The 144,179-nt window shown below is 40.4% G+C and overlaps 1 protein-coding gene across 1 annotated transcript; it reads right to left on the bottom strand.

Annotated features, from left to right (window-relative positions):
* Window positions 1–41,616: 41,616 nt before the first annotated feature.
* C3H1orf87 (chromosome 3 C1orf87 homolog) lies at window positions 41,617–129,752 on the bottom strand. The gene is made up of 12 exons (XM_061411783.1): window positions 129,637–129,752; window positions 128,307–128,436; window positions 106,663–106,897; window positions 102,875–103,015; window positions 102,050–102,313; window positions 98,428–98,543; window positions 94,869–95,034; window positions 87,013–87,110; window positions 65,996–66,060; window positions 55,815–55,894; window positions 51,271–51,478; window positions 41,617–44,005 (listed from the first exon to the last, which is right to left on the bottom strand). Exons 2-12 carry the CDS (start codon window positions 128,411–128,413, stop codon window positions 43,845–43,847), a joined length of 1,641 nt encoding a protein of 546 aa, XP_061267767.1. The 5' UTR covers window positions 128,414–128,436; window positions 129,637–129,752; the 3' UTR covers window positions 41,617–43,844.
* Between the last annotated feature and the right edge of the window lie 14,427 nt (window positions 129,753–144,179).

Raw genomic sequence — 144,179 nt, 5'->3', positions numbered from 1 at the left:
TAAGGCAGTTACAGAGCATTTTTAGAGACGAGTTTAATCTGAGGAGTGTGCGAGGGGAAAGCTGAGGCACAGAAGAGGAGGCACTTGCCTGAGGTTTCTCATCCACTAAATGAAGAAGACGGGACTCAGACTCCGGCTGTCTGTGCCCCGAGCCACTCCTCTTGCTTTTTACTTGTCTACACACTTTGATTTCCCAACTGTACAATTTCTCTGGCCACGGCCCTTCTTGCGACTTATTCTTCAAGGAGGGTGCATGTGAAATGGAATAGATGAGGTTAGGCTGCACGGTGTGCTGAACGTTGTACTGCCCTGTCCTGTGGAATGTCACTTCTCTGCAGTTTGAAAACTCAAAGAACAGATGAGAATTTGACCTGGGAAATCCCAGGAACTGTTTAGCAAAACCTCTTAAAACACCGTTAATTTCTGGAAAGCTCATTCTCCCAAGGAGGGGCAACACAGAACAGGACTGGAGAATGGGATAATTTGGAAAGCTCAGGTGCCATCTGAAGCTTCGCGCCGCTCCTCAGATTCGATGGGTTGAGACCGCCCCCATGTGGTCACAAAGTGAAATTGTAGAAGCAAGCCCACTCAGTTTCTGGGAGAACTCTGCTGTATCCTTGTTTCCTTCCGACCTTCTTGTCACTTGATGTAAGGTCATTGATGATATTCTAGCCATGCCGGCATTTTTCAGAGAACATTCATAGTTTGAACTTATCACAGGATAAAATTCCTTTGGGAGCACGGCACTCCTGTGCTTAATCGCTCAGTCCTGTCCGACTCTTTGTGACGCCATGGACTGTAGCCCTCCAGGCTCCTCCTCTGTCCATGGGGATGCTCCAGGCAAGAATACTGGAGTGAGTTGTCATACCGTCCTCCAGGGGATCTTCCCAACCCAAGTCTCCCACATTGCAGGGGGATTCTTTACTGTCTGAGCCATCAGTGAAGCCCAAGAATACTGGAGTGGGTAGCCTATACCTTCTCCAGGGGATCTTCCTGATCTAGGAATTGAACCTGGGTCTCCTGCATTGCAGGCAGATTCTTTACCAGCTGAGCTACCAGGGGTTCCTAGCCCCCATGTTAATCTGGGGCCAGATAACCTATCAATCCTTGGTTTCATCTAAGGTTTTCTATTTTTTGCACATGACAGGCTTCTGTCTTCCCAATACACAATCCCCTGGCCTGGAATGCCCTTTGCCTCCATTTCTACCGCAAGAAACTCCCATAAAACCCAGTTGAAAAGCTCTGTGTGACCCTTGTATTCCTGCCCCCCAAAGCCTTAGTTATTTTGGGAGTAATGTAGGGCTTCTTTCGACTTAACACTCCCTAGACCCTAGGACTGTGCAACCCACTAGCAAGCTGGTACCACTTGCTTTCAAGTATTCTTAATTGCATTTTATCTCATGAGTTTTAAACAATAGAACACAATTAGTTCAGGCATTCTTATTTCCCACCTTGACTATTTAAACATCCTCTTACATGGTTTCCCTGCCTGCCTCTATTCTTTTTCTCCTTCACTTATCCTCCAAACATTTGCCAGAGCAAAATGTCCAAAAATCTACATTAATAGAACCCTATTTTACAAAAAATCCTCTAACTTTCCATTGCTTGCCAGAGTGGCCTTCAAATATTTTGATTATGCACATTTATTAGCAAAATACGTCTCAGCATGCACCCACAACATAGATTTATTTAGGTATTTATAAATCATATATATGTTTACTATGGTCATGAATCATGTATGTTATAAAATGTATAAAAATAAAAATTAAAATAATAAAAATAAGAACAATTCTTACAATATTTTTGTCAACAGTATAAAAATCTCATTGCACTTATAATCTTTATGGTGTGAGCCATATCATTGGATGTACTTGATCATTTTTGAAAGTCTTTGTTCAACACTATGTTACTCTCAGTTTACTTGAGTGCTGCATATTAATGGGTGTTATAGCAATAGTAATAGAAGTTCAGAATTTTTTTAAGCATCTCAACGGACAGTCCTATGCAACCTCCAGTGTAGATGTAAATCTCTTTGGAAAACACTGATTTGAAGCACAGGATTCTAACTCCAAAATGACATTCAGTTCAGTGATACAGTTGTGTCTGACTCTTTGTGATCCCATGGACTGCAGCACGCCAAGCCTCCCTGTCTATCACCAACTCCTGGGGTTTACTCAAACTCATGTTCATTGACTCAGTGATGCCATCCAACCATCTCATCCTCTGTCGTCCCCTTCTCCTCCTGCCTTCAGTCCTTCCCAGCATCAGAGTCTTTTCCAATGAGTCAGTTCTTTGCATCAGGTGGCCAAAATATTGGAGTTTCAGCTTCAACAGTCCTGCCAATGAACACTCAGGACTGATCTCCTTTAGGATGGACTGGTTGGATCTCCTTGCAGTCCAAGGGACTCTCAAGAGTCTTCTCCAGCACCTCAGTTCAATAGCATCAATTCTTTGGTGCTCAGCTTTCTTTATAGTTCAACCCTCACATCCATACATGACTACTGGAAAAACCATAGCCTTGACTAGACAGACCTTTGTTGACAAAGTAATGTCTCTGCTTTTTAATATGCTGTCTAAGTTGGTCATAACTTTTCTTCCATGGAGTACTACTACTAAGTCACTTCAGTCGTGTTCGACTCTGTGTGACCCCATAGACGGCAGCCCACCAGGCTCCCTGTCCCTGGGATTCTCCAGGCAAGAACACTGGAGTGGGTTGCCATTTCCTCCTCCAATGCATGAAAGTGAAAAGTGAAAGTGAAGTCGCTCAGTTGTGTCCGACTCTTTGCGACCCCATGGACTGCAGCCCACCAGGCTCCTCCATCCATAGGATTTTCCAGGCAAGAGTACTGGAGTGGGGTGCCATAGGCGTCTTTTAATTTCATGGCTACAGTTACCATCTGCAGTGATTCTGGAGCCCCCCAAAATAAAGTTTGTCATTATTTCCTCTGTTTCCCCATCTATCTTCCATGAAGTGATGGGACCAGATGCCATGATCTTAGTTTTCTGAATGTTGAGCTTTAAGCCAACTTTTTCACTGTCCTCTTTCACTTTCATCAGAGGCTCTTTATTTCCTCTTCACTTTCTGCCATAGGGTGGTGTCCTCCGCATGTCTGAGGTTATCGACATTTCTCTGGCAATCTTGATTCCAGCTTGTGCTTCATCCAGTCCAGCATTTCTCCTAATGTACTCTGCATATAAATTAAATAAACAGGCATTCAGGAGTCTTTAAAACCTGGCCTAACCTACGCTTCCACCCTGGCTCTGAGTGTTGTCTCCTGTACCATGATGTACTTGATCTCAGATAAACTGGATGACTTTTGAGTCCAAGGCTGCACGGTACACTTTCATGTTTCTGTGCTTTCGCACGTGCATGGAATGTACTTGACCTCCTTTGTCTGCTGTGAATTTCTGATCATCTCTCACAAGTATGCATGTAAAAGCCATTTGTTTTTGAGATTTTCCAGATTCTACCCATAACCCCTAGACTCAGTATCTTCCTCATTTGGTGTTTGGATAACATCTTTACATTCTCCCCAACGATAAATTTTTAGTGTATTATAGATTTTGATTGTCCCAATTTTTTGGAAGACTTGGGAGAAGCTGTTTATCTCCGACAACCTTTCCAGTTCATGCGAGAAGTTCAAAAAGTGTTTGTGGAGTGATGTATATAGACTCAAGGAAATATCCAAAACCTTAATTTTGAAAGTTAGGTGTTATTCAGTGGGAATTTTTAGGAGTTAAACCCAGGAGACAGCATCCAAAATAACTCTGTGAGAACTGTTCCCAGGAGGCAAGGGGCGGAGCCAGGTTATGTAGAATTTTTGCAACAAAGGACAGGTGGTCTGAACATCAAAAAGATTATTGTTAAAGAAAGTTAGATCCTAAGTTAAGGAATTTATCACTTTTCTGTATATATGAAAATGCAAGAGTCCTGGCTCCCTGAAATCATTCCTTTGATATGCACCTTAGCTATTTGGTGGCTCAGATGGTAAAGAATCTGCCTGCAATGCAGGAAACCTGAGTTCAGTCCCTGGGTTGGGAAGATTCCCTGGAGAAGGGAATGGCTATCCACTCCAGTATTTTTGCCTGGAGAATCCCAAAGACAGAGGAGCCAGGCAGATTATAGTCCATGGGTGGCAAAGAGTCAGACATGAATGTGGGACTAACAGTTTCACTTCTGTTATCTGAGGCAGTATCCTCTGTTTCCTCAGGGTTTACCATAGGGAGTGGCTGCAGTCTAATGTCTACTTGATGGCAGGTATTCTTTCCTTCCTGAGTTCCTCCAGGACTCACCACCAGCTCACCATCTGTGATGGCTGCAATTGCTGATGACTGTCACATCCTTTACTTACTGATATGGCAGGAAATATTTCATTGCTCAAGTGAATGCCAATAACTACCAATAAGTCTGTATATGTCTCCCAGTTGAGTCAGTCATGAATAAACTCCAATCACCTCCAGTTACTAGACAGCAGGTCCTAATCTCTGCAGTGAGACACCTTGATCTTCTGTGGCTAGAAGCCTTTGTTACTTTTCCTTAGCAGGAGACTTCTGCTCCTCATGGCCTTGGTCATTCTCCAGATTATCTGAGGTTATTCTCCACGTTACCTTGGATTGCTTCTGGTATGTGTGCTACCACTCAGCAGAGAAAGAGGGGAATATTCCATGGATGTTCTTGGATATCTCGGTTTTTTTAAATGTTGTTCTCTATCATCTGACCTGACTAAATTTTGGGGGGGGTGCGGCACAGAGGAGGAGACATGATCTGATTCAAGAAACCGAATGGGAGAATCAAGATTTTCTAAAAATGAATGAAATGCTCCTTGGGCTGCATTGTCAACTTGACAATGCAGTTCTGTTGTCAACTTGGCTTCACTAGCACTCCATCTAAGGACTGTAAGAATCCATGGGTTTCATTTGCTAGAATTCCCTTCCTGTGGGGTTTCAACTGGCTGCTGAGCATCATCCGTAGGAGACTTGGAAGGTGAGAGGGAGGGAAAAGCAGGAGTCAGCTGAAGTCATGAGTGAAGGCAGGTAAAGGATTCTCAGGTTTTCCAAAAGCTCTTGAGACCCTTTGATTTTCTGCTGTAGACTGACAAAACTGGTGGGGACTTTTCAGAGATCTTCATCAACTTTCTGACAAGCTCTATTGAACTACCTGTTTCAGTTCTTTGGGCTGAGTCTGACATTTGCTCCCTCAGCTATTCCAATGATGTGTAGGTCCTCAACTCCTATATCCAGCTCCTAGCCCTTGGAATTCGTGGAGTTGTTTCTCATTTGCTCTGTGAGGTATACACAGAATGAGTTAGATAGTTGGGCTGTTGACCAGTTGTGTGTGTGTGTGTGTGTGTGTGTGTGTGTGTGTGCGCGCTCAGTCACTCTGTTGTGTCTGATTCTTTGTGAACCCATGGAGTGTTGCCCACCAGGCTTTTCTGTCCAGCTGTAGCAGGTATCTAAATCATCCTGCAACATAGGGGTTTAGAACAATAGCCCATTCATTGTTCTCAATTCTATGGGTCAGGACTTTGGACTTTCAGAGCTCAGTAAGAATGTTTGTCCTGGTTCCATGTGGTGCTGCCTGCAGGGGGCTTGATTGAGACTGGGAGATCCAAGGTCGTTTCTCACAACCTCTGAAGCCTTATGCTGGCTGTCTACTGAGGCAGCTTGATCCTCCACACATGGCCTCTCTCTCCACGTGTTCTGCAGCCTCTCAGTAGTCTGGCTTGAGTTTCTTTCCATGGTGGCTGGCTTCCAAGAGGGTGAAAGCAAGCACTGCAAGGCTTCTTAATGTTCAAGGCTTGATTGGGAGAGCTTTGCCTTTGCAACATTCTGTTGGCTAAAACAGGTAACCAGCCCAAATTGAAGGGAGGCATCAGAGTCCTCCTTTTAAGGGAAGAATGGCAAAGTCACTTTATAAAGAGTATGGGAGGGAATGTTACAGCTACTTCTGCAAATAATTTCCACTCCAGCTGAGGAAACAGAAGCATGGGGAGGTTAAATAACTTGCCCAACGTATACTCTTAGAAAACCTTAATTAAAAAAGACACATGTAGCTCAGTGTTCATTACAGCACTATTTACAATAGCCAGGACATGGAAGCAACCTAGATGTCCATTGACAGATGAATGGATGAAGATGTGGTACATATATACAATGGAATATTACTCAGCCATAAAAAGGAATGAAATTGGGTCATTTGTATGATGTGAATGAACTTTGAGTCTGTCATACAGAGTGAAGTAAGTCAGAAAGAAAAACAAATATCATATATCAGAATATATATATATATATAATCAGTGCAGAAATAGAGATACAGACCTAGAATATGGACTTGTGGACACAGAAGGGTAGGAAAGGGTGGGACGAACCGAGAGAGTATAGACATGTATACACTATCATGTGTGAAATAGAGAGCTAGTGGGAAGTTGCTTATAGCACAGGGAGCTCAGCTCGGTGCTCTGTGATGACCTAGAGGGGTGGGCAGGATGGAGGCTCATGAGGGAGACACATGTACTTATAGCTAATTCACATTTTTGTACAGCAGAAACTAACACAACATTGTAAAGCAACTTTATTCCAATTAAAAAAAAAATGACTTGCGCCAGGTCACTCAGCAGCTAAGTGTCAGGGTCAAGATTAGACTGCCGTGTTCATGTTCTTTCCCACCACACTACACTGCTTTATGATTTCCTGTTAATTTATCTCTAAAGATTTTCCTGACTACATGTGTGGTATGTCCAATTTCCACATGGCTTTAAGGCCCAGAAAACAATGCTACCTTTTTTATTTTCCCAAGCTTGAAATAAACAGTCCTCCAACTTATCCTATAGCATTTTTCTGAAGGTCTTTCACATTAAAAGTAAAGCAAAACATTGTCTCTATTTCAGATAACTCAAGCAGAAGTTTCCCTTAGTGTCTTACTATTTCAGTTAGGGTATAGGGCTTTTATCTTTCACATAACCCTGCTGGAATCCTGTACCAGGGCTTGGGTCTTATGTATCTCCCTTACCTCTTAGATCATATAACATATAGTATAGTGCATTGTAGTTAATGAACAAATACTGAATAAATGAACATGTGAATAAGCTCCAACCTGTTTCTTGAGAACCATTCTGACCTCTCTGTGTACCAAGAAATGCATAGCCATTAAAAGTAAACTCGAAGAGCCTCAGCCCTACTTTTCATCATTTGGGAGCCTCCTGGAGAAGGAAATGGCAACCCACTCCAGTATTCTTGCCTGGAAAATCCCATGGACAGAGTCTGGTGGGCTACAGTCTATGGGGTCGCAGAGTTGGACACAACTGAGCAACTTGACTTTCACTTTCACTGGCCTCTCTCCTGACTTTGCTCTTTCCATGCCATGTCCAGCTAACATGTCTGGCCCTTGGCTTAGCATCATGGCTTTGGCTCAGCTTTTAAGTGTTGGTTTTGACATTCTTGGTTTCAATCCTTATTAACTTCTGAGAACAACATTGGACTGGATCTTATACCTTGTGTCCCATCTTTGTCACACAGACCATGCCTTTAAATTTCCATTATAAACTTCACGACTGAGTGACTAACACACACACACACACAATCTTCATGAGAACAGGTGCAATATTTTGCTCATTGACTGACTCTTTCAATACAAAATTCAAAAAGTACTCTATAGATTGAACAAACTGGTGCCCTTAACGAGGCCCACCCTAGTCCCTAATGAGACTGTGGTTCAGACAGAATGAATGACAGATGTGTTATAATGAAGTGCTATGGGGCTGCTTTTGTATTAGGCAGGAGGATGAGGGCAGGCTGCATCAGAAGAGCTTCCCGTGAACCAATAAGCTGAGCCATCTCGAGTGAAGCATGCTTAACATGGCCATAACGAACCTGGTGTCAGAGGGGCCAACTGGCTGCCAATTCTCTATGCATATGTTGATCTATTTTTGTTGAACTTCCCCGGAGCTCCTTTGCTTATTTAACTTTCCTTAATAACCAGCAGATGGCTTCTGTCTGGGCAATCATCAGCTGGTGCTTAGCAGTGGCAGATTCAAGAGGAGGCATGGGACTTGTTAGGGGTGGGGGAATCCAGATGCCAACATGTAGGATGCCAGGTGAAGTTATCAGGCGTTGTTTAATTGGTGTTGGAGACAGTGAGGCCAGCTGAGAGGGGTATTAGGAAGAACCCTTTCTGGGAGCGGGGAGACTGCTGCTCAGAGAGCCAGGCACAGCCAGAGAGGACAATGGCAATGGAAACCAGGAGCAACTCCAGAAGACGGACTAGTTCTTTTCTGAGTACTCATTATGTAGCAGCATGTGTTATGCATAGAGGTATGCAAGCAATATATAGGGATATACACTGGGACCCACCATTTACTCACATATTCATTCATCCAACAAATAGGTGTTGAGGTCCTAAGGGTCCATTAGGCCCCAGCCAGTGCCCCCAGGCCCTAGAGTTAAAGCAGTGAACCAGATATAGTCCCTCTTGTATCTGTCCTTGGTTTTCGTGAAAATGATTATGTACATTCAGGTGATACAGTAAGCAAACAAATGGTTCACTTTGCTTTAGAGGAAGAGGTTCAGGCAGACAGAACCATGACAGGGAAAGTGGATTCAGCAACTGGAAGAGACTCAACTTTTGCGTAGTCAGAGAAGTGAGAGGAATAAGCAAGGTCATCACATTGGAGAAAAATCCTAGGGAACTCCAGGAAAAGCTCTCCACTGGTTGGTCCTAGATACTCTTCCTGGATGTGAGAGTACAAATGATGAATAGGTCATACGTGAACAAACCAAATTATTTACAACAGTGGGTGGCTGGCTGTCCTCTGTGTCAGAGTCCAGGAGCCTTTGCTACCTGATGCTCACTAAGCACGTCCATCTCTACGCGTGTACTGTCTTTATTCTTATGACTCTTCTTTAGGCTTGAAATTATTTCCAAATAAAAAGCATGCTGCTGCTGCTGCTAAGTCGCTTCAGTCGTGTCCGACTCTGTGCGACCCCATAGACGGCAGCCTACCAGGCTCCCCCGTCCCTGGGATTCTCCAGGCAAGAACACTGGAGCGGGTTGCCATTTCCTTCTCCAATGCATGAAAGTGAAAAGTGAAAGTGAAGTCGCTCAGTCGTGTCCGACTCTTAGCGACCCCATGGACTGCGGCCTACCAGGCTCCTCCGTCCATGGGATTTTCCAGGCAAGAGTACTGGAGTGGGGTGCCATTGGCTTCTCCGAATAAAAAGCATAAAAGGAAATAAAAATAGGAGAAAAACTCCCAAATTCCTGCAGAGTCATTGTATGGGTCAGCACTGGACATGGTCATATGCAATTTTATATTGAACGTCCCACATGAATCTGAAATTATTGTGTGTTCCTGAACTCAATAATGCAGGCATGTTTTTCACCTATGCTACATTTGAATTTACACAGATGAGTTTAGTATTTAAAAAAAAGAGTAGGAAACTTTTTTTTCAATTTTTTGCTTCAAAATTTTGGCTACGCTTTTGTCTTTTTATTTAAACTAATTTTAATAGGTGATAAAATTTTCAAGGAACAACATGCATTTCCTTTGCATTGGTGTGACACTCTGCACAGGTTTTCTAAATGCTAATTAATTCCAATTTCACATTACCTGCTGTTTCAAAGGCTGGCAGCTTGTCGTCACTGTCTGAATGACAGCTGTTTCTGATCTCCTCTTTTTGAAAAAAGAAAATAAAAACATGTTTCAAAGGAACGTAGCAGTTCTGTGAATTCTCTAATCTTTCTCCATTAAGGGGTTTAGTTCAGTTCAGTCACTCAGTCGTGTCCAACTCTTTGTGACCCCATGGACTGCAGCATGCCAGGTTTCCCTGTCCATCACCAACACACTACTTTCCCTTATTTTATTTTCTCCCAGCGTTTTTAAGGGCCAAGCATGCTGAAAGCACCCAGGTTAGGGTCTCTCTATTTCCCTTCTTGAATCTGGTAACTGGTGGAACCATAGCGGGAACTAAAGTAGCCCTTGGTGACTTCTGAAGCCGGGTTGTAAGAGGCAATGCAGCTTCTGCTTGGCTCTCAGGACATTTGTCCTTCAGCCCTGAGCCACCAGGTAGGAAGTCCTATCACGTTCAGGCCACCAAAGTGACCCATGTAGGGAGACCAGAGGGAGAAGCCCTAAGACTATTTGTGGAGAGATGCCTGGACTACCTACAGCTGCTCCAGGCCCCCATCATTCTTATTCAAACACGTTTGACTCATTGCATGAGTGAACCCAAGCCAGAAGGCCCTAACTCAGGTGCTTTCAGCATGCTTGGCCCTTAAAAATGCTGGGAGAAAATAAAATAAGGGAAAATAGTGGGTTAAAACCAAAACAATGATTTAAAATTGTTTCTTAGGGCCAAGCATGCTGAAAGCACCCAGGTTAGGGGTTCTGGCTTTCCAGGTGGTTCAGTGGGTAAAGAATCCTGCCTGCAATGGAGGAGGTGCAGAAGACACCTGGTGTTCATTCCCTGGGTTGGGAAGACCCCCTGGTGGAGGGCATGGCAACCCACTCTAGTATTCTTGCCTGGAGAATCCCACGGACAGAGGAGCCTAGCAGGCTGTAGTCCATAGGGTCACAAAGAGTCGGACATGACTGAAACGACTGAGCGCACACACAAGCCACTAAGGGAAAGACGGTGGAGGTATTAGCAGAGAGAAGAGAGCAGAACACCAGGGAAATGACAGCAAAAAGCAAATTCAACTCACATTGCAGAAACTTGGAAAGCTCTAAAAATGGAATGACCAGGAACCAAGAAAGGTGAGGGTGGTGCATGAAGTTAGAAAGAATTTTGTATTCTTTCTATTTGTATATTGTAATAAAATCCTATTATCCTTTGCATGTAGGCCTTTATTTACCCCTTCTTTATCCTGGAAGGTTTCAGGATGTTTGCTCTGTGGAGAAACTGAACCAGAACACTTCCAAACTTGATAATATCAGGCATTAACAGACCATGAAGGAGAGGCTTGATACTGAAACTGGAGGATTTGATAGAAGTCTACAGAGAAATCTAGAGTTCCCTTCCCCTCTTGCACACAGATCCTGTAATCAGTTTTCAAAAGCATCCTTCTTAACCATGATGAATAAATAAGGAAAATTCCATTGTGAGAGGGATTACACACACACACACACACTCGCATGTGTACACACACGAGCGTACACATGCACGTTTTCCCAGATTATAGGACATTAGTCTCCAGACCAAAGACTTACTGAGTATCCAACACAACACATGGAAAAGAGCCATATGATTGTATGTGATCTTAAAATTTCAGAGCACCAAGTAAGGAATGACCCTACAATATCTCACAGGATGAGAATTGAGTACTACTCAGAGAATCCAACAGAATAATGGCAACTGGACTTCAACCAAATTAAAAACTTTGTGTTTCAAATGACGCTATCAAGAAAGTGATATGACAGTCTACAGAATAGGAGAAAATATTTATCCCTATACTTGATAAAGGATTCCGATTCATAAAGGATTCATTGTTCAATAATAAAAAGGCAAATAATCCAATTAGAAATACATACCTAGGAGTGGAATTGCTGGGTTATGTGACCACTTTGTGTTTAAGACTTTGAGGAACTTCCAGATTGTTTACCAAAATTGCTGCAGCATTATTCATTCCCACCAGCGATGTATGAGGATTTCACTTTGTCCACATTTTCAGCAATACTTCAATGGTATGTCTTTTTAAAATTACAGCTATTCTTGTAGATGTATAGTAATCTCACTGTGATTTTGATCTGTATTTCCCTAATGACGTTGAAGAGACCCTGATGGTGGGAAAGAATGAGGGAAGGAGAAGAAGGGGACGACAGAGGATGAGATGGTTGGATGGCATCACCGGCTCAATGGACATGAGTGGGCTCCGGGAGTTGGTGTTGGACAGGGAGGCCTAGCGTGCTGCAGCTCATGGGGTTGCAAAGAGTCGGACACGGCTGAGCAACTGAACTGAACTGAATGACGTTGAATGGGCTTTCATGTGCTTATCAGCCATTCATGTATCTTCTTTGGAGAAATAACTAAACCATTACATATGGGCTTCCCTGGTGGTCAGATGGTAAAGAATCTGCCTGCAATGCAGGAGACCTGGGTTTGATCCCTGGGCTGGGAAGATCCTCTGGAGAAGGGAATGGCTACCCACTCCAGTATTCTTGCCTGGAGAATCTCATGAACAGAGGAGCCTGGTGGGCTACAGTCCATGGGGTCACACAGAGTTGGACATGACTGGAGTGAATAACACGTTTTACACTTTGATATATATATATATATATATATATATATATATCCCTGAGAAATGAAAACATAGGTCTGCACAAAAACCAGTACATGAATGTTTCTAGAGGCATTATTCATAATGATCAAAAAGTAGAAATGAAGTACTGATACAGGCTATAAAATGGATAAATCTCAAAAATGTTACGCTTTCTGAAGGAAGCTAGAGAAAAGATTACATAGTGTATGACCATTGTACATGAAATGTCCAGAATACTAAAATTCTTAGAAATTGGGCAGGATGAGGTGGAGAATAGGAAGTGATGCTAACGGGTATGAGGTTTCTTTTTGCAGCACCGTATTCACAAGTTAAAAAGTGAATTTGGTTTCACTTTGGGGTGTTTAAACAGACCAATTATCCCATCAATCTCTGAGAAAAGCCCGTTTCAGCGCTTTACAACTATTCAGTTTTTGAAGACTTTGTTTTTCCCAATGAACTCAAAAGTGGCTCTAATAAGGGAGATCTGATGAGACACTATCTTTTTATTAAAATGTTTCAATGATTTAAAGATTGTTCTATTTTATCCAGGACATTTTAAAACAGCTTTGTTGAGATATAATTAACTTACCTATGTATGTATGGGCTTCCCTGGTGGCTTAGATTGTAAACAATTTGCCTGCAATGCAGGAGACCCAAGTTCAATCCCTGGGTCAGGAAGATCCCCTGGAGAAGGGAATGGCTACCCAACTCTAGTATTCTTGCCTGAGAAATTCTATGGATAGATGAAGCTGGTGGGCTGCAGTCCACGGGATTGCCACCGAGCACCACACACACATATATATAATCTCGCATTGAGATATACATCCCCTATTTAAAGCATACAATTCAATGGTTTTTGTTATTACGTTATCACACTTTTAAAGTTGTAGATTATATATATATATATATATATATATATATATATAACATATGTATATATAACATAAAACTTGCCATTTAACTATTAAGTATACAATTCAGTGGCATTAGCAAACAGAAACTCTGTTGACATGATTTGGCCTACATTTTAAAAGAATAACTCTTTATGCTATATGAAAAGAAGATTTATACCTGGAGAGGGCACAATTGAAATATGGGACCTGTTAAGAGTCTATTGCAACAATCTAGGTGAGAGATGGTGGGAGTTTTGGCCAGAATAATATCTGAAAGCTCACAGGAATATGTCAGACTGAGGATATATTTTGAAATCAGAGATTGTAGGATTTGCTGGTAGTATGAGTATGGAGTAATTAAAAATCGAGGCATTAAGAATGATTCTAAGGTTTTGGCTTGATCAATTGAGTTGTCATTTTCTGAAAGAGGACAGAGCAGATTTGGAGTTGTGATGGTGGTGAGGAGGAAGGAATTCATTTTTGGAACTGTTAAATTTGAGATAACTTAGATATCCAAATAAAGATATGTGTAGTAAGTTAGATATCTGTAGTCCAGAGGAGCAGAGAAGGCAATGGCAACCCACTCCAGTACTCTTGCCTGGAAAATCTCATGGACAGAGGAGCCTGGTAGGCTGCAGTCCATGGGGTTACGAAGAGTTGGACATGACTGAGTGACTTCACTTTCACTTCTCACTTTCATGCATTGGAGAAGGAAATGGCAACCCACTCCAGTGTTCTTGCCTGGAGAATCCCAGGGATGGGGGAGCCTGGTGGGCTGCCATCTATGGGGTAGCACAGAGTCGGACAAAACTGAAGCGACTTAGCAGCAGCAGCAGTCCAGAGGAGAGGGTCAAGCTGGAAATATACATTAGAAATATTGAATGTAGATGGTATATTAAACTGTGGGTTGGCTGAAATCAACTAGAGTGTGTTGATAGAGAAGAGCGGAGTTCAGAGGACTGAGGGGGGCTACTCCAATTCTGTGCCTCCAACACAAGAAGTGACTTATTACATTTTCAAGAAAAGACAGAATGCAAGAGAAACTATGAGTGGTGACCCGCTGTCAGAGTGGTCCAGTTCCTTTGTGCACTGTGGTTGTCATGGGATCAGCATCTCAGTGGGATGATGGCAGTGAGCTGTGGTGATCGCGTATTACGGCATTACTCTGGTATTACAGTATTACTCTGATGGTCACAAGGTATTAAGATTTTGTGTTGGTTGGGATAAGCTGTAAAATCATGGGTAATCACCCATGCCTTGGGGGTGTGGTAGGGTTATTTTGGAAGAGCTCTAATGTTCTGATGCTACTTTCTGACATGTATTGTGGATCCTTAGCTGTCTTGTCATTAGTGGCCCAGAAGCAAGATGGTAGCAGATAGAAATAATATTGATTAAGCTTGACTCTCCACCATGTAGTAAGGTAAGCTCAGTCCAGCCTTCTTATGGTGCCTCAACCTTCACGACAGTACTCTTCTTCTTCCTCATCTTTACCTGCGTCTAGAGCCTTCCAGGGCAGTCTTTACTTACAGTCCTTCATGCATACATTTATGGAAGGCATGCTACATCCAGAACACCTTAAAGATATTTATTGTTTCATTTAATTGAATCACAACAGCAGCCCTATGATATGGATTTTTTTTTTATCCCTTCTATCCCATTACAGATGAGGAAACTGAGGCTCAGGTAGGTCACGTAGATGGTGAGTCGCAAGACAGAGAACCAGACACAGGCCTGCTGGACTCCCAAGGCCATGTTCTTCTTGCTTTACACACTAATGACATATCTAATGCATGAAGCACAAACACAGAACTCCTCATGGTTGCTGGTGAGGACTAAACAGACTTTCCTGGGAAAACATGCAGGTGAGGCTGATAAAAAATAACATAAAAACAACAGCTGAATTTCTTCAGTAGAAACATCTTTGCCACAGGGTGAGTGGCAACGAAAGCAGACCAAGGCTTCAGTTGTGACTGTCTTCACATACCATTAAGTTGGCTGAATTTATTTTGGAGTAAATTTGGAAGGAAGTAGATATTAGTGTACATGTTCATCCATATCACCAAAGCTAACACCTCTGATTGAATGTTTTACTTTCTGGATGGTTGTTTACTTGTTGTAAGTCATGGTATTTATGTCTCAGACAGTGTTGGTGGTGGGTGGTGGAAAGGGACAAGGTATTTAGATCAGGGAAATCTAAGTGCTTCAGGCAACACTACTCAACAAACCATCATTTTGCATTTACAATGTATATCTGAGCTTCCCTTTTTTTTTCCTCCCATCGAAATGTGACCTTGGCCTCTGTCTCTGAACCAGCCAGCCTTTGAGCGGATGTAGTTTTATGGTTTAGGTTGAAAACTCCAGATACAAAAGCTTACATGAATGAGCTGAGATAACTGAGAGAGAAAGCTTTTGCTGGAGGAGCTAACAGAGCCAGGAACAAATCTCCAGGCCATGTAATCACAAGGGGTTTATGCAAACCTCTTAAAGGAGGTTTATACAAATATACATCCAATTTCCTCTTTAGAAAGGGCCGTTCCTTTCCAATGAGTCAGTGTTTAACAGAGCTTGGCAAAGCATGAGCCTGTCGGCTGGAAGAAGACGTGGTTTTAAAACTCGACCTATTCTTTAAAGAAGAAAATAACCCTTAAGCTGCATTAACATGGCCTCCCATGAGCAGCAGGCATGGGGATTCTGTTATCACGGCATCCTCTGGGCTGGCGTTTCCTTTCCAGGCTTCAGCAGCTCCTGCTTGCCTGCACCTGCCTTGTTATCTGCCTCCTGCAGATGAGACTTGCCTTTGTGTGTGCCATCTCTGAGCATGTATCTGTGAGCAAGCCTCAGCTTTCTGAGCCTTTAATTTTGAATGAGATGGAAAACACACTCAGCATAGCCTCTGCTTCCTATGTCTAAGTCTTGGGGCAAAGTTCATTTCATCTTCCTATTGCATGGGAAGAACCGGACTGCGTTGGGTGCAGACATGGTGGGATTATGCTGTAACGTGCTGTTTCTAAGGACTGACCTACTGGCCCCATTTTGGGTAGTATAATACTGTTTTCCTAGTATTTTTATGAATCTGAAATCAGAATCATTGTGTCTGGATCTCAAGGTCAAAGACCCAACTTTTTAATGCATGGCGAAAGACAAACTGCTGGATAGTCCTCTAGCCTGGCCAGGGCTATGGGTCTCACGTTCTCAGTAAGTCCCCATTTCATGTCTATGCTTAGTTGCTCAGTGTGTCTGACTCTTTGTGACCCCATGGACTATATCACACCAGGCTCCTCTGTCCATGGGAGTCTCCAGGCAAGAATACTGGAGTGGGTTGCCATTCCCTTCTCCAGAGGATCTTCCCAACCCAGGGATCGAACCTGGGTCTCCTGCATTGCAGGCAGATTCTTTACCATCTGAACCACCAAGGAAACCCAAGTCCCCAGTTCACAGAGCTTCTATTACTAGAATAATTCTTCTCTGCTCTCTTTAAGGTGGAGAAGGAAATGGCAACCCACTCTGGTACTCTTTCCTGGAGAATCCCATGGACAGAGGAGCCTTGGTAGGCTGTAGTCCATGGGGTCACGAAGAGTTGGACACGACTGAGTGACTTCACTTTCACGCATTGGAGAAGGAAATGGCAACCCACTCCAGTGTTCTTGCCTGGAGAATCCCAGGGACAGAGGAGACTGTGGGCTGACGTCTATGGGGTCGCACAGAGTGGGACACGACTGAAGCGACTTAGCAGCAGCAGCAGCAGTTGCTCTCTTTAAGGAGTGGAATGTGACCTGAAAGCGATGCAGATAACTCCTTCATTGCTGGGATCTCTATCTGTTGAAGATAATGTTTCAGCTTTGCTAAAGACACAAGAAGAAGGACATGAAGCCACACCTGGGCACAGGCATCTGCAGTGGAGAGACCCTCCCACCCCTCGCCCCCTGCAAATGTATATTTGGAAAAGATCTCCCTTACTAAGCAAGACATGGGATTATTTAAGGGGGGGGGTCAGATGAAAATATTTGGAATTTGTTTTATAACACAGTTTGATTATTCTTCCTCCTTTTCCTTGTTGCTTCTCTCTCTCTCCCTTGTCTTATTTTTTTGGTCTTGCCACCCATACTTTACTCCTTTCCCTCCTTGGTTCCAATTGCTTGCCTCCCCGCCCCCCACCCACAAATAAGTGATAGGACCCTCCTAGGAGAAGGCAATGGCACCCACTCCAGTACTCTTGCCTGGAAAATCCCATGGGTGGAGAAGCCTGGTAGGCTGCAGTCCATGAGATCGCTACGAGTTGGACACAACTGAGCGACTTCACTTTCACTTTTCACTTTCATGCATTGGAGAAGGAAATGGCAACCCACTCCAGTGTTCTTGCCTGGAGGATCCCAGGGACGAGGGAGCCTGGTGGGCTGCCATCTATGGGGTTGCAGAGAGTCGGACACGACTGAAGCAACTTGGCAGCAGTAGCAGCAGCAGAGGATAGCTGCTGGGGTTTTAGGAAAGACCAGAATCCCAGGGAGGAGAGATGCCAGGAGGGGACCCAGCTAGAACAGGGCAGCTGGTGGCTGGCTCTTACTCCAGAGGTCTTCTCAGGCAGAGGTCATGACCTCCAGCAGAGCCAGAGGGTGCCCTGGTTCTGTTCATTGCCTCTGGCTTCATGGCCAAGGACAGTGTGTGTGATTCCAGGGACAGTGATAACACCAGAGAATGAAGCTGTGGGGCCAGTGGGCACCGGGGGGGACCAGAGCATGCAGATGACTAAAACAGCAGTTCTGAGTCATCTTTCTGATGGGCTTGTGCCTCTCCCAGCTGCTCCGTCCAAAATTGTCACTCAGTGGTTCACACTACGTTCATAAAGGTTTGAAATCACTGAAGAGTTTTAATCAGAAAAAGCTGATGTTCTTTAACATTGTATGAGAGATAAGACAACTGTAATTGCTGTTTGATTTTTGCACATAAGCAATTAAAAAAACCCTAATTTTTTTTTTTTTTTAATTCTCGGCTTGTTGGAGACTGACCTGTTACTGTGAAGGAAGAAAAAATCATGGCATCAACACTGTGTCTATTGAGTAGTTTAGATGCTGTACAAAGATTTGATGATAGTTCTTGTTCTTTGGAAATGTGTTCTGTAGAAGCCCAGCAATCTTGGGGCCCAATTCCTCTGGAGTCTGCTAGTTGGCTGAAATGGATTGGATCTGGGGATGACCCTATGTTCGAGCTCATTGATTATGATGGTGGAAATGTTAGGTAGTTAGAATAGGGAAAAGGAGTCCAAAATGGCGGTGGCTAAAACACAAGGAAGGGAAAGCCTGCGAAAATAGAACAAAGGAAGGTCAAAGGAAGGTCCGAGGACCGCAGTGAGGACTTCAGGTAGAACAGCACTCCTGGCTGAGCCCAATTTTCATAGGGCAGGCCAAGGGGGAAGAAAAAATATATAAAAGGAGGAGCCAAGCACTCTCTCTTGCTCTCTCTCCCGCTGCATACGCTCTTTCTCTCTCCCTCTCTCTACCTGCCTCCCCCACACAACCTCCCACTCACGCTGGTGCACTCCTCCACTCTCTTCTCTTCTTCGAGGATGGATTCTCCTGCTATCTTCTAAATAAAATAGAGCTGTAACGCTGATTTGTCTAAGAGCTATGACACGGTTTGTTCAAGACCCGAGAGCTGTGACGCACAGAGGGCTTTAATGTCCATCGCTCCAAATCATTGTTGTGATGAGACAAAGAACCAAGAAGCATACACTCACCTGACAGAAGGAAGCTCTGACACCACCCTGCCCAGAGGATGAGAGGCGACTTGCCCAACAACCCCCAAGTGAATTTTTGGTAGAGAAAAGAATGGTTGCTTGCTTTACTGGACAAACCCTCCCAGATAATATTTTCCCAGCTGGAAAGTGGGACCAGCAGTGAATATTTCAGCAGCCCTGAGAGCCAACTCAAGGAGCCCTCTGACCTCAGGTTGATCTCGGCGCGGCAGCAGCGAGAGAGGTGGCGTGAAGTGAGATCTTAATTCCCTGCCCAGGAATTGAACCTGGGTAGCCTGGATGAAAACCAGGAATCCGAGTCACTAGATCAGCAAGGGTTAGGGGCTAGCAGCTACTTTTCCCTGGATCTTTGCCCCCAGAGAAATATGCATTTATCACAGAGGCAGAAACTGCAAATGCAGGTACAAAGTTTATTATTAGAGATGTAGCACAACGAATGGGAGAACACACAGAGAAACAGTTTGTTTAGACGAGATGGAAGCAAGGCAGAGGTGCACACCTGGAGAGAGAGGGAGAGAGGGTTGTGGGCAGCTTCCTGGTGAGGAGGAGTGCAGTAAAGAAGTGGTTAAGTCTTTTATATAGCTCAGCTCTTCTGGGTCTTTGTCTACCTTTAGCCAATGATCTGGTTTCTTTTTCCACACCTGACCTATCCTGGGACACTCCCCTGGGTATGTACACACCCTTTAGCCAATATGGATATCAAAATGAAGGCTTCTGGGAGGAACAAACTCATTATGGCCTGGCATTATCCCTTGACTTTTGACCCACAGGAGTCTTTCTGCACATCTATAGTGTCTCCCTTGTCCCCAAAGAGGAGGGAGTGGAGATCTCTTAATCCTTTACTCAAATATGGTTTTGCCCCTCTTCGTCCTTGCCCTGACTCTTATCTTGACTATTGTCACGACTATTACCTTGATGAGTTTCAAGAGATAGACACTAGATATTTACCCTGTTTCTATTGTTACTTCCATTTCAGAGGGCAAACAGGAGGCTGATTGTAAATGCCTGAACTAGAGCCCATCTATCTCTTGCCTCAAGAAATGCTAACAGTTTTAAGTATCCAGCCAGAAGCCCACTTCTTCGTGTTGCATGAAATGTAATCAAGAGGCTAGTTGTAAATGTCTAACCTGGAGCTCACCTATATCCTACATCAAGATATGTCCTAATTATCCTCCAGTTACTGCCTTGGATCTATCCTTTTTTTCCCAGATCCCTTACTCTGTCACCTTCCTGGCCCTCTAGGGCAAAGGTGGGAGGGTCTCTCCACTGCAGATGCTTGTGCCCAGCTGTGGCTTCATGTCCTTCTCCTTGTCTTTAGCAAAGCTGAAAGAACGCTGGGGGTGGGCGCTCGAATGAGATATTACTAAAGGTGAAGGTGTGGGGACACCCTTGCCTCTTTCCTGATAGACTGAAATCATCAGAGGAGTCAGGCTTGCCTGCAGGGTCACCCCCCAACCAAGCCAGTGTGCATGCTCAGTCATGTCTGGCTGTGACCCTATGAACTGTGGCATGCCAGGCTCCTCTATCCATGGGGTTTTTCCATGGGATGTTTTCCTCTATCCATGGAAAGAGTTGCTGTTTCCTCCTCCAGGGGATCTTCCCCAGGCCGGGATTGATCTCCTGCATCTGCTGTGTAGTATGCAGATTCTTTACCTCCTGAACCATCAGGGAATACACAGGGTTATCCCCCATCTCACAACACGTCGTGGGATACTCAAGCCAGAGATGCAGACTTACAGCAGCTTCAGGTGAGGGCTGGATGGGCTTCATTTCCTTTCTCCTCAGGTGGATCTTCCACTCCGCTCCTGTGTTCGTGTCCTGAAAATTTCTCTTCCTTAACACAAGAGGGCGCTGGAGCCCACGGTTCCGTACTCTAGGTTGGAGAAGATCCAGGGAAAGGCAGAAAAGCCGTCTGAGAGTGTTCCAGGCGATAACACTAAGCACTGCCAGCTGGAGGTTCAGGTACTGTGCATGTACCCCGAGATGCAGTGACTCGCAGCACTGGGAGGGAGGGTGGAAACCTCACCCAGGCATCCAAGAGCAAGGGTTCTGGGCACTCCTCTGAGAGAGGCTTTGGCTGTCTTGGAAGGTATCCTGCAGAAAGTGACTGTATGTAAATCAGGCTTAGGACCTTTTAGTTCAGAGAAAGGAAGATTGGGGGTGGGGGTGGGGAGTGGGAGCTGGCTCTGCATTCCTAAAAAGCTTATGTTTGGAAGCGAGACCAGGCTTATTTTCTGTGGCTCTAGCCACAGAACTGGGACCTATGTATAATCTTTATCAAGAAACAGATTTCAGCTCAACATCTGAAGAGTTTTGTTCATGTGGAAGGCAGCATGGTTTAAGCAGGGAGAGAGTGGCTGTAGAGGAAGTCTGAGTTCACCTTCTGACCTGCCATGACCAGTTCTGACTTGTCACCTAACCTCCCTTAGCCTCAGTCCTCTTGTCTGTAAATTGGGTATCATGTTGTCTACCTTACAGGCTGGTTGTGGTGATTCAATAATTTGAATTAATTGCACAGCATAGTGCCTAGCATTTTTTTTTTTTTTTTTAAAGCGAGGTTTCCCTGGTGAAGAGAGGCTTTTTTGGGGGGTGGGGGCGGGGGTAGAGGCTCAGTGGTAAAGACTGCCTGCAATGCAGGAGATGCCGGAGACACTGGTTCCACCCCTGGGTTGGGAACCCCTGGAGGAGGGCATGCAACTCACTCCAGTGTTCTTACTGGAGAATCCCATGGACAGAGGAGCTTGGCAGGCTACAGTCCCTGGGGTTGCAAAGAGTAGGACATGACTGAAGCTTCTGAGCACACAGCACAATTGAAAAAAAGATCATAGTAGCTAAGATTGAATTCTTATTCTGTGAAAGTCTCTGTACCATCTCCCAAGCATTGTCTTATAGCCCTCCAACAACCCTATGCTGTAAGCGGTCCTACTTGGATTTTACAAAAGAGGCAGGTGGGTTCAGAGAGGGTAAGAGATTTGCCCAAGGTCTCAAGCCTGTGAACTTGCGTGTTGAAATCCTAAGCTGGGTCTGTCTGCAGCACTGCGCTCCTGCCAGGACACCGCTGCCGGCCTGTGTCAATGTGGGGTCTTCACCCGGAGGGCCCCTGGGTCTGGGAGCTCTTGGCGGGTTTATCTATCACACACAATGATGCAGGGGCACATATGTTGTTCTGGCAAAGGCAAAGCACATTTTCCAGTGTCGGTTGAAGCAGTGGATGAATAATACAGGGAGAGGGATCAACAGAAGGGGCGAGAGCAGGCCAGAGCCGCATCAATTCCCCTGCCTCCAACAGGGGCAGCAGAAGGTGCAGCTGGCGGGGCCTCAGAGCAGAGCCGCCAGCCCAACCATCCCACCGCTGGGTTTTGCACAGCTTTCCTTCTCCATTCTTTCTCGTTTTTGACACTTGTGATTATTACCAATCCTGGTGGCGCTGACGCGCGGGAGTGCAATGGTTACCATGGCATGCTTAATAGCGAGAGCAGATGTTTGGCAGGCTAGCTCCTTGCATTCTAAATACACGAGGCGAAAGTCGGTGGAGGGCGTAATTGATTTGCTGACTGCGATGGGAATCCAGCCCGTGCTCGCGCTGGGCCCGGGTGACTTCCCACCTCCTCTCTTACACAGCACGCGGCCTCATCCTGAGCTGACCTCTCGTGGGCCCCTCTGGCCTCACGTGTTATCAATTCCCACCTGCTCTCCTCGCTTCTGCTCAACACCTGTAGCCTCCCAAACAGGCTCGGGTCTGTCTCCTGCCCGGGTCTCAGCAGCTGTTGCCTCCATATAGACTCTCAAGTCATCGTGTGGGCAACGCCCACCCCTGCCTCAGCGCTCGGCTTGGCCATCACTCTCCAGCACGCCCTTCTGAAGGCTGAGTTGGCAGGGTCACCCTGTGCCTACCCTTTCCTAGGACTTACTGCTGTGCTGTAATTACTTGTTTAATTGTTTATCCTCAGTAGAAGGCAAGGTTTTTGACTGCAGGCACCGTGATGTTGACCGGAATAATTTTGACTATATATAAAAATCTCATGAGATAAAATTTCTTTTACCATTAGTATCCCATTTCTTGTAAGACCAGCTCACAATTGGTCATGACAGCAAGTGCCCATGTCCTTTTCCTAATCAGGATTATTTGTATTATCTGCATATGAGATATACTTTCCTGCCTCTAAACCTGTTTGCAGCATTGTTTCCATCTAGGAATCTGATTTTTTACTTAGTCATCTTGCCCCTCAATCAAGACAGCTTTCAACTGCCATGTAATCTTCTCTGATTTACCACTTTCCTAAGAAAATATGATCACTTCTCAACCATAGACCGCCTTCCGCATCACCCTACTTCCACTGCATTCTTAACCTCAACGCGTTCTGTTTGTGTTTCTTTTGGTACCCTTGACTTTCCAAAATAGACTCAACTGCAGTGGAGAGTCCAGACTTCGGTCTCAGGCCCAAGTTCATGTCCTGAGTCTGTCATTTTCTTGTTATGTATAACTTTGGACATATTAAGTGACCTCCCAGTGGCATGCCACCCCCTTTATTGGAATGGGTATAATCATACCCACTCCACTGGGGAGCCATGAGGATTGAATGGAATACTGAAGAGGAAATGTGTAGCTCAGGGCATGAAAACAGTAAGAGGTCATTGAATGGTTGCTTTTATTAAGCTACTGTTTACATATATGGCTGATGCCCCCAAGGAGACTGGCTTTTATTATGGTCAGGTGCCATGACACCTGCCATCTAAAATGGTTTAATGTAGACTGTTGGCAAAAGTGAACATTAGTGAAGGGTGGGTGAGTGGAGGTACACTTGCCCACCCTGCTGAGCTCCACTTTCTGGGTCTGTAAATTGTGGTTACAAGACAATCAAGAGCATTACATATCTGAGTTGCTTTTAAACTGTATGCTCCAAAACATCCTAGGTCAACTTAAAAGGGCCAGGATGTGAGAAAATGCAGGGAGCAAAGGCACATCTAATTTCTGCTTCACTTGAAGACACTGAGGCTGGGGCTGGTTTGCAGTCAGTTATGGCTCTGGTGACACACATGGTTTCTCTTCACCTCGCCCACAAGTTCTGAACCAGGCAAAGGAAGAGGCAGAGAAGAGAGTGCTTGTGTGTGTGTGCAGGGAAGAGAGTGGTGTATGTATGTGTGCACGCATATGTGTGTGTATGTGTGTGTTGGGGAGGGAAATGGAGGACAGAGGATTTTCCTGTGTGTTTGTGTACATGTGTGTGTTGGTAAGGCAGAGAGTGATGTGTGTGTGTGTGTGTGTGTGTTGGGGAGGGACATGAAGGATGGAGAGAGGGTTTTCCAGAGACAGAACCTCAGAGAAATTGCCTGGGGAAGAAAGTGATACTTTGGTTTCATTTTATTTTCCAATCATCACAACTAAGAGTAAAGAAACATGAGGTGATTGTGACCAAGATCTTAAATTTATAAAGAAGAAAAAGAAAGCTTTTACCAAAATGGTTTGATGTAGACTGTTGGCGAAAGTGAACATTAGGGAAGGTCACTGAGCTGAGCTCCAGCTGCGTGGTAGCATTGAGGCGTCTCTGTCATTTCAGTTACACCAATGAGTTCATAGCCTATTCCCCCCATCCTCATGAACATTCTGTGATTTTTTTTAAAACCTTATTTCAAAAGAGCTATAGCTGTGGCTCATCTCTCTCAAATTGTGAAGTGGATTTTTTTATGTATATATCATGTTTTCAACAGTTGCAAATTCCACTTCACTGGGAAAGTTACAGGAAGTGCATAATCTTTCCCCACCAATCCAGTGCTCCCTTGATTCTAATGCTTATGAACTAGAACTCAGGTATTTTCTAGCATGGAGTGGGCTGGAGTTAGCGTGTTCTCACTCTCTTGCTTCAGCTGCGTGTGAGAGCTGAGTCTCTGGCTTATTGCCTCTCTATGCTTCAAAGACTTCTTTGGCCCCCAGCATCGGATGACAAATCCACACAGTTCTCAGGTCTGGAGAGCTAGATTCTAAATCTGGATTTGTCAGTAATTTGTGACACTGAGAATGCATTTCCTCCATTCTGGGACTCAAGCTTCTCACCTGGAAAACACCAGGATTAGATGCCATCATTTTCTGTGTCTATTCAGGTGATCATATGGTTTTTCTTCTTTGATCTGTTGATAAGGTGAACTGCATTGATTGGTTTTTGATTATTCAACCTTGCATTTTTAAGGAGCATCCTGGTGGCTCAGATGGTAAAGAATCTGCCTGCAGTGCAGGAGACCTGGATTTGATCCCTGGGTCAGGAAGATCCCCGGGAGAACAAAATGGCTACCCACTCCAGTATTCTCGCCTGGAGAATTTCACAGAAAAAGGAACCTGGTGAGCTACAGTCCATGGGGTTGCAAAGAGTCAGGCACAACTGAGTGATTACCACTTAACACACTTTCACTGGGTACTTAACTTTTCATGTATTGTTGGATTTGACTGGCCAGTATTTTGTTAAGTATTTTTGAGTCCATGCTCAAGAGAGAGATGGATCCACAGATTTCTTTGCTTGCGTCGTCTTTGGTTTTGGTATCCGAGTATCCCAAATGAACTGGATGATGTTCCCTCCTCTTCTGTATTTTGGAAGAGTTTGTGTAGAATTGATATTATTTCTTTCTTAAGTGTTTGGTAGAATTTTCCAGTAGAATCCATCATTTGAAAGTATTTTCATATTCTAGGCAGCTCCGGGATAACTAAGGGTCCTCCCTGAAGAAGGTTTAGAAGGGTATCTCAACTCAGGCCCGTGAGAGGAGTAGGGGAATCCCTTTCTCCAAATTGCACATGGACGGTTCCTTTCCCTGGTCACTTCTGGTGTTATCTTACCAACTTGCAGGCCAGTTTTCCCAAAATTACTTGGAGCCTTTGGGAGACAGTATGAATAGCAGTAGATAAAGCTCAGATCTTTGGCTCTAGTACTGACTGGTCATGCAGTCTTGCAACCACATTCCCGAACCTCTCAGAGCTGTGGGCCTGCATCTATAATTAGGCAAGGTAAAATTTAGCTCCCAAGACTGTTATGAAGATTGAAGGAGATAATACTAAACCTGTCTGGCATAGTAGGCTTTTGTGGGCACTAGCCTTCTTCCTGGGAAATAGGAATACTCTGTCCTATTTCACTCAGGCCGTGGCACCCATCTGGGTATAAAGCCTGTTTGCTCACCTCTGAATCTGGGATACAGTCTTTCTGAAGGGAGTCAGAAATGCAAAGACAGAGCACTTTTTTTTTTTTTTGCCATCTGTTCAACAAGACAAATGAGTTTATGTTGAAAACAGTCACATTACAAAGTGATTGCTGGATGGGAACAATTTGTTATAATGCTCCAATTCTGCTGCTTCTTTCCCAGTGGGGAGAGTGCCCTCTTCAGTTACCAAGGCTCCTGAGCATCGCTTCCTAATGGAAACTGGAGAACAGGCAGCTATTCACATTCTAACTAGAGCCTAGAAAGATGGTTCTTTTCGATGGAAAAAAAAATCATGAGTCAGCTGTTTAGGAAAACGCCTCACTGATGATATTAGTATATAGAAGCAATTTCATCAGTCTGGGAAGCGCGTTTTCAAGATTGGCAGGGCAGAGAGGACAGAATATTAATGAAGCTGTCAGAGAGGATAGTGCCGTTTCAGTTCTGGGCAGCAGAGGGAGCTCTTGTCTCCTAGTCCTGAAAGATTTGGCAGGACTTGAACCCCCTTGATGGGCTTCTCTGGTAGCTCAGACGATCAATGATCTGCCTGCAACACAGGAACCTCAGTTCCATCCCTGGGTTGGGAGTTTGGGGAAAGTTTGGCCTCTTCTCGGTGGCCATTGTAGAGTTCCCTGAGTTACTTAGGACTATTGCATGTGGATAGCTCTTAGACTTCACTAGGAGCAACCAGATGGGCAAAGGATGGTCATTTACAATATTAGCTAACACTCTGCATGAAACTTGTTATAAGCCAAACACTGTTCTAAGTACTTGATATGTATTAACTCAGTAAGTCCTCGCAACAGCAGTATGGGGTAGGTAACAATATTAATATGTGCATTTTGGAGATGAGGAAGCTGAGGCAGTGTGAGGTTAAGTGACTTTTCTAAAGTCACACAGTTGATCTGTCCTCTTAACCATTAATAACATCTTGCATTTGCACTGTTCATGCCACTGAATCTTACAACAGCTCTATGTGGTAAGTACATTTTATTATAATACATCATCTTACTAGTGGAGAATGGGGGAGAGAGAAAGAAAGAGGGAGAAGAGAGAGAGAATGAATGAGGGAAGATGAATTTTGAAAACTTGGACCTAAAGTGTTCAAAAGATACTTTAAGTGCTAATAGTCTAGGCTTTATATGGTTGACCAATAACAGAGAAAATGTTGGAGCAGAACTCAGTCTCAAGTCCAAGTCCAGTGCCTTGTACTACTATTCTATTTCCTGCCCATCTCTACCTTCTGGACCAGGGTCTCTTGGGGAGACAGGAATCTAGTCTCTGATCTGGAGAAGGAAATGGCAACCTACTCCAGTGTTCTTGCCTGGAGAATCCCAGGGACGGGGGAGCCTGGTGCGCTGCTGTCTATGGGGTCGCACAGAGTCGGATACTACTGAAGCGACTTAGCAGCAGCAGCAGCAGTCTCTGAGCTACAGGTGCCCTGGGCTGCACTAACCTCTCCCTTACTTGAGCTTCTCAATCACTGGATCTGGAAACATGGGGTGCAATTTTAGCTCTCTTGCTTGGTAGCCTGACAACACTGACCTTGGGTCTCTCTCATCAGTCTGAGGAAGTACGCTTTTAGGAGGCAAGACTGAAGGACAGGATAAACAAAAGTATCATTTTCACCACTAGATGAGAGAGGAAGATGGCAAGTCCTTGCCCCTCTGAGGTTTGCTTTCAATAAAACAGGTAGTTGGACCACACAGTGGTGCATTTTAGGGTCAAAGATCTCTTTTAAGGCTGACATTCCATGAAAGCACATGCTTAGATAAAGCTTCAGCTCTGTTATTAGATCTTTATTGGATAACAGGAGAGCTCAACCCCGAGGAATGTCTCTACTGCAAGAATCTCAGCTTCAGCACTACTGACTTTGTGTGTTGAATGAGTTCTTGTTGTGGGGGGCTGCCCTGTGCACTGTAGGATATTTAGCAGAATCCCTGGCCTCTGCTCACTGGATGCTGGTGGCATCACAAACTGCCTGAGTTGTAACAACCAAGCTACAACCCATCTAATGTTGGGAACAGTCACATTGTGGTAGACCAGGAGGACAGATGCTTTGGGTTGATGATGACGATGATGATAAATAACATTTTTTTTTTTTTTTTTTTTTACTATGTCCGAGGTCCTGTTCTACCCAGTCATGTGTATTCTCATCCCATCTTCACAGCTATGCTGAGTTTGGTAGTAACCCCACTTTACAGAAGAGTAAACTGAAGTACAGAAAGATTAAATAAACTGGCCAAGGTAAGCTTGTAAGCAGGGAGCTGAGACTGTATACTTCAATGTTTATACCATCTGCTTCCCTCAGGGTAGTCTAGATAGCAAGACTCAATGTGCAGGCCATGGTCTGATGTCTGTCCATAGTCTGTGATGAAGGAAATCAACTGTGTCACTAAGCACACCATTTTGTTCACCTAATATTTTTTTTTGTAGACAGAGTTTTTCAATGAAGAAAGCATTGCATAGATTTGTACACTGGCACAAACTCCTCATCTTGTTGCAGGCAAGCATTTTGTTGCAAGCAGACATAGAAATGGAAATGGCATCTAATATTTGCTCAGAACTTTTCAGGATTCTTGCCTGGAGAATTCCAAGGACAGAGGAGCCTGGTGAGCTACAGTCCATGGGGTTGCGAAGAGTCAGACACGATTGAGTGACTAACACTTTCACTTTTCTTTCACTTTCCCATTGACAAATTGTGCTCCCATCTACATTCTTACATGCTCCTTATAGATATGCCTTCCAGATGCTGCGAGGTTACTGAAGAGGCAGCATAAGATAGATTGTCACTTTCCAGTTGAAGAGATCAGGCTCAGGCAATTAAGTGATTTGTTCTTAAGAAAATAGGTTGGGGATCCAAAATAAGTCCAAGGTTTCTAACTTACAGCCTACTGTTCTTTCTAAGACAGTACTAGATTCTGATCATATCAAAAAGTGGCTCTCTCCTTCTGTACAGTTGCATGCCGTTTTAAGGACTTGAAAATGAATTACCTTTACTTCATAGGATGCTCTTCTATTAGAACATGACCTGCTTATTGAAAGAAACAGCAGCACAATTCTTTGATCAACATATACATTCTTGGGTCCGTTCAAAAAGCACAGTGCTCTTTTGAACCTCTGGTATTTTAGAGAAAGCCTGAGTTTTGGAATCAGTTCTAGCTCCCTTAATTACAAATTATGTGATTTTAGGCAAGCTTTTAAGGCCCTTTGATCCTCCATTCCCTCTTCTATCAGACGGACATAATCACATCTACCCACTGGGTTGTTATAATGGTCAAATTACCTATAGATGGTGTGTGTAGTACCTAGAAGAATGTCAAGTATATGGGAGCTAAGTCAATGTGACTTTTCTCTCCTTCCTCCTGTCTAGCATATACTTTTTGATCCACTTCCAGATCTCTAAAGCTGTCTTTTAACATAGTAACTAATAACAGTGGAAACTAATCTTTAGCACTAATGCACAATCCATCTGGGAGAAAGACATTTCTTCTTAAATCAGGACTAATCAACGGGGCCTGAAGACCCAGATCCATCCTACTACGAGCTTGTAGAACAGATGGAAAATGGGCTGTGCAGATGGGAAAACTCCATTTTCCAACAGGAATTATTTATTTGTGAAGTTGGAACCACTTGGAATGAATATTTTGAATCAGGATGATGAAATATTGTAAGATTCAAAACAGGGCCATGAAATTAACTAATGCACTGCGACTCACAGCATCACTGTGAGGCAGGGAGTAGGAATAATAATGGGCCTTTTAAAAAATGGTCCACACACATAAATTATTTACTTGTGTGTGCATCAGTGTCAATGACTCCCTGAAGCTGTTCCGCTGATAGCATTATCCCTCATGCCCTTCCCAAGAAAGGCTGTTCTCAGTGCGAGGTCCTTTGTTTTTGCAATCAGGTCATTACAGAACATGAAAGTTATAAATACATAGCTGCCATTTGATGAGACCTGTGTAGTGTTAGGCACTGTATGTCACGTGCTTTTCATACCAGATATCTAGCCCTTTTGATGGTCCTGCAAGGTAGGTACTTAAAAACCTACTTTACAGATGAAAAAACTGAAATTTAATGATGTTAAGTGACATGGCATGACCCAAGTCACTCAATAATATGGAAGAGGTTTTGCCTGCTTCTATTCTAATGTGTCAGAGCTTTCCTCCAAATGACCCCCTGAGGAAGCAAAACACTCACCTGGTCTCATCATACCCCGTACCCTCTGTCTGGAGTCTTAGCTGGGCACCAAGGGTCTTCAGGATCTGATCCTACCTTCTCCAGCTTTGCCTCCTTCACTTTCACTGGGGCATGATGCTTCAAGTGTATGTAACCACAGTTTCCAGTTCCAAGAACAGAGGGTTCATATCTCAAGTGTGTATATGTGTGTGTGTGTGTGTGTGTGCATGCGTGTGTGCTTGCACATGTGCTCAGTCACTCAGTCATGTCTGACTCTTTTGCAACATTATGGACTATAGCTTGCTAAGCTCCTCTGTCCATAGGACCATCTCGGCAATAATACTGGAGTGGGTGGCTATTTCAGGGGCTTTGCTCATTTTGTTTGGCCTACCTGGGAAAACTCATCCTTGCCACCCAAGGGCCTCACTTCTGTCCATATTTTGGCAGTTGCTTCTCCTCTGCCAGGACTTGGCTCACTTACAAATGTTCTCAGAGGCCTTTCCTGATGACAGTGACACTCCTATCACTGGGCTGAGCTGAACGACCCTCTTTTGTGGGGAGGGACTCCTGGCTTTCCTTTCACCCAGCACTTAACTCCACTGTACTTACAGTTCTAATGTCTGCACTGACAGATGATGAATCCTGCCTTACTCATCACTGTATGTCTGGTACCCAACACAGCTCAAGTATAGTGGGGTATTTGTTGAACTGATGAGTAAATAAATGAATGGAGGGATGGATAAGAATGAGAAAACTGAAAGTGAAAGTTGCTCAGTGTGTCCTACTCTTTGTAACCCCATGGACTATACAATTCATAGAATTCTGGCCTGGAGTGGGTAGCCTTTCCCTTCTCCAGGGGATCTTTCCAAACCAGGGATCAAACCCAGTTCTCCCGCATTGCAGGCAGATTCTTTACCAGCTGAGCCACAGGGAGGCCCAAGAATAGTGGAATGGGTAACCTATCCCTTCTCCAGTGGATCTTCCCAACCCAGGAATTGAACCGGGGTCTCCTGCATTGCAGGCGGATTCTTTACCAACTGAGATATGAGGGAGAAAGAAATATCCCTGCTAATTCATCCATATAGTATGTCTGTGGTATTCATAATGGCCTTGGATCAACAAATAACTAAGTTATCCGTAAAGGAGTAAGTCACCAGTGCCTCATTTTCCTTCAGAGGGGGCTGAAGAAAATCATAGTATCACCTAAGTGCTATTCTCTGAATGGGAAGGATTGAGCTCCGGGACAGGTAGATGAGGGAGGACATGCATTTCCTGACCTGCTAAGCGCCAGGAAGAGAAGCTCCCAACAGACCAATTTCAGACTAGAGTGAGTATTGGAAGGAAGGAAACCCAAGTTAGTCAGTGGTATCTGGGCATCTCTCAGACGCTTCATCACCCAACTGTTCTGTCATTCTAGAATAGGGAGGACCCATTCATCTTTCCCTTTACTGACAGGTTTCTATCCTTCTTGAAAGCTTCTGGAGGACAGAAAAATACCTGCCTTATAGAGCAGTCTGCTTCGCTTCCCACCAGTTCTGATTGTTAGTGTGTCTCTTCTCTCAAGTTGAACCAAAATCTCCTTAATAACTTTCTTAATTTCTCATCCCACTCTTAGAACTGAAAGGAAACAATACTTCTACCTGTCTTTCTGTTTCTTTGCTCTCTCTGCCACAAGCTGACTGTGCGGGTAGGTGGTGCCATGGTTGAGCAGGGAGTAGGAAGTATCCTTAACCAAGGTCAGCCCTGGTAGAAGTATTCTCAGCTTGAGACGGCTTATTTGGGATGGGCTGTATACTCAGAGGTGTACACATATGGAAGTTAAAAGTGGAGGATGTAAGTCAGGATTTGAGTTTTGGAAAGTTTTACACAGTGAGGGACATACGATTTTGATCTTACAGGATAAAAAGGCATTCAGCAATTTAAAGTAGGGACTTCCCTGGTGGTCTAGTAGTTAAGACTGCCTTCCAATGCAGGTGGTGAGGGTTCAATCCCTGGACAGGGAACTAAGATCCCGCATGTCTGGCAGCCAAAGAAAACCAAAACATAAAATAGAGACAATTTTGTAACAAATTCAATGAAGACCTAAAAAAGAATTAAAAGAAAGTTTGAAAAGGATATTGCAGGAGTAGAAAATTGTATATGCAGAGGCAAGAAATCACTAACATGCTTGCTAGTTTTAGGAACGAATTTAGGAATGGTTTTAGGAATGAATGGTTTAGCAGTGAATGGTTCATGTTGCTGAAATAAAAATGGGGAATGAGTGGTAAATGAGACAGGAGAGATAGGCAGTGGTGAGACAGGAATGCAGTGAAATGTTTATTTCTAGCAATATTTTAGCCAAGCTATAGTTGGTCTTATTTGGTAGGTAATCAACAACTGTATGGTTAATATGTGGTTTTGTGACCATTTTTTGTTTATTAATATTTATTTGATAGCCTTTATGGCCAGACCCTATTCAGGGCCCTGAAACATTGGCAGTGCAACGTCTTGGATATAATATGTGGTTTATATGTATTTTCTGAATAAATGTAGCAGCTAGAACTTTACTTTGAACAGAATTTCTTGGTATCTTGCATAGAACACTAGTTCTAAGGAATCTTAAAATATTAATTAAAAATAAAAAGTTCTTTGGTCAAATGAGTTTAGATTAAATAAGGGTGAGATAGTTTGTCTTGTTTTGTTTTGTTTCAATTGCCTGTGCAGTAGGCATTTAGATTCACCAAGGGGGAAGAGAGATAGTCTAGGGTACTTCCTGAACTTGAACACAGAATTCCTGTTTGGAGGGGTACTGCTTGGTCTTAGTGTTCCAGGAAACATAGTCTGAGAAACTAAACACAGACCGATAGGTATCAGAAAGCAAGTACAGAAGAAGAATGTTAATTTTTTTTTTTTTATTATCGAAGTGTAGTAGATTACATTATCTTATTAGTTTCAGGTGTACAGCAAAGTGATTCACATACACACACACACATACACACACACACACATATATTTCAGATTATTTTCCATCATAGGTTTTTATGAAATATTGAATATAGTTCCCTGTGCAACATAGTAAATCCTTGTTGCTTATCTATTATATGGATAGTAGTTTGTATCTGTTTAATCCCGGACCCCTAATTTATCCCTCCCCCCAGTCCTTTCCCTTTTGGTAACCATAAGTTTATTTTCTATGTAAGTCCATTTCTGTTTTGGACATAGATTCATTTGTATTATTTTTTAGGTTTCATATATAAATGATGTCGTATAACATTGTCTTTTTTCTGTCTGCCTTACTTCATTTAGTATGATATCTTTAGGCCCACTCTTGTTGCTGCAAATGGAAATATTTCATTCTTTTTTATGACTGAGTAGTATTCCATCTTTTTTTCCCCACGAAAAAGCCCTCTTATTTATTTGATTAAGCAAAAAAGAAAATAAGCTGCATAGGAACTATTTTAAAGTCATAAAGAGACCAACTTTATTTTAGGCTGCAGGAGCTGATATAGTGTCCCCTTACTGCCTTGCCTAGCCTCCTCTGTGAACCACAGTGATATGTTCAGAAGCCTGTTAGCTACTACAGGGGTTCTTAGATACTTTTCCATTGGTTCTTTACCTGTTCGTTGGTTCTTTACCTGTCACACCTGAGGCCTGGAATATCATTTAAAATTTGCAAGTAAAAATCCAGAGGTGGGGAGGTCATCTTAAATCAATAGCCTGTTGATGGACGCTTGGGTGGTTTCCATATCTTGACTATTGTAGATAGTGCTGCTATGAACATTGGAGGGCATGTATCTTTTTGAATTAGAATTTTCACCTTTTGGGGGATATGAGCCCAGGAGTGGGGTTGCTGGATCATGTAGTAACTCTATTTTTATTTCTTTAAGGACAGACACCCCCCCGCCATATTATTTTTCTGTAGTGGCTGAATCAATTTACATCCCTACCAACAGTGTAGGAGGGAACCCTTTTCTCCATACTCTTTCCAGCATTTATTATTTGTAGATATTTTGATGATGACCATTCTGACCAGTGTGAAGTGATACCTCATTGTGATTTTGATTAAGAAGTAGAATGGTTTTAATCATTAAGAGCATATGGGTGGAAGGAGAAACTGGAGAAGGCCAGCTGTTTCTTAAAATACTTGGCTGAGAAGGATCACATATGACATCAGTTCACGTTCCATGAGGTCATGCCTCAATGCCAGGCATGCTGGGAAATGTAATCTCTGCTGGACAGCTACTTTATATATATATATATATATATATATATATATATATATATATATGCCTTCAAATGCCCATTACAGAAGAGGGAGTAAAATTTTGGGTGGACAGTTAGCTATCTCTGCCACAGAGTCTGAGAAATACTCCATGACTGATTTAAAGAAACCTGAGTCTGAATGTGCAGCTTTACATGCAGAGTTCCAAGAACTACTGATGGGATCATGTCCCCTTTTCTTTGACTGTCAAAGGCATTGTTGTTGTTGTTCAGTCGCTCAGTTGTGTCCGACTCTTTGCAAGCCCATGGACTGCAGCATGCCAGGTTTCTCTGTCCTTCACCATCTCCCAGAGTTTGCTCAAATAAAGGCGTATCAGCAAGCTTACCCAAGTTTTGCCTTAATAACAGACAATCCCAAATTTGTAGTGGGTTAATTCCTTTTCCTCTTCCTCTCTTCTTCCCCTCTTCTCCTCCCTGCTTTCCTTTACCTTCCTGCTCCACTCCCTCTTTTTCCTCTTCTTCTTTTCCTTCCTCTTTCCCCTCCTCTTCCTCCTCCTCTTCCTTTGGCCCCAGGGGAGGGTAGAAAGGGGATTGCAAGGGTAACCAACTTTAGAAGAACAAATTGGAGTTGTCTGGAGAGAAAAAGATGACAAGTAGTGAGATCCACATCTCTGAAGGTATTCAAACACAGGGAGGCTGAAGGAAATTCGTTTGGCTTTATGAGCATGCTGAGAAATAGCTCTGCTGCTTGGAGTCTCTCAGGGACTCATCTATTGATCAATATTTTGGAATTCTTGTGAGACAGAACCTCACGGAACTGTCAAAGATTGTATGGGAGAGCGGGATTGGTATAAGGCGCCAATTGCTCTCCACCAGATAAGTCTTTGTCAGAGCTCAATCTGCTTGTGAATTTGTCTGGAATCCATTCCCAGCAGCACCATCTGTTCATGATTGTCCTACCATCTGACCATTTACCCTCTGTCAAGCCCCCTTCCCTGGGCACTCCCACCACCAGTTAGAGCCCACCCATTGTTCGACCTGGATAGACTGAGTCTGAGGAGAGACCTGTCAGCACAGAGTGGGAGGAGGAGGGAGACCTTCCAACACACTGGTGCTCAGGGCCAGAATGTGTCTGGGGAGCGCCCACCACGTCTGCACACAGAACTTGGGGGAGAGCGTGTGGCTGAGCCAGAGCCATATTGTGCCCCAGGCAGGCTGATGGCTCCACAAATAATATTGATGCCTTTTGTTTGGAAACTCTTTGTAGAGGCTTCTCATGTCCCAATGAGCCATGCTAAATGCTGGGCCTCCCCCAAGCCGCTCTGCCTTTTACACAGACCCCTGGCCAACTGTGCAGGCAGATGAGGGGCCCCGAATGCTAATGAGGGGAACGGCTGGCATTCCAGAGGCACTGGCTCCGGAACCCTCCCCACCAGCCTTTGTCACTAAGGAGCCTTGGAAATGGAGTTGAAAGGCACTTAGGAGAGGGGGGTGGGGAGGAAATGGGGAGCAGAAAGGCAAGGGTTTTTTTTTTGAGTCACACAGTTCTCCAGTCAGCTCCAAAGCTGTCCAGTTTCTGGTCTCAATTAGAATATCAAACCCTGTTATTGTTTCTCTTAATGATCTTGGGAAATTCCTCTGAAGAGTCAGTGGGCACTTAGCAAACTCTTTGGATGGCATGATCTGCCCAGTTGTGCTTCTGCTTATGTGAACCTGTCATGCCCAGAGTCCTGAAAACACCCTTTATTCTGTCCCCAGAAGGTGGTGATGAGCTGGGGGAACTAGAAGAGGGCAAAAGGCTGCTGGGTTTTCCAAACGCTCATGTGGACATGCCATTCCATCCCGAGTGGCTCAGTGGTAAAGAACCTGCCTGCCAATGCAGGAGATGTGGGTTTGATCCCTGGGTCAGGAAGATCACCTGGAGAGTATATGGCAACTCACTCACTCCAGTATTCTTGCCTGGAGAATCTCATGGAGAGAGGAGCCTGGTGGGCTACAGTCCATGAGGTTGTAAAAAAGTTGAACATGAATGAGTGACTGAGCATGCACGCATGCCATTCTACAGATGTGTTCCAGTTGCCTGCTCTGTGCTGGAGACACAGACCAGGAAGACCTTGGCTCTGGCTTGGCATGTCTGCTAGACTTTCTGGGGAGCCAGGCCACTCACACTAAAGGGAATTCTGTGGGTTATTTGCTCTGTGAGCTGTAGGGCACTGTTGGCCTTGAAGTTACGTTTTGCATTCTGGTCCTGACTGAGTCACTCACTAGCTTTTAGTTTTTAGGTAGCTCCTCAGTGTCTCATCTGTGCAGTAGGCATAGGGATGGCAACCTGGTTGGGTTACAGTGAGGAGTAAGGACAGGTGACAGAATGAGGAATAGAAAGTTGGATGATATGGTCTGTCTTCTCTGGGACCACACAATAAGTGAGCCAAATGTTGACTTATCAGGTGTCGGTATTTGGAAAGGGCACATCATGGCATGGCCCATTGAACGGGGTAAAAGGGAACACTGTTTAAGAATAAAATAGAAAGCTGGTCCCCCCTTATCAAGCACATCTGTGTGCCAAGTGTATTGTCAGGCAATGTGCACACACTATCCGATTCAGTATGAATGGGGACCTAGTGGATTACTGGAGGTCACACATCTGGGAAAGAGTCTGCCCAGACTGTGAGATCCAGCCTCTGCTATGTCTTCAGTGCTCCTTCCACGTGTAGAGGCTGCGGTTTTTGGACAGTCAGGGCAGGTGCAGTTGACACCAAGTCTCTCTGGGGTATCCTGGAGGTGAACCTATCCACCGCACACAGATACCCAGAAAGATCCTGCTAGAGAAAGTGGTCAGGATCACAGACACCAGACTCCCTCTGCACACGTGCTGTTTCTTCAGTCGTGTCCAACTCTTTGCGACCCCATGGACTGTAGTCTGCCAGGCTCCTCTGTCCATGGGACTTCCCAGGCAAGAATACTGGAGCGGGTTGCAATGCCCTCGTCCAGGGATCAAGCTGGTGTCCCTTATTTCTCCTGTATTGGCAGGTGGGTTCTTTACCACTAGTGCCACTTGGGAAGCCCAGATTCCCTCTCAATGTTTACTAGAAGTTCACAATGACACAGTCACAGGGTGTATATGAAATACCTCTGATCTGAAAAAGAAAAGAAGAGAGAAGGGTAACAGATATTCTGTAAGCAAACCATGGAGAAGTCCTAGCATCAGTTCAGTTCAGTTCAGTTCAGTCGCTCAGTTGTGTCTGACTCTTTGTGACCCCATGAATCGCAGCACGCCAAGCCTCCCTGTCCATCACCAACTCCTGGAGTTCACTCAGACTCACGTCCATCGAGTCAGTGATGCCATCCAGCCATCTCATCCTCTGTCATCCCCTTCTCCTCCTGCCCCCAATCTTTCCCAGCATTAGGGTCTTTTCCAATGAGTCAACTCTTCGCAACAGTGTCAGACTTTATTTTTGGGGGCTCCAAAATCACTGCAGATGGTGACTGAAGCCATGAAATTAAAAGACGCTTACTCCTTGGAAGGAAAGTTATGTCCAACCTAGACAGCATATTCAAAAGCAAAGACATTACTTTGCCAACAAAGGTCCATCTAGTCAAGGCTATGGTTTTTCCTGTGGTCATGTATGGATGTGAGAGTTGGACTGTGAAAAAGGCTGAGCGCCGAAGAATTGATGCTTTTAAACTGTGGTGTTGGAGAAGACTCTTGAGAGTCCCTTGGACTGCGAGGAGATCCAACCGGTCCATTCTGAAGGAGATCAGCCCTGGGATTTCTTTGGAAGGAATGATGCTAAAGCTGAAACTCCAGTCCTAGCATAGAGGTCATTAAAAATATTCCAAAGCATAATGACCTCATGGCATTTTGCTGTTTGTGTCCAGTGTGGTTTGCTCCACAGCCTGGCCTCATTTAACCTCTGCCGTCACTTTATATCTAAGCTGTTTCTGTGACTTAGGTTGAATTTCTGTTTTCTAATGCTTACTCAGAGAAAATCTAATGAGTATTCACTTTTGCAAGTGCCAGTCTTGTAAATATCACCCCCTGACACACACATATCACACATACCCGAGGGTAGAGCAGTGGAGAATTCCAGTCAGGAAATGACCCAAGAGCACCTGGCACTGGGCTCTAGAGGGCAGATGTATCTTAAAATTTGTTTGTGATGTAGCAGTAGCCTTACTGCTCTGTGTCATTTCACACAGACTGTTGTTCAAACTTCCTGAGGGTCAGCAGCTAAGGGGAGAGACTTAAGAAAGTTCCATCTCTACTACATGTCCAAATGGAATGGCTTTCAGCGTTTAAAAAACTTCCCCCCAAAGTACAATTATTGCCATTTTGCACATGAAGGAACTGAAGCTCAGGGAGATGTTAGCATTTGCCAAGACCTCCACCTACAAAGTGCCAGAGCGGGATTGGCTGTTCTTTTTTTTTTTTAAAGATAGCTTTTTACTTTGTTTATTTGGCTGCACCGGGTCTTAGTTGTAGCATGTAGCATCTTCCATCTTTGCTGTGGCATGCAGGATCTTTAGTTGTGACATGAGAATTCTTAGTCACAGCGTGTGAGATCTAGTTCCCTGACCAGGAATTGAACCTGGCCCCCCTGTGTTAAGAGTGTGGAGTCTTAGCCACTGGACCATTAGGGAAATCCTCTAGGCTGGATTTAAAGTTTCTTCTTTTTTTTTGCTCTCCTGGAGGGTGGGTGGTGGTTAGGTGACTGTGGATCCAGATCTGGCCGTGGCCAGCCCGCTTCTAGAAGCACCCACCCACCACTGCTGCAGGGTGTGCATGACCCGTGTCACGTGGCTGTGGGGGCACTCTCATGCTTCATTCTGTGTCAGTGCAGTCCCCTCCGGCTGTGTAAGCTGGGTGCTGAGGCTGTTTGTCACGTGTTGGACAAGATGTTGGATGCAGAGAACTGGGCAAGGTGAAATCTTTGCCCTTCAGGACATTATGACTAAGTCTAGCAACTCCAGCTTTATGTATAGGGCCTCCTTTCACCCTAAGGACCTCTCCAGACCCCTTTTCCACAGAGATGTAGGATATACCAGGGCATTCTTATAAGCACACCAGTTTTCATCAAAAATGTGTTCAGTTCAGTTCATTCTGGACTTTTGAGAGTCTACATTAAAGCAAGTGGCAAGGCCTAATGGTATATCTGGTATAGGCAGAAATTCCTTTTATCTTTACTTTTAAAAATTATTTATTTTTAATTGGAGAATAATTGATTTACAATATTGTGTTGGTTTCTGCCATACATCAACATGAATCAGCCATAGGTATACATACGTCCCCCTCCCTCATGAACTTCCCTCCCACCTTCCTTTTATCTTTATATATATTTTATTTATAAGCATTACCAGGGCATTCTAAAGTATCATGTGCCCAGTGCTTTCCAGAAGATCCTATCCCTCCAACCAGTTATCCATGGGTACAACTCAGTAGCTTTCTTCTGCTTCACTTCTCTGAGCCTCTGTTTCCTAATCTGTAAAATGGAGCCATGAAACGTTCCACATCTAGTTGTCACAGTTGGATGAAACAAAATATATCAAGTTCTTGGCAAACAGTAGTTGCCCAATGCATAGTGAATGTCTGGTCAAATATTCTAATTTTCCTCATTTGGCACTTTGGTAACATGTGAAAGCCATGCTTGTTTGCCTTCTTCTTTGCCCTCAAAGGAGAAAAGGAAAGATATACCCATTTGAATGCAGAGTTCCAAAGAATAGCAAGGAGAGATAAGAAAGCCTTCCTCAGTGATCAGTGCAAAGAAACAGAGGAAAACAATAGAATGGGAAACACTAGAGATCTCTTCAAGAAAATTAGAGATACCAAGGAAACATTTCATGCAAAGATGGGCACAATAAAGGACAGAAATGCTATGCACCTAACAGAAGCAGAAGATATTAAGAAGAGGTTGCAAGAATACACAGAAGAACTATATAAAAAAGATCTTCATGACCCAGATAACCATGATGGTGTGATCACTGACTTAGAGCCAGACATCCTGGAATGTGAAATCAAGTGGGCCTTAGGAAGCATCACTATGAACAAAACTAGTGGAGGTGATGGAATTCCAGTTGCGCTATTTCAAATCCTGAAAGATGATGCTGTGAAAGTGCTGAACTCAATATGCCAGGGAATCTGGAAAACTCAGCAGTGGCCACAGGGCTGGAAAAGGTCAGTTTTCATTCCAATCCCTAAGAAAGGCAATGTCAAAGAATGTTTAAACTACCGTACAATTGCACTCATCTCACATGCTAGCAAACTAATGTTCAAAATCCTCCAAGCCAGGCTTCAACAGTACGTGAACTGTGAACTTCCAGATGTTCAAGCTGGATTTAGAAAAGGTAGAGGAACCAGAGATCAAATTGCCAGCATCTGTTGGATATCGAAAAAAAAACAAGAGAGTTCCCCCCAAAAAACATCTACTTCTGCTTTATTGAGTATGCCAAAGCCTTTGACGGTGTGGATCACAACAAATTGTGGAAAATTCTTAAAGAAATGGGAATACCAGGTCACCTGACCTGCCTCCTGAGAAATCTGTATGCAGGTCAGGAAGCAACAGTGAGAATTGGACATGGAACAACAGACTGGTTCCAAATCAGGAAAGGGTTATGTAAAAGCTGTATATTGTCACCCTACTTATTGAATTTATATGCAGGGTACATCATGTGAAATGCCGGACTGGATGAAGCACAAGCTGGAATCAAGATTGCCGGGAGACATATCAATAACCTTAGATACGCAGATGACATTACCCTTATGGCAGCAAGTGAAGAAGAACTAACGAGTGATCAAAATGAAAGAGGAGAGTGAAAAAGCTGGCTTAAAGCTCAACATTCAGAAAACTAAGACTATGGCATCTGGTCCCATCACTTCATGGGAAATAGATGGGGAAACAATGGAAACAGTGAGAGACTTTATTTTGGGGGGCTCCAAAATCACTGCAAATGGTGACTGCAGCTGTGAAACTAAAAGACACTTGCTCCTTGGAAGAAAAGCTATGACCAGCCTAGATAGCATGTTAAAAACCAGAGACATTACTTTACCAACAAAGGTCTGTCTAGTCAAAGCTATGGTTTATCCTGTAGTCATGTATGGATATGAGAGTTGGGTTATAAAGAAAGCTGAGCACTGAAGAATCGATGCTTTTGAACTGCAGTGCTGGAGAAGACTTTTTTTAAAATTTATTTTAATTAGAGGCCAATTATTTTACAATATTGTATTGGTTTTGCCATACATAAACATGAATCCGCCACGGGTGTACACGTGTTCCCAATCCTGAACCTCCCTCCCACCTCCCTCCTCATACCATCCCTCCCTTGGACTGCAAGGAGATCCAACCAATCCATCCTACAGGAAATCAGTCCTGAATATTCATTGGAAGGACTGATGCTGAAGTTGAAACTACAATACTTTGGGCAACTGATGTGAAGAACTGACTCATTGGTAAAGACCCTGATGCTGGGAAAGATTGAAGGCGGGAGGAGAATGGGACGAGAGAGAATGAAATGGTTGGATGGCATCACCGATGCAATGGACATTAGTTTGGGTAGGCTCCAGGAGTTTGTGATGGACGGGGAAGCCTGGCGTGCTGCAGTCCATGGAGCCACAAAGAGTCGGATGTGACTGAACGACTGAACTGAACTGAACTTGCCCTAAAAGGCAGCCTGCAAGCCTGAGGGTTCTCGAATGTTAGAGGAGTAGTTGGTCTGCGTCATGAGGCATTTCTCTGGGCAACTGAAGGATTATAAAAACTAGAGCATGTCAGAATAGAAGGCCCTCAGAGATCATTTATGTTAATGGATCCAAACTATTTGGTTCTTAAGGTTTAATTCATAAGACTTTATGAGATACCCCATAATATACAGTGTATTAAAGGGGATACTCAGAGACTTTCAGGGGCTTCCCTGGTGGCTAGGTGGTAAAGAATCTGCCTGCAAATGCATGAGACGTGGGTTTGATCCCTTGGTTGGGAAGATCCCTTGGAGAAGGAAGTGGCAACCCACTCCAGTCTTTCCTGGGAAATCCCATGGACAGAGGGGCCTGGTGGGCTACAGTCCATGGGGTCACAGAGTCAGACAGGAGTTAGAGATGAAACAAAAACAGAGGTCTTGGATTTATTTTTTCCCTTGACCTAACTCCTTCATCCTGTCTCCCACACAGAGATTTGAAAATCAGGATCCAGGTCCCTCAGCATTAATAATAGTACTAGGAATACTTCTTTCTCCGAAGTCCTAGATTTCCTTCAATGAACTCATGACACCAGTGTGTGCGATGTGAATGTAAATGTGTATTATGCAGGGAGTGCAAATTGGGGGAGGGGGAGAACTATGGGTACAACTGGAAAGTTGTGCTAGATTTTGCTACCAGAGGAAACAAAGAAGTTACCTATTTACAGAATCCTTTGTCCCAGAAGTCCCTCCTAAAAACTTGTATCCACTACTCTGTGGAAACATCCCTGGGGACAGTGTAATGCTGTCTAGTTTTGTACTAGAGAAAATATTAGACTTGTTCGGAAAACCTCACTTGAAATTCTGCTTCTGCTGCTTAGTATTAAGACAATTCATTGTTAATACTTTTATTTTTCTTATAGTGTGGAAATCCTAGAATAGTGACTAGAGGAAAGATTGACTTATTATTTTTTTTTAATTAATTTTATTTTATTTTTAAACTTTACATAATTGTATTAGTTTTGCCAAATATCAAAATGAATCCACCACAGGTATACCATTTTTGGAAGTTGACAACATTTAGCATTTTTTTTTTTTCCCGGAGAAGGCAATGGCAACCCACTCCAGTACTCTTGCCTGGAAATTCCTATGGATGGAGGAGCCTAGTGGGCTGCAGTCCATGGGGTCTCTAGGAGTCGGACATGACTGAGCGACTTCACTTTCACTTTCATGCATTGGAGAAGGAAATGGCAACCCACTCCAGTGTTCTTGCTTGGAGAATCCCAGGGACAGGGGAGCCTAGTGGGCTGCCGTCTATGGGGTTCAAAGAGTCGGACATGACTGAAGTGACTTAGCAGCAGCAGCATATTTTTTTACTATATGGAACTGCAGAGTTTGCAAAAAATACTGTTTGATCAGCAATATAGAAAAAAAATCTTTGAATATTCATCATCAGCTTTATAAGATTAGAAGAGGATTTTAAGAAATTGGGCTTTTGCCACCTCAGAAGAGAAAAACCTGGTTTTCTCAGATCACTTGGAGCTGCTTATGAGCAAGCATCCTAGCCAGAAACCAAGTCCAAGTTCAAAGTGTCTACAATAGCTGCGCCGGCCTCAATTCTGACAGTGCCTCCACCACTGCACTCGGGCTGGGAAGAAACACGTGTCTGGGTAAAAAGGGAGATAAAGCGAACATCTGTTCTCACAATATGGGCTTGTTATCATAGCTCCTTTAAGTACCGAAGCGCTGGCTCCAAGAGCATATTTTCTCCAGCACAGAAACTCCGCAAGGCTTGGTCAATTTTCCGAGGGCTCAGGGACAGGTTGTAAATGAGATTGTAGTTGTGAATGAGGCGTCTGGCTCGTTCCTTCTCTAGGACTCCTGTCATTAGGTCGGGTGAGAGGTTTTTAAAAAAGAATGGAGAAAACACAAAAGAGGAAAATGCATTAGTTTGAATGACTTCTGAGCAAAAATTAAATGCTAATATTTTGAAACTTTAAGCTTTAAAAAAAAAAAAACATATGACATCCTAAAAAGATACAGTCCTGACCATGTGTCATAGATGCTGAGAGGAATTTGACAGTGATCTGGGGAAGAGGGGATGGGGTCCAATAAAATCCATAGGTAGACTCTAAAACAATTTTAGCTTGTTCTTTGTAGCCATAAAACTTTAAGAGACCAATTTTTGAAAATGGTGGGGTGCCTGCTAAAAACACTTCATAATTGCTCTGGTTTTATGTTTATCTTATTGAAATATCCAAACACATTCCTAAACATGCAGGATTTAAATAGCTCACTTTTATGCATTTCTGGAAATGTATTTACTGTGACTCCCTCGAGCTTGCTGTGTGATTACAGGTAAATCATCTAACTTCTTGTGGCTTAGAGTCTAAATCTGTGGAATAGAGATGGTGGTACTTATCATCACAAGATACACTCTAGTACCCACATGTTATGTGTAGCAATGCTGATGTGCTTTTCATGTAAGGGTAAGCAGATTTTGATAGTTGCAGAGAGGAGTGCAAGTGTAGAAAACGATAACAGCAAAAATCAATAACTCATTGATAAGCCTTGATTTGTGAGTTTATAAATGTCACATACTGTGCCTGGGAATAGACAGGATATTGAGAAGGGGTTTGTTACCTTAGAAAGATCTCCAACCAGTCAGGATGATAACAGAAGCAGAAAATTAACTAGAGTGCAACAACAACAATATTGATTGATACTCATATACAGCATTCACCATGTTGCAGGCATCCCTCCAAACAACTTAACCAATATTGACTCACTTAATCCTCACAACAACTCATTTTGCAAAGAGAGGGAAACTGAGGCATGGAGATGAGAATTCTCTTGCCCAAGGTTGTGCTTAGTCCTAATCATCACATTATATTATAGAATGAAGGGAAAGAGATTGTTTCAAGCAGGGCTCAGATACTTTTCTAAATATTTTCCATGAATTGTGAACATCTACACTACAGGTATCATATCAGGTTATAGGGGTAAAGGATATATCCCTTGCATGTTGTTCTTCTAGTCTCCTGTATTTGCATAAGTTGTCATAATGATTATGACATTTTTTCTCAAAGAATCCATAGGGAGTGGTCCCCTGGTCATTTTGTAGAAAACCATGGCCAGTCAATTAGTGTTGGGCTCTAGTGACACCTGTCATCTCTGTTTAAGCTCTGTTTTTGTTCAAACGTGCAACGATAGTTGAGTGTCATGTTCTCCTCTGAACTACTCTCTAATGAGTGTTTCTAACAGTGGACTGCAGACAGCTGGGGTCCTAGTATGACTTATTCCATCCAGTTTTATTCGGTTCTGTCTTGTCCCTTCCCATCCCATTCTATCCTATTCCATATCATCCTATCCCATCTCACCCCATCCCATTGTGTCCAGTTAGCTGTTTCTTGTCAGGTTTATTTGTGGTCTCTTTCTCCTATGATAATGTTCATCCTTTCTTCTGCAGAAATATCTTTCTTTGAGTTGGTCAGTTGCATCTTTGCAATTTTCTGGGTGGGGCAGCTGCTCTTGACCTGGTCTAGGCTGGACCCCTCAAGACATTTCCTCATACACTACCTCTGGAAATATAAGTCCTGAGCTTTGGAGTACACCTGACTGAGAAAGACATTTTAACTTTTTGAGCCTCAGTTTCCTTGACTCTAAAATACTAATAATTAAATTGGATGAAAATGAATAAAATTATAAGTGCTTACCACAGTGTTAGGACTATAAAGCACTCATTAGTGTAGATACTATGATAGGATGGTTATAATAGTTATATCATCAACATTATTTAAAACACATGGGAATATATTTTAACTAGAAGAGATTATTTGTGTATAATTTATATTTTAATTAAAAATTAGAATTAATGCTAAGAAATACATATAAGAATCACCAATGGTGGTGTTGGGGGCCTTTTCTTTTATCTTCTAAGCTTTACCATTAGTAGAGGATTTTGTAGTATTAGACAAAAGTTCATTGGCTGAAATTTATTTCTGTCTGATTTGCTGTCATTAGGGAATGCCCAAAACAACTGCATAAAATAACCTTTACAATCCATCTTAGTGTTGTCAAAGCCTGTCCCTATCCCACCAGAACCAAAAAGAAATCAGCAAGAACCTCTTTACTATGCATTTCATTTTACAGTTTGTAAAGAACTTTAAAATCTCCCTGGATCCTTTCTCAAATCTGGGAGGTATGTTTTATTTTGATCAGTTTTACTATTTTACAGATGAAGAAACAGACTTGGTGAATAAAAGTGACAGCAGTTGGTGAAGTCTGAACTTGAATCTGGTTAAAAACACACAAAGAAACAAACGAACAGAGCAACAAGCTGAATCTCATGCTCTTTCCAGTATGTTATGGGAGTCTGGTATAGAGGGAAGTTCAGTAGAACTGGGGTTAGAATTTTGCCTCAACTGCTCACTGGCTGATATTTTATCACTTTGAGTTTGGCTTCCTTCTCTCTAAATAAGAACATTAATCCTTTCAGCAAGTGGTTGATGTGAGGAATTAGTGATGCCATGTATACAAAGTCCAGACCCATGCAGAGAATATCCTTGAGGGCTCTCTTTGCATTCTGCCTCTTTGAACTCTAAAATATTTTCTATTTAGCCTTTAGTTCACTGGGAAAATTCCAAATCCACCAGTCACTCAGACATTTATCCCAACCACCCATCTTTCTTTAGAAAACATGACCAGCTATTCATAGTCCTTCCTTATTCTTTCTCCTCGAGGATATTTTCTTGACAACCCCCATTAAAGAATAAGCACAGAGTAGGTTCCCAGAAATGCTAATTTAATGATGGATGTTCTGCCTTCAGCCTGGATAAAGAACACCCTGCCCTACATATTTCCTTGCACATAATAAAGATCACTGATTCATCATTGGGCAGAGTAGGGATCATCTACTCAGTGTCTAGAGGAAGGCTGTGGTGGTCTGCTAAATACTGTGGCTAATAAACCAAGAAGATGACCTCAGTTAATCCTCTTTCCTCATTAAAGATAGTTATAGATGTTTCCAGATCTGGCTGACACATTCCTTGGCTATTGAAGAACTAATGAATTTCATAGAAACAGAGAAAACAGGCATAAATAGTGAAAAGGCCATGAGAAAGTCATTTTAAATCTGCCAGAATCTGCCCCAAAGTCAACAAAACTGCGTTTTTCCCCCAGAACAGTTCAGAAGTATGAGAAAGGTCCCAGTCTTTGGGGAGTCTCTTAGCAACTAAGTTTATGATCTGTCATCCATCATCAAAACTCAGCGTTTGTTTCTTTAGAAACATCTTTTCTCTCTGCTTGAGTTTTGGTTTTGTTTGTAACCCCATTACCACTCTTGCAGTTTTGCTATGTATACCTAGACTGATGACTATTTCAGTAACCTTTTGATCTCCTTTTCTCCAGTATCTTCCCTAAATGACCCATTTCAGCTTTCACAGTGTTCTCCTCTAGTTGAAACTTGGTGAACCCTGAGTAGAGAATTAAGCTTATCCCAGCCCACAGGATTCACAACATGGTATCAGCTTCACCATCTGGTTCAACATGACCTTCAGTCCTATCTTTCTTACTCTCTTCCCCACCATACTCATTCTCACCTTCTAACCTTTGCAGAAGATGGTTTCAAAGTCTTCCATACCTCTCCTTCCAAGTTCAGCTCAAGTTCTTCCAATGAGCCCTCTCTGAGTACCTGCCCACATTACATAGTGTGCTTTAAAAAAAATAAATCTCTTCTGTCTTTTCTTTGAATTCTTTAGCTCTAGTTTGTGTCTTCAATTATAATGCTTTACTATAATCTGTCTTTAAAATTTTTGTTTTACTGGCATTGAACTATTGCCAGCCTTTAAGTAAGCCTTTACCTAAAAGTTCTTTGATGAGACCATGTCTCATCCTTTCTGGTTTTCCTCTTGGTCTAGCCTCTAGCACAGTGCCAGGCTTATAACAGAAGTTTAATAAATGAGTTTCTAATTCAGCTAGATGAATTTTTCATCTAAAATTTTCATTTCCCCCTCTCTTTGGTATAGTTATTAGAAGTCCTTGGGTATTGTATGATATTTATATTTTATGTGATCTAGAATTCAAAGCAAGATGAAACAAAAACATTACAGAGAATGAAAAAGTATTAGTATTGTTATATGATCACTTCTAGAAAGTACTAATGTGCACATTAACTCTTTTTTGAGATGTAATTGATATTAATATATCACATTGTATATGTTTAAGGTGTACAATGTGATGATTGATACACATGTATATTAGAAAATGTTTATTAAAATAAGGTTGGTTAACAAATCCTCTACCTCCCATAATGACCATTCTGTTGTTGTTGTTATGGTGAGTCTATTAAAGCTCTACTCTAATAGTAGCTTTCAAGTACACAACACAATATTGTTAATGAGAGTCACCATGATGTATGTTAAATCCTTGTAATTTATCTTCTAGCTGAAAGTTTGTACCCTTTGACCAACATTTCTCTGTTTTTCCTGGCAACCACCATTGGTGGTATGGAACTAGAGTGTTCCATATTTTTAGACTCAATGTATAATGCTAATTCTTCATGAACACAGTATGTAATTAAGCACAACAATTTCAGTGCATGTGTTTTTGTATCTGCTCCCTCTTTTCCATTCCATGGGTCTCTGACCTAGTTCTGAATTTCATTCTCTCTCACTTAGACATTGAAATAACATCCTTTACTCTTTTTATGCTTTAAATTTCTCCTTCATTCTCCACATAGCCATCAAGGACCTTTATGAAATACAACTTCACCATATCAATCCCTGCTTAGAAACTCAACATGCTACTCACTGTCTTTGAATTAAATCCAAATTCCTTGGTCTGTTATCTGACACCTTCCTAGATCTGATCCCATCCTATAGTTTCACCTTTTTCAATTAATAGTCTTCTTAATGGCACTTATATTCTATTCAAACCAAATTCCTTGTATTGAGCTTCATACATAATGCTTTGCTTGGCTAACTTGCACCTTTACCAGAAAGGGCCCTCTATTTCATTCCTTTGTATATAACAGTACTTTATCTTTAATGAGCAATTTCAAACTAATATAACCTTTCCTGATCACCTCACTATGAAGGAATTCTCCTTTCTCCGAATGCCCGCATAGCACCACCCTCTAATGGCATTTATTACCTTCTATTTTGGGTTTAGTTATTTATGAACATTCACTCATTTGTTTGTTCACTCAAAAAAAGGTCGAACAGAACTGTGCAATGTGCCAGGATAAAAAAGGAATGTAGTCTACTGGGTGGATAGTAGGAAGTCCCAAATAGAAAGATACAATATAGAAATATGATAATGGGTGTTAAAGAACTCTGAGAGGCCGATAAAGGTTGGCCTAGATCTGTCTGGGGAAATCGTGAAAGTCTCAGAGGAGTAGAGCTTGAGTTCCAACCTAAAAGATGTTTAGACACTAATTAGCCAGGTAGACAAGGTGAAGAGCTGGCAGGGGGTAGGGTAGTTAGAGAGGCAGATAGCTCAGGTGGAGGGTGTAGGTTTAGAAAAGGCATAGCCACAGGAGAAAGCAAGGCACGTTTGAGGAAGGCAAATTAATCATTATAATGGGGAATACAAACTCCTGTTAAAGAGTTTAGAGGTCAGCCTGTTAGCAGGTATCCTGAAGATTTCAATCAGGGGAGTTAATGATTGGATTGTGGGTTAGACTCAGAAACTGTCAGCAACCTGGTAGGGGATTCATGTCTGATTTATCTTTTTTTCCTGATTGTGCTCAGCACAGTGCCAGGCACATGGTTTATGTACAAATTATATTTATTAAGAAGTGAAAGAAAGGGAGGTGTCCACTTACAGACTGCAACACAAATAGAAAGGTATATGATTGCTTCTATGTCCTGGCTATTGTAAATAGTGCTGCAGTGAATACTGGGGTGTATGCACCCTTTCAAATTATGGTTTTCTTTGGTATATATGACTAGGAGTGGGATTGTAGGAACATACGGTAGCTCTGTTTTTAGTTTTTTAAGGAAACTCCATACTGTTCTCCATTCCCATCAGCTGTGTTGGAAGGTTCCTTTTATCCATACCCTCTCCAGCATTTATTATTTGTAGATTTTTTGCCAATGATGGCCAACCATTGTAGTTTTGGCTTACATATCTCTAATAATTAGTGATGTTGAGAATCTTTCCATGTGTTTTTTTTGTCAACGTGTATGTCTTCTTTGGAGAAATGTCTATTTAGATCTTCCACTCATTTTTTGATTGGGTTATTTTATTTCATATTGAGTTGCATTTGCTGTTTGTATATTCTGGAGATTAATCCCTTGTTAGCTGCTTTGTTTGCAAATATTTTCTCCCATTATGAGGGTTGTCTTGAATGGATAAAGAAGATGTGGTACATATATACAATGGAATATTATTCAACCGTAAAAAGAAATGAAATAATGCCATTTGCAGTGATATGGATCAACCTAGAGATTGCTATACAGCCAGAAGTAAGTCAGAAAGTGAAAGACAAATACTGTGTAATATTGCTTATATGTGGAATCTAGAAAAATAATACAGATGAACTTATTTACAAAGCAAAAGTAGAGTCACAGATACAGAAAACAAATTTATGACTACCAAGGGGAGAAGAGGGGATGGGATAAATTGGGAGATTGGGATTAATGTATATGAAAGTGTGGAAGTGTTAGTTGCTCAGTTGTATCCAACTCTTTGTGACCCCATGAACTGTAGGCTCTCTTTCAGTAGAATTCTCCAGGCAAGAATACTGGAGTGGGTAGCCATTCCCTTCTTCAGAGTATCTTCCTGACCCAGGGATTGAACCCAGGTTTTCTACATTGCAGGCAGATTCTCTACAGTCTGAGCCACCAGGGAAACTCTTAACATAAATATACATGTATATATAAAATAGGTAACTAATAAAAATCTGCTGTATAACACAGGAAACTGTATTCAGTGTTCTGTGGTGACCTAAATGGGAAAGGAATCTAAAAAAGAATGGATATATGTATAACTGATTTACTTTGCTGTACAGCAAAAACTAATCAATGTTGTAAAGCAACTATACTCCAACAAAAATTAAAAAAATAAAATTTGTGGATCTCAGTGTAAAATGAAAAAGAAAAAAAAAAAAGAAAGGTGTATGAGCTGTAAGCTGCACACTTCACCTGTATTACTCAGATCACACAGATAGAGGGCATTTTCTAGCTTCCTGAACCTGTCGATCCATGTCTCACATTCTTCAGCTGCATTTTTCATCACAGGACTAACAGAAGGCTGTGAGATTGGCCTGATCTTCAAGGCATTCAGGATATCTTTGGGGGCTGAAGTCTCAGCAGGTGGATTTTCTGGTTTCAAATCTTTTTCTGGAGTTTTCTACAAAACAACACAAACATCTCACTGGTAATGCATTCACCACCCAGAGCTCCCCCAGTTTCTTGGCCAATGACAAGACTACACAACTAGCAATATTTATTGTAGGTCTGTCTTGTAAATCTGGAGGATGGATTTCAAGTCCTCAGTGCTATAGGACCATATCTGCCAAGTCTTACTGGACACAGACTACTATGCTGAGTATTTTCTTTTTTCTTTAAAGGAAAGGTAAAATTGTGACTTTTATTCAGCTTGCATTTCTAGTTTACACAGAGGTTTTGTAACTAGCTAAGATTTTTCATCATGTTCTACTCTGCCTTATACTATGGGGATGCATAGACAATGCTTATAATTTCTTGGTGGGAAAACTTCTGAATCCTTGAGTGTAAGATTCTTGACATGTATACCTGTGGCGGATTCATTTTGATATTTGGCAAAACTAATACAATTATGTAAAGTTTAAAAATAAAATAAAATTAGAAAAAAAAAATGATCTAAGCAATAATGTGATGTTACCTTGGATGTGTGGGCTCACTGTAATGAATCAAGGTGCCTCTAGTTTTGCCTATCCTGTTCATTTAACAAAGGAAGCTGAGGCCCAGCATGGGGAATAGACTTACTGAGATTGTACGGTTAATGGTAGACAGAAAACTAGATCAAGGGTATAGAGATTATATCAGTCTCATCTTTGTATCCTAAACTCATGTCCAGTACAGAATAGAGATGTTTTTAGAATAAATAGACAAATGAGTTTCAGTAGATCCATGAAGGACATTCTGTCACCTGCCATGTAAAGAGAGTGGGCATTTATTGACCTGCCCAACCCCACTTTTCCAGGAATTACCCCTCCTGTTGATCCATATGGTTGTAGAGAGAAACATCATGTGTCTAAGCACATAGTGCTTGACTGGACATCTAATGCAAAATGACCAATAAATACAATATCCAGTGATTTTGGAACCACTTGTGAGAGTTAAAGGCAGAGATAGGAAAAGAGAGATTATTTTGGGTGAGAAGTGAGAAGAAAGAGAGAGAGAAGGGATGTGAAACTGACATCAGAGAAGAGAGAGGATATCAGAAGTTGTGATGATGTTCTGATTTTAATCTGTTATGTTTCTATTGTTGGATATAATTATATATATTATTATATATATGATTGTTTATATATTAAATATAAATTATATACACAATTTGTTTTGTAAATAATTATATATGTAAAATATGCTCCAATTTGTATGCAGGTCAGGAAGCAACAGTTAGAACTGGACATGGAACAACAGACTGGTTCCAAATAGGAAAAGGAGTATGTCAAGGCTGTATATTGTCACCCTGTTTATTTAACTTATAGGCAGAGTACATCATGAGAAACGCTGGACTGGAAGAAACACAAACTGGAATCAAGATTGCCAGGAGAAATATCAATAACCTCAGATATGCAGATGACACCACCCTTATGGCAGAAAGTGAAGAGGAACTAAAAAGCCTCTTGATGAAAGTGAAAGTGGAGAGTGAAAAAGTTGGCTTAAAGCTCAACATTCAGAAAACTAAGATCATGACATCTGGTCCCATCACTTCATGGGAAATAGATGGGGAAACAGTGGAAACAGTGTCAGACTTTATTTTTTGGGGCTCCAAAATCACTGCAGATGGTGACTGCAGCCATGAAATTAGAAGACGCTTACTCCTTGGAAGGAAAGTTATGACCAATCTATATAGCATATTCAAAAGCAGAGACATTACTTTGCCAACAAAGGTTCATCTAGTCAAGGCTATGGTTTTTCCGGTGGTCATGTATGGATGTGAGAGTTGGACTGTGAAGAAGGCTGAGCGCTGAAGAATTGATGCCTTTGAACTGTGGTGTTGGAGAAGACTCTTGAGAGTCCCTTGGACTGCAAGGAGATCCAACCAGTCCATTCTGAAGGAGATCAGCCCTGGGATTTCTTTGGAAGGAATGATGCTAAAGCTGAAACTCCAGTACTTTGGCCACCTCATGTGAAGAATTGACTCATTGGAAAAGACTCTGATGCTGGGAGGGATTGGGGGCAAGAGGAGAAGGGGATGACAGAGGATGAGATGGCTGGATGGCATCACCGACTTGATGGATGCGAGTCTGAGTGAACTCCGGGAGTTGGTGATGGACAGGGAGGCCTGGCGTGCTGCGATTCATGGGGTCGCAGAGTTGGACACCACTGAGCGACTGATCTGATCTGATCTGATCCATCTAATAAATTAAGGTGGTTGAGTTGGTTATGTTAGTTGCAATCCAAATGTTCTTAACTAATTTGTCACAGAGTTAGGCCTCCCACTTTGTATACCATCTTTGCTTCTCCCAACTTTCAAATACCTGGATTTCTCCATCCTTGTCTCAAACTTCTCACATATAAGCTGTGGAGATCCTACTGTTCTAAAGAATAGTAATTTCAATAAGAGGCCAAGTTAACAACAAACATGAATTCAGTAGATCCATGTAGATCCATGCTGGGGGATATGAAGAATCATCTTGTTTGAAATAATATAATGCTATACAAAATTGTATCCATACGGATGACCAGTGACCAGGACATTTTAAGAGATTAATGTATAAGAGTTCTACTTTTATAAAATCAATTTTGAGAGGAGCTGAAAGTTTTTATAAAGTAAATACCGTAGGGATTCTTATACTTTTTAGAGCTTTGGACTACTTTAGAAATCCAATGAAAGCTTCAGATAATCTACTCAGATAAATGCACATTTGCATAGGATTTGTATGATTTTAGAAAGTTCAAAGAGGTCCTTGGAGTTGGGGAACTGACTTTAAATAATTATATATTTCTTCGGATATTTCCACACTCTCTTTGACCACTAAAGACATGGAATGGGGAAATTTGTATGGGCCTGAAATGACAGGCTCAACCTAGTAGGTAAGTAAGTAACTGACTAACACACCCTATACTGTTTTGGTCCCACTGTGCCAGGATGAAGTCCAAATTCCTTTCTTGGCCCTTGAAATCATTTAAGTTCTTATTCTTGCTTCTCTTTTGATGTATGCATCTTTTTCTCCAGCCACATAAAACGGAAAAAAATAAAGCTGCTTGATGCTCTTATGCCTTTTACATGCTGTTTCCCCTGCTGTAAAAGTCCTTCTTGCCTTTCTATGCCTCCATGCATTGGGCTCCTACTCATCCTTCAAGGCCCAACTCATATTTCACTCCTTGTGGGAGGCCTTCCTTGACAGCCTCAGGCTAGGAGAGGGGCAATTTTTTGTAGCCCTTTTATCCATCATAGCACTTATTATGGGATAGTGTCTGTTAGAGTATCTCTCCCCTCCCCCAGAGATCCAGAGGCTGGGCCTGTGAGATAGTCATTTATGTATCTACAAGTTTTGGTTAGTGACTGTCACACAGTAGGTTCTCAGGATATGTTTACTGAATGAATAAGTGAATACATAAATGAAAAACTTTCTCTGGGATAATCAGAAAGCCACTTTACCAAACCTCTGCTTCCGTTTCCCTTTCTAAAAAGTGAGACAATGAATGCTGCTTATATAGGAATGTGAGAAGAATCGATTATTGCAGAGATGCAGTAAAATCTTCAAACAAGGCAAGAAAAAGAGCAAACTATATATTTTTGATAATATTACACACAACAGACTTAACACTCAAGGAGAAAAGCATTTGCTGTTGTTTCTTGCATGGCAGAGGCATGCCAAAATGGATACTATTTTCTAAAATATTTCAAAGTGTGAAGTGTATGAAGAGGCCTCCCGTCATTTGAAGATGAATTATGTTCTAATCCAGGCATTTAAAAAAACAACAACAACAGAGAAACTCAGGCTGTTTTTCAATTTTGTCTGCATCTTCTGGCTAAGTGCTGAGAATATTAAAAAGAATTTTAACTGCTTGCCAGATTTTCTTTTTTTAAATCAAAGAGCCCATTACATTTTAAAATGTGATGTCTGGGGAAAAGGTCACCCTGCTTCTGGGAGCTGGATTTAAGATGTTAAAATAGGTCTCACAACCACCCTTTATTTTGATGGCAGTTGATGACTGGTCACAGGCTTTGGAAGGACACTCTTTCACATGCTACAGGTTCAATGTTTGGGGGCCAATGGCAAGTCGGTCACTGAGTGGTGATGAGAAGTTTCTGCAAGCATACACGCTCAGACAGAAATCAACCATACTCTTGGAGTTCTTCTGTTTCCCTTCTCTGCTTGAGTAGAGTCTCAAAGTCAGAGATGGTCTGATATTGAGGTACTGGGTGGAAATCAAAAATTCAGAGGGGAAGGCCTAACTCAGCATCAGAGAATAGAAGGCAAAGGATTGGTGAAGCCCATCCCCAAGTTCTATACTAGGCTGCATACCATTTGTTCAGTTTCTCCTTGAGATATCTCAGGAGCTTCAGGATGCCCTGGAGTAGCAGAAATTTCCTTTCCTTTATTTCCTGGACAAGAAAGAAAAAAATGGTTTTAACTTGGCCTCTTCGTTTTAACATATACACATATACAGCCAGGCAAAGAAAACATTAAGACTCTGCTATGTGGTTGGCATTGTATGGGGTGATGGGGATATACTGGTGGATAAGAAGGATCTAATTACTGCCCTGATGAAGCTCACAAAGGGGAGGTAAGTGCTAAATAATCACTCAAGATTATTATTTAATTACAAACTACCATAAACACAACAAAGGAAAACGTGAAACTAAATTTCTTTTGGGCTAGGGGTAGGAGTGGTGGAGGATCAGAGAAGGCTTCTTGGAGGAAGTGACACTTAAACTGGGGACCTGAGGGTGAATAGGCGTTTCCAGGCAAAAGTGATGGTGGCATTGCAACAAAAAGAATAAAGTGCTTAGGAATAAATTTACCTAAAGAAACAAAAGACCTATATATATAGACCTATATATATATATATATAGAAAACTATAAAACCTATAAAACTATAAAACTATAAAAGAAACAAAACTATATAAAACTATAAAAGAAATAAAACTATAAAAGAAACAAAAGACCTATATATATAGACCTATGTATATATATATAGAAAACTATAAAACACTGGTGAAAGAAAGCAAAGATGACACAAATAGATGGAGAAATATATCATGTTCATGGATTGGAAGAATCAATATAGTGAAAATGAGTATACTACCCCAAACAATCTATAGATTCAATGCAATCCCTATTAAGTTGTCAATGGTATTTTTCACAATACTAGAACAAATAATTTCACAATTTTTATGGAGACACAAAAAACCTCAAATAGCCAAAGCAATCTTGGGAAAGAAGAATGGAACTGGAGGAATCAACCTGCCTGATTTCAGACTATACTACAAAGCTACAGTCATCCAGACAGTATGCTACTGGCACAAATACAGAAATACACATCAGTGGGACAAAATGGAAAGCCCAGAGATGAATCCACAGACCTATGGACACCTTATCTTTGACAAAGGAGGCAAAAATATACAATGGAAAAAAGACAATCTCTTTAACAAGTAGTGCTGGGAAAACTGGTCAACCACCTGTAAAAGAATGAAACTAGAACACTTTCTAACACCATACACAAAAATAAACTCAAAATGGATTAAAGATCTAAATGTAAGACCAGAAACTATAAAACTCCTAGAAGAAAACATAGGCAGAACACTCTTTGATATAAATCACAGCAAGATCCTCTATGATCCACCTCCCAGAGTAATGGAAATAAAAGCAAAAATAAACAAATGGAACCTAATAAAACTTAAAACCTTTTGCACAATGAAGGAAACTATAAGCAAGGTGAAAAGACAGCCCTCAGAATGGGAGAAAATAATAGCAAACAAAAAAACTGATGAAGAATTAATCTCAAAAATATACAAGCAGCTCTTGCAGCTCAATACCAGAAAAATAAGCGACCCAATGAAAAAATGGGCCAAAGAACTAAACAGACATTTCTCCAAAGAAGACATACAGATGGCTAACAAACACATGAAAAGATGCTCAACATCACTCATTATCAGAGAAATGCAATTTGAGAAATGCAAATGCATTTGCAAATGCATTATTTGAGAAATGCAAATCAAAACCACAATGAGGTACCATCTCACGCTGGTCAGAATGGCTGCCATCAAAATATCTATAAACGATAAATGCTGGAGAGGGTGTGGAGAAAAGGGAACCTTCTAACACTGTTGGTGGGAATGCAAACTAGTACAGCAACTATGGAGAACAGTGTGGAGATTCCTTAAAAAGCTGGAAATAGAACTGCCATACGACCCAGCAAACCCACTGCTGGGCATACACACTGAGGAAACCAGAATTGAAAGAGACATGTGTACCCCAGTGTTCACTGCAGCACTGTTTACAATAGCTAGGACATGGAAGCAACCTAGATGTCCATCGGCAGACAAATGGATAAGAAAGCTGTGGTACATATACACAATGGAATATTAAAAAGAACACATTTGAGTCAGATCTAATGAGGTAGATGAAACTGGAGCCTATTATACAGAGTGAAGTAAGTCAGAAAGAAAAACACCAATACAGTATATTAACACATTTATATGGAATTTAGAAAGATGGTAACAATGACCCTATGTGCAAGACAGCAAAAGAGACACAGATATAAAGAACAGACTTTTGGACTCTGTGGGAAAAGGCGAGGGTGGGATGATTTGAGAGAACAGCATTGAAACATGTATATTACCATATGTGTAATAGATGGGAAAGAAGAATGGAAGTTCAGTCCAAGTTCAATGCATGAAACAGGGCACTCAAAGCTGGTGCACTGGGACAACCCAGAGGGATGGGATGAGGTGGGGAGGGAGGAGGGAGGGGGATTTGGGATGGGGGACACATGTACACCCGTGGCTGATTCATGTCAATGTATGGCAAAACCCTCCATAATATTGTATATTGTAAATCAGCCTCCAATTAAAATATATTAATTTTAAAAAATTAAAAAAAAAAACAAAAAAACATGGTGGGCATGTGCATAGAGCAGAGAGTTCCAGATAAACAGAGATAACAGCCTGTTGAACTTCCCTGAATGAAAAGGGCTTTTCCAGTTTGGGGAGTGGCAAGGGGCCTTTTCCTGTTGTCTTGCCTCTTAGAGAATGAAGCACTTCCACCTCCCTTTCCATTCGAGTTTGCACTTGAGGGATCAGGTAAAACTTTTGTCTTCCCCTTTCTTGTTCCTTTCTATGGTCAGAGGTCCTATATGGGAAGAGTATGGCATCCCTACCCCAGGGGATTTTATGACCCACATACTACTTGCTCTGGCTGCTGCCTTCATGAATAGAAGAAATTTCCTTAGGAAGTAGGAAAAAGACATAAAGACCTTCAGTTTAAGTCCACTAAGGCTTATTGTGGGCATCATTCATTCATCACTCAACATCTGTCATCAGACTTGGCAACTTCTTTACTGTACAAATTCATATGACAGCTACACAGCACAGATTTCTGGGAGCTTCAGCTTCAATATTTACTGCATAATTCAAATATGCCATTGTGTGTGTGCTTAGTCACTTCAGTTGTACCTGACTCTTTGCAACTCTATGGACTATAGTTCACCAGGCTTCTCTCTCCATGGGGTTCTCCAGGCACGAATACTGGAGGTGGTTGCCTCTATCTTCCCAATCCCAAGGGATCAAACCCACGTCTCCTGTGGCTCCTGCATTGCAGGTGGATTCTTTACTGCTGAGACACCAGGGAAGCCCCAAATATGCCATTAGCAAATACATATTGTTTCTGAGTTGGCTGTTGCTATTTTCAATAAAACGATTCAATCAATGAATTTTTTAAAAAGGTAGAAGTCGATAGTATAACATAGTGGTGGGGGAATAGAGGATTTGAAGCCAGATCCCTTGGGTTTGAGTCCTGGCTTGACTCTTTTCTCTATTAGCTGCATGATCTGGGGCAAGGAACTTGTCCTCTTGGTGTCTGTTTCCACTTCTGTAAAATGGGGATAATGCCATCTATAGGTTACCGTGAAGATTAAATGGACTAGAAAATGTAAAGCAAATACTTGGAGCATAGCAAGTACTCAGTAAACATTAACTAGGAGCTATCTATGTAAGGATGCTTATAAAATAAACAAATTGGATTAAAAAGCCTTTTGTTAGACTCTTAACATTGCACTTACAAATCATTATGAATCTTCTCCCATAGTCTCTTGATGGAGAGGGCAATGTGATTTCATAATCTCTGAAGGCCCAGAACCCAGCATGAGAATAAGTACTCAATGCATGTAAAATGGATGATCATGTGACCTTAATTTGAAGTTTGGAAAATAAAACCACTTATTGTGTATTTCTGTGTCTCCCATTCCTTTGCAGGCCCTATAGGAGGAAGGATTTTTCTCTATTCTTCCATATCTAACCCAGATGCTATAGGTGAACTTTGGTGTCAGGTACGAATGCTATTAATATAATCCAGATGTTTCCCTTTACCAGCTGCAAGCTTTCAGATCCTAGTCTTGTCAGTTGTGAAAAGGGAATGATAATTGCATTTTGAAATTATGATCTGTGTAGGTAATTAAAAATTACCTACATAAAAATGCTTAACACAGGGAAGATGCCCAATGCAATGTAGTATTGTTTGTCATTGTGTTACTATTATGTGATCTTAAGCAATCTAGTTTCTCCAGAAAAGAGAACTTTACATTATGTGTCAGGAATTTTTCACATGCATTATTCTTTTTAATATAAGATCTAGAACATAGAGTTTGTCCCAGTCCAGTTTCTCTATTGTTGGCATTTCTAAAAGTCCCATAAGGAGAAAATGCAGGCTTGTTTCCTTGGTTTCTTTTAAGCTTTCCTTTCCCCTTCCTAATGCCTATAAGCATATTTTAAAAGGTAATGGTTTTCACATGTGGAAATTGAGAAATCCAAGATAGGGATGATTTTTTTTTCTTTCTAACACAGCAGGAAGGACAAATAATAACCATCTGTCTAGTCTGCCTTGAAAATTTGCATTGGAGGAAATAGGCCAAGCTGGCTTCTAGAGATCTCCAGGTGTTGCAAGGGCCAGGTTTTACAGGGCTTCCAGTGGATTCTGAGAGTTACACAGCCAGCCCTACCATCTCTCCCCACACCACCCACTAATAACTTGAAATCAGTGGTCTTCAGCACTAGTGCTAAAATGCTCCCACTTGGAGAGCTTTAAAAATTACCAGTGCCTAGGTGTCACACCAGACCAATTATATCAGAATTTCTATGGGGTGAGAACCCAGTTTGGGACTTCTAGAAAATTCCCAGGTAAACCTAAAACAAAGTCATAGATAAAAACAGATTAAAAAATTAAATAATATCATTTTCAGCAACATGAATGGACCCAGAGATTATCATACTAAGTGAAGTAAGTAAAAAAGAGAAAGACAAAATACATGTGGAATCTAAAAATGTGATACAAATGAATTTATAAAACAGAAAGTGATACAAATGAACTTTTATAAAATAGAACTTATGAAACTTATAAAAACTCACAGACATAGAAAATAAATTTAAGGTTATCAAAGGGGAAAGGGTGGGGAGGAATAAATTGGTTATTTGAGATTGGTAGATAAACAGTAAGGACCTGCTGTATAGCACAGGGAACTATATTGAATACCCTGTAACAACTTAGAGTGTAAAGGCATCTGAAAAGCCATAGTGGTGGTTTAGTTGCTAAGATGTGTCTGACTCTCTGTGACTCCATGGACTGTAGCCTTCCAGGCTCCTCTCTCCATGGGATTTCCCAGGCAAGAATACTGGAGTGGGTTGCCATTTCTTTCTCGATGGGATCTTCCCAACCCAGGGGTCAAACCCATGTCTCCTGCACTGCAGGTGGATTCTTTACCACTGAGCTACTATGGAAGCCCTGTGTGTGTGTGTGTGTGTGTGTGTGCATGTGCACGTGTGCGTGTATGAAATTAAAAGATGCTTGCTCCTTGTAAGGAAAGCTATGGCAAACCTAGGCAGTGTATTCAAAAGCAAAGGCATCACTTTGCTGACAAAGGTCTGTCTAGTCAAAGCTATGGTTTTTCCAGTAGTCGTGTATGGATATGAGAGTTGGCCATAAAGAAGGTTGAGTGTTGAAGAATTGATGCTTTCAAATTGTGATGCTGGAGAAGACTCTTGAGAGTCCCTTGGACTGCAAGAAAATCAAACTTGTCAATCCTGAAGGAAATCAACCCTGAATATTCATTAGAAGGACTGATGCTGAAGCTCCAATACTTTGGCCATCTGATGTGAGGAGCTGGCTCACTGAATGCTGGGAAAGACTGAAGGTAAAAGGAGAAGAGGGCGACAGAAGATGAGATGGTTGGATAGCATCACCAACTCAATGGACATGAATTTGAACAAACTCAGGGAGATAGTGAAGGACAGAGAAGCCTTGTGTTCTGCAGTCCATGGGGGTCGCAAAGAGTCAGACACAGCTAAGCAACTGAACAACAATCTGCTATAGTTTCTTAGTAAAGTTCTCTCCTTCTTGGCAGGACCTCCCAAAAGAAAGTGCTGTGGAGGGATGATAAGCCTAGCTCCCAGAGCTATTCTGCTATTACAGGGGTGCCCAGTGCAGTTGGACACCAACAGTTAGAGCCTGAAGATGATGCTAACACCAGATTAAGAAGGCAGAGAGCCAGAGAGCAGATTCTTGATCTGACACTTGAAGTGAAAGTCGCTCAGTCATATCAGACTCTTTTCAACACCATGGGCTTAGGAATTCTCCAGGCCAAAATACTGGAATGGGCAGCTTTTCCCTTTTCTAGGGGATCTTCCCAGCCCAGGGATCGAACCCAGGTCTCTCACATTGAAGGCAGATTCTTTACCAGCTGAGCCACAAGGGAAGCCCAATGGCTAGATAAAACCATTTTAGCTCTTGCTGCTGCCAGAGTTTTCAGTTACATAAACCAAAAATCTGGCTTTTCTGTTCCTTCAGTATAAGTAGTTCTAAGTAGAAATTACTATGGATTTTTTTTTTACCCTTAATAAGAGGGAGGTTAAACTCAGCCATTTTTCTATGTTATCTTGAGTAATGGGCCCTCAATAAATGTTTTGGGGGATCAATGAGTCTCCAAGGCAACCATCATTCCCTTCTAATTTCCCATCTGCAGTCATGAGATAGCCCTGTTCCTTGCTTCCTGCTTCCCCTCTTCTTCTCCCTCACTTCACCAGCTCCATTGTGAAGAGATTCAAAGTTGAGTCGTACTTCATTTTTGTAAAATACTACTTTAGATATTATAACATATGTATCTGGAGGGTCTGAGCTCTTTGGTATTTGTCTTTATGGGAGTTTTCAGCATCTCTTGGATCTATGGCTTGAGATATTTTATCACTGTTGGCAATTTTCAGTCATAATTTTCTTCAATCTTGCTTCAGCTCTACTCTCGTCCTCCTCATTACATGTATGTTGGATATTGTCACCATTTCCTATATATCTTTTATATACTCTTTTTCTCATTCATACTTCAATGTGAATATTTCCTACTGAATCATATTCTAGTTCAATAATTCTCTCTTCAGATATGCCCAGTCTTTTGTTAAACCCATCTATTGAGTTTTAAAATTTAGTTATTTTTAAATTTTTTTGTCCTATATATTTTTTATAGATTCAAATTATTTGCTGAAAATTCTCCATCTTATTAATTTTCTCACATGTATTAATTACAGTTATTTGAAAATCCATATCCTCTCTTATACCATTGCTGATGGTTTCTAATTGAATGCTGGAAACATTTTGTATGGATAATTTTAGAGATTTTATGAGATGTTAACTTCTTATACAGAGGGGATTTTCCTCTTTTCTATCTGGTTGTTCAATTTGAATTCCAAATAATAGCCTTCAAAGAAATATTATTTTGTATTTTATCTTGTCTTCTGGTTGACCTTGCCAAGATTCTAGTCCTTAGTCTAAGTTACAGACATTAAGTATTTATGTGATATGCAAATATCATATGCACATTAAAAGCAAGTTCATAGAATTTTTGTGATTCCAGATGTGATCAAGTTTATAATATGAGGCAGTATATATGAAAATGAATCATTTTAATCAGGTTATCATAGAATCTTCTAATGAAAATGGAAATGAGAAAATTCACAGTTCTACACACTCCAAATGCATAGCTGTCTTTAGTTTCTTATAATATCTCTTCTTTCCTTTTATGACACTTATCTGTTGGGCTAAAGAACCAGCAAACAAAATGGCCCACCCGGTGCCTAACAGCATTTAATAATCATAGCTCCAGCAGTATAGGAATGGGAAGAAACCAAGACTTTTGTTTCTCAGTAAGCCACAGGCTGTCACAACAATGCAACAACAACACGACTGTACTCCTGTTGCTCTAGAGTGTAACACTGCCCAACATTTTTTGTTTGTTAGACTTACAATCACCCTATGAGATTCTAGGTTCTGCTAATAGTACACCTTTCTCTATGTTCCTTCAGCCCTAAGGATGATAGCTGCTTTCTATAGTTACTAATATCTGGGTTATCTCATGGTCTTGGGTTGAAATATATCCTTTAAATAGGTACCACCGAAACCTGTTAATAAGGCCCTGTTTGAAAACAACTTAAGATGTAATCAAGTTAAGATGACATCATTATGGATTTGGGTGGGCCCGAACTTGAATGAACAGTAGTGTCTTTGTACAAGGAAAGAGAGGGAGGATTTAGACACGGGTACAAAAGAGAGGCAGAGAGGGAAGAAGGCTATAGGAAGACAGAGGCAGAGATTGTAGTTGTAACCATAAGCCAAGAACAGCCTGGGGCCACCAGAAGCTGGAACAGGCAAGGAAACACTCTGTCCTAGAGCCTTGGGAGGGAGCATGGCCCTCCTGACACCCTGATTTCTCACTCTAGTGCCCAGAACCATGAGAGAAGAAGTTCTGTTGTTTTAGGCCACTCAGTTTCTGACTTTGTTATGACAAATGCCCTAGGGAAATGAATACACTCATTATTCTCATTTTGTGCTTTCAGTCTTCTAATTATGGGTAATGACCAATCCCTCAACCACGGGCTATACATTCCCTTTGTTTGAAATACCTAGTGAGGTTTCTGTTTTTCACTGGAATGCAAACTGATACACTACACTTCCCACCAAACTCTCAGTACCTTGTATTTTGATCCAAAGGGTAACCAGTAAATGGTTGATGGATGTACTAAATAGAGAATTGCAACAACAGATTAGTATTAATGCATATTTTTTCACCTGTCATATTTAACACTTGTTAATTGCTAAATATTTTGCTCAATTCATCTTCATCATTTCACTTAATAATATATCTTGGAAATCTTCCTGTATTAGATCAGCCATGTGATTTTACAGCTGCATAGTTATATTAATTGGATATACTGTAATTTAATAAAATGGTCCTTGAAGGATCTTGGCTTCCCTGGTGGCTCAGATGGTAAAGAATCCTCCTTCAATGTGGGGACCTAGGTTTGATCTCTGGATCAGGAAGATTTCCTGGAGAAGGAAATGGCTCTCTGCTCCAGTATTCTTGCCTGGAGAATCCTCATGGACAGAGGAGCCTGGCAGGTTATAGTCCATGGGGTTGCAAAGAGTCAGACATGACTGAGTGACTAAGCACACAGAACACACAAAAATTACACCACTGTATATAAATCTTGGAGAGCTTTTTGGTGAGATATTAGTAGGGAAAGTACCTAGCTATAGGATTCCCAGATCTAAGGGACTATACAACTGAAATTCTAATAAGTTACATCAACTTCTTTTATAAATGAACTACATCCATATTAAAGGACTATTTCTAGATAATGCTTCATGATATACTACATGAATGAATGGATAAAGAAGCTGTGGTACATGTATGTTATAGAATATTACTCAGCCATAAAAAGGAACACATTTGAGTCAGTCCTAATGAGGTGGATGAACCTAGAGCCTATTATACAGAGTGAAGTAAGTCAGAGAGAGAAAAACAAATATCGTATACTGATGCATAGATATGGAATTTAGAAAGATGGTACTGGTAAACCTATTTGCAGAGCAGCAGTGGAGACACAGATACTGAGAACAGACATATGGACACAGCTGGGGTGGGGGAGGAAGGGAGAGTGGGATGTATGGAGAGAGTAACATGGAAACATAAAAACAGCTATTTTACCATGTGTAAAATAGATAGCCAATAGGAATTTGCTGTATGACTCAGGGAACCAAACCAGGGCCCAGTAACAACCTAGAGAGGCTGGGATGGGGAGGGATGTGGGAGGGATGTTCAAGTGGGAGGGGACATGGGTAAACTTATGGCTGGTTCATATTGATGTTTGGTAGAAACCAACACAATATTGAAAAGCAATTAACCTTCAATTAAAAATAAATAAATAAATAAACTCTTTAATTAAAAAAAAACAAACCTGGGAATTATGCCTTTTATGATCTAACTGACCTTAAAAAATAGCCATTAATGCAAACTTCACTCTTAATTTTTCAACACTGGTAAGCCATTTACATTTCTCGGAGCAATGAGGTGAAATCCAATGAACAGACCATTGGAGCTAAATCACAGCATCAGCAAGAGCTCTGGGAATGGGAGGTCTCTTAAGGAACAAAATAACCAGACTCACCTGGAGGAAAATCAGATGACAAATCAGAGGAAGCTCTGCCCAACCACTCAACAAAATTCTCCCATCTATACAAGAAAAGGAAACATAGTATCTGTGATCAAAGTAGGAAGCTCTGAAAGAATGTACAGAAAAGCTTAAAAGTTATATAGACTGTGATATCATAGGAATTTTTAGATGCCTCTATCATTAGGGGTGCAGTGAAGGAAATGGAAGCTACTTTACGTGTCTCAGGGATTCCCTGGTGGCTCAGACGATAAAGAGTCTGCCTGCAATGCAGGAGACCCGAGTTTGATCCCTGGGTCGGGAAGATCCCCTGGAGAAAGAAATGGCAACCCACTCCAGTATTCTTGCCTGGAAAATTCTATGGACAGAGGAGCCTGGCGGGCTACAATCCATGGGGTGAAAAAGAGCTGGACAACTGAGAGACTTCATTTTCTTTCTTTCTTTTCTTCTTAGATGTTTCTTCTAGAAATGGAAATTAAATGCCCATAAAATGATTTCAGGGGCTAGTAGAATGGAGGTTGGTTTCTGCCCATGGGCTAAGGGTTAGGTCTCAGTAGATGTAGTCCAGAGTCCAGGGAACTGCAGGAAATTCTAGCTGATGTCTCAGTTGCCCTTGACCATGAGTTTGGTGACTAGACAGTATAGATGGCATTCTGGCCACTGCAAAAACTGAGGGTCTGGAGTTGCTACTGCTGCAGGAAAGTAATATATACTAAAACGTCCCTGCCCCTCTCGCCACTCTTTCTGCCTTTCAAATCTCATGCAGTGGCATCCCAGTGATGGAACTTAAATCAATTCCAGAACCTCAGTGTCAAGGGAGCTTTGGAAATGTTCTTTATAGGCTTCTCAAGTATGGGAAGTATTACAACATGGGAAAGAACATAGAAGGGGATAGAAATGGGTGCTAAGTGCAAATAGACAATATTTAGTGAAATCCCCAAGCAGAAATTGCATTGAGCAATGTGTGGGCATGTGATAATCAGGGAGTCATTTAAAACTTACAAGTAATTTAGGAACACTTTGGTAGGAAAAATAACTTACATTTGCTTGCCCAGCATCCATTCTCAATTTATATAAAAATATGCTTCTCTAGGATACTGGGCTACAATCAATGTCCTATACCCTTCTCTAGCCAATGTTGTGATCCAAACTGTCTAATTAATCTCTATCTATCACTTTCCCCATCCTTCTCTCCCTTCTTTCCTCTCTCCCACTCTCTGTCTCTGTGTTTCTCCTTATTTTTTGGTTTCAACGCTTCCCAAAGTTTCATTATTCCCTAATTTTGTGTGTGACTTTGTATCTTTTTGAAGTTTCTTTTTGTTTGTTTGTTTATGCTAGCAAGACAGTTCTGTTGGTAGCAACTGAACTTTAAGTGAAAAGAATTTTTAGCACCTCTTTGCCCATCAGAAGCCAAGCAAATATAAACAGCCAGTTGTGAGAATATGTCCTAGGTTGTCTAGAAGAGTTTTAATGTCATGTGATTTTATTCTTTTATTTTTAATTGAAGTATAGTTGATTTATAAATACACACACACACACACACACATATGTATATATATTTAGGCTTCCCAGGTGGTGGTATGGTAAAGAACTTATATACCAGTGCAGGAGATGGAAGAGAGGTGGGTTTGATCCCTCAGTCGAGGAGATCCCCTGGAGGAGGACATGGCAACGCGCTCTAGTATTCTTGTTTGGGGAATCCTGATGGGCAGAGGAGCCTGGTGGGCTATGGTCCACAGCGTCACAAAGAGCTGGACACAACTGAAGCAACTTAGCATGCATGCATGGATGTACATGTACAAACACTTTTTCTGATTTTTTTTCCCTTACAGGTTATTACTATATAATTCCTGTCTAGTATAGTATAGTTCCCTGTGCTATATAGTAGTCTTGTTGGTTATCTATGTCATATACTGTTGTTGTTCAGTTGCTCAGTCATGTCTGACTCTTTGCCACCCCGTGGACATCAGCACTTCCGGTTTCCCTGTCCTTCACCATCTCCCAGAACTTGCTCAAGCTCATGTTCATCTAGTCAGTGATACCATTCAACCATCTCATCCTCTGTTGTCCCCTTCTCCTCCTGCTTTCAATCTTTCCCAGCATCAGGGTCTCTTCTAATGAGTCAGCTCTTCACATCAAGTGGCCAAAGTATTGGTGCTTCAGCATCAATCCTTCCAATGAATATTCAGGACTGATTTCCTTTAGGAATGACTGGTTTGATCTCCTTGCAGTCCAAGGGAATCTCAAGAGTCTTCTCCAACATCACGTTCAAAAGCATCCATTATTCAGTGCTCAGCTTTCATCATGGTCCAACTCTCACATCCACACATGACTACTGGAAAAACCATAGCTTTGACTATATGGACCTTGGTTGGCAAAGTAATGTCTCTGCTTTTCAACATGCTGTCTAGGTTGGTCATAGCTTTTCTTCCAAGGAGCAAGTGACTTTTAATTTCATGGCTGCAGTCACCATCGCAGTGATTTTGGAGCCCAAGAATTTAGTCTGTTACTGTTTTCATTGTTTCCCCATCTATTTGCCATGAAGTGATGGGACCAGATGCCATAATCTTAGTTTTTTGAATGTTGAGAGTTGTAAGCCAGCTTTTTCACTCTTCTTTTTCACCTTCATCAAGAGGCTCTTTAGTTCTTCTTTGCTTTATATATAGCAGTGTGCATATATTAATCCCAAATTCCTGATTTATTCCTCCATTCCTTTCCCCTTTGGTAATCATAAATTTGTTTTCTGTGTCTATGGATCTACTTCTGTTTTGTATAAGTTCACTTGTATCTTCCACCCCCCTCAGATTCCACACATAAGCAATATCATATTCTGTTTCTTTTTCTCTTTTTGGCATGGTTCACTTAGTATGATGATCTCTGGGTTCATCCATGTTGTTGCAAATGGCATTATTTCATTCTTTTTATAGCTGAGTAATATTACTTTGTAACATCTTCTTTATCCATTCATCTACTGATGGACATTTAGGTTGCTTCTGTTTCATGGCTACTGTAAATAGTGCTGCAATGAACAATGGGGTGCATGGATCTTTTCAAACTCTGACTTTCTCTAGATACATGCCCAGGAGTAGGATTGCTGGGTTTATGCTAGCTTTTTAATATTTATGCTTTATGGTAGCTTTTTAATACTTAAGCTTTATGGTAGCTTTTTAATATTTTTAAGGAACCTCCATGAATTCATTAGATATGTAACTAGTTCATTTTGCTTATACTTAATAAAACTTTTCTATACCTGGCATCACAAGTCAGAAAAGTTCTTTGTCAGTGTAGAAAATATAACCTCCAGAGCTTCATGTCACTTTGGGTACAAGAACAGACAAGGCATAGGTAAGCAGAACCACCAGCCAGATAAGCTGATGATTACATCAGTGGCTACAAGGGCTAGGCATGGAAAATAAGGTTGGAAAAGTAGCACTCTCTAGGAATTTTAATTCACATACAAAGATCTGATATTAGCACAGATCTGGAAATAAACTTAAGGAGAAGCGTCTCCTGTCTGCTACACTTCTTGAAATTCCTTCCTCTTAGGAGGGCCAGGCTTAAGGCTACATCTTCTGACCTGCTGAACAACAACACAACAACAAAAACCCAGATCTATTGATATTTCCACATTGTATAACATTTATTTTTTAGAGCTGTTAGAAGTTAGCAAATATTTGGCAAGGTTTCTGGACAAAATGGCACCAGACACTCTCATGCCCCTTCTTGAATATTTGCTGATAGAAGGGGAAGGAAATTACAGGACATATTTTCTAAGTACTGAACTTGGACACTGCCTGATTTAAGTGATATATGACCAATGAAATCCTTAAGGTCCTCTAATAAAATATCTTCTTTATCCCATATTCTTTACATTACTCTAGGACCTCCAAAGAGCCCTTGACATCTTAAACATAGCAATGGGTTTTTGCTGCCACAAAAGGCAATGCCAGATGCCCCATGTTGAGCCAGAGAGGTCAGGATCGAAGGACAAGGTCTGTGAACCTGATTCTAGATTCAGGCAGATCCGAGTTCAAATTCTAATGTCATTCAAACTTTAAAAATGGCCTTTCATGAGCATTCTGAGTCTCTTGTGTGCATTCTCTCATTTAATTGAGACAACCATCTCATGAGACATGTAAATGACTTGGCTGTGGACATGCTGATTAATGGGGCAGCCAGGATTTAAACTCTGACTCCAAATCCTGCACCCTTAACTCTATGGCCTTACACATGAAATGTAATATAACTTGGTTTCAGTTATATTTCCCCCCCTTTAGAATTCCATGAACATGGTTCCAGGGTCTTCTGATGTTTATTACTGTAGCTTTTATTTTTTAACTTTAAACTTTATTATGGTGTTTAAATGCCAGATTGAAAGAAGCAAACTACAGTTGACCCTTGAACAGTGTGATGAGGGGTGGGGTGTGTTAGGGGTGCTAACTCTCTGCCCAGTTAAAAATTCAGGTATAATTTATAGTTGGTCCTCCATATTAGAGGTTCCTCCTTTCCACTGGTCCACTTTGCAGAAGTATGAGGTCAGTCTTATTTAGATATATTTATAATTATTTTTAAATTTATTTGCTTTGGTTTAGTTTAATTTTGTTTTGGCTACATCCTTAAATAATTCACGTTGTCTCAGTAGCACAAAAGTTTTGTCAGCAGAAACATGGATGCTTTTTTTTTTCTTAATTTAGTTTATATCTTAATGAATTCATTGTCTGTACACAGGGTTTTTCTTTTTTCTTACTTCTGCAAAGTTTTTTTAGCTGTGACCTTTTGTTTAATGTCTTGTCTTTAATGTCTTGTCAGTTCTTCTAGTTTCTTATTCCACAATATCAAGCATCTTAGTTCAGTCTCTATTCTTATTCTTTTATCTCTACTATTCTTTTTCATTTTTTCCTCTAGATATTGTGTAAACATCAATTCTGATGTTCTGAATTAGATTTATTTTAGTGTTAATTTTGCTAATCATTAATTTCTGGTTATCACATTTTCTTTTGTAAGTAATATTTGATTAAAATACAGTCCTGGCTATTTGTTATGTATTGTTTTTGGCTGCTTTCAGGCTACAACGACATAGTTGAATAGTTACAACAGACTATACACCCACAAAGCCTATACACTTTACTATGTGACCCTTTATAAAAAAGGTTTGTTGACCTAAACATTTAAATAAGTGTCTTAATATCATAGAATATCTAGCAATATTCAGCTTTCCTTGATTGTATTATACTTTTTAAATTGAGATATAATTGACATATAAAATATTAGCTTCGAGTGTACAACATAATGATTCAATATGTGTGGATTGCAAAATGGTCACAATAAGTCTAGGTAACATCCATCACCAAACATAGTTATAATCCCAGCTACCTCTTCATTATGCTGCAGAAGTTTCAGTTTCCTTGAACCTAGCCACATTTCACCAAGTTCAGTTTAATTTCTTCTTTTCACTTTAGTGCTTTTTGCATTTCATTTTAATAGTCTTCTAATCTCATTATGCTTATTACTTTCCAATTCATTTCAACAGAGACATGGCTCTTTATATCCTATAGAGAATACCAATGTCTTTCTAAATGTTTTCTAGTTTCTAGAGTAAATCATTTTCAGAAGTTTGCTGTTATTTGGAGTCTGCAGGATCATGGTTACTTTCCTTGTTCTACAGTATTTTTAAAAATTAGGCCTCATACGTTGGGGTTTTCTCTTTATTTGGTGTCAAATGAGAAACTGTTCACATTCAGTACAGCACAGTAGGAGAATTTAATAGGTTTCCTTTGGCCCTACTCACTGCTCATCCAGCCCCTCAGTCAAGGGGCGGTGACAACTCCTACCATTTGGTGCTCCTTAGACATTTTCCTGGTGCCTCTCAGTTGGGACCACTTCAGAGGTGGGATCTTCCCATCACAACTGTTGGATATGAGACACTGTGTTGGTATAGTCCATCATAATGGGTACGCTTGTTGACCTGAAACAGACTGCCAGATATTTCTCCAGCATAGGCAGGTTTATTCAGGATCAGTAAAGTACTCTTGCCTGGAAAATCCCATGGACGGAGGAGCCTGGAAAGCTGCGGTCTATGGGGTTGCTGAGGATCAGACACAACTAAGCAATTTCACTTTCACTTTTCACTTTCATGCACTGGAGAAGGAAATGGCAACCCACTCCAGTGTTCTTGCCTGGAGAATCCCAGGGACGGGGGAGCCTGGTGGGCTGGTGTCTATGGGGTCACACGGAGTCAAACACGACTGGAGCAACTTAGCAGCAGCAGCAGCAGCAGCAGAAATTTGTAATTTGTGGTCTCCAATCATGGTGAGCCCTGCTCAAGTGCCCCAGACAGCAAGGGAAAGAGAACACACTTTTTAGAGAAAGGAAAGAGGGGTTGGGAGGGCTTCTTACCAAGAAAGAGGAATCTTCCTGCTGTTGAGTTCTAGTATCGTGGGGCATGAGAGCGCCCCTCTTCTGGACTCTCAACTCTGACATTTCTGTATATTCATTTTTCACACACTTCCCAACATACACAACTACCAGGGAGCACCTCTTTCTGCTCCCACCTACATGATGTTACATTTCTAGGATGACATTTCACCGGATGCAAATACCACAGCCGAGCTTAGCCATTTCTGCCTTCCTCACACCGACTTTATGCTCTGTTATTCCTAGGAGTTGTGATCTCTGCACAGATACAGAGAAGTAGTATGAGGGTAAGTGTTCAGTTCAGTTCAGTTCAGTCGCTCAGTCGTGTCCAACTCTTTGCAACCCCATGAATCGCAGCATGCCAGGCCTCCCTGTCCATCACCAACTCCCGGAGTTCACTCAGACTCACGTCCATTGAGTCAGTGATGCCATCCAGCCATCTCATCCTCTGTCGTCCCCTTCTCCTCCTGCCCCCAATCCTTCCCAGCATCAGAGTCTTTTCCAATGATTCAACTCTTTGCATGAGGTGGCCAAAGTACTGGAGTTTCAGCTTCAGCATCATTCCTTCCAAAGTGTACTGGTATGTAAACTTGGATGAGAGAAGGAGAGGAAGGAACTGTACTCAAACAGATACAGAAAGTAGTACCTATGTACTTTTCTGGTTGCTTAAGACTTGGGGCCTCCAAATCAAGGAGAAGACTGTGGTGAAGGGACAAAAATATCTTCTGTTCTTGGCACTTTCCATAAGTAGGCAGGACAAAGCTTGGGGCACCAAGATTTTCCCAGATTCCATTGTTCTTAGCCAGTGGAGATTCTTTCTAGATTCTGACATTAGACTGGCTATTAGTTTTTGCTTCTGGTATTTTTTTTTCTTGCCACTTCATTTGTTCATTGGAATTTTAATAAAATTAAAATGTCATCTCTGAAGGAGATGACATTTTACACAAAACTCCTATATATTAACACAAAACCCAAAAGTCTAACCATAGTAAAAACTCAAAATGGGGGCTATTTTATAGAAACACCCTTATAATCTTGATGATGTTTCATACAGGATTCACTCAAGCATGTGTGGTACTTCCTTCTGAAACTCATCACCTTTCTTTACCTTGTGAAATGTATACTCTGGACAAAATGGACAGTCTGTGGTTCTCCAAACTTGTTATGTTCTTGCTTGCTTTTTTATCTTGGCACATACTGCTCCTTCTGTCTCTGAGATACTCCTTTCCATCTCTCATCTGATTGGCTCCTACAAGTCCCACCAAGTTCTGCTGAGTGTTTAGTAGTATTGAAGAGCCAGCTCTGTTCAGACTGGTAGAATTGTAGGTTAAGTCCCATGATTTGAAAAGTTAAATCACTGAAGCCATTCCCTTGAGAATCCTGCAATCTACTATTCCAACTGAGGGGCACAACATATTCTAGGAAAAGGAGGTGGGTAGAAAGAAGACCGTGGAAGAGACTGTTAGCCTGCAGGGGGCTGTATAGTCTGCTAGGGTTGCTATTTAAAAAAGAAAAAAAAAAAGGTGGGAGGGGGGGCTTCCCTGGTGGCTCCTTTGGTAAAGAATCCGCCTGCAATGTGGGAGACCTAGGTTTGATCCCTGGGTTGGGAAGATCCCCTGGAGGAGGGTATGGCAACCCACTCTAGTATTCTTGCCTAGAGAATCCCCATGGACAGAGGAGCTTGGTGGGTTGCAGTCCATGGAGTCACAGAGTCAGACACGACTGAGCAGCCGAACTGAACTGAACACAGGGTCTTTTCTCTGTAAGAGCCCATCCTTGGAGTCTGTCTATGTGTCTACATTTCCTCCTTATAAAGACACCAGTCAGATTAGATGGAGGCTTACTCTAATGACCTTATCTTAGTCATCTCTTTAAAGATCTTATCTTCAAATACATGGTCTACAGGCTGGGAGTTAGGGATTCAACATATGAATTTAGGGGGATACAATTCAACCCACAATAGGAAGAAAGGTTTAAAGAGTCCCAACTTTGGGGACAATTTACTTAAGGACTCCGAAAGTGAAAGTTGCTCAATCATGTCTGACTCTTTGCGACCCCATGGACTATACAGTCCATGGAATTCTCCAGGCCAGAATACTGGAGTGGGTAGCCTTTCCCTAGACTCTGAACCTCATTTTATTCATCTGTGAGGTGGGTATAAAAACATTAATTTGTAGGACTGTTGGAAATATAAAATGAGATAAGCCATGTAGAGCATGTAGCCCTATTTGTGAACATAGTAGGTGGAGATACATCAATCCTTCTGAGTCAGGGGGTTATCTTGGTTCTTATTTAACTCAGCTGCTGGAAAATCTCATCCAACTGCAGCATCTTTCTCTGCTTTCATCTTCCTAATCATGTAGCCTAAATTGTATTCTTCTCACCTTCCATTTACCCGTGAGAAGCTCAGTCTTTACTTGGTAGACAGGCAATAAACTCTCAAATCTAGACAAAACGATTTGTCTTTTTTCATTTAACAGGTGAAAATGTAATGTTCAGAGAAATCAGTGACTTGTCCATGTTCTCAAAGCCAGTGCATATGACTGTTGGGATTTCCATCTAGGCCTGTGTGATTACAGAGCTCATGTTGCCTTTCTGCATAGATGGGGGCTGAAGGGGCAGTGGAGGTGCTCTACCAGTGAGGAGATGCTACATGCAAGCCCTGGGGTTCCTTGGATCATACCTGATCCCGGAACTAAAGCCTCTTCACTTTTGTATTCATAACCTATACCTCCTACACGTCCTAGGGCAGGAAGATACTGAGTTCCTCAAAATCCAAACCCGTGTTCAGCACCAAGCCCAAGGTTAGAGCTGACCGTGAAATGCAGGCAGATTGCCTAAAGCCCCTGTGCCTGGGCACCATCGTATAGGCCTTTAAATTTCATAGGAGTTGTAGGAGAGTTGTTACAGTGTATTATTATTATTATTTTTTTTTTACTTTTTTTTTTATTCAATTTTAATTAAAAAAAAATTATACATGTGTTCCCCATCCTGAACCCTCCTCCCTCCTCCCTCCCCATACCATCCCTCTGGGTCGTCCCAGTGCACCAGCCCCAAGCATCCAGCATCGTGCATTGAACCTGGACTGGCATCTCGTTTCATACATGACATTTCACATGTTTCAATGCCATTCTCCCAAATCTTCCCACCCTCTCCCTCTCTCACAGAGTCCATAAGCCTGTTCTATACATCAGTGTCTCTTTTGCTGTCTCGTATACAGGGTTATCGTTACCATCTTTCTAAATTCCATATATATGCGTTAGTATACTGTATTGGTGTTTGTCCTTCTGGCTTACTTCACTCTGTATAATAGGCTCCAGTTTCATCCACCTCATTAGAACTGATTCAAATGTATTCTTTTTAATGGCTGAGTAATACTCCATTGTGTATATGTACCACTGCTTTCTTATCCATTCATCTGCTGATGGACATCTAGGTTGTTTCCATGTCCTGGCTATTATAAACAGTGCTGCGATGAACATTGGGGTACACGTGTCTCTTTCCCTTCTGGTTTCCTCAGTGTGTATGCCCAGCAGTGGGATTGCTGGATCATAAGGCAGTTCTATTTCCAGTTTTTTAAGGAATCTCCACACTGTTCTCCATAGTGGCTGTACTAGTTTGCATTCCCACCAACAGTGTAAGAGGGTTCCCTTTTCTCCACACCCTCTCCAGCATTTATTATTTGTAGACTTTTGGATCGCAGCCATTCTGACTGGTGTGAAATGGTATCTCATAGTGGTTTTGATTTGCATTTCTCTGATAATGAGTGATGTTGAGCATCTTTTCATGTGTTTGTTAGCCATCTGTATGTCTTCTTTGGAGAAATGTCTATTTAGATCTTTGGCCCATTTTTTGATTGGGTCATTTATTTTTCTGGAGTTGAGCTGTAGGAGTTGCTTGTATATTTTTGAGATTAGTTGTTTGTTAGTTGCTTCATTTGCTATTATTTTCTCCCATTCTGAAGGCTGTCTTTTCACCTTGCTAATAGTTTCCTTTGATGTGCAGAAGCTTTTAAGGTTAATTAGGTCCCATTTGTTTATTTTTGCTTTTATTTCCAATATTCTGGGAGGTGGGTCATAGAGGATCCTGCTGTGATGTATGTCAGAGAGTGTTTTGCCTATGTTCTCCTCTAGGAGTTTTATAGTTTCTGGTCTTACATTGAGATCTTTAATCCATTTTGAGTTTATTTTTGTGTATGGTGTTAGAAAGTGTTCTAGTTTCATTCTTTTACAAGTGGTTGACCAGATTTCCCAGCACCACTTGTTAAAGAGATTGTCTTTAATCCATTGTATATTCTTGCCTCCTTTGTCAAAGATAAGGTGTCCATATGTGCGTGGATTTATCTCTGGGCTTTCTATTTTGTTCCATTGATCTATATTTCTGTCTTTGTGCCAGTACCATACTGTCTTGATAACTGTGGCTTTGTAGTAGAGCCTGAAGTTAGGTAGATTGATTCCTCCAGTTCCATTTTTCTTTCTCAAGATCGCTTTGGTTATTCGAGGTTTTTTGTATTTCCATACAAATTGTGAAATTATTTGTTCTAGCTCTGTGAAGAATACTGTTGGTAGCTTGATAGGGATTGCATTGAATCTATAAATTGCTTTGGGTAGTATACTCATTTTCACTATATTGATTCTTCCAATCCATGAACATGGTATATTTCTCCATCTATTAGTGTCCTCTTTGATTTCTTTCACCAGTGTTTTATAGTTTTCTATATATAGGTCTTTAGTTTCTTTAGGTAGATATATTCCTAAGTATTTTATTCTTTTCATTGCAATGGTGAATGGAATTGTTTCCTTAATTTCTCTTTCTGTTTTCTCATTATTAGTGTATAGGAATGCCAGGGATTTCTGTGTGTTAATTTTATATCCTGCAACTTTACTATAATCATTGATTAGTTCTAGTAATTTTCTGGTGGAGTCTTTAGGGTTTTCTATGTAGAGGATCATGTCATTTGCAAATAGTGAGAGTTTTACTTCTTCTTTTCCAATTTGGATTCCTTTTATTTCTTTTTCTGCTCTGATTGCTGTGGCCAAAACTTCCAAAACTATGTTGAATAGTAATGGTGAAAGTGGGCACCCTTGTCTTGTTCCTGACTTTAGAGGAAATGCTTTCAATTTTTCACCATTGAGGATAATGTTTGCTGTGGGTTTGTCATATATAGCTTTTATTATGTTGAGGTATGTTCCTTCTATTCCTGCTTTCTGGAGAGTTTTTATCATAAATGGGTGTTGAATTTTGTCAAAGGCTTTCTCTGCATCTATTGAGATAATCATATGGTTTTTGTTTTTCAATTTGTTAATGTGGTGTGTTACATTGATTGATTTGCGGATATTGAAGAATCCTTGCATCCCTGGGATAAAGCCCACTTGGTCATGGTGTATGATCTTTTTAATGTGTTGTTGGATTCTGATTGCTAGAATTTTGTTTAGGATTTTTGCATCTATGTTCATCAGTGATATTGGCCTGTAGTTTTCTTTTTTTGTGGGATCTTTGTCAGGTTTTGGTATTAGGGTGATGGTGGCCTCATAGAATGAGTTTGGAAGTTTACCTTCCTCTGCAATTTTCTGGAAGAGTTTGAGCAGGATAGGTGTTAGCTCTTCTCTAAATTTTTGGTAGTATTCAGCTGTGAAGCCGTCTGGACCTGGGCTTTTGTTTGCTGGAAGATTTTTGATTACAGTTTCAATTTCCGTGCTTGTGATGGGTCTGTTAAGGTTTTCTATTTCTTCCTGGTCGAGTTTTGGAAAGTTGTACTTTTCTAAGAATTTGTCCATTTCTTCCTCGTTGTCCATTTTATTGGCATATAATTGTTGATAATAATCTCTTATGATCCTTTGTATTTCTGTGTTGTCTGTTGTGATCTCTCCATTTTCGTTTCTAATTTTATTGATTTGATTTTTCTCCCTTTGTTTCTTGATGAGTCTGGCTAATGGTTTATCAATTTTATTTATCCTTTCAAAGAACCAGCTTTTGGCTTTGTTGATTTTTGCTATGGTCTCTTTTGTTTTGGTGTATTAAAAGCCAAGAACCTGAAGCTAGAGAGCCTGTATTGACTTAGTCTTACTGATGAATTCATTTATCAGTTACATACTAGTTTTAGCTTCTCAGTGCTCCAGCTTCCTCATTTGAAAAGTAATAGTACCTATTTCATGAAGTATGTGCAAGGATTAAAAGAGTTAATATTTATAAAGCACTTAGAACATTGCCTGAGAATACAGTAAGCACTATATAAATGTTGGCTACTACTACTACTAACTTTATTAGCAATATTACTATTAGAATTCTTACCCCATAGGAATTACAGGCTCTGGAAGAGAAGATTGTAATTAATGAACTCTTAAAAGCCAGATCTGGTTTCCAAGACCCAACCAATGGGCGGTTTCATACCATACCTCTAATAGCTCACAATTTTCCTATTCCCTTACAATCTTCCTATTCCCATTAAAAAGTAATTGCTGAATTGGACACCTCATGTTTCCTTTATCTCTTAAAATCCTCTGGTTGTTCCTGGGATTATCAGACCAGTCCTTCTCAACCTAATTGCACTTCCAATAATGGGCCAGATGTGTACGATAAGGTCTACTTGGGGCTGTGTCAATTGTGCCGCTCTATTTATGAAGCCACCCATAGCAGCTTCATTATTTATCCCCTCCCCCGACACAATTTGGCTTGAGTGCCTATGTTTTAAACTGGGTTTGAAGCATTTAATTTTGCCAATACAATTTTAGAGTATTAGTTTGCCTCCTGTTCTCTCTCTGCTCTCCTTAATTACCATTTATTGCAAAGTCACACAGAAACATTAAATGCTAATTCTGACTTACACGTTCCTGGCCAAGAACTGGGATAATAATTTTCATCCAACACAACCTGAATTCATTTTACATAAGGGTGATTCAGAATAGAGATTTGAAATCGTAATCAAGTCTTTCTCAAAATCGCCTTACTCTGGCAGTCATTCACTAATGTCTTTGCTAATTGGTAGGCAAATGGCAAAAAACAAAATCTCAATGTTAAAACACACACACACACACACACACACACACACTCAGACATACAAAACAACAACTTTGCTGCAGCATGCTCGAAATTGTTCCTCTCATCAGCTCTTGCAATGTGACAGTTTAAGAAAAGAACACAACTCATTTTATTTGGTTAGATGGGGCTAATCCCACATCACCATAATCCCTCCTGATGTTTTATTGATTTTAAAGGACATTTAATCAGGAAGCAGCTCAGCACTAGAATCCTGCTAATTAGTAAGCAGCCACATTCCAAATGGGTTCCCAATAGAACAGCAGATTAATGGACAATATGTACTAAAATAATGATTCATGCATTCAGCTTCTAAAATGTATGTCTAAATTGCATCTTTAATCTCTTAAGGATATAGGTTTGCATACAAAGCCCTTAACGGAATGGATTTAATTCAACAGAAGAGCTTTAGCCAATGACTGTTTAATGAAACAGGTTTATCATTTATAAACGCAATTCTTCATTGGCCTCATGGTTTTGATGTCCTTGAACATTCAAAGGTCAAAGATAGGTGAATAAAAAATCAATGTGCTTCTCTGATAATACACATAAAATTGTAGGAAGCTGAGAATTTTCATATAATTATAAGTAGCCTAACCTCATTTGTTCTCTCTCACTCTTATCCTCATACTTCTATTTCCTGGAATCTTGGTTCTGGACCCGAACTTCTATCAAGCATATCAAGTATAACATGAACTTTGACACTTGCATTTTCGCCTTTTATACCAGTGCCTGTGGGAGTCTCAGTTTTAGCTTATTGATTTTCTACTCAGCTCTTAGTCCACTTGTTTGCTTTTCCTGCTTAACTGCCTCCCTCACCTTCACCCAACTACCTCCAACATTTTACAGAAGGAAAACTCCCATGTCCAAAACTGGTCTAGTGGAAATTCACTGGCTAGGCTCAACATGCCATTTACCACTTGGTGTTCTCATAACCTTTATCACCATGTGATATGTCACATAGCTATTTATAGTTTCTCTTCCCCTTTAGAATAGAAGCTTCATAAGGGAAGGGACTTTGTTTTATTCATATCTATATTCCCAATGATTAGAATAGTAATTGGTACACAGTAGGCACTCCATAATGTTTGTTAGATGAATGAATAAATGGATTAATCAAATATTTACCCTGTGTCTATCATGTACCAAATACTGGCCTACAAGAAGATGGAATATAATGTGTCATGGTCCTTGCCAGCAAGGAGATCACTATCGAGTCATTAAATTAACAAGTCATACAAATAAATACATAATTACAAATAGTAATAAGTGATAGGAAAGAATATTACTGAATGCTAAGAGAGAGTATAGCACAAAGAACATTATTTTGATGAGATGGTTAGGGAAAGCCTGCTTTTCAATTTGACCATGAGCTAAGGACTAGGGAAAATTTATGTATCTGCATTCCTCAGCATTTTGAAACTTTATTCTTCCCCTAGTTCAGTTCAATTCCATACATATTTGTCAAATACTTACTAGGTGCCAGGCACTGCTCTATATACTTGGGATATATCAATAAATAAAGTTTCTGCCTGCCCTATGGCACTACAGTCTATAGTCTATCAGAGATTAATTTATAACAACAATAAACATCATACATCAATAAGTTACCTAATACATTAATTGTTTGTAAGTGTATAGAAGGAAGCAAAAGGAATACAGGTTAAGGGGAAGAAAGGATGGGGGGACTACAACTTTAAATAATGTTTAGTATAAGCCTATAAACAAGGTAACACTGGGCAAAAACTTATAGGAGGTGAAGGAGTTAGCATGAAGATATTTGGGGAAAGAATATTCTAGGTTGAGGAATCATTCAGAAGATAGGTACTAAGGTGGATGTGTGCCTGGTGTGTTTGAGGAAGAAGAGGAGAACAGTGTGACTGGAACAGAATGAGCAAATGAAATTATAGGTGGAGCCAGAGAAGTTGGAGAGGGAGATTATGTAGAGCCCTTTATGAGGACTTCAATTTTCTTTTTCCTTTGAGTGAAATAACATCCTCTTGCAGTGTAATAAGCAGAGCAGTGACATTAACTGTTTTAGGTTTCAATAGACCACTGTAGCTTCTGTATTGAGGATAAACTAGGAACAAGGGAAAAGCAGAATTCAGTTACGAGGCCATTATAGTAATCCAGGAGAAACATAATGGTAGCTTGGATGGGGTGTAGTTAAGTAATAATAGAGGTGGTGAGAAAGGAGCAGGATCTTGACATACTCTCAAGATAGGGTTGATTTATTCATGAATTACTGATGGATTGGATATAAAATGCAAGGAAAAGAAAAAAAAGACAGGTTACTGGCATGTTGTGTTTTCATTTGAATTCAGTTTAAAATATTGTTAATTTCCCTTGTGATTTCTTCTTTGACCTTTGGTTATTTATAAAGTATATTGTTTAGTTTTATAATGTTGGGAGAATTATGGCATTTTATTTTGCTTTATTTTTGGTTTTGTTTTATTTTTGCTTTTTGATTTCTAATTTATTTCTTTTGTCGTCAGGAAACATATTTTATATGATTTATTCCTTTTAAATTTACTAAGAGTTGTTTTGTGGCTCAGGATAGGGTTTATCTTTTAAATATTTCATGAACACTTAAAAAGAATCTGTATTCTGCTGTTGTGTGGTGTATAATTGCCACTTACATCAAGTTAGTTGATAATATAGTCCAAGTTTTCTATCAGTTCAGTTCAGTCACTCAGTTGTGTCCGACTCTTTGTGACCCCATGAACTGTAGCATGCCAGGCCTCTCTGTCCATCACCAACTCCCAGAGTTTACCCAAACTCATGTCCATTGAGTTGGTGATGCCATCTAACCATCTCATCCCCTGTCATCCCCTTCTCCTCCTGCCCTCAATCTTTCCCAGCATCAGGGTCTTTTCAAATGAGTCCGCTCTTCACATCAGCTGGCCAAAATACTGGAGTTTCAGTTTTTTTGTTTTTTGTTTTTTTTTTTTAATTTTATTTTAATTTTTAAACTTTACATAATTGTATTAGTTTTGCCAAATATCAAAATGAATCCATCACAGGTATACATGTGCTCCCCATCCTGAACCCTCCTCCCTCCTCCCTCCCCATACCATCCTTCTGGGTCGTCCCAGTGCACTAGCCCCAAGCATCCAGTATCGTGCATTGAACCTGGACTGGCATCTCATTTCATACATGATATTTTACATGTTTCAATGCCATTCTCCCAAATCTTCCCACCCTCTCCCTCTCCCACAGAGTCCATAAGACTGTTCCATACATCAGTGTCTCTTTTGCTGTCTCGTACACAGGGTTATTGTTATCATCTTTCTAAATTCCATATATATGTGTTAGTATACTGTATTGGTGTTTTTCCTTCTGGCTTACTTCACTCTGTATAATAGGCTCCAGTTTCATCCACCTCATTAGAACTGATTCAAATGAATTCTTTTTAATGGCTGAGTAATACTCCATTGTGTATATGTACCTCAGCTTTCTTATCCATTCATCTGCTGATGGACATCTAGGTTGCTTCCATGTTCTGGCTATTATAAACAGTGCCGCGATGAACATTGGGGTACACGTGTCTCTTTCCCTTCTGGTTTCCTCAGTGTGTATGCCTAGCAGTGGGATTGCTGGATCATAAGGCAGTTCTATTTTCAGTTTTTTAAGGAATCTCCACACTGTTCTCCATAGTGGCTGTACTAGTTTGCATTCCCACCAACAGTGTAAGAGGGTTCCCTTTTCTCCACACCCTCTCCAACATTTATTATTTGTAGACTTTTGGATCGCAGCCATTCTGACTGGTGTGAAATGGTACCTCATAGTGGTCTTGATTTGCATTTCTCTGATAATGAGTGATGTTGAGCATCTTTTCATGTGTTTGTTAGCCATCTGTATGTCTTCTTTGGAGAAATGTCTATTTAGTTCTTTGGCCCATTTTTTGATTGGGTCATTTATTTTTCTGGAGTTGAGCTGTAGGAGTTGCTTGTATATTTTTGAGATTAGTTGTTTGTCAGTTGCTTCATTTGCTATTATTTTCTCCCATTCTGAAGGCTGTCTTTTCACCTTGCTTATAGTTTCCTTTGTTGTGCAGAAGCTTTTAAGGTTAATTAGGTCCCATTTGTTTATTTTTGCTTTTATTTCCAATATTCTGGGAGGTGGGTCATAGAGGATCCTGCTGTGATGTATGTCAGAGAGTGTTTTGCCTATGTTCTCCTCTAAGAGTTTTATAGTTTCTGGTCTTACCTTTAGATCTTTAATCCATTTTGAGTTTATTTTTGTGTATGGTGTTAGAAAGTGTTCTAGTTTCATTCTTTTACAAGTGGTTGACCAGTTTTCCCAGCACCACTTGTTAAAGAGATTGTCTTTAATCCATTGTATATTCTTGCCTCCTTTGTCAAAGATAAGGTGTCCATATGTGCGTGGATTTATCTCTGGGCTTTCTATTTTGTTCCATTGATCTATATTTCTGTCTGTGTGCCAGTATCATACTGTCTTGATAACTGTGGCTTTGTACTAGAGCCTGAAGTCAGGTAGGTTGATTCCTCCAGTTCCATTCTTCTTTCTCAAGATCGCTTTGGCTATCAACATCAGTCCTTCCAATGAACACCCAGGACCGATTTCCCTTAGGATGGACTGGTTGGATCTCCCTGCAGTCCAAGGGACTCTCAAGAGTCTTCTCCAACACCACGCTTCAAAAGCATCAATTCTTCTGCGCTCAGCCCTCTTTATAGTCCAACTCTCACATCCATACATGAGCACTGGAAAAACCAAGTTTTCTATAGTCTTACTGATTTTCTGTCTACTTGTTTTTGTCAGTTACTGACAGAAATATGTTCAATTCTCTAAATAAAATTGTGAATTTGTCTATTCCACCTTCCAGATTTATGTTTTTAATTTATTAACTTGAAACTATGTTATTGAGGGCATGAACATTTAGGTCTGTATATCCTTTTGATGAACTGAATTTCTGGCAATACCCCTTGATGTAGAATCTACTTTGTCTGACTTTAGTGTAACCATCCCAGCTTATTTTTCATTCATACCAATTAGTATGGTATATCACTTTCCATCCTTTTACTTTTACTGGGTCTGCCTTTATATTATAAAAGGGTTCATTTCAGACAGCATTTAGTTGGGTTTTGCTTTTTAAATGAAATCTGAAAATTGCTGCCTGTTAATTGGTGCATTTGAACCATTAATACTTACTGTAATTATTGATATGATTGGATTTAAATCTAGCATCATTGTTTGCATTTATTTTCTACTTGTCCTATTTGTTTCTTATTTGCTTTTCCTCCCTTTTTTTGGTTTATTCTTAGTATTTATATGTGATTATTCAATTTAAACTTCTCTATTAGTATTTTTGGGCCTGCCAGGTGGCTAAGGGGGTAAAGAATCCACTTCCCAATGCAGGAGACTGCCTGCAATGCAGGAGACCTAGGTTTAATCCCTGGGTCAGGAAGAGCCCCTGCAGAAGGAAATGGCAACCCCCTTCAGTATTCTTGCCTGGAAAATCCCTTGGACAGAGGAGCCTGGTGGGCTATAATCCACAGGGTCACAAAAGAGTTGAACATGACTTAGTGACTAAACAACAACAATTCATATTTTTAACGGAATACTCTTCCTTCAACCAAAATTATACTACTTAGCTGAGAGTATACAGGTGTATACTTTTTTTAATTTATTTCCCCTCACAGTATTTTATGCTGTTGTCAAGTGCTGCCCTCTATTATGTTACAAACTCCACAGTACATTGTTATTATTGTTATCTTAAACAATTGATTATCATTTAGAGAGATTTTTTTAAATAAGGAAATTGTATTTTTATTCATTGACATATTATGTCCAATACTTTTCATTTCTTTGTGCAGATTAAAAATGATTATTTTCCTTCTGCCCAAGGCCTTCTTTTACTATTTCTTGCAGTACTGCTCTGATGGTTATGAATTCTCTCATCTTTTGTGTGTAGTCTCCTGCATTGGAGGTAGACTCTTTACCATTAGCACAACCTAGGAAGTCCTTGTATGTGTAAAAAACATCTTAATTTCTATTAGTTTTTGAAACAGTTTTGCTGGATGTAGGATTTCAGGATGATCATTTTTCCTTCAATACTTTAAGGATGTTATTCTACAGTCTTATTGTTTATGTGTCTAATGATAAATCTGTCATAATTCTTATCTTTGATAAATCTGTCATAATTCTTATCTTTGTTGCTCTTTATGTAATTTGTCATTTTCCCTTGTGTATTTAAGGTTTTTAATTTACTACTAGTTTAAGCAATCTGATTATAAGGAGCCTTGGTATGGTTTACTTCAAATTCCTTATATTTGAAGTTCATTAAACTTCTTAGGTCCATGTCTTTATAGTTTTTTTCAATTTTGGAAAATTACAGCCATTATTTTTTTCAACATTTTTTTCTTTCCCTATATTTGTCTTATATCCTTCTGAGACTCCAGTTTCTAATGCATTGCTGCTGCTGCTGCTAAGTCGCTTCAGTCGTGTCCAACTCTGTGCGACCCCACAGACGGCAGCCCACGAGGCTCCCCCGTCCCTGGGATTCTCCAGGCAAGAACACTGGAGTGGGTTGCCATTTCCTTCTCCAATGCATGAAAGTGAAAAGAGAAAGTGAAGTTGCTGAGTCTTGTCTGACTCCTAGCGACCCCATGGACTGCAGCCCACCAGGCTCCTCCGTCCATGGGATTTTCCAGGCAAGAGTACTGGAGTGGGGTGCCATTGCCTTCTCCATCTAATGCATTAGGTTTCACTATAGCATAATACCATTTTGAGGACTCTAATCCATCCCACATGTGTTCCTCTCTGACTGGTATAAATTTGAACTATTCCCAACTCTGTGTGACCCACTCCAGTGTTCTTGCCTGGAGAATCCCAGGGGCGGGGGAGCCTGGTGGGCTGCCGTCTGTGGGGTCGCACAGAGTTGGACACGACTGAAGTGACTTAGCAGCAGCAGCAGCAGCAGCAACTCTGTGTGAGATCTGAAATTTTCTCCTCTTTTTTCTCTTGATGTTTCTTTTGCTGGCCTTGGGTAGTTTCCTCAAATGCATACATTAGCCAAGTTTGCACGTGAAGACTTCAGGGTAACTCTTTGGAAGTCTCTAGAAAGGCCTCTTAGGGTATCTCGCCTCATTGCTATGCTGTACCAAGTATTCTAGACTTCTTGGCCTCCCTGAACTTCATACTCTATTCCTTTGGCTCAAGGAGAATGCTGGGCTAAGTTTGGAGTCCTCTTTCTTGTTCAGTAAACTGAGCTTACCTCATTTCCTTCTCTCAGGAATCACTGTTCTATGCTTCCTGATGTCCAAAGTCATCCAGAAAGTATCACTTCATATATTTTGTCCTATATTTTAGTTGTTTAGAATGACATGGTAAATCTGACTTGCCATTTACCAGCAAACTGGAAGTTTACGGCTTTCATTTTTCTATGGCCAAAAAGATTCTGTGATCTTAATATAAACAAACATCTATTAACTCTGTCTTTAGGTAATAAACTGATCGTTTCACATATAAAATTTTAGCCTAGAGACAAACTTATGTATTTGGTATTCTAATAAAGGACTATGTAAATAAAAAAATCAACTTACTTTATTTCATCTTGGTAACCCAAATCTTGATGGTTAAGCAATGTTTCCAAAAGACTCAAAGTCAGATATAATCCATGTTTCCCACATATAGCTCTGACCTGAAAATAAGAAAAAGATTTGAAATTTCAGTATAATTAAGTTGATTTGAATTTCCTTCCCATTATTAGAACTTACATAATTTGGACAAAAAATGAATAACCAGGAGTGGACTATACCACTAGAATAATATTTAGGACAAGAATGTTCAATGGACTGCTCATCAACAGCAAATTTTTTTATGCTTGACACAGAGGCATAGTTCATTACTCAGAAGCCACTGTACTTTGAAATGCTGATCTTACATTTTTGACAGCTATGGAATGAGTGGTCAAGGCCCAGAAATTATATACACTTATTATATAGGTGAGTTACAAAGTGTTTTTTAATATTGACTTTGATTTACAAAAGAATCTTGTTTTATTTTGTATATGAGGAAACCAAGAGGTAGATTGACTTTCTCTATGTCACGTGGTTAATAAATGATGGAACTTAGTCTAGAAACCAGATATTCAATTAATATTTGTTGGATGAATGAATGAAGAGTCACTGCAACTTCCTGAGTACTTAATATTTTCTGAGTCTAGCCAACAATCCAGTTCAGTTCTCAAGTTGGTAGGTGTGCGATACTTAGATTCAAACACACCAAACTTTTAGGTCATGATACTCTTTCTTGTGTGTTCAGCATACTGTTTAAACACAGAGTCTTAAGAATAAGGCATGATTTATTTTGAACACTGGGAATGCTGTCTGTGATTTGTGTGACCTCAGGAAGTTCCTAAATCTTTTTATGCCCAATTACTTCACCTACTAAATAAGATTAGTATTTTCTACTTCTCAGAAGACAGTAAGCAGTTAGAATAATGCCTGGATTTTAGGAGGCATTTGACTAACATGTGTTGAAGAAAAGACGGAAAGGAGGGAAGAGGAAGAAAAAGGGAGACAGAGGAGAGAGAGAAGAGGGGAGAGGGAAGAAAAGAGGAGAAGGGGGCACAAAAGTACAAGAAAGAGAGTGGAAGAGAGAGAGAAATGAGAGAAGGAAGGAAGGGGCAAAGAAAGAAAAAATAAAAGAAATGTTTTATTTAGTGTTTAGACTAATTGTAGCTACTGTTGTAATTTTGAGAGGAGGTTCCACATAGAGACTGTATTACGCATGTCTTTTAAATCTGATGCTTGGCCATCATGGGGCCCTGCTGACCCTGGAGAAACTGCCTCTTCCAGGGCTAGCCAACTACTAGAGATAGTAAAGGACTTAGCTGAACGTATGTCTTTCATCTGCAAACCACCTACCTCTTTTATTGAGGTTTTCATACTTGGGCCACTATTTCCAGGTCCTGATTATGGCCCCTGTGCCCCAGAGCCCACTGAAATTATTCAAACTAGCCAATCCTAAGCCTTCTTATCCTGCTTCATCCACCCACAATAAATGCTCTTGCCCACACTTTGCCCCCATCCCCTCTGCCTCCTGACCAACTCTGGTGTTTCATCATGTGGCCCGTGTGGTGTCTGTGCCCCTCCTCTTGGGAACTGTGAGTAAAAGACTATCTTTCCAATGGCAATCGCCTCCTGATCTGTTGGTCTGACCATACTTGAATAATATAACCTATATTTTGATACAGTGACAAAAGCCTAGTCTTCATTTGTCTTTTTGGAAGGAAACAACCAATCTGGGTTAGAAACATGTTACTGACTAGCTGTAGAGGAGTATTTCAGGGAAGGGAAAAGACAGATATAAAACATGAAAAAAAGGAATAATAATGTGCCAGAAAAATAAGGACTTGAGGATAATTCCAGGCAGAAGAAATGCATGTGTAAATAATGGGTGAGAAAGAGCATTGTGCTTTTTAGAAACTAAACGTATTTTGGCATAATTCACTCTACTGTAGTTTTATAATCCTTTTCACTGGGCAGTAAATATCTGTTCATTATAGCATCTCTAAAAGACTGGTTTATTGAGGGTTGGACTGTGTTTCCTTCATTTTCCTATCACCATTGCCAAGCACAGTGTTGAAAATTACTTATTGAATAAATGAATATATAGATGAATTAGGAATGAATGAATTAGTTAAAAGTACTGAAGGTAAAGGCATAGGTTTGCAAAAATAGAGTGGTAGAAATTAGTTATGTTATGCCATTTTACAAAATAAATAAAAATCAACTTATCCTCATGATTAGAGCATATTAATGTATTTTTAAACATCAGTATTAACAGGGTATTCTAAAAACAGTTTATTTACTTCTGGCAACATTGAGTTTTGCTCTAGGCTAAATGAACAGCAGATTAGAAATAGTACATCAGGGTTCCTAGAAGTAGATTGATTGATAGCTGTTATGAACTGACAGTTGTGGAAGAGCAATAGAAACATCTACCAGAAAATCCTGGCAATTTAGTGTTATCTAGGATTATTTTTAAAATCCATGAATATTCATTATGATGTCTTTATTCAATAAGAAAATGTTTGGTTGTATACGGTTTCTTCAGTTCAATAAGGGCATTTAAAAAATCAAATGTAAATAAAATACCTATGTTATTTAGAAAGTGACAAGTAAAATAAATACATTTCCTCAAAATGCTCCTGGAGAGACTGATGCACAGATGCTCTCTCTACTTCCTTCCCACTTGTGGCTTCATTTGCATTTTACCCCGTCACTCTACTTAAATTGTATTTACCAAGTCACTAGTAACCTCTGAAGTTTTCCATTTAATGAATATTTTTCAATCCCAATTACAGATGATCTCTTTGCAGCCTGTGGCATGGCTGATCGTGCCATCCTTTCCTAGATCTCTTCTCTTGGCTTTCTTGATCACTCCCATGTCTCTTTTGATTATTTTTGGTCTCCTTTCTTGGCTTGTCTTCATCTACCTGCTCCTTAACAACAGGTGTCCTCCTCAACCTTCGCTTCTTACCTTCTTTTATGTCCTTTAATAATTCTAATTATTCACAAAGCTTCAACTCCATATTGAAGACCCTTATGTCATTATTTAGCTTTACTCTCTCAAGCTACATCAACATGCTCAAAAGTGAACTCAGCATTCTTTCCTTTGCCTCCCCAAACTCCTTTTCTGTTTCCTGTCTTAGAGAATGGTACCACCATCTAGTCAAAGTCAGAACCTTGGGAGTCATTTTTCATTCCTCCTAATTCAGGATCTATGTCTAATTAGGTCACCAAGACCTACTTTTCTACCTCCTTGATATCTCCATCCCTCCTGCTACTTTCCTGGTTTAAATTCTCATAATTTCTTGCTTGAATTACTGGAATAGCCTTTTAAAGTTTCTCAATGTCTCTAATTCTCCATATCTATTAGAGTGCTCTTTTCAAATTTCAAATTTGATCATATCATTCACTTATTTATTATTCTTCAATGATTCCACTCGAGTTCAGGATAAAGTCACATTCCTTAGAAAGGCCCTTCAAAAACTGGTTCCTCCAACCATTCTAACATCAACTTGAGCAGCATCTCCCACTGACCCCAGTCACCATGCACTCACTGTGTTCTGCCTATATGAGTAGTTTAGCATTCCCTGAACTAGCCATGCTCTCTTCCATCTCAGTAACATTTCACATTGCACCTTTTACCTAGAAAACCTTTCCTGTCCTTTCTTCTGCCCTACCAAAATTCTTTGTCAAATTCACATGTCCTCTAAGATGCAGTATTTGCTTTATTTCCTCTGGAGTTTTTGGGTGAGGCTAGGTTGTTATTCCTTCTCTGTGTTCAAAGTTACTGCCACCAATGTGTTTGTCATACAAAATTGTAACATGTTTAAAATACTACCTTTTCCCTGAACTCCTGGAGAACTCTGAAACTGAAATCATAATCGTGTGTTGTCCTCAATGCCTTATCACACTGCCCAGAGCACACTGTGTGATTAGTATGTTGAATGCAAGAATAAACATGCCATATTGATCGGAAAGATGGTGACTGGTTTGGAAGTAGGGAACGATTTGAGGCTAGTATAAATCATTTATATTTTAGGGCAGAGTGTACTGATGGAGAAACAACTAAACACAAAAAAGGAGTCTGGCCAACTGCAGAAGAATGTATTACAGTTTTGGTCACTTGGTAAACTAGTGTCATAGCTGTAGTCTCGCCAAGGGAACAAATTTCACATTCGTAAGCCCCTGTTCACTCAGTAATGGGATTCCCTCCTGATGATACTGAGGAGGTTGCATGAACATCAGGCAAAGAGTAATTAGAGGTAGAGTAACCTGTGTTCTAGCAGTTCCTCCTGGCAGGAAGGTCTGGGAGTAGTTTGGAAGGGCTGTGCATTATAGAGCAGAAAGGAGTTCAGAAGGTAAAGAATATGGATTATGTATAAAAGTGTTAAACTGAACCTCTATGCTTGGAAACTTCTTAGGTTCCACAGCCTATTCAATCCATGGACGAGAAAGTGCAAGTGTTGATCATCCAACTCTTTTGTGACCCCGTGGACTGTATGCGCCAGGCTCCTCTGTCCATGGAATTCTCCAGGTAAGAATACTGGAGAGGGTAGCCATTCCCTGCTCCAGGGAATCTTCCTGACCCAAGGATCAAACCCAGGTCTCCTGCATTGCAGGCAGATTCTTTACCATCATACCTGATATGAATAATGGTCAGGGAAGTTAACAAATAAATGTATGTGGGTCCACATTGCCCTCAGGAGTCCTTCCTGAGCCACCATTGAATGAAGGATGTGACAGGGACAGAATGAGCGAGTCCACAGAACGAGGATGACAGATATCAGATATGTTTTTATACTGTTCTTTGAGGTTGGTGACAGTGCCATTGATTGGAGTGATAGGACCCATAGATCATCCTTCAGAACAACTTTAAGTTATCTGAGGAGGTACAGGTGATCCGTGAACCCTCTGAAATACTGGCTGTGGGGATGTGCTCCTCTCCCCCTCTGAATACAGCGTGCATAGGTTTCATGAGAAACTCAAGGAGGTCTGAGATCCTCTCCCTTGTGCCCTTTACAACTATTGATCAAAAAGAGAAACAATTCATATGGCCTTTCCCAGTTGCCTCTGAAGTCCTGTGTCCAGCAACAAGGATGTTGGGGTGCAGCTGCTGCTGCGTGTCATATCCAGTGTCCATTGGGCCTCAATTTATCTCACATTCTGGGGAATCACAGTTCTATTTGCCATGCCTCCCGGAACTGTAATATACTTTGAGTGAGTTCCAGATGTCTTAAGAGATGCCAGATGGCTCATGAGAGGCAGACCAGCTTCAAGGAAAATGTGCCCCATTTTCTTCAATATGAACCACAAATTTAAGCTTTCAGGGCCAGCTGTTGGGGGAAGACATTCAGAGCCTGCTCTGACAGCCAGCACTCCATGTGGCCATCACTTGACCCTGGGAAAGAGCCTCCTTCCTTAGACTATTTTGCAGTGACAATTTCACCAAACACTGATTAAAAAAAAAAAAAATATATATATATATATATATATGGAAGGGAAACCTATTTCCTGAGTGCCTCACATATCAAACAGTATACTGAGTGCTTTCACATACTTATCTTACTTAATCCTCACAATAGACACAGGAGGTAGATATTTGGAGCCCACTTTTTTCCAGATGGAAAATCAGAGACTCAAAGAGCTTAAGCAAATTTATTTTGATTTTCAAGTCATTCATATTCCATTCTATGAGTGTCATCTGAGAACATTCAAGCTTCACTGATACTGGTATGTATTTTCTAATCTGACAAAGAGTGGTTCCTGCTTAGTCAATTTCTGCTGATCTTCTCAAAAACACAATAAAGGCCATTTATGATGTGTGGAATCTCCTGTAATGTTCTCTCCTCCAGTGAAACATGTTTGAATGTTTAATATTCATGTATACAGCACACATGCACACTATCATGTGACTTTGCCTTTGCATGGTTAGTTGACTATATAAATGAAAAAGAAAGAAAGCTACTTCTGTCATAGAATAAGAATCCACTTTCAATATATTGTGTCCTTGGTTTCTTAGTAAATATCACTTGCTTTTTTGAATCCTCTCTCAATTCTTAACTCCTGTTTACCTGGATGAAAGGCTTTTTCCAATCTTTGCTTCAGGACCTTTTTTCCCCTATAAATTACAATCCTTTTTGTTCCTCTGGATTTTTAATTCCTGTATCCTAGACTCAGTAAAATCTTCCAGCTATCATCTGCCTATTGGAGTTCCAATTCTGTCTCTGAGTGTCCAGTATTCTTCTGTATTTGAATCCTGGCTCTGCCTCTTGCTAGCTGTGGTTCTTGAGAGATTCAGTTGTCTTCTCTGAGAATCAGTTGTTTATTTCATTTATTAAATGGGTTTTATAACATCTACCTAGATCTTCCATTTACCTGTAAATGTTCAATGAGTAAATATAAGTAAAGCATTTAATGCAGTGTTTGGCAGTTTAGGAAGAACTCAGCAAAGCCTGGTGGTGCAAGTTGTTGTGAATGGAATTGCAGTCAATGTGGTCACTATTATTTTGCCTGTATGCAAGGTAATCTCATGACTGGAGTTTGTTTGGGTGAATACAACACATGAGTTAATATGGTTCTGGATCCTTTTTTATGAAACATATCTATCCAGTTAATTAATGCTCCAAAACAGCATTGCTAATCTCTATCAGCAATAAACCACATCAGTTCCTACAATTTGGTGTCCCTAAAGAACAGAGTACTGCCTGCTGACCTCACCGGAAGCTGGTAGAGGATGTGATTCATGAACACTTAGCTTTGGAAAAAATATTTGTTTTCCACTGTGAAATATTATTTAGATATTGTCATACTGTCTATTGTTAGCATAAAACATAGCCCAGTGTAAGTAATTCCTGGACCAATTCAGCATATTTCACAATTCTTTACTCTTGTTTTTTTTTCTCTTGAGCGCAGAAAATAAGTTAATTGTGAAATGTAATCCACAGGCAGAACACAGATCAAAACTGGGCTTTTTTTTTTAATTTGAATTTTTATTTCAGTGTCTTTTAATCACTTTAAACTTTATTTTAAATATAATTGTATTGATTTATTTTTGGCTGTGCTTGGTCTTCATTGCTTTTGCGTTGGCTTTCTTAGCTGTGGTGAGGGCGGGCCACTCTTCACTGTGCTGTGCAGGCTCCTCATCACGGTGGCTTCTCTTGTTGCAGGGCACGGGCTCTAGGGCATGGGGCTTCAGTAGTTGCTGGACGTTGGCTCAGTAGTGGCGGCTCTTGGGCTCTAAAGCACAGGCTCAGTTGTTGTGGTACATGGGCTTGGGGATGTGGGATCCTCCTGGACCAGGGATCAAGCTCAGGTCTTCTGCATTGGCTGAAGGTAGATTCTTTACCACTGAGCCCCCAGAGAAGCCCTCATTTTAAAGTTTCTATTAAACAAGAAATGGCTTGATTTCCAAAGAAAGAAAGAAAGTGAAGTCGCTCAGTCATGCCCGACTGTTTGCAACCCCATGGACAGTAGCCTGCACCAAGCTCCTCTGTCCATGGCATTTTCAAGGCAAGAGTACTGGAGTGGGTTGCCATTTCCTTCTCGAAAGAGATGGCCAATTTATTACATAAGAAATTAGAAGTAAAAACAGGAGATGGAAATCTTTACCATAAACATTCTGTTTTCTTTAGCTCATTATTTTCCTCTTAGTTGATTAAAATTTGGGAAGTGATTATTAGACTTACATAATAAATACTGAACTTACATAGTTTAAATTTTCCTAGGACCTACATAATTAGTATATATGCACTCCTACTTTCAAAGCTAGCCAGTTATGGATCTCAGTATGTTTATTCTTAGTGAACTGCGCCTTCTTACTATAGACCCAGTGCCCCAAGATAGCCTTCTGGAGATGAATGAATCTGAAATCTAATTTAGGTTACCTTGGGTGGGGGCAGGCAGCCAGAGAATGAGCGATCTTCTTTTCGAAAACTCAGGTTGAGTTTCTCTATGTTGAGTTTGGCCTTGGTTGCCCTCAGTGCCATCTTCAGGACTTCCAACAGGCTCTCGTTCACTTCTGACTGTGAGTTGTAGTCTTGAGGGGCGATACTGCTTGGAGAAGCAGGAGAAAGGCTGTGAAAAGACAATTTACTCAAAGCTGCTGTGTGTTTTCATACCCGATCTTTTACCCCTGCCATACACTGTGGAACCAGAGAACCCACCCAGCAAGGCCTTCTAAATCTGGGTAACCTCATCACGGGACTGCATGAGGAGACTGCACAGGTCAACTAAAGTTTGTTCTATTCTAGTGAGTCCCACAGTCTCTTCTCTCAGAGGTACGAATCCATTCAACTAGATCATAGACTACAACTTGTAATCCACTAATTTTTTTCCAGATGAGGGAAACTTAGAATTGACCATAGCAGTTTACTTACCTATTCAATCTTATTAACACTTTTCTTAAGTCCAGATAACTATTGATAGCAAATATCAATAGCAATTTGATAGCAAATTCCCAAACTGTCCATTGCCACAAGCAAAGCAGATCCTACCAGATCCCTGTAGTCAGGGAAGCTATCTAGAAGGAAATCTTGAACCAGGTAAACTTCCTTCATTATCCTTGACTCTGCTCTTTGAGTCTGGAAAACCCAGAAAAGTTTTGGGAACAATTATTTTTTTACTGTCTGGCATCCAAATGTATGTAGTTACTAAGATGGTGTATCTGTTTGTTGTTTCTTTAAATGATTGGTGAAAACAAGGTGATAAAGTATTATAGCCATTTATTTTATGAAACTACTTTGGGGTGTTTATTAATTTAACTTTCCAGTGTATATGTTCTTCCAGATCCAAGCTGTGCTATCTCCTTCAGAGTGAAGCTTTTCCTGTTTCCTCTGTTTCAACTTAAGTTCCACTTCTCTAGACAGACATTCTATGATATCCCCCAAACTCCATTCATGTAAATCAGTTTCCTTTCAGTGGTATGCTGGTAAATCATTAATGACCAGCTCTCTAAGATAAAGCTGTAATCTGCAGCCTTACTAAATTTTATGGTGCAAAAACTCCCACCGTGGTCAGTTTCCAGTTGCCAATATGATGTCCCTGAGTGAGGCACTGGGAACTGAGGTTCACAGTCAGCCCCCCTAGTGCTCCTGAACCCCCTGCTTGAGAAACTCTTTCAAATTTATTTGTTCTTTTCCTGTAATAAGTTTCCCTCAAGTTGCGATTGCTTCCTGATTCTTTTAGCTGTTGTTTTCTGTCTGACCTCCCTTGTAAACTGTACCGTAAGATGTGGGCCGAGTCTGTTTTGCACATATATCTGTGGATCTTGTACAGATTGGCAAATCCGTTCCAGATTTGAATCAGGTTTCCTTCCTCCTTCCTTTTCTTGTAACACCAGTTTCTGTAGGAAGGAATTCATAAGAAAGACTTTGGCCCTCGGCTCAGTACACGGAGTACTGAATGGGAGGTTTTATATGGAGCCCATTTACTGCAGCTGGTGGATTTCATAGAAAAACCTTCTGCAGGAGTTTACTTCATCTGGTCCCACTTAGGTGATGAAAGCTGTTGCCACTGGTGATGCTGGAGGCATTTTAAACATCATAGAGCTGTCCCACATAAAGCTCTACCTGACAGAACATGGGAGGGACTTTTTCTGAGCTGTACATTAATTAGTAAAGAGCCTGGATTCATTGCAGGCCATCAGTCCTGCACTTCCGCAAACACACTGGTTTATATAGAGCAGCACCTTCTCTGATGAATTCAAAATGATATCTTTATGGACCTTTTTTATATAGTAGATATCCAAATGTTCCTGCAAGTGAAATAATGCAAGCTCTTTGGATAATTGGAGGTGCCGATGACATTCCACAGATATTTATTGAGCATCTCCCGTGTGCCAGGAACTATGCTAGAACTATGCTGGACACTGAGTTGGCCAGGAAAGACACTATTCCTCACCTCAAATGTCAAAGAAGTAATTACAAGCACAACGACTACTATAAAAAGAAAGGGCTATGAGGTTATACAGCAAAGAGATATAACCTAGTCTAGGGCTCAGGAAAGACTTCCTGTCTAGGATTCATGAGACCCATATCTGCCAGTAAGTGGCCATTTGTTCTGATGCATCATCTCCTACTTCTCAGGTTGCAAATCTCACTATCTCTACTATATGAAGTATGGCTGCTGATTATTAAATATTGCTAGGGATTTATGGTTCTCAGCAGGGAAGTTGCTCCAAGTGATAGTTGACTGGTGTACCCATATGGCAGCATCACTTTCTTTGGACTGTTAGCCCTTGAGGGAGAGATTGAGCCTTGCCAATCTCTGAATTCACTGTGCTCAGCAAAGTGTGCCTGGCTAACAGCTGGCATTCGATGGGTGCATGTAGAATGAAGTAATGCAATCAAAAAGGCCACATTGCACATTGTAGAAAGAAATTAAGTCTGTCACTTGGTCCAAGGACAATTTTATAGGAAACCCTGCCTTTTTCCTAGAGTGAAGTGACATACTTCAGTGCCATGGCTCACTATGTCACATTATTTGGAACTGGAAAGGATGTTTTCTGGTAGTAGTAATAGTAGTATTAGTTGCTCAGTTGTATTTGACTCCTTGCAACCCCGTGGGCTATAGCCTGCCAGGCTCCTCTGTCCATGGAATTCTCCCGGCAAGAATACTGGAGTGGGTAGCCATTCCCTTCTCCAGGGGATCTTTCTGACCCAGGGATCTAACCTAGGTCTCCAGCAGTGTAGGCAGTTTCTTTACCATCTGAACCTCCAGGGATAGTTTCAAAATAGTAACAAGCCCTATCATGTACCATTTTTAAGAACTATGCATTGACTAACTCAGTTCCTCTTACAAATCTATAAAGTGAAGGGAAATTTATCATTGTTTGCATTTAACAGCTGGAGAATGGAAGCACAGAGAGGGTAAGTGAACAGCCCAAGTTTACAGAGTCACTAATGGGCAGAAACAGGAATTGAGTCTAGGTTTCTGTCAATAGAAGTTAAGCTCCTAACCACTGCATTTTGTCATTTTTCGTGGAGAATACAGACTATCATGCTTTACTGTGTCTCATCTCTAATGCTGTTCCTCACGTCCTATATTTATGTTGGGTTCTTTCTTTCCTTTGAGATTATATGAAGGAATTACTGATTTCTGTACCTCAAACCTTTTTCTGCTAGTGCCCGTACCCAGGAGTTCACTGTCTGAACATATTTCTGGAATAACACCATGTGGACAGGAACTCTGCCTGGTACACATTCATTTATTATTTCATAACGAGGTTTTTCATTTTCACATGGCAATCTCATAAAAAAGACGCAAATAACTTTGTATGCATGCCTGCACAGGAGGGAGAAAAGAAAACTATAAGCAAAAGGCAAAGCATTGGTAAAGAGTAAAGTGATTTTGCACTGGGTGAAGTTTTCAAATGTATTACTTCCAAGATCCCTGCCAGCTCTTGAAGTCTATACACACTATGCCCATAAATAGGGAGAAAAGTACCTTTGATGGCTACTACTCTGAGTTTCTTTTACGTTGCTGTCCTCAACTCCTTTGTTTTGCTCTGTATCTTCTGAAGCTGCAACTTTTAAAAACCAGAGTAGCTTTTCATAATTCACCTGAAAATTAAATATCAAAGAGAATATCCTCATTTAATTTACACTTAGGGGAAAGAAGATACCTGCTGAGATAAAATGTCAGTTCAGTTCAGTTCAGTTAGTTGCTCAGTTGTGTCCGACTCTTTGTGACCCCATGAATCACAGTACGCCAGGCCTCCCTGTCCATCACCAACTCCTGGAGTTTACCCAAACTCATGTGCATCAAGTCGGTTATGCCTTCCAGCCATCTCATCCTCTGTTATCTCCTTCTCCTCCTACCCTCAATCCCTCCCAGCATCAGGGTCTTTTCCAATGAGTCAACTCTTTGCATTAGGTGGCCAAAGTATTGGAGTTTCAGCTTTAGCATCAGTCCTTCCAATGAACACCCAGGACTGATCTCCTTTAGGATGGACTGATTGGATCTCCTTGCAGTCCAAGGGACTCTCAAGAGTCTTCTCCAACACCACAGTTCAAAAGCATCAATTCTTCGGTGCTCAGCTTTCTTCACAGTCCAACTCTCACATCCATACATGACCACTGGAAAAACCATAGCCTTGACTAGATGGACCTTTGTTGAGATAAAATGTATTTGGAAAAATTTTTAGCATTGAAAAATTTAAAAACATTTTAAAATATATTATAGTAATTACTAGTGCTTTTTTTTTTTTTTTGTCCAACAATTCCTTTTATTTTCCCTTCTGGACATGTGGTAAAATGATACTTGCTGGTTGTTTCATGGTTGAGTAGGGTCATGATCAGTTCTGGCCAATGAGTTGAGAGCATAAGTGACCTGCACTACTTCTGGGCTGAGGATTAAACTGCTGACATGAACCCCACCCCCCACCCAAATATCTCTTTATCCCCTCTGCCATCACATCCACTAATACTCCAGAGTGGATGCTTCACCAGCCTGGATTTGGAGCTAAGATGATGATGGTACTGAGAAGAGCCTAGGCAGGACTCATTATGAAAAATAAGCTTTCATTCTTTTAAGCCACTGAGACTTTGGGGCTCTTTGTTACAACAGCATGACCTAGCCTCTACCTTCTCTCTCTCTCACAAGTCTCATATATTTATTATATATATTATATACTTATATTGAGATATATTCAAAAGATAAAGTCAGATTACTTGGGGGCAAGGCTTTATTTACTTAAGTGAAAAACTTAAGACTTTCTTTTTTTTTTACATAGGAAAAGACTAAAAGAATGTCATCCATTTCCATTGCTTGACTGGATGATTATTCTAGGGACTCTGATGGGCAGACAACTCCAGCATAGTGGAGGTGGGTAGCAGTGGGGAAGGGAAGCCAGATAAGGTCCTGATAGAAACTAGGACTCAGGCGGGAGAATTGACTTGAATTAAAGATTCATAAAGGTTGCACTAATAGATTGACATTGTATTGCTAAATACTTTTCATAAATATAAAATTAATTCTATTTTTGCAGGTTAGGAGTGGGCAAGAGATAGGACCTACTAAATGTTAAACATGAGGCCAGGTCATTTGCATTTATTATATTACTAAATCTTCACGTTAGCCTTATGAGATTGGTTTTGGCCTGATTTTCCATCAACACATGCTCATTTATGATTTTTCCATTGCTATTGTTTCTTCCTATTTTAGGATATTGTCTTCTCACTCCCAGAATTCTGTTACACTTGGACTATGCTGTGTATTCACTTACAGTGTGAACTTAGGAAGTGCAATGCTCAGAAAAAGAACCCTGGCCTTATCTTTGGGGAATCTTTATCTCTGCCCTGGGTCTGCCATTAATTCTCTGAGTGTCCTGAGGAAATTCCTTGATCCTCTGGGTTTCAGTTTCCTAATTAGTAAAATGATGGTGATGAGCCATATTTCAAAGATGCCTCCTATCTCTAAATCTCTAGGAACTGTCATGATACATCTTTATCAAGTTCTCCATTCTAACCTCAGAGCTTATAGACCAATCAGCTTGTAAACAGACCTGTTATCTTGAATCTCTAACTATTCCAATGGTGTTAAGAGCAGACAATGAAATCTGGGACAGGGAACCTTTTAAAGAGAAATTAAACAGGGCTAACCCCGCTGGTGGTACATGGTGGTACTGTCTTGGATGCTAGGCTTCAGCATTATGTGAACCAAGAACTTCCAGATGTCCAAGCCGGGTTTAGAAAAGGAAGAGGAACTAGAGATCAAATTGCTAAAATTCACTGGATTATACAGAAAGCAAGGGAATTTCAGAAAAAACATCTATCTCTGTTTCATCAACTATGCTAAAGCCTTTAACTCTGTGGATCATGACAAACTGTGGAAAGCTCTTAGAGAGATGGGAATACCAGACCATCTTACCTGTCTCCTGAGAAACCTGTATGTGGGTCAAGAAGTTAGAACCCTGTATGGAACAACTGGTTCAAGATCAAGAAAGGAGTATGACAGGGCTGTCTGTTGTTACCCTGTTTGTTTAACCTATATGCTGAGCACATCATGAGAAATGCCAGACTGGATAAATTACAAGATGGAATCAAGATAGGCAGGAGAAACATCAACAATCTCAGATATGCAGATGATACCACTCTTATGGCAGAAAGCGAAGAGGAACTAAAGAGCCTCTTGATGAAGGTGAAGGAGAAGAGTGAAAGAGCTAGCTTAAGACTAAATATTAGGGAAAAAAAAACAAACAAACTAAGATCATGGCATCCAGCCCCATTACTGCATGGCAAATAGAAGGGGAAAAAGTGGAAGTCGTGACAGATTTTCTCTTCTTGGGCTCCAAAATCACTGCAGATAGTGACTGAAGTCATGAAATCAGAAGATGATTGCTTTCTGACAGGAAAGCAATGACACACCTAGACAGTGTGTTGAAAAGCAGAGACACTGCTCTGCCGACAAAGGTCCTTATAGTCAAGGCTATGGTCTTCCCAGTGGTCATGTGCAGTTGTGAGAGCTGGACCATAAAGAAGGCAGAATGCCAAAGAATTGATGCCGTTGAACTGTGGTGTTGAATTCCTGAAAGTCCCTCAGGCAGCAAGGAGATCAAACCAGTCAATCTTAAGGGAGTTCAACCCTGAATTTTCACTGGAAGGACTGATGTTGAAGCTGAAGCTCCAGTATTATGGTCATCTGATGTGAACAGATGACTCATTGGAAAAGTCCCTGATGCTGGGCAAGATTGAGGGCAGAAGGAGAAGAGGGCATTAGAGGATGAGATGGCTGGACTGCATTACTGATGCAATGAAATGAACTTGGGCCAACTCCGGGAGATGGTGGGGGACAGGGAGGCCTGGTGTGCTGCAGTCCATGGGGTCACAAAGAGTCGGACATGACTGGGCAACTGAGCACCACCAACAACAAAGGACCTAAATCTATCTTCTATTTGGGTCTTATCTGACTAGAGATTTCTACATATGACTATAAATAGGCTTTGTAGCTTAGGGGTCAATGGCAAAGGTTATTTTCAAGAAAGAAACTTACCTTTTGATTCTATTACTCTGGTGGGTACAAGTCAAATAAACAAAGGGAACTCAATAAAGTAGCAAGATGGTCCTACCATTTCAGGAGAGCTCCCCCTAGAAAATCTCTGGCAAAGGATCTTGACTGTTGGCAACTGCAGAGGGACTTCAAGCCTTAAGAAGAGGTGGCTCAGCTGAGATTGGAGAAGAAATCCTGAAGAGACAGGATCCAATATCTTCAGCTCTTTCTGAAGTTTGTCTAATAAGCCAGAACTCAAAGGAAGAGACTTGAGTTCTCTTCTGACCAGGGCAAGAAGAAAAGTGTCTTCTTTTTTTGTTCCACTTGGTCTCTGGCCAATATCCTGAAACAACAACAACAACAAATTAACAGGGCTCTAAACCAAAGTGACTGAAGACCAACACAAGGAAGCAGAAGAGTACTTGAGTTGGTATTAGAGCCTCCACATTCAGGCCTTGTCCCGAATAGGAAGAATACTTACACTTGAAAGTAAGTATTCAATATGGATGTATTCATTAGTTTGTCACGTCTCAAGATCTTTTCCTTCAGGTGAAGAAAAGAAGCAAATCATTTCAGAGTACATACTCTGATAGAAGGTTCTTTAAGGTATATCATTTGTCTTTTACAAAATATATATTTTTTATTATATGAGAATTTAGAATGATAAATCTTAAAACCGGGATCTGGGAGGAGGAAGAGGGAAGGAAGATGAGATGGTCATGCGGAACATTTGAGGTTTGCCTGTGGGCTCCCAGGGAAGTTTCCTGGAAAGCTGATGAGACATATCAGGTGTGGTATCCACCAGTCTATCTTAGACCATCTTATTATCTGTTCCACATCAAAATACACAGTTGACAAATAATATCCCTTCATCTACAATAGAAAACAGCTCAACAGCTCCCACCTTGGGTTGGTCAGAGCTGCTCCTTGCCATCTGTTCTAAGGACCAGTCTCTAAAGTTTCTCCTGGGGAGGCCATGGATATAGGACAGGGACTGGTCTCCAGTTGGTTGAGAGATGCAGTAGACATTTGCCTGGTTGGAAACCTTAAAGAAGCAAAGATAAATGGATCAGAAGGGATGGGGAAGAGAAAGAGGGAAAAAAATGGAAAATATGAGTGAGCCAACTAATTCTTAAAACATGGTCCCATTCCAAAAGACTTCAAGCCCCGAGGTCACTGAGTCATTTAATCCCCCAAGAAGAGAGCTTATCTCAACATTAATTTCAGCATTAGGCAGTTAACACAAGTTTGATAAATAAATGGGCAGTTAGACACGTTTTCTTTTGTGCATGATAAAAGGTGTTTGTGACAAAGGAAAAGTAAGCCTGTAAACACATCTTTCATATGCAAACCAATCAACCTAAATCTATGTCTCTAACCACCTCCCTTATCTAACTCACATACCAACTCAATATTTCCCCTGTCCCAAATGAACCTAGGTCCACATATCAGACTGGGGATAGCCCCTCTACCCAAAGCCCACTCACTGGAGTTGTTCAAGCCAGCCAGTTCTAATCTGCTAACCCTGCCCGCATTACCTTTCCCATGGAAACCCCAATAAAGGCCGTGGCCTGTGCTTTTCCCTTATTCTTCTGCCTCCTGATCTTGGTGCTTCCACATGCGGCCCTGCACAGTGTGGCATACCCGCTTCCCCTGGGAAATCTAAGTCACAAGTTCTTTCAAAGGCAGTTGTCTCTTTATCTGTCACCTCACCATACCTGATTCAAAGGAAATCCTGGGTACAAATTTAACCACATGGCCATATTTAATATCAGGTCATTGAAAGGGGGCATTATGAGAGGGATTCACTAAAAACTGAATGTCCATACTCATTTGATAGTTTATATTGAATAACCTATCAGTATAAATAGCAACCTGAAGGGTTTATAGTCATTAAACATTTTAAAGAAAAATCAAAGTCTCTCTAGAGTGGGCTGAGTGAGCAGGAGTGGCAGAGTTCTAGAACAGGCAGTTGTGGAGGAAAAGCAAGACAAAACAAGCAAAATGGCTTTGAAAGGAACGTACTACCAATCAACTGTGATAATTATTAAAATTAAAGCACTAACACTTTCATTCTCATGCTGCCAGATGCAAAAAGCACACTTTAATTTTATTTTTGAAACTGTGCTACTGAGTTTGCCGCTAGTCACAGATTCTTTTTTATTTTCTGAGAGAAAGCAGAGCTGATACTTCTGAGAAACAGTGTAAACAGCATATATGTATTTTTAAAAATGTATAAGGAGAGAATTTAAGAGACAAAAGATCCTAGGGCTGGCAGTGAGAAGAGCCAGGCTCTGTCTGTGAGATCTTGAAACATCATTTAAGCTCTCTGGGTCTCTTATTATTCATTTGTGAAATGAGAGTTTGTATTTGCTGATTTATAAGATATCTTCCTATTGCTTTTCTTAACATTTTCAGCTTTACTTACCTCTTCCTAGGGTTATCTTCGAGTTTACCTGTAATTTAGAACAGAGTTTCACACTTGCCAGTCCTTAACCCACGTTTACTTTTCTTTTAGAGCAAATTCAGCCAGTCCAGACTGCCTGCTACATCTCAGACAGGAAAGCTTATTTTCATCTATATGTGAAGAACAGGAATCTAGAAGGAGCTCTGATTGGTTTACTTCTTTCACTGTGGCAGGATTCCACTTACCACTTAGTCAAGGTGGTAATGAGTGTCTCTGTACCAGGCAGCCATGGCTGCCATCTGGCCAGCCAGGATCCTACACTCGGCAGACAGAACCAATTAGTCAGGCCCCACACTTCCCACGAGGTCTTGCTGTGTTTGATGGGTGGGTGTTAGCCCTGCTGAGCCTCCCATAAGAAACCTCTTGAATCCTGGGAGGGGAGGGACAAATTGTCTCCCTCTGGCACTGCAGAGCTAGTAAAGAATCCAGACCGTGGAGGTCCAAGAACAACTTACCTAGTGAACACTCTGCCTGTTACAGTAGCTAATGCAGACCCTGTATCCCAAATGGGTAGAGAGAGGGTCAAACAAACTTTCATTTATAAGAGAAAAACTAGAAATGACTTAAATGCCCATCAATAGGGATTAAATGAGACGTGTTATATCCATATAAACGAATGAATATAGTTTGGGGATTAAGGCCCTAGAATCTGGACCTCAACTGTGGCTCTGCCACTTCTCAGTCTTATGACCTCGGCAAAGCACTTGATGTCTTTGTTTTTCAGCTCCTTCTTCTATGATCTGAAGATAATAAAAGTTCCTACCTCACTGAGTGCTTGGGAGTAGTAGGTTAGTTAATATATATAAACAGAATAGTGCCTCTGGGTGTGAGTCACTCAGCCGTGTCCGACTCTTTGTGACCCCATGGACCGGAGCCCACTCCTCTGTCCATGGAATTCTCCAAGCAAGAATACTGGAGTGGGTTGCCATTCCCTTCTCCAGGGGATCTTCCCGACCCAGGAATCGAACTGGGATCTTCTGTACCGAGGGCAGACTCCTTACTGTCTGAGCCGCCAGGGAAGCTAGAATAGTGCCTGGCACGTAGCAAATTCTAAGTGTTAGTTCTGAGTATGACTCTCACAGGGACATTAAACATAATGCTTAGGATGAATTTTTTGAAGCTGTGGGAGAATTCTGGATATGAAGTGAATAGACCAGGATGACAAAGAACATATATGTGATGATTCGTATTTGGTATCTATGCATGAAAAAAAGATGAGAAAGAAATAAACTATTATTTTTCTTTGCATTTTATTTTTTCTTATTTATATTCTTCCATTTTCCAAAATTTCTACGTGAGTATATAATATGGTACAGTTAGAAGGATCAATAAAAATTTTAGGAGAAAAATGAGAAGTCCCCAGTGTTTGAGACCTTGCAGAACATAGTCTGAGGTCCATTGGTGAGCTGGTAGCCACTCCATATTGTAATTTTTGCAGAGTTCTAATGAATTCTCATGACTGAAAATTAGTGAGCATCTGAGTGATTTAGAAAGGGCTATTAAAATTATAAACTAAAGATAGTTATGTTAGAGTTTACTGCAGACTCTAATTCAGTATTCTACTAAAATATCCGACTGTCACTTCATTCTTGGTGGTGCTACAAAACTCCTCCTCTATATATTTGTTTAATTGCAATTTCAGCAATTTTTTGAAATGGTACTTTGTTACCAATGAATCATTAGTTGGTCTTAATTGGGTCCAATTTTCTATTGCTGCTACTCTTGCTTTTTAATTACAAATTAATAATCATTTAGATTCAGCATTATCAAGTTAATCTGTTGTGGATTGTTTGGTTGATTCTTAGCAGAGGGCAGTGATAATGTATTAATATTTCTATCAAGATAGTTTAGGGCTGATAATTTTTTGATATCTAAACATGATTTCATTGGGTTTTGAAAATAAATTATCTTTTCCTATAACATTAAAGCAGACAAACCCTCCTCCTCTAACACACCCCAAATTTGCACAAGTGATGATGCATCACTGTATAACTATCATTTAGTCACAGAGTAGGTTGACCAATTCAGTTAGCAGTCAGTGAAGATGCAATATACAGAATGACCTCAAAATTCATTTTCAGATTTAAAAAATGATTTTGATTCTATTTGATGCAAAATGTATTAATTACCATTAGGACAAGCATGTGTTGATGTGAGTCTATGTTTCCAACCCAACTGAATTTCCTAGCCAATTACCAAGGAAAGTTTAAGAATTTGTTACTCACTTTGCCATCCAGAAATCTACAACTGAGTGCTCCTGTTAGGAGCTTCCCATTGTCCTCTGGTTTCTGGTTGTTCTCTTGGTGCTTGCTCTCTTTCACATCATCTGGGTCATGATTGATTTGATGATCTGCGGGATCAGTCAGAGCTGGTGGGTCTCCACCGATGGGCTTTGCATCACCAGTCACTGATTTCTGGAGCACTGTTTGAGTTTCTACCTTCAAGTTCTGGTTCTCCTTGCTGCAAAGAAACAAGTTTTTACTTTGTTACTCAGGGCACACTCCACCTGCACTAAGCTGGCATAAGAAAAGGCAGGTGTTAGTCTGGTGGTGGGAATATTGGTAATTTAGCATGACTGAATGAAGAAGTAAACGTTAGTTATTTGTCTAGGGATCATTTACCATAGAGAAACCATGTTATTTTCTCAGGCTTTACCTTCCTTATAATCTATCCATCTGCTCTAAAATCCTTACTGTAAGAAACAGCAGTTTCAAAGATGAACCCTAAAGGTTATTACTTATCTTTCTTCCTTAAAAGTCTAACAGGTATTTTCAGTGTTTACAACTAGAAAAAGAAGAAAGTCAAGGCATTTTTCCAGCTCCAGTTCTGCTCTGTGTCTCTCCTTAATTGTCTCGCCAGAAGGCTTCTTTTTCTCTCAGTAGTCCTCCATTTAATTTTAATATTAAATAGAGGGGGAAAAATTGTAGGAATGACTCAAAGAAATTTATATAAAAACAAAAATCTACAAATTATGCAACTTTGTTTAGTAACTAAAAGACATAAGTCACAATTACATGGTATTGTTTTAAATATAGAAAACTTCTTCAGAAATAAAGAATACAAATGCTCATGGTCACATAAATAAATAGAATTCTTACAGTGGGTGACTGGACTAAATATATTAAAGAGTCAGGAAGCTAAAATTTTTGACCTAGTAAATCAATTTTTAAGAATTTATATTAAGTAAAAAATGTGGAAAAAGAAAAATTTTAAACTTTATTAATAGATGGATGTGTTGAGTGTTTCATTCTATGTTCGTATGAGATAATGCATGGTGCTATTAAAATAGTTACAAATAATTTTAATGAAAAAATATCTTGTTATACAAATAAATGAAAAAGATAATTATCTCAACTATATAAACTCATGTATAAATACATGTGTCTTTGTGTGAGAGTGCATAATATATGTAGAAGGAAATATGTCAGAAGTAAACAGTAAGAACCTCCTAACAGAAGCCAGGATATTACATTATACTACAGGCAGTGTACTGTTGTTAGTCATTCAGTCATGTTCAACTCTTTGTGACCCAGACTATAGCCCACCAGGCTCCTCGGTCCATGGAGTTCTCCAGGCAAGAACACTGGAATAGGTAGTCATTCCCTTCTCCAGGGGATTTTCTTGACCCAGGGGTTGAACCAGCATCTCCTGCATTGGAAGGTGGATTCTTTACCACTGAGCTACTTGGGAAGCCCACATTATACTATATTATATACTATACTATATACCATATTATACTATATAATAAAACTATTATTCTAAATTTCTAACATGAAGAAATATTATTTTATTATCAATAAAAATAAATTTTAAAAAATAGCTATGCATTATGCCTAGAAGGTTGTATAAATTTTAGCTGCTATTATTGATGCAGTGGAAAGGACCCATGTTAAAGTGTGTCATGTAATCTGAGCATAAAACAATGGCTACAACACTTGTTGATTTGAATAAGGCCAAGATTGACATATGTATATTTTTTACATTAATTCGCTTAAGTCATGGCAGCATGAGAAGCAAAGAAGGCTTAGGAAAGAGCTGAGAGGAACACCTACATTTACAGAGTGAAGAGCCCTAAAAGGAGACTTGGAAGAAATTCTAAGTAAGGTAGAAGAAAAACCAGAAGAGTGTGGTCTTAGCAATAAAGTGAAGAGAATGTTGCCAGAGAGATGGCATAATCAACACCTCACATGCTGTTGAGAAAAGTGAGTTCTGAAAAGTGTCCATTGAGTTAAGCCAAAAGGACGTCATCAGGAAACCTGACATGAGGAATTTCCCTGAGGTAATAGAGGTAGACGCTAGACTGAAGGGGGTTGACAAAAGAGGAGGGATCAGAAACCAAAGGTAGGAAGTATAAAGACCTCTGTGAAGAATTTTGGCTTCAGGAGAGGAGAGAAATGGGGTGACTGGAGTACAATGTTTGTTTCAGATAGGGCTTTGTTATCGTCATATTTATCTTCAAAATATACAAATAGCTCATACAACTCGACAAAAAAAATAAATAAGCCAATCAAAAAATGGGTAGAAGACCTTAATAGACATTCCTCCAAAGAAGACATATGATAGTCAATAGGCACATGAAAAGATGCTCAACATTGCTCTTTATTAGAGAAATGCAAATCAAAACTACAAGGAGATACCACCTCACACCCATGAGAATGGTCATCATTAAATAAATCTCAAATAACAAATGCTGGAGAGGGTGTGTAGAAAAAGGAAACCTCTTACGCTGCTTGTGGGGATGCAAACTGGTACAGTCACTATGGAAAACATTGTGGAGGCTTCCTAAAAAACTAAAAATAGAGTTACCATATGACCGAGCAATTCTACTCCCAGGCATGTACCTGGAGAGAACTGTAATTTAAGAATATACATGCACACCTATGTTTATAGCAGCAGTATTCGTAATAGCCAAAACATGGAAACAAACTAGATGTCCATTGACAGAGGAATGGATAAAGATGTGGTAATATACATATACTATGGAATACTACTCAGACTTAAGAAAGAGTAAAATAATGCCATTTGCAACACATGGATATAAGTAGAAATTATCATAAGTGAAGTAAGTCAGGCAGAGAAAAACAAATACCATATTATATCACTTATATGTGGAATCTAAAATATGGCACAAATGAGCTTATCTACAAAACAGAAATAAACATAGAGGTCAGACTTATTGCTACTAGTGGGGAGGGGGTAAAGAAGGGAAGGACTGGGAGTGTTGGATTAGCAGATATAAACTATTATATATAGAAAGAATAAGCAACAAGAGCCTACAATATAGCACAGAGAACTGTATTTAACATCCTGCGATAAACCATTATGGAAAAGAACAGAAAAGAATGGAAAAGACATTAAAAACATGTCTATATTATATAGCTGAGTCATTCTCTAGACAGCAGAGATTGGAGCAACATTATAAATCAACTATACTCCAATAAAAAATAAAATTAAATAAAAGAAACTAAAGACAGTAGGGACTTTAACACATTTAAATGAAGAGCCAACTGACCAAGGAAAAGGAGAGGATATCATTGATGACGTAAGATGAACCCTGACAAAATGAGATGGAATGTCACTGAGAAGACAGAGACAGAAATGAAACCTCAGGGTCAGGTAGCAGGAAGATGGGTGAGGATGTAGGCAAATTTTAACATTTGGTAACAGGAGACTGGCCAAATTGCTGACAGCTTAAATTTTCTCTTTGACATACAAGGTTTCCTTACTACCTGTTGGGTCTCAAAAAAGGAAATGTTGGGGTAGCAGGTCTGAATTTAAGGGAATATGGCTTGAAATAGCTGCTATAAAGATAGCCGATCAGACAAAGAAGGAAGGTTGGCTGGACACAACCGAGTGGTCACTCGAAGGCTGGAGACCACGGATTTTGTGGCACCAGTTGGAGAGGATGCATGCTCTGCAGTCCTCGTGGAGATACAAGGCAGGCAGACAGTTTCATCCAGGACTTGTCAGATAGGATGTAGCTGGATGACAATAGAGTAAACTGGGAATGTTGGGGGAGTGTATATTTAATATATAGTTCTTCAATGAGAGAAGACATATAATATACAGTCCCTGATCTTAAGAAATTTAATTTCATTTGGCTATCCAAAAATATAGGAGTAATAAAGTTAACAACTGATATAAACATGTTTCTAGAAGTCAGGATAGTGGTTACCTTTGCAGGGAGGTATAAAGTCCAGAAGGGAACATCAGGGGTGTTTCTAGGAATGTGGTACCAATTCGTTTCTTGATCTGGATGTCTGTTGCAAGGGTATTTCATGTTTGTGAAAATTCAGTGAGTGAGTGGTATACTTATGATGTGTACTTTATGTATTATACAGGTATATTTCTACAAAGTGTTAAAAGAAATTGGCATAAGATTTACATAAATAATATGAAATATACCTAAGTGAAGTGAAGTAAAAGTCACTCAGTTGTGCCCGGCTCTTTGCGACCCCATGGACTATACAGTCCATGGAATTCTCTAGGCTAGAATCCTGGAGTGGGAAGCCTTTCCCTTCTCCAGGGGATCTTCCCAACCCAGGGATCGAACCCAGGTCTCCCTCATTGCAGGCGGATTCTTAACCAGCTGAGCCACAGGGGAAGACCACAAGAAGTATACCTAATTGGTATATAAATAAATGTCAATAGAATGCTACAAAGAATCAGTGCTATTTGAAGTTCTTAAGAAAAATAAGTAATTATACTTTGCAGGGGTTTCAAAAATGATAGTATTACTGAGTAAGTATATGACAGCCACATTATAGCCATTTACAAACATTCATTTATTTAATCTTTAGATCAGCCCTATAGGTAGGTGCTCATATTATTCTCATTTTAGGATGAAAAATTTAGGTTCAGAGGGTTTATATCATTGTCTAATTCTACCTGGCTTTGCAATGGTACAGCCAGGATTTAAATCTAAATCTTCCTGGTTGCATCTTGATTGTTCCAGGTGCCAGTAGAGTCAGGAAAAAAAGTCTGTGGAAATTAGGGAATATATGAGAAACAGAAATTAGAGAAGGCACCAAGCAGGAAGTGCAGGATTTAAAAGCAAAAATGGTAATGGGGCAAACAGTTAACTCTTCTGGATGAAGGCAAGGAGAGTTAAATCATTTTTGCTTTCATGACCTTTAAAATCCTTTTGTGGGCAGTCTTAGGATAAAATTGCCTGAGAACTATGAAATATAACTGCCTGTCTGTTAAAACAGCCATAGTGTATGTAAAATTAAAAATAATCTGTTAAATCTGTTTAAAGTAAAAGCTGCTTTAAAAAAACAACAACATGCATAACACTTTCAATTTATCATGAAAAAGACTCCCCAGCTGAGAAATGGCATGTGTCTGCTGTTAGCACAATTTGTCAACACGCGTTGGTTGATATGTTGTTCACAAACCCACAGTTCTTTCTTCTAGGCTTGTGTGCTATCTACCTGCACTGTTGAAAATAGAAATTTGCCATTTCAGAAAAAGGGGAAAACAATGCCATCAATACTATCTTGGAAACGAGACACAGCTAGCTTCCTCATATGTACTTCTAACCTCAGCTGCTGCTCTCAGGGGTGCTGTGAAGAGTTTAGTGTCATCTGGGAACTACAGCAATTAGGGAGAATGACAGTATGGCTGGATGATAAATAAATGAGGACAAAATTGTCCAATTGTTCCCTTTCACGTTAGGCTCTTCCTACAAACCAGTCTTTTATTAGAGCTCAGAGTCTCAGGATTAGACTTTAGTGCTACCCTCTATTAGAGTTCAGACTCTCAGGATTAGAAAGAAACATGGCAAGGGTTATCTAGCAGCATCCTCTGCCCAAAGCAATGTACAGATCCCACACTGGCCCCACCTCCCCTGCAACCCCATCTCACCAGATCTCACATTTGATTTGGATTACACCCCTGCTGAGAACATCAAATCGCAAATGGAGGACCCAGGGGGCTCAGCAAAAAGGTCACCAGATGCCACGTTAAAGGTCTGCCAGCCTTGGCAGAGACTCAGTGCTGCCAGTTTCCAACTGAGTACCATCTAACAGGCCTCCAGCCCTCTGGAGGAGACAGCCCAGAGTGTGCCAACATAGTGAATGGGGATCTAATTTCAGTAAATGAAAGCATGTTCTTATTTGGAAGTAATAACAGATAATCGTCACAACCAGACTTTTCTCTTTTAAAAAGACAACAACAAAATAAAAAATAAAATGCGACGGGAGGGGAGTGCAGCTGAAAATCTCACTAAACTCCATGGGGAAGCTGAAATGTAAAGCTAGTGCTAACTTAGAAGATGTTGTTGTAATGGAGTGTGAGGGTTTTTTGACTCTTTAACGCCATGGAGCCATCCATATATTATCATCATTGATGTTTAGTCTTCAGAAAGATTTTTAAAGTACATTAATTCCCAACCTATGCCCAAATCCTTTCTTCATCATTTAATTATGCTAGCTAACATGCCCTAAATTCTTATTTCATGTGTCAACCACTGTGTATAAATTCATATACATTTTTCATGTTTTACTAATAATCTTGAAAGGCAGGTATTATGATCGTCATTGCACAGATGTGAAAACAAATCACCAGAGAAGTTAAGTAAATTGCTCATTGATAAACTGATAATAGGTAGAGATCTAGAAATCAGACCTGGGTCTGCATGCCTCCAAAGTGTATACTCCTTCCTTCACATCTCTCCTCAATTTCACACCCATAATAAATAAACTGGCTACTGCTAAACAACAGAATGTTGATTCTCTTTTAAAATGTTAATAAAAAACAGCACATATAAAAGTACCTAGTCCATCTTCCAACCTAAGCATCGAGTCCCTTTCAGAACACCTAAGTAGCCATCCTTCAGCTTTGATTTGTACCTTTCCAGGAACGAGAGGTTCATCACTCCCAAAGTTATTTATAAAGTATCCCATTCATAGCACTGAGCCACATTCTGACATCAATGAAAATAACTGAACTGTATTTTTCATGGCATTTACTCTATACTGATTTATGGAATAAAAAGTGTCTCAAATTGGGGTCATTTTGGCTGCAAAATTAGTAGCCAGTTCAATCACCAGTTATTCTTTGGTATGATTTACTTTTTTTTTTTTACCTCTTTTTCTTTTCTTTTTTAAATCGAAGTATAATTGACTTACAATGTGATATTAGTTTCTGACATTGTGGATGCTCAGTTGACCAGTTGTGTCTGACTCTTTGTGACCCCATGGACGGTAGCCACCAGGCTCCTCTGTCCATGGAATTTTCCCAGCAAGAATACTGGAGTGGTTGCCATTTCCTCCTCCAGGGCATCTTCCTGACCCAGGGATCAAGCCAATGTCTCTTGCAACTCCTGCATTGGCAGACAGACTCTTTACCACTGTAGTAATTTATTATCATTATAAAACTTACTCCATATACAACTATTATAAAATGTTGGCTATATGTCCTGTGCTGTACATTTTATACATACTTCATACCTATCAGTTTGTACCTCTTAGTGGCCTTTACCTATTTGCTCCTCCTCCAACCCTTCTGCCCTTCGGCAACCACTAGTGTGTTCTCTGTACCTGTGAGTCCTTTATGTCTTGCTATATTTGTTCATTTGTTTCACTCTTTAGATTCCACATATAAGTGAAAACATACAGTATTTGTTTTTCTTTGACTTATTTCACTAAGCATAATATCCTCCAGTTCTATCCATGCTGTCACAAATGGTAAAATTTCATTCTTTTCTGCAGCTAAGTAATATTCCATTGCCTATATACCACATCTTCTTTATCCATTCATCTGTTGATGGACACTTAAGTTGCTTTCATTTCTCAGTTAATGTAAACAATGCTACTACAAACATTGGAATACACATATATTTTCAAATAGTGTTTTCATTTTCTTTGGATAAATTAACTCATAGAGATGATATCCCAATATACCTACTCTTCTGAAACCTTCTTTTTACACTTAATCCAATTCTACAGCATTAGACATATTTATGCCATGAAGGTTTTCTTCTGTTTTGTTTTTTAGCTCTACATTACTACATTCTTTGGGTTGCAGTGAGAATCTAACCCACTCACTGTCTTTAGACTGTGTTGTCTTCACAGATCTCATAGTTAGGTGGAGAAAGCAGACATTTAAACAAAGTTATGATATAAAATGATAATTAAAATATAGAGTATGTAAAAGAGATAATCACAGAGGGCTGTCAAACTGAATCTGCTTAAGAGGAATAGAAATGAATCCATGAAGGAAGTTATTTTTATGAGAGAAGCTGAAAGAAGGGCTTGTTCTTAGAGAAAAAGACAGTGATTGAACTTCAGACCACCTGTAGGGTGCTGGATAATAAGACAGAAACTTGGGTCACTCTGAACTTATTAAATCATAATTTCTGAAAGCTGGACAAGAAAATTCTTATCAAACATCACTGATGATTCTTATTTTTATTATATTTTATTTTTTACCTTTACAATATTGTATTCGTTTTGCCATATATTTGAATCAGTTCTAATGAGGTGGATGAAACTGGAGCCTATTATACAGAGTGAAGTAAGCCAGAAAGAAAAACACCAATACAGTATACTAACGCATATATATGGAATTTAGAAAGATGGTAACAATAACCCTGTATATGAGATAGAAAACATCACTGATGATTCTTATGTACACTAAAGTTTGATAAACAATGGCATAGACAATGAAAAAGGAAAGTCTTTTCCATAGTTGTGGAAAATATACACATAATTTCAGGCAATGTTTAAGGATGCGAGCTATATGTCCAAGAGACCTGGTTTTGAGTCCTAGCCCCAAACATAACTTGTGTGACTTCTGGTAAGTTATTTCACGTCTCTGATTTTCAGTTTCTCATCTGTGAGATTAGGAAAATAATACTTATTAAGATAAGATGTATTGAATATTTAGCACTGAACCTAGTTCCCGGTTAGCCCAAGACAAATGGTAAGTTTTAGTCCTAAATCAAAGTGCTATCTCCTTTATCAACACCCTTCTAATTCCGGGTACAGAAGGGATGAACTTTCCTTTGGATCCCCAAACTTTCTTTGTTGATAGGTAAAACTAAAGTTCATAGGATCAACATTTCATAGTTCACAGGAACCGAGGAATACTACTTAAATGGATAAAAAGAGAGAGTTAATGTAATCTCTCCAGCTGCCTTGTTTATTTACTAATAATTGTAAATACAAGTTATAGAAGTCACCTACCTTTAAAAACAGATTAATTTGTATTTAAAATCTCTGATAACACACAATTCTTTGGAATCATTTTCCTTAATTTTACAAAAACAAAAAAAAACCCAATACCTACACATTGTTCTATCAAAATGTCCTCAGGTGACTTATTCCTAGGAGCTGTGCAAACTGTGTTGTTTTAAAATCTTTGTGTTGACAGTTTCAACTGTTTGTTGTTGTTCAGTCGCTAAGTCATGCCTGACTCTTTGTGACGCCTTGGACTGCAGCATGTCAGGCTTCCCTGTCCTTCACTATCTCCCAGAGTTTCTCAGATTCATGTCCACTGAGTTGGAGATGCTATCTAACCATCTCATCCTCTGCCACCCTCTTCTCCAGAATCAGGGTCTTTTCCAATGAGTTGGTTCTTTGCATCAGGTGGCCAAAGTGTTGGAGCGTCAGTATTAGTCCTTCCAATGAACATTCAGGGTTGATTTCCTTTAGGATTGACTGGTTTGATCTCCTTGCTATCCAAGGGACTTTCAAGCATCTTCACCACAATTTGAAGGCATCAATTCTTCAGTGCTCAGCCTTCTCTATGGTCCTGTTCTTATATCCATACATGACTACTGGAAAAACCATAGCTTTGATTATACAGATCTTTGCTGACAAAGGGATGTCTTTGCTCTTTAACATGCTGTCTATAGGCTTGAAATTTAAAGTCCTTTGCACTTGTATTCTTACATTTCTAAACAAGATGACTGTGAAACTGCCCGGCCTCTATATCAATTATCTCTGTGCTTTAAGGCACAGTTCTGAGGCAGGGCTTCTATCCACCCTCAGAGGATGAAGTGCAAACCATTCTCCTTTCTGCAAATACCTTCTGGAGACATCCACAGGGTCTATGGGAACAAGGAGCAATAATGATTAATATGTGATTTTGTTTAATTATGTTGAACTAAACAGGGGTATGTAAAAAGACCATGTATTTGAAAACTGCACTTTAGGAAAGGAGGGGAAGGTGAATAGGCAGAGCACCAGATTTTTAGGGCAATAGTACTCTGTATGATACTATAACGATGAACACGTCATTATACATTTGTGCAAACCCATAGAATATACAACACCAAAAGTGAAATTTCAGGTAAGCCACGGAATTTTTGTGATTAAGATGTGGTAGTGTAGGTTCATGAATTGTAACAAATGCGCCACTCTGGTAAGGGATGTTGATAATGGGGAAAGCTACATGTGTGTGAGGGCAGGAGATATATGGGATATCTCTGCATCTTCCTTTCAATTTTGTCATGAACTTTAAACTGCTCTGGAAAATAAAGTTCAAAAAGAAGTATTACATTAACACAAATCTGTGCTTTCTCAAAATTATAAGTAGTTACACTATACGCAGTAAGATATATATGTACACGTACACACACGAGCTTAAGTTTTGTTTTACTCTCAAACCAAACTGTGGTTATACAATTTTGTGATCTTTTAAAATCTGCTCCAGTTGACAATATCACATGGATACCTTATCCATCAATGTTTATATCTCCACAAGAACATTTGAAGTATCTAGATAGTTTTTCATTGTATGGATATACATGAGTTTATTTAACTCATCCTATATTATTTGAGAATGTTTACTGTTTCCAGGTTTTTACTAGTTTAAATACTGCTTATCTGCTGGACGTTTTCCTCTGCTCCTACTTCCTTGCCTCCTCTTCCACTCCGAGAAGCTGACTGCTATGGACTGATTAGCCGGTCAGCTTTCATGTCCTCTGATTCTGACTGGTTTGGCCCTGGCTCTCCTGGGAGAGATGGCTCTCCCTGTAAGAGTGCTTCAAACTACTTGTGTCTCTTGCTAGAAGGTCACTATTTTTCTCTAGCTCAAGAATGTTGTTCCCTCCTCATTAACATTCCCCTCTTTCCATCTTGGCTTCCTGGTGGCTCAGTGGCAAAGAATCTGCCTGCCAATGCAGGAGATGTGGGTTCCATCCTTGGGTCAGGAAGATTCCCTGAGGAGGAAATGGCAGTCTACCCCAGTATTCTTGCCTAGAAAATTCCATGGACAGAGGAGCGTAGTAGGCTATGGGGCTGCAAAAGTCTGACATAACTGAGAACACTTGCTTCCCATCTCTGCAGACCCATGGTTGTGATAACCTTGCAGCTGCTAGCCCATGATTCCTGTGCCCTGTCTTGCAACTCTCTTACTCTTGTAACCAAATCCTCCTTGAATTATCTTAATTTATATAATCTGTTTCCTACTGGACACAGACTAGTATATATCTTGATATTTGATATCAAACCATTACATCCACCAATAATTGTTTCCACAGAATTGATTCTTAGAAGAAGACTTTATGCCACAGAAATACACTTTTAAAGCTTTTGATAAGTATACTTAAAAACCGAGCAGCATATGAGTACTCTTTTTCCTAAACCCTTGTCAACCCTGGATATTTCCATTATAAAAAGATCAGTTTGATTGGTAGAAAATAATATTTCATTGTTGTTTAAATTTCTTTTATTACCACTCAGGTTAATTCCCCACCCCAGTCCCTCAACCATACATATATCTAATGTTCTTTCTTTTCTTCTTTTATGACTTGCCAATTTTTTAAACTGGGCAGCTCATATTTTTCCTATTGATTTGTAAGAGCTCTTTATACATAAGAGGAATAATTTTTTCCTGTCATATATATTTTAAATAGCATTTTGTTTTTGCCTTTTACTACTTATCATATTTTTGGAAATGTAGAATTTTAAATGGTAAAGTACCAACCTTTACTGCACAGTCTCAAGATTTAAGATCAATGGCCACCTATTTTTTATAACATTGATATGACATTCACTCACACAAAGCCATATACTCTTATTTAAAGATCTATGCCTATGTTTTGGGCTGGAGGCATATGTCCAAAACAATATCTCATGCTTCTTTATACTTCTCATAGTGCTAGAATAATGATAATAACTTAAAACCTATTGTAGGAGATTAATTAAAAAAAAAACACAGCGGAAAGGTTATAGGAGAAGTATGATTTTAGCATATTATTTTATTTCTTTGAACTTGTGAAAATAAAAGCAATAGTTTGTTCTCTGATATTGTTTTGTTTTAGGGAGAGACTGAGTTCATGGAGAGTAAGGTAATATGTAGATTATATAGAATGAAATGCAATAAACAAAGATAAGATATTACAAGTAGTTATTACTTTTTAAAAATAGGATGAGTAGGTATGTGAATTTTTAAATCACAAAGTTTATCCAGGTTTTATATAGGGAATATAATTGATTATTGCTACTGTTAGGTAGTTAGAATAGGAAACAGGAGTCCAAAATGGCAGTGGCTAAAAGACGAGGAAGGGAAAAGCCAGTGAAAATAGAACAAAGGAAGGTCCGAGGACCGGAGTGAGGACCTCAGGTAGAACAAACAGCACTCCTGGCTAGCCCAATTTACATACGGCAGGGCCGGGGGGAGGAAAAGACATATAAAACGAGGAGCCAAAGGGCCAGGTTTCTCTCTCTCTTCTGCGTGCTCGCATGCTCCCCCACTTTCTTCTCTTCGCATCTTTGGGTTGGCATGCCCTCACACCTCGAGGATGGATTTTCCTTCTATTTTCTAAATAAAATAGAGCTGTAACATGGAGCTGTAACACTGATCTGTCTAAAAGCTATAACACAGTCTGTTCGATACCTGAGAGCTATAACACGGTCTGTCCAAGACCCAAGAGCTGTGGTGTGCCGAGGGCTTTAATGTCCATCACTTCAAATATTTGTTATGATGAGAATACACTCACCTGACACTACCATTTCCTGCCTGGATTACCATAATGACTCCCTAAGTGGTCTCTCTCATTTTAATATTCCTGTCTCTTCTAGTTTATCCTCCACATAGCAGCCAGAACCATTATTTAGAAAGTGTAAATTTGATTGTGTCCTCCACTGCTCTCAATTTTCCATGTCTTCCCATTGTACACAGAACAAATCCAGTTTCTAACGTGGACCACGTGGCCCATGATCTGAGTCCTGCAGGCCTCCCTGACCTCATTTCTTCCCCTTCTTCACTACCTCCACCCGCACTGACTTCCTTGCTCCTCTTTAAGCATGCCAAAAGGCTTTTCATTGCCTGTCCCTGCTGCCCAGAATGATGTCTTCAGCTATTTGCTGAAGTAGAACTGTGCAGAACTGTGTAGGCTAGCAGATAATGATGAACACCTGTGGTGTTGCTGGGTACAGACTGGATCTCGTGGGTGAAAAATCAGCAGCTATATGATTGCCCTGATCTCTGAGAGCTGTGTTCCTGGAAAGTGATGTGGTACTTTTTTTTGAGGCAGGCAAAAGGTGGCCGTGTACCAAAAAAGATCTACTTGGGCTCCAGGTGCTCATCTTAGGTGCTATTTGTAGCAGTTGTTGGGAAAGAGAAATGTCTGGAGAACCTGGGGCCCATGGGAAGCTGCAGCCTCTTCTTCTAGGGCAGGAGAAGGAAGAAGAAACTATGAGTTTTATGGAAGTTTGAAATATGGAAAGCCTCATGCACTGGGACAAAGCTATGCCAGTCTTAGCCAGCTCACTGCTAGCTAACCATGAATAAATCTCATTGGATAATTCCCACTCATCTTTACATAGTCTCAGTTAAGTGTCACTTGCTTAGAGAGGCCTTCTGAGAGCACCCCTGTGACTTCATATACCCTCTGGGCCTACTGTATTTTCCCTCATTGCGCTATCTTCATTTGAATGCTTACTGTTATATGTTTGTTGTGTGTCTTCTGTCACTAGAATTTTGGGTACTCTGCTGGGTCCCCAAGGCTAGGCACTCAGCAGATACTCAATTAATATTTGTTAATTGAAAAGATGCTGATTCCATACATACATTACTTTCTAAAACTATTAACACTTTAAAAAATTTCAAGAAACTCAGAAATACTGGCCTTCGCTGGTGATCCAGTGGTTAGGAGTCTATCTGCCAATATAGGGATCACAGGTTAGATCCCTTGTCCTGGAAGATTCCTTATGCCCTGGGGCAACTGAAGCCATTTGCCACAACTACTGAAGCCCGCACACCCTAGAGCATGTGCTCTTCAACAAAAGAAGTCACCTCAATGAGAAAGCCATGCATCACAGGGAATAGCTCCTGCTCACCTCAACTAGAAAGCCCATGCACAGCAGCAAAGAGTAGCCAAAAATAAATAACTCATTAAAAAAAAGAAACTCAAAATATTGTATTAATATGAAGGACTTTGAGGGATTAAAAAAATGACAGAATATGGGCTCCAGGAGAGTCATGTGGAAAAACATCAGAATTTTGTATTTATTGACTCTAAATATCAATATATGTGATACACAGTTGCAAGTATTTATTGCTTCCCTCAGAGCTCAGTCAGTAAAGAATCTGCCTGCAATGCAGGAGATCCAAGTTCAATTCCTGGGTCAGGAAGATCCCATGGAGAAGGAAATGGCAACCGGCTCTCGTATTCTTGCCTGGAGAATCCCATGGACAGAGGAGCCTGGCAGGCTACAGTCCATGGGGTCTCAAGAGTCAAATATGACTTAGTGACTAAACCACCCATTAAGGAGTCAGCTTCCCCTGTGCTTAACAATTCTATACCAACAGCAGTGTAACTATGGAATAAAATGCTCTGGGTCACTGATTCTTGGCACTGGAAGGAACTATAGAGGCCAACTGTATTCATTGGAAGCATCCCTACTCACAGGAGTTTCTTGAAAGGAACTCAATTCCTGTTTTATTTAACAACTCAATTCCCAGGTTCTATAAATGTTCCCCTAGGCCAAACCTCACACCCTGGAGATTCCATAATGCTACCCTTTTAGTGCCTGCACCTTCAGTGTGCCAGGATGAAGCACAGTATCCCCTGGTGACAGATCTAGTTCTGAGTATGATGCCCACCCCCTCACCCCCACATTCCTCTATCTGGACACCTTTGGTTCATGCTGAGCTTATTAAACACAAGTGTACTGGGGGAGCCTTCCATTTTATCTTCCACTCTACTTCTGGTCATCAAATATATGTGGGTTTTCCCCAAACCAAGCAATTCTTTGACATTACTTGAGTGTCCTACAATTCCATTCTGACACTATCTACCTGGAATTGGCAAAGACCCCACAGGTTAAGGTCTCAGTCACACAAGACTGCCCTACTTCCTTCAGGTGTCAGGCACAAGTCCAGGCTGTTACCTGTATCTCTGACAGGCTAGCTATAAATCAGAGTTCCCACAATTTCCTTCTCAGGCTTGATTAATTTACAAGAGTGTCTCACCGAACTTAGGCAAACCATTTACTCATTAGATGATGTTGTTGTTCAGCTGCTAAGTTGTGTCCAACTCTTTGCAATTTCATGGACTGCAACACCCAGGCTTCCCTGTCTTTGACTATTTCCCGGATAGTTTGCTCAAACTCATGTCCATTGAGTCAGTGATGCCATCCTCTGTTGTCCTCTTCTCCTCCTGTTCTCAATCTTTCCCAGCATTGTTTTTTTTTTTTTTTTTCAGTGAGTTTGCTCTTTGCATCAGGTGGCCAAAGTATTGGAGCTTCAGCTTCAGCATAAGTTCCTCCAATGAATATTTAGGGTTGATTTCCTTTAGGATGGATTGTTTTGATCTCCTTGCTATCCAGGGGATTCTCAAGAGTCTTCTCCAGTACCGCAATTTGAAACTATCAGTTCTTCAGCTCTCAGTCTTCTTTATGGTCCGATTCTCACATTCACATATGACTACTGGATAAACCATAGGTTTGACTATATGGACCTCTGTTGGCAAAGTGATGTCTCTGCTTTTTAATACACTGTCTAGATTTGTTACAGCTTTTCTTCCAAGGAGTAAGCATCTTTTAATTATGTGGCTGGAGTCACTAGTTTACTGTTAAAGAATACAACTAAGTGACAGCCAGATGGAAGAGATGCAGAGAGCAAAGTATGTGGGGAAGAGAATGGAACTCCCATGGCTTCTGCAGACATAACACCTCCCAGCACATAGGTGTGTTTAGCAGCCCAGAAGCTCTCTGAACCCCATACTTTTGGGATTTTTAGGAAGTTTCAACATGTAGTTGGGATAAATCTTTCACTCAGCACCCAGCTTCTCTTCCCTTTGGGAGGATAAGGAGCAAGTTTGGGCTGAAAGTTTCTAAGCTTTTAGTCAATGTGTGGTCTTTCTGGTCACAACCTCCATCCTGAAGCCATCCAGGAGCCCACCGAGTGTATCCTCATTAGAACAAAAGACACCTGATCACTCAGGAAATTCTAAGGTCTTTATAAGTTTTGTGTCAGGAAACAGAATCAAAGACCAAATAGTAAAACAAATGATACTTCTAGTGTTCTTATCTCATAGAAAATTGAGAGAGTTTTAGGAGCTTCCATGCCAGGAACTGGGTGGGATCAGAGACCAGTATGTATTCTTTCTTTAAGAAAATTATCATTATTTTTGGTCATGCCACAAGGCTTGCGGCATCTTAGTTCCCTAACCACAGATTGAACCCAGGCCCTTGGCATTGAAAGAATGGAGTCCTGACCACTGGACAACCAGGGAATTCCCAGAGCCCAGCATATATTCTATTACTTTGTAGCAAGTAAATCCCAAGCATTTATTGTATATAATTATGTATGTGTGCCCTCATCTAGAGACTTTGTGTATATTTCTGTAGATGTCATCTTGTTGGTTTGAGCTCATTTTCCTGCTATATTTTCCAAGCATTCTACTATTTACCTGCTTACTGAAGTGATTTATCTGTCTTCCTTTAGTTGAGGATTAAAAAATGTTGACTAAGAACTGAGTCACACACAAATCCTGCCAACCTCTCCACCTCCAGAACATTGTGTTTAAATCCATTGTTCAATCACTACCAGGTTGGTTTGTCATCTATCTTAATACTATCCAGTCTAGAACTCTCTATTTCAAAACTTTGTGAGAAACGTGTTCCTAGTAACTCACTGAAATCAACAAAGACTATGCTTTATGACTCCCTTCATTTGCACCACAGTAACTTCATCAATAAAGAGAATGGGGCCAGTTTGGCATGTTCTGTTCTTGGTCAAAATGGACTAACTCTCAGTGGTGAAGGCCTTTGTATTTTGTAGTCACATCTAATATATTTAATTCTTTGGCCTGTGATTTTGCCAGGGATTGTCTATAAGCTTCAAGTTCCATGATTTCACTACCAATGTTTATCTCTTTTAAGAAAATGAGAATATTTGTCTCCTATCATCTGGCGTATTTTCTCCTGGATCAGCTGTCCCATTAATCATCAGGGTTCCATAGTAACAACTTCATGCTATTTTAGCAACATGTGCCTTTAGATATGGATTTAAAGCACTCAGTATTGTCTTTCTGGGCTCCCCAGTTGGTGCTAGTGGTAAAGAATCCTCCTGCATTGCAGGAGCTACAAAAGACTCGGGTTAGGTCCCTGGGTTGGGAAGATACCCTGTAGTAGGAAATGGCAACCCACTCCAGTATTCTTGCCTGGAGAATCCCATGGACAGAGGAGCCTGGCAGGCTACAGTACATGGGGTCGCAAGAGTTGGACATGACTTAGCGACTAAACCACCATTGTATTCTAACTCATTAAGCTTTCAATATGTACAAGACTTTACACTCAGTACTGAGGGTAAGGTTGTGCACACAGAATTTACAGTTAAATGGGGGACACATAAATGCATAGAAAATTGTCATTGAGCACGGCAATCCCTAAGGATGCTATGGGGGTCACGGGAGAGGGAAGCAGGCAAATCCAGGGCTGGTGGTGGTGACACCTGATTAGATTTGCATTTTAAAAAAGATTGTTGTTCAGTTGCTAAATCGTGTCCAACTCTTTGGAACTCCATGGACTACAGCATGCCAGATTTCCCTGTCCTTCACTATCTCCCGGAATTTACTCAAACTCATGTCCATTGAGTCGGTGATGCCATCCAACCATCTCATCCTCTGTCACCCCCTTTTCCTCCTGCCCTCAGTCTTTTGCAGCATCAGGATCTTTTCGATGAGTTGGCTCTTCGCATCACGTGGCTAAAGTTTTGGTGCTTCAGCTTCAGCATCAGTCCTTCTGATGAATATTCAGGCTTGATTTCCTTGGTTTGATCTCCTTTCAATCCAAAGGACTCCATGTGGTTGCTAGCCATACTTAAGAACTAGTCTTCTCGATCTGTAATTCAATCTGTAATGATGCAAAGGCCTCACCTGGGAATTGACAACAAAGCAGATTCTGACTCAATATGTCTGGAAAGGGGCCTGAGAGTCTGCATTTCTAGCAAGCTCTCAGGTGAGGTTGATGCTGATGGTCCATAGACTACACTTTGAAGAGCATGGATCCGGAGAATGAATCAGAGAATGAGATGAAAGGTGGGGATCAGGATTGGAAGGCTGGTGTAGGGGTCTATGAGGAAAATAATGATGCCACAAACTGAGGGACACTTAAACCTATATATTGATCTCTGTGATGAAAAATATGTGTTCTAAGTAGGCATTGATCGTTTTCTGTTTATCTCCTGTTAATCACTGTACAGGCTAAACTAAAAAATGAGAGGAGTAAATTCCAGGCTTAGTTCTTAATAAGTGGCCTCACTTTAAGTTCACTGAGACCTCAGTTGTCTCACCTCATCTGTAAAATGGGACATTGGTTGTTATGGTTTAAGTTCTATCCCCTTACCCCAGTTCATATTTTTAAGTCCTAATTTCCAGTATCTCAGAATGTGATCTTATTTGGAAATAGGGTAACTGCAGAAGTAATTAGTTTAGATGAGGCCATGCTAGAATAGTAGAGCTGTCAGCCAACTGACTGGTGTCCTTATGAAAGGAGGAAACCTGTACACAGACACATATTATTTCTCCAATAAGGAGAGAGACTTGGAACAGCAGGATTTTTCCTGGGAGTGTCAGAATGAGCAAGGCTCTGCAGACACCTTGGCTTCAGCTGTCTAGTCCCCAGAACTGAGAGGCAATACATTTCTGTTGGTCTAAGCCACCCGTTTTTGGTGTGGTCATACAGCGGTCCTAGAAAACTAACAGACTGATTTTGGTTTGTACTTTGAAGATCATATTTATGTCTGACATGCTATCCATCTTTCCACACAACCTGTAAGACATCTGAACTAAATGTGGTTACACATTTGTAAAGCAACTATACTCCAATAAAATTAATTCAAATAAATTAATAAATGTCATTACACAAGAAGATTTCTGTTTTTCCATCCAATATTAATTTGTAATTTTTCTTTTTAATCCAGACTTTTCTTTTAGAGATTTCTTTCTCTTTTGGCTTTTATTTATTTTTCTCTGTAGATTTTTTTTTACTAATAGGGTCAGTTGATTCAACTCAAAGAAAATACCATCTTGAGACCCGGGCTGAAGGGTGTAGATGTAGCATGATTTAAATGTTTTTTAGAGACAGACTCTGGAACATGCAAAGCATGCTTGTGGTGGGTCTGTCCTTACCTCAGCAACGAGAAGCCTCTTGAGAGTTATTTACTTTTGAACCATACAAGAATATTTTAGGAAAGCTTGTTAACTGTCCTATGTCATTCCAGCAACAGTAACATCAAGTCCATAGAAACAAACAACAAAACTTATCTTAATATTAAAAAATAACAATTATCTTATTGTCTGTCACAGAAGAAACAGAACTGTGTTTTTTATTTCCCAATTGGTGTAACTGATGTAGTGTACTCTTATTTCCAGAATCTAAAATTTAAAGAATAAAGAGAAATAAGGGCACCTTCTTATAAGAAAGATGGAATTTCTCTCTAATTTAAAAGGAAAAGGACCCTTCCTCTCCTCACCACCCGATTAGGAACACATTAGACTCTGATACCATTGGAAAAAGGAAGGATTTGGGGATGTTGGGGTTAAACAAACAACCTCAAAGAGGAATGGAATTAGTAGATTAACAATGTCTTCCAGGTAGAAGGAGAATTGAGCAAAGCATTCCTAGTGATCTTATTTACTTTTCTGGATAATGACGAATTTGTCAAGATCTTGAAGTAATTACTTACTCATCAGTGTCTCAGTTTCTTCATCTACAAAACGGAGATAAACTGGCATAGAATATAAAAGGGATGGCAAGTGTTTCATAGAAAGATATTTGATTTTTTAATTAATGCCATATCTATGGAAACATTTGCTTCAATAATAATAGCAGATCCATTTATTAAGCATGTGGAATATGATTTCCCTGTAGCTCAAACAGTAAAGAATCTGCCTGTGATACAGGAGACCTGGGTTCTATCCCTGGGTTGGGAAATTCCTCTGGAGAAGGGAATGGCAATCCACTCCAGTATTCTTGCCTGGAGAATTCCATGGACAGAGGAGCCTGATGGGCTACAGTCCATGGGGTCACAAATAGTCGGACACAACTGAGCAACTGACACACACACTATATATACTCCTAGGCACTGGAAAAATGTTTTGCATACTTTGCTCATTTTTTTTTTTCTCATAACAACCCTACTAGGTAGATGAGCTTTATCTTCAGTTGATAGCTGTAGAATCTGAGGCTTGAGATGTTAACTCACTTTTTCAATGTCAAAAGGCTAGAAAGGCACTGAGGCAGGATTCAAACTCACATCTCTTAAGTCTGTAAGGATTCCAAATACATGACTCCTGCTGCAAAGCTCACTTCCTGTGCCATGGCAGACATTACTAGTTGACTACAGTACTGACTTTGACATGACTGAAGCAACTTAGCAGCAGCAGCAGCACAGTAGTGACTTTGGAATCTCTTGGGGCCCTCACTTTACAATCTCTTAGTACTGATGGTAGGGAGGTAAAGCCCATTTCCTCTCTAAAGCCCATACTCCATAACAGTAGTCCTAATAGTCTCATCTTCAGGGATTCTGACTTAATAGGTCTTGAACCCCACATCTTTATTTTTAAGGATTCTCCAGGTGATGATAAGGATTCTCCACCTGATGATAGCCAGGTTTGGTGTCCACTGCTTTCTGAACCTATGTTCATTGAGGCTAGATCTTACAGTTTGTCTATTTGTTTGGTCTGTGGGTTTCTGAAAGAGAAGAAAGAGCTAAGGAAATGATTTTAGGAGGGAAAGGCACTTATTGACTACTATTTATGGAATGTCTACTAGAAGAAAGGCAGGTCTAGTACCGTCTTTTTCTTATGTGAACTATCAAAACTCCACAAGGAAGAATTGGTCAAAAAATGAGTGAATTTTAGAGATATGTGAGTGTCCCCCTTCAAATGTGACTGTGATGAGTTTGGAGGAAGAAAGCCCTCTTAGTTATGTTCTTAGAAGCCCCTGCTTACAGGAGTATGGAATTCAAGCAAAAGTAAGTGAAACTCTTAAATTTATGATTAATTACTAATCCCACTCCTTTAATTCATAACAAATTGACTAACAACCTTCCTCCCTCCCTCTCCCCACCCCCAAAAAATTACTACATGTGGTAGATTACAAACTTGATAAGGAGAAGCAGCAATGGCCCATTAATATGTATAAATGGCTCAATGCTTATATTTCCCATCTATCTGGAAAATCAGCTCAAGTAATTAAAGAGCATGGGGAAAGAGCATCTTTGTAAGATGAAAAATTCAGGTAAACACTGTGCATAGAAGTTATCAACACTATTTTACTTTTACGGTTGCATCTTAATGACTTAATTTTCCACAGAGAGCATTTTTAAAATGTAAATTTCTAGATTAAGAAAAGCCTAAACTTCATTATCACCCAAGCAAAACATATTTTTCAAAGAGTAAACTTACATTTTTGGCTTCTCCACAAGGTATCGAAAGTGTTTACTTCCAATGATTTTTACCATCATCTCAGGCATCGCATTTGATCCACGGGGAGTCTTCCAAACTGAAGACATAATTCTCCAAACCTCTTCAAGTCCTTGGGGGTGGAAAATAAATAAAACTATTCCTCTGGGTTTTCCACTAGGCAACTGTAACATCCTTGTCAATAATAACAACAATAATAATAGCGAGGCCAAGTCTATTACCTATATTATAATCTCACTTAATCGTTCCAAAAAAAGCATGAGAAAGATATTCTTAATTACTATTATCATTCTTGTCTCACAGTTGAGGGAACAGGCATAATGTAGCTAAGTAACTTTTCCAATATCACATAACAGTAATGAGCAGAATTGGAAATCCCATCTAAGAGGTTTGCGAAACTGGTTGACTGAGCCATTCGGTGATTGTCTTCCTATTCTACAAGTCACCAGATGGGTTCTAATGAGGTCAGAGAGGAAAGTAGGGCTTTACAAGGACATGTGAGGAACTCAAATTCAGTTCTGAGGCTCAGTATCTCCATTTATGAAACCAGAAGAATTCCAGTGCTGCCCTCTGGATTTAGTAACAATCCAATGACATCATGCATCTGAAGGAGCAATGTGCATAGAAAAGAGGGATTTTTTGCTGATCTGATTTTTCTACAATGCAGTGAATCTAAAATTGAGACCCTCCACTAATATTCACTGGGAGTTTAATCAGGTCTGCTGCCAGGGCAAACAGAAGTTCTATAAACCTGGTCCCAGACTAACCATTCCCTGTTAGAGCCTCTTAGAAATGGAAAGATCTTTAGAAATAATTTCTTTTTTTTAAATGAAGGTTTTTAAACATTAAATTTTGTATTTAATTTGGGGTGTAGATAATTAACAGTGTGATAGTTTCAGGTGAACAGCTGAGGGACTCAACCATACATACACATGTATCCATTCTCCCCACAATTCCCCTCCCATCCAGGCTGCCACGCAACAGAGAATAGCCTCCAAAGGCTCTCTTTACAGATTGGGAAACCAAGGCCCAGAGAGGGTGTTAATTGACCAAGGTCACACAGTGATTGACAGCAGGCCTGGCTCCAGTACTTCGGTCTGATAACTAAAGCAGGGTTCTTCCCAAGACCCCAGTTTCACTTAGTGTGTGGTCAGCAATTGGATCTGCTCTGCGAGGTTAGCCCCCCAGATAGATTCTTTGAATCTGTCTGGAAGCTTCAAGGACCAGAAGTGATTGTGGAGTCCCCTCCACCCAAGAGCTGCGTGTCACTCCTGAGTCCTTTCCCCGGGGCGCTGAGACCCGGCTGCCTTACCGCTCCGGAGGCTCAGGGGTGCGCCTTCAGTGCTTCTCCCCAGGATTAAGACCTGCGGAGGCCTGTGGGGACCAAGGTGGGGCGGGGGCGCCCCCTCAGGAGTCGGGCCAATCACAGGCCCCGCTGCCGGGCGGAGGCAGCTCCCGCCCCAGGTAGTTAAGGACGCAGAGGGCTGTTGCTGGGCGGGGACCAGAGCTTCTACCTGCCTGAGGCTGTGTGTTCCCAGGGTGTGGCTGTTGACTGGCGAATAGTTTGGATATTCTTTTCAAATCTGAGCTTCCTTCTTGAAGTCCACCTCTTTCACCTGTGCGGTCGCGTCTATCCTGCTCTTTCCCTTAAGCTTCATTTCCCTTTATGAGGTGTGCATACAGCCAAAAATCTTCCTCTTGTCTCTTTAAATCCAAGCTCCTTCATTGTCTGGCTAAATCCCTTCTTTTTCCTGAGGTTCAGTGTCAAATAACTGCAAAATGGGGGGAAAGTACTAAAAGGGACATAAAGGTAAGTTGGTGATTCAATTAAATAAGAATATTTTAAAAAACTAATTTGTAGTCATAATTTGCCACATTCCTCATTTGAGACAGATGACTATTACCTTATACGTTTTTTGTTCAGCTGCCTTATCGTGTCCAACTCTTCGAGACCCGATGGACTACAGTACACCAGGCCTCTGTCCCTCACCATCTCCCAGAGTTTGCCCAAGTTCATGTTCATTGCATCGGTGATGCTGTCCCACTGTCTCATCCTCGGTCGCCCTCTTCTTCTGCCTTGAATCTGCCTTGAATCAAGCTCTTTTCCAGTGAGTAAGCTGTACACATCAAGTGACCAAATTCTTGGATTCAGCTTCAGCATCAATACTTTTAATGAGTAGTCAGGGTTGATTTCCTTTAAGACTGACTGGTTTGATCTCCTTGCTGTCCAAGGGACTCTTCTCAAGAATCTTCTCCAGCACCACAATTTAAAAGTGTCAATTCTTCTGGTGCTCTGCCTTCTTTATGGTCCAGCTCTCACAACAGTACATGACCACTGGAAAGACCAAGTGCTGTGGTTAGTTGCTCAGTCGTGTCCGACTCTTTGCGACCCCAACTGCAGCCCACCAGGTTCCTCTGTCCATGGGGATCTCCAGGCAGGAATACTGGAGTGGGTTGCCATGCCCTCCTCCAGGGGATCTTCCCAACCCAAGGATAGAACCCAGGTCTCCTGTGTTGCCGGCAGATTCTTTACTGTCTGAGCCACCTGAGAAGTCCAATAGCCTTGACTATATGGATCTTTGTTGGCAAAGTGATGTCTTTGTTTTTTTAACACACTGTCTTGGTTTGTCATAGCTTTCCTGCCAAGAAACAATCGTCTTCTAATTTCATGGTTGCAGTTATCATCCGCAGTGACTTTAAAGCCCAAGAAGAGGAAATCTATCACTGCTTCCACCTTTTCCCCTTCTACATGCCATGAAGTGATGGGATCAGATGCCATGATGTTAGTTTTATATATATATATATATATATTAGTTTCAAGCCAGCTTTTTCACTCTCCTCCTTCACCCTCATCAAGAGGTGCTTTAGTTCCTTTTAGTAACATTATAATTTAACAATTACCAATAAAGTTTTTTTTTTTTTTTCTGTTTTAAAGATTAAGACTACAAGGCTTGAGATATCTAGAAATTACCCAAGACCCCACAGAGGCAATTGATGGAGGCAAGATTTGAATATAATCCTACATATTCCAAGATTTCTAGGCATTTTTAATTATGTTAAAAGCCTTCAACAAATGTGGATAAAGGCTCTTCAAATTGACTACAGAATGATGTTATTTTCATCAGAAGCAGCAGCAGCCCCAGCATGCACACCCCCTGCCCCCTCCCCTCTAGCTATATTGTGTTTTGTGCTTGACTGTATCAGCTATTGGCACATGCTGCCAGAGATGGATGATACACTGGTCTCCCTTTTAGGGCTCACTCTCTAGTGGGCAAGACATATAGGCATGTTCTATTATGTACAAAGTGCCAGGCGAGTAGAGGAGAAGGGGAAGCTCCCTTCCCACTTCTCCAATCCAGCCTTCACATGGTCACCAGATCAGTCTTCCCAAGGCACAACTCTAGTCCAGTGTCTCAAAGGGCTCCCATCAGCCATGGAGATGGCCCATGGTTTCAGAGTCTTCTAAGCCCTGGAAGTCTTCTAGCTGTAGCTTGCTGTCCCTCTACTTCTCTCAGATTCTCTAACCTCCATCAGACCTTGTGTACTCACTGGCCTGAATCTGCCTTTCATTTCTCTGCCTCTGGGACTTTGTTCATTCTCTTCCCTCTGTCTCAGGTCAGTTCAGTTCAGTTTCTCAGTTGTGTCCAACTCTTTACAACCCCATGGACTGCAGCACACCAGGCCTCCCTGTCCATCACCAACTCCTGGAGCTTGCTCAAACTCATGTCCATCAAGTTGGTGATGCCATCCAACCATCTCATCCTCTGTCATCCCCTGCTCCTCCTGCCTTCAATCTTTCCCAGCATCAGGGTCTTTTTCAACGAGTCGGTTCTTTGCACCAGGACCAAAGTGTTGGAGCTTCAGCTTCAGCATAGTCCTTCCAATGAATATTCAGGACTGATTTCCTTTAGGATTGACTGGTTGGGTCTCCTTGCAGTCCAAGGGACTCTCAAGAGTCTTCTCCAACATCACAGTTAAAAGGCATCAATTGTTTGGCACTTAGCTTTCTCTATGGTCTAACTCTCACATCCATACATGATTAATGGAAAAACCATAGCTTTGACTAGACAGACCTTTGTCAGCAAAGTAATGTCTCTGATTTTCAATATGCTGTCTAGTTTGGTCATAGATTTTCTTCCAAAGAGCATCTTTTAATTTCTTGGCTTCAGTCACCATCTGAAGTGATTTTGGACCCCAAGAAAATAATGTTTGTCCCTGTTTCCATTGTTTCCCCATCTATTTGCCATGAAGTAATGGGAACAGATGCTATGATCTTCATTTTTTGAATGTTGAATTTTAAGCCACCTTTTTTACTCTCCTCTTTCACTTTTGTCAAGAGGCTCCTTAGTTCCTCTTCCATTTCCACCGTAAGGGTGGTATCATCTGCATCTCTGAGGTTATTGATATTTCTCCCAGCAATCTTGAGTCCAGATTGTGCTTCAGCCAACCCAGCATTTTGCATGATGTACTCTGCATATAAGTTAAATAAGCAGGGTGACAATATACAACCTTCGTGTACTCCTTTCCCAATTTGGAACCAGTCCATTTTTCCATGTCCAGTTCTAACTGTTACTACTTGACCTGCATACAGATTTCCCAAGAGGCAGGTCAGGTGGTCTGGTATTCCCGTCTCTTTAAGAATTTTCCACAGTTTTTTGTGACCCACATAGTCAAAGGCTTTGACGTAATCAGTAAAGCAGAAATAGATGTTTTTCTGGAACTCTTTTCCTTTTTCTATGATCCAGCAGATGTTGGACATTTGATATGTGGTTTCTCTGCTTTTTCTAAATCCATCTTGAACATCTGGAAGTTCTCATTCCACATACTGTGGAAGCCTGGCTTGAAGAGTTTTGAGCGTTACTTTGCTAACGTGTGAGATGAGTGCAATTATGCGGTAGTTTGAGCTTTCTTTGGCATTGCCTTTCTTTGGGACTGGAAAGAAAACTGACATTTTCCAGTCCTGTGGCCACTGCTGAGTTTTCCAAATGTGCTGGCATATTGAGTGCAGCACTTTCACAGCATCATCTTTGAGGATTTGAAATAGCTCAACTGGAATTCCAGCACCTCCACTAGCTTTGTTCACAGTGATACTTCCTAAGGCCCATTTGACTTTGCATTCCAGGGTGTCAGGTTCTAGGTGAGTGATCACACCATCATGGTTATCTGGGTCATGAAGATCTGGGTCTTTTTTGTATAGTTCTTCTGTGTATTCTTGCCACCTCTTCTTAATATCTTCTGCTTCTGTCAGGTCCATACCATTTCTGTCCTTTATCGAGCCCATCTTTGCATGAAATGTTCTCTTGGTATCTCTAATTTTCTTGAAGAGATCTCTGGCCTTTCCCATTCTATTGTTTTCCTCTTTTCTTTGCATTAGTCACTGAGGAAAGCTTTCTTAGCTCTCCTTGCTATTCTTGGGAACTCTGCATTCAAATGGGTATATCTTTCCTTTTCTCCTGTGCTTTAGCTTCTCTTCTTTTCTCAGCTATTTGTAAGGCCTCCTCAGACAACCATTTTGCCTTTTGAATTTTTTTTTTCCCTTGGGTCTGGCTTTGTACTGCCTCTTGTACAATGTCATGAACCTCCAACCATAGTTCTTCAGGCACTTGTCTATCACATCTAATCCCTTGAATCTGTTCGTCACTTCTACTGTATAAGGGATTTGATAGGCCATACCTGAATGGTCTAGTGGTTTTCCCTATTTTTTTCGATTTAAGTCTGAATTTTGCAATAATGAGTTCATGATCTGAGCTGTCCACAGTACTCATGTTTCCCATTGTGTCAGCCTGCTCTCGTTCCATCTCAAATTGTCAAAAGTATGTACCTGGAATCAGATACCTTGGGTTCAAATTCTGGCTCTGATACTTCAGTGTGATTTGGGGTGAGTCATTTAATGTCTTTGTACTTTGGTTTCATCTTCTATAAAATGAGTACAGTGTTTTATAAAGATTAATTGAGTAGTATAAGGCATTTAGAACAATGCCTGACACATAAGGAGCAATATAAATGTTGGCTTGCATCATTATTATAATTATCTGTCAAGAAGCCAAACCAAATCCCAGAAGCTGAAAAGGATTTCTCCATTCTCTGAATAATTTGATTTCTCTCTTATAAAATGTGTCTTTCTTTGCCTGTTTGGGTAGTTATCATACCTTCCTGGTCTATGCTGGTGGCTGAATAATGGCCCCCAGATGTTCACATTCTAATCTCTGGAACCTATTAGTGTTGCCTTCTCAGGCAAAAGGGACTTTGCAGATGTGATTAAGTTAAGGATCTTGAGATGGAGAGATTATCCTGGATTAGCCAAGTGGGTTCAAATATAATCACAAATGTCCTTTAAAGAGGGAGGCAGTAGGAGATTTTTACTGTAGAAGAGGAAGTATGAGATATGACCATGAAAGCAAGAGATTAGAATCATTTTAAGAAGATGTCCTGAGCCAAAGAATCCAGGTGGCCTCCAGAAACTAGGATAGGCAAGGAATTGGATTCTGCTTTAGGGACTCCTCAAAGAGGACTTCCTTGGTGTCTCAGTCAGTAAAGCGTCTGCCTACAATGCGGGAGACCCAGGTTCAATCTCCCTGGGTCAGGAAGATCCCTTGAAGAAAATGGCAACCCACTCCAGTACTCTTGCCTGGAAAATCCCATGGATGGAGGAACCTGGTAGGCTACAGTCCATGGGGTCTCAAAGAGTCGGACATGACTGAGTGACTTCACTCACTTAGGGACTCCAGAAGGAACCATACCCTGCTGATCCTTTGACTTTAGACCAGTAAAAATGCTTTTGGGTATCTGGGCTCCAATTTGTGCTGCTATAAACCATCAAGTTTGTGATAATGTATTATATCAGCCATAAGAAATTAGTGCAATGCCCGATCAGTCCTCCAAGGCACAACTCTGTGCCTTTATAGATCTGATCACACTCTGTGGCTTCAGTAGGCCGAACAGTTCTTATCAATGACCAGTACACAGATATCAGAAGATAAACAAGTTTTCTAACTGCTCACAGTTTAGTAACCTGTGAGGATAAGGTTTGTAGTGATGCTTCCTAAGGCCCACTTGACTTCACATTCCAGGATGTCTGGCTCTAGGTGAGTGATCATACCATCGTGATTATCTGGGTTATAATCTTTTTGTATAGTTCTTGCCATCTCTTCTTAATATCTTCTGCTTCTGTTAGGTCCATACCATTTCTGTCCCTTATTGAGCCCATCTGTGCATTAAATGTTCCCTTGGTATCTCTAATTTTCTTGAAGAGAACTCTAGTCTTTCCCATTCTATTGTTTTCCTCTATTTCTTTGCACTGATCACTGAGGAAGGCTTTCTTATCTCTCCTTGCTATTCTTTGGAACTCTGCATTCAAATGGGTATATCTTTTCTTTTCTCCTTTAATTTTGGCTTCTCTTCTTTTCACAGCTATTTGTAAGTCCTCCTCAGACAGCCATTGTGCTTCTTTGCATTTCTTATTCTTGGGGATGGTCTTGATACCTGTCTCCTGTACAGTGTTGCAAACCCCTGTCTGTAGTTCATCAGGCACTCTATCTATCAGATCTAGTCCCTCAAATCCGTTTGTCATTTCCACTTCATAATCGTTAAGAATTTGATTTAGGTCATACCTGAATGGTCTAGTGATTTTCCCTACTTTCTTCAATTTAAGTCTGAATTTGGCAATAAGGAATTAAGATGCTTACTCCTTGGAAGGAAAGTTATGACCAACCTAGATAGCATATTCAAAAGCAGAGACATTACTTTGCCAACAAAGGTCCGTCTAGTCAAGGCTATGGTTTTTCCAGTGGTTATGTATGGATGTGAGAGTTGAACTGTGAAGAAAGCTGAGCACCGAAGAACTGATGCTTTTGAACTGTGGTGTTGGAGAAGACTCTTGAGAGTCCCTTGGACTGCAAGGAGATCCAATCAGTCCTTCCTAAAGGAGATCAGTCCTGGGTGTTCATTGAAAGGACTGATGTTGAAGCTAAAACTCCAATACTTTGGCCACCTGATGCGAAGATCTGACTCATTTGAAAAGACCCTGATGCTGGGAAAGATTAAGGGCAGTAGGAGAAGGGGACGACAGAGGATGAGATGTCTGGATGGCATCACCAACCCAATGGACATGAGTTTGAGTAAAGTTTGGGAGTTGGTGGTGGACAAGGAGGCCTAGCGTGCTGTAGTCTATGGAGTCACAAGGAGTTGGACATGCCTGAGCGACTGAACTGAACTTAACTGAGGATAGGCTGTTGAGGCTGCTGGCAGAGATCTATATCAATAAATACTATGTTTTTTCAGTAGAAGAGGAGGAAACTGGATCAGAACTTACAATGGAGTCAGTGTCTGAAAGGTGACAAGACAAAGAGCCTCGATCCAGCTATACCTGAAGCTAGAGTCTAGACTTCCCAAACAGAGGAGTGATAAATTTCCCTTTTACTTAGGACTTTTTGAGATGGACCTCATTAATCTTTATCCAGAGAGTTCTGACTAATGTAAAGGCTTAAACTTTATGTTGCTAAGATTTATATGTGGGGTGCAGTTAAAAAATTGAATGGTATTTAAAGTTTCACTATAAATTCTGTGATAAAGCTTGATGGAATAAATTGATCCTGATCAAATCCAATATTCTACCAAAGAGTATCCTTTGACCTTATCTTGGCTTAGAGGTTTTATATATGCTAACTAGAAACATATAACACTGGAAAGAGGCTTTCGATAATGCAGCTCTTTTATCATTTTGGAGGTATTAAGATGAAATTTGATATTTTTTTTTCAGATCCCAGGAAGCCTTTGATTTGCCATTTCCTAGCCAAGTGACCTGGAACAAGCAATGTAACTCTTTTATCTTTAAAGTAGAGACAAACAATGTTTAATCTGAAGATTGCTATCAGGATTAGAGATAACATCCTAAGAGACTTAATATGCAATTTGTTGCTGTTGTTTGGTTGCTCAGTCATGTACAGCTCTTTGCAACCCCATGGACTACAGCTTGCCAGGCATACCTATCCTTTAATATGCAATAGGCTTCCAATAAATGGTATTCTTGTTTATAACAATAGTGGCTAATGTTTAATGAATATTTATTATATGGTAGTCATTGTGGTAAGAGCTTTTCATTCAATATCCATTCAATCTTCCCGCAAACTTTGTGAAATAAGGACATTATTATCCCCATTTTAGAGATGAGGAACCTGAAGAAGAAAAAAGATTTAAAAACTTAGGGAACATAACTAGGAAGAGTCAGAGCTTCAGTGAAAATCTAGATGTGTCTGACTCTAGAAGTAGCCTTATAACCACAAGTCTATATCTCCTCTGTGGATGTTAGTTAGCCATGTTATTGTTACCATTAATGCTAATATTCTTATTGGCATTGCTTTAAGGCTCTAAGTCCCTTAGAGAAGCAGATTCTATGACAGAATACTTAAGAAGCAGTGGCCTTTTCTTATCTGGGAATTTTTTACTTTACACCCTGCTTTATGAAATGACATAACCAGGAAACATCTCTCCAGTGGTTTATATTAAACGAGACAAAACAAAAAACTGTGCAATAAATGTCTCCATAAGATTAAATAGTTCAGTTGAAACTGCCTTCCTTGAATTCAACAGCTTTAGATTATGAGTCACCAGAGAAAGATTCCAGAGAAACATCTCCATCCAAGAGAGTCAGCTCCCCACTCCAACCAAAAAAGATGAATAGCTGTAATAAGTGGACCAAAAAATGCCCCCTCCTAAAACTTCATGATTTTTACCTTACTCTGTAAGGATGAGTAAGGATGGGAGTTGGTGGTGGAGTAATTTGAGGAAAAAATTGCCTCCAATGTTTTGTTTTTGCCCATAGAAGTCAGAATAGAATGAATTTATAAATAGGAAGCAAAAAAGCACTGTTCTTTTGAACAGTTTAATCAAAGATTTATAAAACTAGGCATTTTGCATCAAAGTCCCTGTCCAAAAAGAGAACGGACGAATATTGATGTAAACCGACCTGCGTTGCAAAGAATATGGGCATTATATAATACATTTTTTTTGGCCAAAGAAACATAGAGGACCCAAGCCAATGATCTTTTATGACTAATGGGGGATGTCAGGTAAAAAGATGAGTGAGGGCAGGCTGATTTTAGAACGCAACGCAAATATGGCCAAGTTTCTTTTCTCTTTAAAATGCTCTCACGCTCTGGAAAAATAAGGTCATGTATCGTACTGCTTAGATGGGTTGACTTTGGGCCCCATATTAGTTTACTTAGGTTTCCATAACAAGTACTACACAGTGGGTGAATTAAAAACAGAAATTGATTGTTGCACAATTTTAGAGGCCAGAAGTCCAAGAGGGTGTGTCAGCAGGGTTGGTGGCTTCTGAGGGTGACGAGGCAAAATCTCTTCCATGCCTGCGTCCTTACTTCTACTGGTTTATGGACAATATTTGGTGTTCCCTTGGCTTGTAATGTCTGACTTCACGTTCACATGATATTTCACTGTGTGCACATTTGTGCCCAGTCTACTCCAGTATAACCTCATCTTAACTAATTACCTCTGCAGTCATTCTATTTCCATATAAGGTCATATTGGGGGTTAGGATTTCAGCGTGTGAATTTGTGGGACTTAAAATTTGCTGTTGGCTGAATGTCTGTGTTCCTCTCCCATTCTTCTGTTGAATCCTTAACCCTCATATGATGATATTTGAGTTGAGGTCTTTGGGAAGTAATTAGGTTTAGATGAGGTCATGGGATTGGCACTCTTATAAGGAAAGGACCAGAGCTCTTTCTCTCCATCCTGTGAGGATACAGCAAGAGAGTGTACCTCTGCAAACCAGGATGAGGGTTCTTTCTGGAAACTGAGTTGGCTGGCACCTTGATTTTGGATTTCTCTGTCTTTAAAACTTTGAGAAATAAATGGTTATTGTTTAAAATCTATGGTATTTTTGTTATTGTAACTTCACCTAACTTAGCCATAATTCAATCCATAAGAAGTCCTAACTGCTTGGATCCAAACTTTGACTCTGTATTCAGTATAGTGTTACTTTAGACAAGCTGCTTTGTGCTTTTTTTTTTTTTTTTTTTTTAAACTTAATTTCCTTGTGGATAGTACCAATGCCTACAATCATGTAAGGCTGAAAGGAATTAACAAATGCTTAGGATAGTGTTTGGTGTACGGTGAGGTTTTGTCATTAGCCTTCCTTCTCAGGATGATATACACGTACTTTATTATGCATTCTCAGATTTGGCTGTTACTCACTTCTCCAATCTCATCTCCCTCTTCTCCATCCCGCCTAACTGAAGCTGCACCAAATTGTCCGCAGTTCCTTAAAAACCTCCCATGGAGTGTTATCCCTCATGCCTTTGCAGAAGTTGTTGTTTTTGCTTGAGATGTTTTCTTCATGACCCTGTTTCTAACTTTCAAGGTAAGAACAATTGTTACCAATTCTGTGAAGCTATCTATTCCCAATGTCTTTAGGCAGGTAGGTCTGCTATCTTCAGTAAGCTAATAGTATTAATGAACCCATGGGGGTTAAATCTCGTTCACTTGATTTCACTAATCAAGGTCGTTTTAAGACTTGCTTGTCCTTCAGGTAGCTAAATAAGATGTTTGCCTGAGTTATTTTCTAGAAACTTGGAGTCAGCTGTGTCTAGTTTGAGCCTAGCCAGTCAAGACTGGGTAGGACCACCGGCCTTTCAATTGGGCATACGTGAGCGTCCACTTAGTGACCTTTTGAACTGGCAAAATGACCTAACCCCTGTGCAGAATGACCAGTACTGCACCTTATTCCAATAACCTCTCCTTGCTCCCCATGCCTCAGACCTGCCATTTCATGATTCGTATCCCATAAATATCCCAAACCCTTGCCTTCTGGGAAAAGTCATGCCTTCTGGAAAAAAGTCACTCACCACAAAATTCATGAGTTTATATTATTTCCATTTAAGAGATAGGTATACCTAGAATTTCCTACTTCTATTTACTAGTTTGGATTATGTCAATTCATCTGAACCAATGAATTATTTCACTGGGGAAAAATAAAAGCAGAAACATGAACGAAATTGTTGGAGGAGTCCTTAGCTGTGAGGAAGAAACAGTATCCAGAAAGTTACAAAGTTCAGGAACCTGGTAGACATTAGTCTCATAGGATGTTGAATAATTTCCCCAAGGTCTTGCAACAAATTAGTGGAAGTACAATGATTCATATTCACATCTATCTGTAGAATGACTTCTGACTAGGAATTCTAAATCACAGAAAGACCATTCTGGTCACCTCTGCCCTGGATTGTTAGGAGCCTTACCTGATTTTCAAGTTTTCACAACTGTAAATCGCAGAATCTCAAGGTTGAAAGGCGGTCTCAGACGTTCTCTCATGTAATTATCCCTCCACCCATGCATTGATATTCTTTGAAACATTCTTGCCCAGTTATTCTGAAGGCCTCAAAGAGGCTATATGGTAGAATTGAGAACACTGTCTCTGAGACTGGAAGATTGAGTTAAATATCAACTCCAACACTACTGTTGCTTATTCTTAGGCAATGGGCTTAGCATTTATGCATTGTTCTAATCTGTAAAAGGATCGTAATAATGTTATTTTTTTTCAAAACAATATTTGTTTTGCATTTATGTGCAGGCCCTCTTCTAAATTTTTTTCTATTTACCAACACATTTAGTCTATTAATAATTCTGTGAGGTAGGGAGTATTGTTTTCAATTAAGGAAACTGAGGCAGAGGAAAATTCAGTACCTTGTCCTAGATTATATAATTACATAGTGATAGGGCTGGGATTCAAACTCTTGCAGTCTGACTTTAGAGTTTATACACCATCCACCATGTTCTACACCTCCTTGCTGCTCTTGTGTGTGTGTGAAAGTCGCTCAGTCATGTCCAACTCTTTGCGATCCTATGGACTGTCCATGGAATTCTCCAGGCCAGAATACTAGAGTGGGTAGTCTTTCCCTTCTCCAGGGGATCTTCCCAACCCAGGGATCGAACCAGGTCTCCCACATTGCAGGCAGATTCTTTACCAGCTGCCTTGGGAAGAGCAAATGATAAAGTATACATAAAGCAGTTATCACAGGTCCTGGCACACCCTAATTCTTAGTAAATATTAGTGCTGCTGCCATGACTCTCCTCCCACTTCCAGTCTTCTTACTAGTAGCCATGAAGCTCAAGAGCCATAAACTCCTCAATTTATGAATGCTGGGAGAAAAGAGGGAAGCCTGCTCCACTTCCTAATCCTGCTTCATGGTCTAGAAGAGGGACCCTGTACACACGCAGGACTTTTTAGTGCCCAACATCCCACCCGCATCCCCCACACTACTAAAGTGACTTGATTGGGATAAGACTCCCTCTTTTTGGTGGGAAGTAAGAAAGTGATTGAGAGAAAGAACCCTTCTTGATAGAGCAAGTTGAATTTATGATAAAACTTACTGTATTAGTATCACTGATATCTGTATCTTTTAAATATTGGGCATAAATAATGATAATACAAGACTAGAAAGATTAATGTTGTTAAGAGGTCCCTACAGCATAAAGCAATATACAGATCCAATGAAATCCCTATCAAAACCCAATGGTATCTTCCACAAAAATAGAACAAATGATTCTAAAATTTGTATGGAACAACCATCGCAAAAATCTGAGTAACCAAAGCAATCCTAAGAACAAAGCTGAAAGCTTCAAGTTTCCTGATTTTAAACTGTGTTACAAAGCTGTAGTAATAAAACCAGTATGGTCTCAGCTGTTTTGAACAGACACATTGATGTCTAGATCAGTGGAATAGTATACAGAACCCAGATACAAAATCATGCATAGGTGGTCAATTAATTTATAACAGAGGAGCCAAAATATACAATGAGGAAAAATAGATTCTTCAGTAAATGGTGTTGTGATAATTTTTTTGAACTTGACGCTGAAAGTAAAGGCAACAAAAGCAAAGATAAATAATTGGAACTACATTTAACTAAAAAGCTCTGAAGAGCAAAGAAAACCAAAAAAATGAAAAGGACACCTATTAAGTGAGAGGAGATATTTGAAAATTATATATTGGTAAGGGGTTGGTGCAGTCGCTAGGGAAAATATTATGGAGATTCTTCAAAAACTTAAAAACAGAACTCATGTATGTTTCCAGCAATTCCACTTCTGGATATTTATCTGAAAAAAATGAAAACTCTAACTTGAAAAGATATCTGAACCCCGTGTTCATTGCAGCATTATTGCAATAGCCAAGACATGGAAACAAACGAAGTGTCCATTGATGGATGGATAAAGAAAATGTAATTAATGTATCTCTCTATAGATATAGGAATATTATTCAATCATATAAAAGGATATCTGGTCGTTTGTGGCAAAATGGATGAGGCATTATGCTAAGTGGAAAAAGTTAGATAGAGAAAAATAGTGTATTATATCATATGTGAAATCTAAACAAGAAATAAGCAAACAAACAAAAAGCAAAAGAAAACTAAACTCATAAGTAGAGAGAACAGATTAGTGGCTGCCAGAAGTAGGGGGTGTGTAGCGGGTAAAATAAGTTAAGGGGGTCAAAAGTTACAAACTTACAGTTATAAACAAGTCATGGATATATATGGTATGGTGACTATAGTTTCTAACACCATATTGCATATTTGAAAGTTACTCAGAAAGTATTTTGAAAGTTCTCATACCAAGGGAAAAAAAATTGTACGATGTGTGGTGATAGATGTTAACTAGACTTGCGATGATCATTTATCAATGCATACAAACATCAAATCATTATATTGTATACTTGAAACTAATGTTATGTGTCAGTTATACCCTGATTAAAAAATGACTGTACAAGTGTTCAAAGATGTAGTATGGCGATTTTTTTCTTTTAAATAAATCCTGTATTTAAAGTATTAGATTTCAGATTATAGAAGATTCATCTAACGAACCACAAACCACTTCTACGCCATTAGAAGTGGTGTAGTTAGATATACACATGAAAAGATAATCACAATATATTAAATTTAAAAAGCAAGTTAAAATTGGATGTCATAGATCTCACTTAAAAACATACAGTAAAAATAACATACTCTAGTAATAGAAAAAAGTTATGGCAAGACAAATTAAAACTTTATGGTATATAACTCAACAATAAAAATATAATTAATTCAGTTAAAAAATAGGCAAAGGTTTTGACATATATATGAATATTACTCAGCCATAAAAAGGAAGAAAATCTTATCATTCACTATAGCATAGTGGGACCTTGAGGATGTTAAGTGCAAAGAATGACAAGTACTGTCTGATCTCACTTATTTGTGGAATCTAAAAATACAAATAAAAATTTAAAAAACCCAAACCCTGAACTCATAGATATGGAAAACAGGTTGGTGATTGCCCGAGGTTAGGGGGTAGGGGGTGGTAAAATTGGTAGAGGGTCAAAGGGTACAAACTTCCAGTTACAAATTAAGTCATGGGGATACGATATACATAATGGTGACTGTAGTTAATAATACTGTGTTGTATATTTGAAAGTTGCTAAGAGAGTAGATCTTAAAAGTTCTCATCACAAGAAAAAAATTTCACTGTGTGTGGTGATGGATATTGAGTAAACTGGGGTAATCATTTCACTATACATCCATATTTCAAATCTTCATGTTGTACACCTGAAACTCACATGGTTATATGCAAAGTAATCATACTACAATATACGCAGTTAGAAAAGGAAAGAGATATTACTTCAGAATAGTGGGATTAGGGGAGATTTCATTGAAAGAGTTGGCATATGAGTTGGGCCTTTTTAAAGATAGGTATTAATTTGGTATGTGTGAAAGAAAGAGAATACGCTATGCAAGGGAATAACAGATTTTTTAAAAGAGCAATAAATTGTGTGTTTGTGTGCCAAGTCGCTTCAGTGGTGTCTGACTCTGTGTGAAC

Source organism: Bos javanicus, chromosome 3 (assembly GCF_032452875.1).
Source record: "Bos javanicus breed banteng chromosome 3, ARS-OSU_banteng_1.0, whole genome shotgun sequence".
In the NCBI taxonomy this organism is placed as follows: domain Eukaryota; kingdom Metazoa; phylum Chordata; class Mammalia; order Artiodactyla; family Bovidae; genus Bos; species Bos javanicus.
This window is presented reverse-complemented; position numbering and strand designations above follow the sequence as displayed.

Excerpts from the sequence above, each read along its gene's own strand:
- C3H1orf87 (XM_061411783.1), bottom strand. The coding sequence starts at position 128,413 with ATGTCTTCAGTTTGGAAGACTCCCCGTGGATCAAATGCGATGCCTGAG. Across the intron at positions 55,895-65,995 it reads GTCATCTGATTTTCCTCCAG|GAAATAAAGGAAAGGAAATT; the intron begins GTGAGTCTGGTT and ends TTTCTTGTCCAG. Across the intron at positions 44,006-51,270 it reads GTGTGATCTGAGTAATACAG|GAGTCCTAGAGAAGGAACGA; the intron begins GTGAAGTGTGCA and ends ACCTAATGACAG.